General features: G+C 39.6%; 14 protein-coding genes and 3 long non-coding RNA genes across 40 annotated transcripts; 10 read left to right on the forward strand and 7 right to left on the reverse strand.

Moving 5' to 3' along the window:
* Positions 1-7,874: 7,874 nt before the first annotated feature.
* On the reverse strand, positions 7,875-16,165 carry LOC135632626 (AUGMIN subunit 8-like). Of its 3 annotated transcripts, none has more exons than XM_065141256.1 (7): positions 15,977-16,165; positions 13,354-14,886; positions 12,764-12,883; positions 11,279-11,395; positions 11,067-11,156; positions 9,908-10,015; positions 7,875-8,291 (listed from the first exon to the last, which is right to left on the reverse strand). In XM_065141256.1, exons 2-7 carry the CDS (start codon positions 14,803-14,805, stop codon positions 8,226-8,228), a joined length of 1,953 nt encoding a protein of 650 aa, XP_064997328.1. In that variant the 5' UTR covers positions 14,806-14,886; positions 15,977-16,165; the 3' UTR covers positions 7,875-8,225. The 3 variants fall into 3 exon arrangements, with proteins under 3 accessions (XP_064997328.1, XP_064997327.1, XP_064997326.1); XM_065141255.1 differs by lacking the exon at positions 15,977-16,165 and adding an exon at positions 15,054-15,352; XM_065141254.1 differs by lacking the exon at positions 15,977-16,165 and adding an exon at positions 15,018-15,352.
* A 6,172-nt stretch (positions 16,166-22,337) lies between these two features.
* LOC103976915 (protein HEADING DATE REPRESSOR 1) lies at positions 22,338-23,861 on the forward strand. 2 transcript variants are annotated; one of them, XM_065141467.1, is made up of 5 exons: positions 22,338-22,510; positions 22,597-22,683; positions 22,883-22,960; positions 23,061-23,404; positions 23,482-23,861. In XM_065141467.1, exons 2-5 carry the CDS (start codon positions 22,620-22,622, stop codon positions 23,683-23,685), a joined length of 690 nt encoding a protein of 229 aa, XP_064997539.1. In that variant the 5' UTR covers positions 22,338-22,510; positions 22,597-22,619; the 3' UTR covers positions 23,686-23,861. The 2 variants fall into 2 exon arrangements, with proteins under 2 accessions (XP_064997539.1, XP_009390544.2); XM_009392269.3 differs by lacking the exon at positions 22,883-22,960 and having other exon boundaries at positions 22,345-22,510.
* On the reverse strand, positions 23,585-29,149 carry LOC103977342 (uncharacterized). 16 transcript variants are annotated; one of them, XM_065141468.1, is made up of 10 exons: positions 28,783-29,149; positions 28,351-28,596; positions 27,495-27,668; positions 27,299-27,377; positions 26,787-26,879; positions 25,613-25,805; positions 24,731-24,830; positions 24,502-24,642; positions 23,953-24,410; positions 23,585-23,720 (listed from the first exon to the last, which is right to left on the reverse strand). In XM_065141468.1, the coding sequence occupies exons 2-6, from the start codon at positions 28,573-28,575 to the stop codon at positions 25,750-25,752; spliced, it is 627 nt and encodes a 208-aa protein (XP_064997540.1). In that variant the 5' UTR covers positions 28,576-28,596; positions 28,783-29,149; the 3' UTR covers positions 23,585-23,720; positions 23,953-24,410; positions 24,502-24,642; positions 24,731-24,830; positions 25,613-25,749. The 16 variants fall into 16 exon arrangements, 14 of the variants coding, with proteins under 14 accessions (XP_064997540.1, XP_064997541.1, XP_064997543.1 ...); XM_065141469.1 differs by having other exon boundaries at positions 24,502-24,569; positions 24,677-24,830; XM_065141471.1 differs by having other exon boundaries at positions 24,502-24,830; positions 27,299-27,363.
* Positions 29,150-31,052: 1,903 nt separating this feature from the next.
* Positions 31,053-34,779, reverse strand: LOC103976914 (probable folate-biopterin transporter 2). Of its 2 annotated transcripts, none has more exons than XM_009392267.3 (6): positions 34,641-34,779; positions 33,690-34,545; positions 32,728-32,987; positions 32,425-32,520; positions 32,165-32,335; positions 31,053-32,091 (listed from the first exon to the last, which is right to left on the reverse strand). In XM_009392267.3, the coding sequence occupies exons 2-6, from the start codon at positions 34,114-34,116 to the stop codon at positions 31,480-31,482; spliced, it is 1,566 nt and encodes a 521-aa protein (XP_009390542.2). In that variant the 5' UTR covers positions 34,117-34,545; positions 34,641-34,779; the 3' UTR covers positions 31,053-31,479. The 2 variants fall into 2 exon arrangements, with proteins under 2 accessions (XP_009390542.2, XP_018678246.2); XM_018822701.2 differs by lacking the exon at positions 34,641-34,779 and having other exon boundaries at positions 31,285-32,091; positions 33,690-34,225; positions 34,340-34,475.
* Positions 34,780-35,524: 745 nt separating this feature from the next.
* LOC108952289 (uncharacterized) lies at positions 35,525-38,877 on the forward strand. The gene is made up of 4 exons (XR_010495014.1): positions 35,525-35,771; positions 36,278-36,394; positions 36,592-36,698; positions 38,446-38,877. It is a non-coding gene; the product is annotated as an uncharacterized LOC108952289 (long non-coding RNA).
* Positions 38,878-40,254: 1,377 nt separating this feature from the next.
* Positions 40,255-42,875, forward strand: LOC135633621 (peroxidase 46-like). The gene is made up of 4 exons (XM_065143302.1): positions 40,255-40,619; positions 40,740-40,919; positions 42,055-42,220; positions 42,304-42,875. The coding sequence occupies exons 1-4, from the start codon at positions 40,380-40,382 to the stop codon at positions 42,717-42,719; spliced, it is 1,002 nt and encodes a 333-aa protein (XP_064999374.1). The 5' UTR covers positions 40,255-40,379; the 3' UTR covers positions 42,720-42,875.
* A 4,406-nt stretch (positions 42,876-47,281) lies between these two features.
* On the forward strand, positions 47,282-48,753 carry LOC108952298 (uncharacterized). The gene is made up of 2 exons (XR_001977075.2): positions 47,282-47,989; positions 48,080-48,753. It is a non-coding gene; the product is annotated as an uncharacterized LOC108952298 (long non-coding RNA).
* Positions 48,754-51,697: 2,944 nt separating this feature from the next.
* Positions 51,698-54,582, reverse strand: LOC103976912 (S-adenosylmethionine decarboxylase proenzyme). The gene is made up of 3 exons (XM_009392263.3): positions 54,468-54,582; positions 53,504-53,655; positions 51,698-53,390 (listed from the first exon to the last, which is right to left on the reverse strand). The coding sequence occupies exon 3, from the start codon at positions 53,214-53,216 to the stop codon at positions 52,086-52,088; it is 1,131 nt and encodes a 376-aa protein (XP_009390538.2). The 5' UTR covers positions 53,217-53,390; positions 53,504-53,655; positions 54,468-54,582; the 3' UTR covers positions 51,698-52,085.
* Positions 54,583-56,748: 2,166 nt separating this feature from the next.
* On the forward strand, positions 56,749-60,443 carry LOC135632631 (probable LRR receptor-like serine/threonine-protein kinase At4g30520). The gene is made up of 11 exons (XM_065141262.1): positions 56,749-57,184; positions 57,265-57,397; positions 57,517-57,588; positions 57,681-57,824; positions 57,961-58,032; positions 58,134-58,193; positions 58,282-58,382; positions 58,477-58,614; positions 58,686-59,042; positions 59,498-59,883; positions 59,972-60,443. The coding sequence occupies exons 1-11, from the start codon at positions 57,094-57,096 to the stop codon at positions 60,326-60,328; spliced, it is 1,911 nt and encodes a 636-aa protein (XP_064997334.1). The 5' UTR covers positions 56,749-57,093; the 3' UTR covers positions 60,329-60,443.
* Positions 60,444-60,937: 494 nt separating this feature from the next.
* LOC135634154 (uncharacterized) lies at positions 60,938-61,745 on the reverse strand. The gene is made up of 4 exons (XR_010495248.1): positions 61,645-61,745; positions 61,520-61,561; positions 61,149-61,210; positions 60,938-61,073 (listed from the first exon to the last, which is right to left on the reverse strand). It is a non-coding gene; the product is annotated as an uncharacterized LOC135634154 (long non-coding RNA).
* Positions 61,746-61,790: 45 nt separating this feature from the next.
* LOC135633837 (uncharacterized) lies at positions 61,791-68,496 on the reverse strand. Its single transcript, XM_065143775.1, has 13 exons — positions 68,186-68,496; positions 67,088-67,342; positions 65,855-65,979; positions 65,725-65,769; positions 65,560-65,641; positions 65,223-65,291; positions 64,975-65,145; positions 64,830-64,895; positions 63,544-63,612; positions 63,345-63,464; positions 63,201-63,262; positions 61,881-62,014; positions 61,791-61,816 (listed from the first exon to the last, which is right to left on the reverse strand). Exons 1-13 carry the CDS (start codon positions 68,342-68,344, stop codon positions 61,791-61,793), a joined length of 1,383 nt encoding a protein of 460 aa, XP_064999847.1. The 5' UTR covers positions 68,345-68,496.
* A 356-nt stretch (positions 68,497-68,852) lies between these two features.
* LOC135634152 (uncharacterized) lies at positions 68,853-71,600 on the forward strand. The gene is made up of 2 exons (XM_065144411.1): positions 68,853-69,132; positions 71,324-71,600. The coding sequence occupies exons 1-2, from the start codon at positions 68,971-68,973 to the stop codon at positions 71,489-71,491; spliced, it is 330 nt and encodes a 109-aa protein (XP_065000483.1). The 5' UTR covers positions 68,853-68,970; the 3' UTR covers positions 71,492-71,600.
* Positions 71,601-73,784: 2,184 nt separating this feature from the next.
* On the forward strand, positions 73,785-75,432 carry LOC135634151 (UDP-glucuronate 4-epimerase 1-like). Its single transcript, XM_065144410.1, has one exon. The coding sequence runs from the start codon at positions 73,958-73,960 to the stop codon at positions 75,287-75,289; it is 1,332 nt and encodes a 443-aa protein (XP_065000482.1). The 5' UTR covers positions 73,785-73,957; the 3' UTR covers positions 75,290-75,432.
* A 96-nt stretch (positions 75,433-75,528) lies between these two features.
* On the reverse strand, positions 75,529-75,945 carry LOC135633839 (uncharacterized). Its single transcript, XM_065143779.1, has one exon. The coding sequence runs from the start codon at positions 75,943-75,945 to the stop codon at positions 75,529-75,531; it is 417 nt and encodes a 138-aa protein (XP_064999851.1).
* A 1,472-nt stretch (positions 75,946-77,417) lies between these two features.
* LOC135633840 (glycine-rich cell wall structural protein 2-like) lies at positions 77,418-77,879 on the forward strand. Its single transcript, XM_065143783.1, has one exon. It carries the CDS (start codon positions 77,418-77,420, stop codon positions 77,877-77,879), a length of 462 nt encoding a protein of 153 aa, XP_064999855.1.
* A 1,537-nt stretch (positions 77,880-79,416) lies between these two features.
* LOC135634153 (cytochrome c oxidase subunit 6b-2-like) lies at positions 79,417-82,958 on the forward strand. Its single transcript, XM_065144412.1, has 4 exons — positions 79,417-79,555; positions 82,102-82,190; positions 82,288-82,369; positions 82,606-82,958. The coding sequence occupies exons 1-4, from the start codon at positions 79,547-79,549 to the stop codon at positions 82,657-82,659; spliced, it is 234 nt and encodes a 77-aa protein (XP_065000484.1). The 5' UTR covers positions 79,417-79,546; the 3' UTR covers positions 82,660-82,958.
* A 1,225-nt stretch (positions 82,959-84,183) lies between these two features.
* LOC135633651 (LRR receptor-like serine/threonine-protein kinase FEI 1) lies at positions 84,184-97,499 on the forward strand. Of its 5 annotated transcripts, none has more exons than XM_065143386.1 (15): positions 84,184-84,323; positions 86,214-86,374; positions 86,452-86,587; positions 87,355-87,426; positions 87,515-87,586; positions 89,225-89,296; positions 89,827-89,898; positions 89,982-90,053; positions 90,522-90,619; positions 92,117-92,281; positions 92,386-92,718; positions 93,608-93,853; positions 94,677-94,810; positions 95,605-95,687; positions 95,844-97,081. In XM_065143386.1, the coding sequence occupies exons 2-15, from the start codon at positions 86,284-86,286 to the stop codon at positions 95,998-96,000; spliced, it is 1,803 nt and encodes a 600-aa protein (XP_064999458.1). In that variant the 5' UTR covers positions 84,184-84,323; positions 86,214-86,283; the 3' UTR covers positions 96,001-97,081. The 5 variants fall into 5 exon arrangements, with proteins under 5 accessions (XP_064999458.1, XP_064999456.1, XP_064999457.1 ...); XM_065143384.1 differs by having other exon boundaries at positions 84,193-84,786; XM_065143385.1 differs by having other exon boundaries at positions 84,193-84,667.
* Positions 97,500-106,860: the final 9,361 nt, after the last annotated feature.

Genomic DNA, 106,860 nt, shown 5'->3' on the forward strand with positions numbered 1-106,860 from the left:
AGATGAGCCTTTGCATTCATAAATTGATGGAGAACTGTTCGATAGAAGATTCACTTGTTGGTCATTGTGTGATTGCGACACTGATCATCGGCATCTGCAGAGCAAAGTATTAGTCTGGTCTACTCAGTGAGACAGTGGCCATCAATATCAAGCATAAATTATCTCTCTATCTTTTGCTAAAGCATTGTTTAGGCTCGAGTGGACTTCCAATACAAATTGATATCTTACTACTGCCTTTTCATTGCATATTGATACTCATTAAGATCATGTAGATCAAATGAGAGAAAAATGGAGTTATACGATTATATTTATTATGTTGTAGAATTATTCTGAATATAGATGTCTTTGTGTTGAAATTCCACTTGTGATGTGGCAATGAAACAAAACCAGGAAAGAGAATAGACAGAGGTAATTCTCATGTTTTTTTTGTGTATATTTATGAAACCAATCAACAAAGGCAAAAAAAACTGCAGCTTGTTCTATCTTTTGGGAAACAAAATCTGTCTTTTACTGTCATGGATGGTACACAAGAAATGGCACCAGCTTACCAGTCCTATTAAGATGAGTGCAATATAAAGTTACTTTTGCTGTGGAGTGAAAGTAAAAGATTTACTTTAAAGCTTTGAGATCAGATTTTTTTTTCTGAAAAGAGCACTCTCTACACTGAGCCAAGAACAGAAATGAAAGAGACCTGTGATCATGCAGGCAAACATCAATCAGAAATTTAATTCAATTGTGGGAATAATTTTATCCAAAGAAAAGTCCGGTGGAATGAAGCAGAAAAAGCCATTTCAGAAGGAGAAATGCTTTGATTTCATGCATCATCCAAATTCATATGGACAGAGGTAGAAGATAAGGTAGCTTCTACCATGCTTGTTGTGCCTTTCAGATTGGTTCAATGCATGCTAAAGCAACTTCTTTTTTAATGCTTGATAGCATGATGGCCTAACTCCCTAGATAAGAACAGGACAAGCTGTGTGCCAACTAATCCTAAATGGAGAGCATCAACCAGACATTTTGGCTCTCCATGAGGACATTGTGATCGACTCTATTTGAGTCTTAACAGTGTCTACATCTACCTTAATCTGCTGTTTGACTGGTGTAATCTAGAAGAAAGAATCAATGAAGATGGGGTAAATCACAGGCACACAAGGTATTGGAACCATCTCACATGACAACAGAAGGCATTAAACTGGGTGTTATCTTGACAAACACCAACAAGATCTGCACTGTTAGACCATGTAGGAACCAGTATAATGCTACCAGCTCCTATTGGATTTAGCCATGGAATGTACTAGTGTCACTCACATGCTTGATCCAAAGCCAATACTGGCTGGCTGGCAGTTTGCAGCCCAAGGCATAGCTCAAAGTTCTCACCTAATGATTGGTGTGGAAATGAGACCACACTTGTAAACCTTCTCTTGAAATGTGGTTCTTTACCCTCTTCTGTTGCAGCAGTAAGGCCAAAACAAGAATCATGCGTGCTCAGGATCTACTTCCAGCACCACTGGAAGCAGGGAAACAAATGGCTCAGTCCTGGGTTTTAGAGCCATCGGAGGCCATGGGGAGCATTTGGGACCAAGTGGTCCATGGTTCCACAGTCCCATCACCCCTTTTCAGAAAATGGATTCACATTCGGATGCCATCAAGAACTTACAGAGGACATGCTCAAAGTGTTGTCTGTACTTCTCATGCAAAGGTGACGGTGAACTGCGGGGGCAGTGCTGTGCGTCCGCAACAGTGTTAGTGTGTGCCTTCTTTGCCTGACTAATAGCAGTTAGGAGGAGAGCCATCACTGTGATCTCACTCTTCTGTCCTTGGAGTTATTGCCTCCAGAGTGAACATTTACTTGGGGGAAACAAATACCACAGAAAAAGAAACCCCATGCTCAATTTCGAGCATGATCTTCCGGTGTAGATTGGAATTTTACTGAAACAGAGTTGTTCTCGATGTGTCCAGTTTTGCTTGTATCTATCTATCTTAAAGACACCTTTTATTTTTCCTGTTGCCAAGGGAAGAATTCTCCCAACAATTAGTTCTTATTATTTTTGCAAGTGAATTTTTTGTGTTCTCTCTTTTAAGCTGAGATCTGAAGTTAAATGGAAAAGAAATTTCCAAACTCATCATACAGTCAGTATCAATGGATGTTTCTGTACTAAAATCATTATATATTACCATGGAATGTCTCTTTTGGACTGTGTTCCTTTCAACCCTAATAGCAGAAGCTGCTGTTTGTGTGCATTATTACCATGCAATGTCTCTTTTGGACTGTGGTCCTTTCAACCCTAACAGCAGTAGACCTGTGTTTTTTCTCTCTTGTTTCACTTCACATTTGAAGCCTTTTGGTATGGAAAGTGTCTCGTGTTCCTTTCACTTCCAAGTCTCTCAACTTTTTCCTTCTCAGCCTTTTTTCATCTGTATCTATAAGCTTCATTTCATCTCTACATTATGTGATCTTGCACCATGGATTCTCAAAATCTTTGCACTCCCATCTGTCTCATCTTCTGTTTCCTTGCTTGCTGTCTCTCTCATTCTGTTTTCTTCCTACATGTACCTTTCGAGAATGCTTCAGGCATTGCTATGTGCTAGTAAAAAGGAAAGTGCAGGCTAGAAATACCAGAGCAAGAAGAAGACAATTGAAGAACAGAAAATTAATCAGCAAATAAAATTTCCAGGGCCATAAATTTAAGCCTTTCCGAGGATTCCAGCTCCAACAGGATTGTGATCATTAACTCTGTCACTGTGATGCTTTATATAGTGGAAAAGGATAGAAGAACTAAAAGATTTGACAAAAGGAAAAGATCCTACGAAGAACTACAAAAAGGGTGCAGGAGAGCGTAACATAAGGGCTACCTCACAACAGTGACTGCTCGCAGTTCACAACTCAGTCCCCACAGTGTCAAAAGGTCTCCACAAGGATACATTGAACTGCTACATCAACACAGCCCCTCTGCCTTTACCCCTCTGCAAGCTTTCCAAGTCTCCAAGCTGGTGTTCCCATGGTCCTTTTGAACTGGGAAAGCTTGTGGTCCTCCATGTATGGGGAGATTGTGATGTTGTTCACAGTCAGATGAGTTGTTACATCAGCAAAGCTTCTTCCTTTCCACCTTTCCCTCGACTTCTTGTGCTTCAAGCTACTGGAAATAGGTTTCGTTGTCTAAAAGAACAGGAAAACTATGGCCCTCACCTCACCAAGTTGATGTTTTGCTTGCATCTGCTACATAACAAGCTAATTCTGGAGCTGAGAGCTGAACAAAATGCAGTCAGAAACTTGGAGAGTAAATGGGAAGAAGACGAGGGATGCTGAAAATAAAAGAAAAAAAGAAGACCATTCTTTGATCGATTATTTTGATCCTTTAAGACGTGCTCTAAGATAATTTGCATGAATATTTCATGTGACTTTTGAGTGGATAGGTCACATGGATTTGCATGATTGAATTATGCTGTAAGAGTGCTCATGCACTTGTCATTGGATGACCAGACCCTTCAGCTAGGTACTGGACAATTACATTTCGAAGTCCATTAGACTGCATCGCCATCAATGACATGGATGATGCTGAATTGATCTTTCACGGTCTAGCAGAAACTACAACTCGTAGCAACATATAATATCAATATCTATGTTGCTGGTTTTGGTGCAGAATTCTGCCTCTTCCACTCCTAAGATTGACAGTTCTATCCATGGTTGCATGAGCTAAGAGCAGCTCAGCTTAAAAGTGTGGGCTACTTCATATGCATCAAAGCTCTCTTTTGCTTTGAACACAAGTGACGCTGAGTCTGAAACTGAGGAGGGTGAAACCAATCTATGCATACATTAGATTTCATGGGAACCACTTGGATTTTGAGACACGAGGCTGAGGAAGTCCCCAAGTACTAGATTGCCTGAGTCATGTGCCAGAGAATAATGAAGTGAGCAGATGTGCCAAGAACTCATGGTTACTTGAACAGTGGGCAAGATTGACACACATTTGCATTAACTTTTAGCTAGAATAGCAGGAGGGTCTTCTGAGTTCTTCTGAGGACTCATGAATGCATGCTTTGGATAGGTTGGTGCCTATGTGATGAAATATTTTCTGATAACTAGAAATTAAAGATTAGATCTCAGAACTTTACTATCAATGGTCAAAGTCTTTTCCAGCTAAGTCAGCTGCTAACATCTTCGAATCAAATGTTGATATTCTTCTAGCTAATGTTTTAGATATAAATTTACTGATATAAGATTTGAAACTTCAAATAAGTGGGTGTGATACAACATAGACTTTGTTCAACAAAATCTAATTGTATTCTATTCTACTATAGGTGGTGTTTGAGGAAATGGGCCTATGTGGCTGCCAACCCAACCTCCTTATCACAATCTCCTTATGCAGCTTCACAATCTCCTCATCATCACAAATCTTTAGCTTCTTTAGAAAGGTCACACAATGCATGGGATCTTCATTTGTGCAGATTGGCACAATGCTGAGAAGCAAGTTGAGAAGGACCTAATCAAATCACATGATGGATACTTTGGACCCAACTTAAATTTGGTGGTGGAATGGGGACAAGACTTGAGTGCTCACGGTTGGATTACCATGACTCTATTTGGTTTACTTGGGGGAGAATCGTTGGTACATTAATTGGGGTTATATGAGTTACTTTGAGTAGGTAGCAATCAGGGTTTGAACACATTACAGGTTTATAGAGAATTCGAATGGAGCTCTATGAGTCAATGTAGTTTAGTTGGACCCTATCGACCCAAGTGCTTACCTACCTAATGTCACTCACTGTCTGTTTGTGGACTAGCAACTTATGATGAATTATTAACATTGTTGTTTATGATGCATAATCCTAAATAAGTATGGAGAGTTTAGACTTATGATTCGCACTTAGCACAAGACTTAGCTATGTAAGGTATTGTTTGATGATATGGCATGATTTATTGGAGGTATCAACCTATATATGATTCATGATATATATCCTAATACACGACCCACATCGTGTAGTCTACGCTATTGGACTCATTAGTTATGCATAATCCATACTCCATATATATCCTACTTGAGAGGTACTTGTAATATTTATGGCATATGCGATATGGGTTCTCTTTATCTACGTTAACTCATGACTCTCTTATTGAGAGAGTACACAATCGAGTGTCTATTCGACTATATTATTATGGCATATGCGATAATAATAATTTGTATATGAATAATTATGAGACTTCTTATATAGTTCTCAATATTTGACTCAAATGTAACTAAGTGCATGTTTATGATTGATTGTACATATTGCATTCATTCTTATGATCTGTGCATGATCCTTGATTACTCCAATGATTTTATACTTTTATTAGTTGTTATATGACTAATATATCATATGGACAGTTAATTCATTCTGATATTTGATTAACATGTTATTAGTAACTTTTTCTTTGATCTTTATTCAGTGTTGGGTATTTGTGCTCATCCAAAACTACTTTTGCAAACTACAGTATAGATTGTTTCAAGATAGTATGGTAGTAGTCTCAAGTTACTGGAAGAGAATCCAAGATGAGGTGATAAATGTGATGATTGTTTATGAGATTATATTAGAAAAATATTTATATATATAGTTTGATATAATAAATTTTTGAAGAGAACTTCATGAATTTCTCGAAATATTAGTTAATTCCTTCGGGAGGGTGACAGATGAATATGACATCTTGAAGAGGTGCACAACTCGAACAGGATGGGGAAGAAGAGGAAGATTAATATTGGATACTTGCAAGAGTCCTGTGAAACATGTAGTGTGATACATTTAGTGACTACAGTGAGGTTTTTTATTCTTTTCGTTCCATTTAAGCATGATAGAATGAGTCCTAAACTGTATCAGTCTTATTTTTGTTTCTAAAGGGAAAATAACTTGTATGTATTAAAAAACTGAGCAGCTCAGCTTAGTCCTACAAACTGTTGGTGAGCCCTCAGCTTTACAAAAACTAGCATCTTTTATGTGCTATAATTTGGATCTAATCTGATTTTATTTTAGTCTACGAACTCCTTCGAGTATTATTTTTGAACTATTCGAAAACTATGTAAGGGCACTCTTGACAATATTTCTTCGAAGCTTAAGTCAGTTAATAAGTCAGACAAGTGAGTGTACAATATCTTGAGACGTGCTTATGCATCCCTTTTTGTAGTGGGTGTACGAGACTATTATGTTTGCCTATTACGTAGTTCGTGCAATAATGGAGGCATGGAGTTATGTCACAATTGTCATTAGCCCAGGTTGACCTTGGAATTATATAACTCTTCTTCACATGGCGTTCATCAAGCACAACCAATTGGCTTTACTTTGCAGGGAGTTTGTGTGATGTTGAGGTGGTGACGAGTGGTTGGTCAGATGGCTTCGTCATATCAATCAAGTGACTCTCATTGGTTTGTCACGTGGAGCTGATGTATCCTCTACGTGGAACTAACTCATAAACTAAATGACTTTATCGCGTCAGTCACACGGAGATGAGATGTCGAGATGGTGCTGATGTGTTAAGCCCGTATAGCTGACATATCAACTATGTCATTTTCACCATAATACATTCGTCTCCCCTCTCCACCCCTACGTTGATACTTTCTCGTTACACTTGTAACTCGGGCAATAAACTTTGGCTTCGACCAATTAACAACTAAAAGTTCACGATGTTGTCATTTTCAACCTTCTCCTCCAACACCTTGGACTTGAATGGGTTATTGTTTCATCACTACCTTCGATGTTGACGGTAAGAGTTTCATTCTCAAAAGGAGTTGAATAAGTCACTTTGATAAAGACTACCCCTTCATAGGTGAATCCACCCTACGATGTGGCTCTACCACCTATGGTGAAATCCTTTGACTCAAATTATGTAGTGTCAATCTTCGACCTAAAAATGTTATGGGAGGTCTAGCACATATCGATCAAATTTGATTTGGTGCTTGCTTGACCGGGTGACTAGATCATATGTTTTGGCTTCGCTTTCCCTTTCACCTATTTTTTGTTGAGGCTTTTAATTCGTAAAAGTTCTCACTCACCTAGACAATTTCGAATTTATGATGCTTTCTTGCAAAGTTTCTTGGGGAGTGCAAAAGGCTCCATATTTTGTCAACACTGACCCTCCTATTAGCCAGCTGAAGACTATGCTTTAGGGGGTCAACATACTTCTTCTCCGATCAACCTAGATGTTGAGTTAAGGGGGCTTTGACCTTCGGCAAGGGTTGGAAGAGGAGATTTTTTTTGTTTCTTCGAGCAATAGGTGGTTGGTTAACTTAGAATACAGGAGTTAAAAAAAAATAACTTCAACGACTTGGTCTAGTCCTATCCGAGTCTATCGTCATCTTTTACATTACCAAGCAATGACTCATTAATATAAGCTCGGGTAAGATATTGGAGTTTTATAATTTAAAAAAAAAAAAAAATGGAACTGATCTCTCCCGCTGCCGCGTTGGCTCCGTCGACCGCACCATCGTGGATCGCCACCATGGCTAACCTGAGATCAAACACAGCTATCTAAGAGAGAGAGAGATGGTTCCGAAGGGGAGGGATCCAATCGGATCCAATCGGCGGCTCTATAATGCACAAACAAATTGGTGATCTCACCATTCATTAATGCGGCGAATGCTACGTCATGGAATACAATTCACAGAGGGAGGTGGGCTGGTTCACACGCAAAAACCATGTTCGTTTGCGTTGGCCTCCTGCGAGTCCCGCTTCGAACAACCAACCGGAGGGCGCCACAAACATGTGGTTTGCCATCGATCACGGAGCAACCACGTATCATCAACAACAGGCTGCATCGCTCCGCTCGGAACTCAGACAAAGAAAATTTAGGCTCAATCTTAGGTGGATGCATCCCTGAGGGCTGAGATTAGTGAAAAAAACAATCTTCATGGATCACAAATTATATCAGTGATTAGTGAAAAAGTATCCAAATAAACACATTTGTTGCATGGGTTCAAACTTAGCTCTCATTTCTTGCAGCTTCTCTTTTTTCTTCCCCACAGGGGTAACAAAAATTACATGTGGGGAGAACACAGCTCAGCTCAGCCTTTGTAAGACAGAAAAAAAAGAAGGGGGAAGAGAAGAGAGAATGAATGAGCACGCAGAAAGAGAAAGAGAAAAATAAAAACAATCACTCAGGCCCATAAGTTGTGGTTATATCTAGCATCTAAGTTGTTAGCCAGAATGAGCATTGCACACCATGGTCTTCAGGAGTATCTCAAAATTGCATGGTTGGCTGGCTACTCCAGCTTAAGAGCATCTTGCCTTTGTTGTATGAGATGCGTTCGGAGGCTGGACTCGTGCACCTGTTTCATGGAAATTTATCAGCTACATGCAAAGGACAAAAAAAAAAAAAAGCACATAATATGATACGAGAAACCAACATAAGCAACTCCAATTTACGAAATTTAAAGAAGAAAAAAAATGTTTGTTCCCATTGGTCTGATTCCTGGCAGTCTAAAGGGTAAAACAGTAATCAACCCGTTGTTTTCTTACTTTGAACTCGGACAAACAATAATAGACCAACTTGACGACACTTTTTTTCTATTTATAAAACAAGATAGATTAAAAGGATAACGAAATCTAGAAATTTTCACATTCACAATTAGTAGAGAAACAAAGTATCTTTATATATATATATATATATATATATATATATATATATATGTGGTAAAGGCGGGCATACACACAAGGCATGTTACAGGAGGATCAAACCCTCCTGACATCAATCATATAGCTCCATGTGCTGTAAAGTTACTTTTCCTATATTTGCTACTGCAGAAAAATGTCAAGAATGATTAGAATTTAAGCTTCAACCTTGCACCGTAACTTCATTCTAAGAGGATCCATGTGCTGGTTGTAAACCCTGTATACGTCTATGAAATGCAAGTAGAACTATAAAGTAAAAAAAAAGTTGTTTGCACAACTGTAAGAGGTAATTTATCCAACCAATGTAAAGTATATATTTGATTCAACAGTGGCCAATATAAATTTCAGATTTTCTTAGTTTAAACTGATATATAAATTTTTTATTAGACCATTTTCTAGTAGGTGAACAGCTTTTAAGCCCCATAAACCAGCTCTTGGAAGCCCTCCCAAGTAATACAATTGGTAAAGCCCCTTCAAACGTCTACCTGAGCATATAAAATCCACTTTAAATATTTAAAGACCATAGTTACAGCAAAGAAATGATTATGGGTCTGCTGCTTGAACAAATTCCCCTTGACTTAAAATGTTCATAATGTAATATAGGAGCTGATATCATAAAATTTTAATTGCTTCAAGAAGCTAACTCTTACAAAATTGGAAAAAAAAGAAAAGAAAACAAGTATCGATTGCTCAGTCCAATAGAGGTTCCCATAGAACTACCCACTTATATTCCTTTAAGAATTGGGAAATTTGGAATCAGTCTCAGCCATTCATAGATCTAACAGATCTATCTCCACTGTATTTATAAAACAATTTCCTATTTAACAATTAGACAATTGATACTCCACTGTATTTATAATTGTTGAATCTTCAGTGATTATATTTATCTCTAAGTTAAACTAGAGATAAATGAGTTCTTGATCATAGGACTTGTAAATTGTTATATTTTTATATTCAGACCTTCAAACAGCCAACTCAGAAAATAGAATAAGTTATTACTGGTTCACCAATCTTTAACTTCTTGGACATTAATCTTCATGAGATGCTTAAAGCATTACTTTCTTATAGAGTATTTATTAGTAAAGAACTTGAATATTCTCGAGTTCTAGTTGCGCCTCTACATTAATTCACAGGTATACAGGCATGGACGATGAGTAGATGATGATGACAATGTCTATAGCCCATATTTCATAATAATATAGGTATTCATGTTTCTTCAAACTTGAGAAATAGTAATTTGTACATGCACTATTAGTATGGCTTAGTCTCCTACCTGCATTGCTGCTGTTGTAGCTAGCAACTCTCTACACTCATCAAGCAGGGCTCTTTCTCTTGCTACAACAAATGAAAGCTCAGAAATCAGAGACATCATGCCATCAACCTGTGGATCACGTTACCAGGTATCAGCTCATTTTCAAAGCCAAAAGAACCTTCAATAATTCTTCAACTACTTGTTGTATAGACATGGTTAACAAAAAAGAAGTTAAATCAGAGACACTTTTAGATATATAGCAGATATATTTTCTCTTGTCACATACCATATGGAGTAGAAAATGTTAAATATCAATCAAAGCAAGTAAAAAAAGTTAGAAATTTCTGGTACGGCAGCAAATAATCAAGTTTTCCTTATTTAATACTAATACTAGTAGCCATCCAATATCCTATTAGACCAGTATGTACTGTTGGGTATTATATGATATGTCAAGTGACCGATGCATACTGAAAATGTATAGTAGTATATCAATAGTGATCAGTATACTGGTAATACTGGTTATGGACCATGACATTTCAAACTATGCTTTATGGGCATCGAACAAGCTTTTATCATTCTAGAAAACAACATTATCATCCTTAGCAGATAAATATAAAGCAATTAAGCCTCCAGAATACTTCATTGATCACAGAGTAAAAGTAAGGTAGGAAAACCTTGAAGCAGAATATAATGTCATATTAAGGAATGCTTGCTTTATTCCAAAACTAGAGTTCAACATTTTCTACAAATAGCAAATGCATTTAAATTGGTGCTAGTTAATTACTAAACATATAATTTGGTGATTATTGCACTTAAAGATTTGAATAGACAATATTAGATACCAAAATGCCAATGGAAATATAAACTCATGTTTCAGGCGAGTTTCACAATGGTTTAACTGAAAGAGAATTCCAATTAAAGAAGGTACAAGAAATTAAAGAGTTAACAAGATCAACAGTTGTGGTATAAAAGCCTTCAGTCACATTAAAGAATGTGGTCCTCAATAAAAAATCAAGGAAAGGTAATACAACCATCTCCAAAACATATGGGACAGAATACATTTCCGGATAATAACAAGAAAGTCAGTCATGTGTTGCTCCTAAAGCATTTCCAAGCATTTTCATGCTAGATAAAGATGAGTGAAACAAAAACACATGTAGTATTCAGCAACTAATCTAACCTTTGAGAGCAAATGACAAATTGAAGAACCCATTGCTTGCATTACATCAACTGCCGAACTAACAGCATTCTTCATAGAAAGCACATCTGCCTGAAGACACAAAGAGGTGAGCAATTCCTAAAAAGATTTTTTCAACTCTTTCACATTCACACATGTAAACTACCCACGCTGCATGATTAAAAGTAATGCCATCAACTTTCATATTTGCATACCCTTGCCCCTCCTGTAACAGGAAGCCGAAGTGTGCTTGCCTTAAGAACTTCAGCTGCTCCCGATAAAGAGCTACAGTGTTCCCTTTCCAGAGCAACCCAATGGTTAAGATATGCAATCTACAAAATTGTAGCATAAAAACCACTGGTTGAGCTTTGCAATGAAAATTTTAACAGATTTCTTGCGACAAAAATTAACCACAAAAAGATAAGAGCCACATAGAAGTTACTGGATATTACACATAGTGAATTGGTTCTGACAAGCTTTAAAGAAATATAGCAAACTTCTTAGAGTTTGGTCGTCTAGTGATTCTCTTAAGGTATAAAATAAAAGCACAAAAGTTCAATATAGACAAAAAAAAATTGGATACTTATTTGTGTTGTTTGTGTAATACCAATGTCGTCCCACATCAGGGGTTGTATGAATTGTATAAGGCAAAGAAAGTATCATAAATGCCTCCTAGAATTCTTTGGACTAATCTTTTGTAATGTATATTTGTTGGAATGGCATCAAACACTCACATCACAATCCATAAAATTCATCTAGTTGATCCTTAAATTGGGAACAAATTGAAACCTGGCATAGGTATGTGCAGTGGGAGGTCCATTAATCTATAGTGCTTAGTATCTTCAAGAAATGATAGGCCTACAACTACATGTAAGGAAATTAAACCAACAAAAGAATTAAACTGTTAATCCAGAATGAATGAATTCATTTAGTAGAGCTGCACATGTCTGCCATGTGGACCACAAATGGGTGACCGAATGCAGGTGTAAGTTGGCTTCACCTACAGTTGTATGCAGGCTTATCATTCCTCAATATCTTATGCTGCTTCACGAAAAAATAAAGCATATTCTCAATATCTTATACTGCTTCAGAAAGAATAAAGCAAATCTTTCAAAATTGAGATAATATTTCAGTAGTATAATCATAAATATCTGAGAGATCAATCCAGAAGAGTGCAACATAAATTTACATGTAGAAGACAATCTTTGCCTCGTCATGATTACAAAAAGAATCTGTATGCTTGAAACAGACATGATATCATAATTGTGGGCATGTAACAAATTATATAATAGTCGTGGGCATGTAACAAATTAGTGCACTTTGCAGATTCTAAAAGAATCTGTGTGGGTGCATAAGAATATTGAAGCACATAATTTGCAGCACAGAGTTCCATTCTTCCATTCAGGCCACAGGATAGCAGCCTAAAAGCACAAATGGATGACTTTCTTGCACCATTCTCCACCAATCCATTTATACTTTACATTTTATATAACCTAAGTAGTAAAATCACACATGGTTAGTTTTTTAGACAGTGAGAATTGCCATGTTCTTTAAAATTTTGAAGACAAATAAGAAAAGTAGTTGATCTACTTGATCACAGAATAAGAAAATACAACAAAAATTTAAAAGTAAAAAGTAAAATACAACTGTAGCAAGCTTCAGCGGGTGTAGCAGAAGGGATATGTCAAAACATAGCTTACTTGTTCATTCAAAATTGTGCTCATCTTTGACTCTTGTCTCAGGTGCTGCATTGCAATCCTTTTTATAATGACAGAATCACGCAACTTCGAGATGGTATGCCACATGTTGTAAAGGATTTTCTGTGTTGCAAAATAAAAAAATCAAGTTACCACTGCGATTGCTACTGAGTTTAGTAAACAAAATTTCAGAATAAAAATGAGATAATCATGTTATTTATGCAATTGCTATTGAATTTAATAGAAAAGAATCCAGAAGGGTGCTTTAGTGCTGCAACAATCAAGCAGAGAATGATGAACTTCATGGACAACACATCAAAGTCTAATCTTGAGGAAATTCTAACTTGACCTCTCAACAAACCACTTTTGTTTTATGACTTAACACTAGACCAAACAAAAAAGTGCATAGATTTTATTCGAAGAACATGAAGCATGTTGGAGAAAGCAACACCTACAGCAGGATACAGCTCTAACAAAAATTTACTGCCACAAAACAACATGAATTCTAAAATGATGAATTGACTAACAGTCTAAACCACTATTCAGTAGAATATCTGAAGATGCATTTAAACTGCAATAGATCAAAATTTTACCTCTGCCCTCATTTTCTGAATAGATAGTTGTTCTTCTGCTTGGGCATTAACAAAGTGCCATTGTGAAGCTGCATTATATATCAGTCTCAGCTGATGACCATCTTCTACATGGTTTGGTATCTTCTTTCCTTTTCGTGCATCAGCAATATAATTAAGTGCAGAGGATGTAGCACCTGCTCGAATCATTGTACTGCCAGATGATGAGATAGGAGTTGATGGTCTTGTCCGTGATGGACTTAGCATGCCCCTAGAATTAGATGATGGTGTCGACAAAACCCTGTTTGGTGATGAGGGACGTTGTGGAACTTGGGATATGCCCCTAGAGTTAGATGATGGTGTCAACAAAGCCCTGTTTGGTGATGCAGGACGTTGTGAAAATGGGGAAATGCCCCTTGAGTTGGATGACGTTGTCGACAATGCCCTGTTTGGTGATGCAGGACGTTGAGAAACTGGGGATGGTAATGACTGAGTCCTACTTGGGCGTGTTACAGATGATGATCTGCCTGATGCTTGAGAAGTTGAATTTACGCCAGATTTCACATCTAGCTCTACTCTTTTACTTCCATCAATAGCCAACTGCCTCGCCACCTCACTAACCGGTTGCTGGAGACCTCTGGCTGAACCATCAGATGTGGGCATTCTCTTTGGTGAAGCCCCTCTTGATGAAACTGGCGAGGAGGCAGATCTAGTGGCCTTGTCATTAGTGAGATCTACACTCCTCGACAAGCCATTTGCAGACACCCTTCCCCCTAAAATACCAGGCCACCGGTGTTGATTTATGATCCTTGCATTCAAGTTTTCCAGCGACCTAGAATTCTCTGATTGCTCAATTGTGTTCCTCCCCCTGAGGGGAGTCTTTTTCCTCTCGGTCTCCTTGTTGGCCGAAGTCTTTGTTAATTGATCCGTGGAACCAGCAAGAACCACCTTTTCCTTTTTACTGGCAGAAACCGAGGTAGATTCTGACTGGAAACTGGAAGACAGGCTCCGCATTGACGGCCACAAGCCATCAGGAGCCCTGCTGCTGAGCAATCTCCGCGTACCATTACGTGCTTCAGTCACCGTATCCCGCACCGGTGTCGTTGGCCTGGAAGATGGAGAGGAGGGTGTCGAAGGCCTAGAAGATGTGGAAAAAGGCTCCGAAACCTTTGCCGGAGTAGATGGTCTTCTCCTCGCGGCCGATTGCGCTCGCTTAGGGAGGGACGTTTCCTGCGCTTGAGACGTACGACCGGTGACAGGAGACGCGGATCGCCTCGGTTTACTAGGGGCGGAAGCCGGAGTCGACGAGATCCCTGACTTGTACCTAGATGTGGCATCTCTGGTCCGGGGCTTCCCTGAGGCAGGGAAGGCATTGTTCTTCTCAGACGGAACTAACGGCCGCCTCCGATGATCTTCCGCCTGTGCTGTCTTCTGCTGAGGAGCAGGCCCCGGCGGCTCGATTATACATACATCCATCGTCCAATCCCCCCAAATCAAGCTACATTGACAAGTTGTTCGAAATTGAAACCACTTCTCGCTGCCAAGAGCTCCAAGAATCTGCCACAAATCGGTAAAATCAAGAGCGGAAAAGCAGATACCCAGAACAGAAGAGCAGATAGAAAAAGGAAGCTTCTTTTAAAAACAATGATGAGTAAAGATGACCAAAAGCAAGGAGAATCGGGAAATACAGCGTCGATTCACCCCCCGAGTTCATCTAAAGATACCAAATTGAGGCAGATCGGAGCGAGATGCTTCAGCAATGGCCATCGGAATGTGTCACCATTGGGCGAGGACGAAGGCGGGGGGCGGATTGGAGGACATCAGAAGACCACTGGCGCAGGACGTGGGTGGGTGGTGATAACCGAAGTAGGGTCATGTTTATTGGAATTGTTATTAGGATTTGGTGGCCTGGTGGTTCCTCTTCTGTCCTCCTCACGGGAGTGCCATGGTCGGGTGGGTTTCCCTTCCCAAAGGCCCCTTCGTTCCAAGGAGATAAAGAAAAGTGGGGAGTCAAGGAGATGGAATTAAACGGGTGGGTGGGCCGAGTGGCGACGAGTCGCTTTGTTCTTTAACCGGAAGAGGGTAAAACCGCCGCAGTAAAAGCGACGGCCACAAGATTAAACAGCAGACATTTTTACAAACGGGTCGAGGGCGACGGCGACTCGAGGGAATGGAAGGCACATTTGATCCAGCTCCGGGGAGGATACGGAAAGATTCCAGGTTTCTGGTGGCCACCATAGAGATCCACGCGCTGAGACGTCAAAGCAAATAGAAAACGCGCTACAAACAAGACAACGCAGTAATTTTATTCGCAACCACGGCGACTTGAGCTCAAACATTTGTAAGCTTCGGTTACGACAAATCACCGAAATCGATGAAGAGGTCGTCGAGAAAGGACGCAGTAAATGGCGAAAAACAAAACTGATTTTTGACAAAGGAACGAACAAATACAGAAGATTAATTTGCGAAAATTAGGGTTGAGAAGAAGAGGAAACATATAATTTATGAACGACACACAAGAAATCTTTGGATTCCAAACTTTTCATTTCGGCATACAATTAGAGCAGCGGTACCAGCGATCAAAAATGCGGGTTTTTTCTTTTTTTTGGCAGGTTAGGAACAGAAAGAACGGGGGGAAGCGTCTGACCTCGGGAATCGCAAGCGGATTCGCTCCTCCCAGCGAGTGATCGATCGTGACACGGATCTCGCGGAAGAGAACAGCGACAAGCAGAACAGGGTGTGATTCCCACGACGAAGCCCTAATCTCGCCGCCGCCGCCACGACTGCTTCGCGACCGGGGGAACTCGTCGAACGAACGGGATGATTTGTTCTGCTCCCCGAGCGTGGCGAAACGTACTTGACGATCAAATGACTTATATCACGCGGCCAATTTCGCCCCGCCCGGTGATTAGTGCGAAGCTAGGAGACCGTGGGGGACCCATCAGGTAGGCAACCGAGGGGCCGAGAAACGGGTGAGGAAAGTGTCGCTCCGATATTACAACGGGTTTTCCGGTTGAGAAAGGTAGTTGATGAAAGCGCGGCGGTTTGCCTTTCTAATAACATTATAATAACCACAACAACGGCTTTTTACCTCTCTTTTTGACCGGGCGGTGCAGTTACCGTTACTAGCAATTACACCACTAATTTTTCATATATATAAAACATTTAATTCCTATTTGAAATAATAAAATACAAACAAGAGGTATCTGACAATAATATATTATATTATACTTGAAGCACTCTTTGCATTTGATCAATACCCTTCCAATTGATACTGATCCGATTTTAAAATTGACGGTTTCAGTTTTAGGGTTTTAAGGATCCAAATCGAATCGAATCAGATTTCGATTAAATTTATTTTAAAAAAATTAATTTTTAATTAAAATATAATTTAAAGCAACAAAAATTCATAATTTGATTTTAAAATTTTGATAAAGGTTCACTTAGTTGATGTATTTTTCATACGTTTAATGATATAAAATTAAATATCTAAAAAAATTAATCATTAATAATTTAATTATTTTAATTCAATCGATTTGAATCGATATCAAAGTAGGATCATCAATTTTGATTACGATTTCAATTTCAATTCTAGGCCATTTGAATAAAAAATGAACCGTCGAGGCAAATTATGTAAGTATAAAATTTGTGATATGTTATATATAACGTGAAAAAAATTTTATGGTATGATTGAAATCAAATAACATTAGATCGGTATTTACGATATATACCTTTATATGTCATTTGAAAGGGGTCTCTGTGTGATATGGGTACCGTCTTTAGATCCAACCGCTATCAATCTGCGAGGAGAACTAGATTCTCTTTCTCCTCATCCAAAAACCATTGTCAATCTACAAAAAGAATTAAACTCTTCTTCTCCTCTCTTCCTATCTTTTCGTAAGACTACTTAGATTGATGATTTATAGAGGTTGAGAGAGAAACTGTAATCTCTCAATTGTGTCCTCTATGACATGCATATTTATCCCCTAGAGATCATGTCTATTTATAGACGAGAGCAAAGGGTCTAGGATAAATTACTATGAGAGTTCCTCCCATCAAGGACATCTCGTTATGAATTTTACCTTAATTAGACTTTCTTTCTATTAGCCAATAACCATAATCAGAATTCAATCATATCCATAATATATCTTACATAATTAAATAGGGCTACGTAATCTAACGTTCTTCCACTTGGCCCATTAATTGGTAAGATACAAAAAGATTTAAAATAAAAAATAAATAAATAAAATTTATTTGAAAATAATTTTACCCAATTAGATTCTGAAAATTTTAAAAACTATTTACATATGAGTGAATTTTAAAAATATGCCAATAAGTCCAATAAATATAATAATACTACATTAAGTCTAACTAATAATACCAGTCATAATTGTTGTATGTTATTAATGTCATATTTTCTTCTATATACTATAACATTATTAATATTTTCTAATACAGTCCAAAATGACCCTTGTAATTTGTTTTGTCAAGATAATCCTATCATTATGAATAAGATAGCAGAAACAAATGACTTTAAGTACGTAAGCAAAAATATCAATTACAATGTCCACTCAAACATATATCACCATATCCTTTATAGGTTGCTCACAAACACAATCATAAGAACATGTTCTTTTAAAACACTTTAGGTTATAAGCCATAAGTAAATGAATTAGTAATCAATATAGTGGAACTCAAGTAATTAATTGACATTAGATGTTTCTCGACTCTTCTTCTCTAACCATCAAGTACTTTATATCATAATGTATAGAGATGAAATAGTATTTATCATTCTTAGAGAAAAAAATTAATGCAATATCATAAAATATCTTCAGTGGCCCAACGAGTTTGACCACACCGAGTTTTGAGATAAAATTTCATAGTTATAAAGTTTGATCAGTGGCCTCTTACAAAATTAACTTCTATTAATAATAATATAATAATAAATTACCTTTCTAATTAATATAGATATTAATCATAATGTGGACTTCTTATCATCAAGGTAATTTATAGAATCAACATATGAAAAATATCATTTAATATAATTTCATATACGTAAGTGTATAATCCTTCGTATTTTCAAATATCTTATTACTTTCTTTTTAGTCCTTTAGTATTTTTACTTTTAGGTAACTCCAATATATACTTAATATTTTAACTGTAAAACTAATATATGTTGTGACAGAACATAGATTTCCAACTACATATATATAAATGAGTATCAACATATATTTCCTCTATACCAAAATTAAAATTTAAGATTTTCACTCATATTGATTTTCTATTTTATAGGAATTTTATATTATCATATTTAACTATTCTCGTACTATTGTTAGAGTAATAAAATATGTACATCTTTAAAAAATTTTAAAATAAATAATAAAATATTTAGAAATAGTTATTAAATCTATTTTTTTTATATAAGTTGAAGATCATTATCTCTATAGAATAATCCTAATTTGAGTATAAAAGGATAACACATCATGCTCCTAACCATATCTATAAGAGTACGATTATACCTTTCAACAATCATATTCTACTGTAACATATCTAGTAAATTATATTAAACATAAATACCTTACTTTTCCAAGAATCTAGTAAAATAATTAGAATTATAATTGGATTCATCATAAATACCATAAAATTTATCACTCCTATCAAATATGATGATCTTAACCTTTCTATCTAATTGTTTCTCAACCTTATTTATGTACACTTTAATCTAAGACTATACATGAATTAGATATATATAATCATATCTCAATAGGTTATCTATAGTAATAAAATATATCTCTTTAATGAGACAAAAATATAGAGTAAGATATAAGCATAATTTCAAGGAGTTTATGAAACTATATTTTTTAATATTTAATTATAAGATTATTGTAAACTTTAAATTCATATTAATTCTATATATAATATTATACATAATTTAAATATTAACTTTTATTAACGATCACTAAAAGAGAAATAATATTCTAACAATTCTAGATATATATAACCCAAATTCCTATAATTATAAGTACATAATATAAATTCTCGAGATCCATCAAATGACATAAGCGATAAATACAAACTACTATCATTTTCATTACAATAATGAATATTTCATTCTCTTTTGATTTTATCATTTTCTTTTATATATCTCTTTTTTAATTAAAATAAATCTTTATTATTTGTAACATATGTTGAAGCGTCGAATTAATCTACTAAGTATTAGAAAAATAATTTCTATAATATTTGATTTGAACCATATAAAGGTTTTATTTATACATTTTCATTTCAAAACAAATATTATAGTTCTTCTTCACATAACTTTTTTTTTTGCTACAAAAGTAATATTTTTTTATGAAGATATTTTTTTATGAGTTTGTATCGTAATTATAAACTTAGATGATTTATGCTTCATTTTTATTTAGGAGAGTTCCTCCCAAATGAATATTACCTTAATTGAATTTCATTTATATTAGTTAATAATCATAATTATAATCCAATTATTTTTATAACATATTTTATCCAATTAAATAAAATTATATAATTTAATAATATATTTTATCTAATTAAATAGGAGTACATAATCTAACGGGTTAATCCAAATATCCCTCTTCGTTCTAAATTATCATGCATTCATTGGAGTCTGACCTCAGGGCCGAAGAGTCAACCCCACTTCCCGGGCGCATTGATGGAGGTGTTGGACGAACACGAGGAATGCCTCTGACTGGTTCAGGAAGAGAGAATTCAGCACATTAATCATGTGGTGGGGCGCACGTTGGCTCCACTTACGAGCAGAAACCGCAAGCTTTTGTTAGATAGGTTAGAATCTATGTAGCCATATGTACATAGCTCAATGTTCGAGTATAGGCATATAGGATAATCGAAGAAGTAGAGAAATAGATAGTAGTGATGGCATAAAGCGGCTAAATCTAAATCCAAAGTCAACGAATGGATGGAGGGGAAGACAACAAATTCGAGTTTAATCGGTTTTTGCTATCGAAAGAAGTCTACTTGATAATAGGATTTGGGGATTAAATCTCAGTTTTACTTCTTACCATTTTCTTAAAAATAAATAAAAATAAAAATCTTGTAGCAAATGAGAAAGAGAAGAATACATGTGATAAGGACATAGAAATTATCATTAAAGTTTCAAAAAATAAAAAGAAAAGAAAGAGAGCTCATTTATGATGTATTTGGGCATCCTAATTGGAGAAGATCTTAATTCATCAATTAGTTTCAAAGCCTTAAATGTGTGTATATAAAAGAGCTCTTATATATATATATATATATATATATGAGCTCCACTAGTTAGAGATCATCTTTTGTATTTAGTCATCTTTTGTTACCGATAGAAATACAAAAATAAAATATAAAAAGATAATATTATTGTTTTAGTTGATGATGACGGACAATGTTAGTGGTGTGGATGTTGATATCGATGTAATTGTTGAGCGACGAAAGTACCACCGATGCAAATGTCAAGCAGCCCTTTCTCAGCTCAACAACTGTATCTTTGTCGATGTAAATGCAAAATAATGAAAGGACCGCTCGACAACTATGTTGACGTAGATATAAAGCAACTCTCACCCTTTTGTCGTTACTCTTTTTATAAATAGACTTAAATATTTTACTTTAATAAGTGAAGATAATAACCTCATATATATATATATATATATATATATATATATATTATATTATGCATCCTAATTAGAGAAGATCTTAACTCATCGACTAGTTTTAAAGTTTTAGTGTGTGTTAGAGAGAGAGACTATTAAGAATGTATATTTCTCTAGGAGCATTGAGATATGTATATTTTCTTTCTACAACAGAATCTAAAAGAAAGTAAATATAGCATTAGGCTCTTGTCAATGTGCCATGTAAGATGATTGATGTGTGCAACTCTGTATTATTATATATAGAGACATTATTTTCGGAGATTCGAACTTTAACCTTTTATGTTCTAAGGAATACTAAAGCACATCTTTTTCTATATACAACAGAATGTACTTTGCACAACTATTCCATCTCTTCCCATATTTTTGAGTGATTTCCATCTTTATTATGATGTTGGTCACTTTCATTACCATTTTTTTATGTGGATAAACACGAACTATTTTCTTGATTATGTACTCATGGATGATGGTGATGATATTGGAAACAGTCAACGCCTAGTGGGCGTTGACTGTTTTGATAGACTTAGGAACCGAACAAATGTCTAAGGTCAGATCAACCGTCACACTTGTCCTCCTCCATGCTCCGATCATCCTGCGTCACCGGCGGCCAGCGACCGATCGCTAAAGGGCTGTCGCGTCGACGGTGGTGCATATATGCTCACTGAGTTGGAAGCCTCGCCGAACGATTACGACCTGACGTCGTCCTCGGAGGTGTTGAGATCGTCGACGGCGTTGGCGTAGAACTCCGTGCGCGCGCACCGGTTCAGCGCCTCCTCCATGGGGCGGTCCCGGTGTGCTGGTCGGCCAGGTTTTGGACGTAGGAGCGGGTGGGCGATGGTGATGTCGAGGGCGACGAGGGTGAGCCCGTTGACGGCGGTCGCGGTGATGCATCGGGGTTGCATGCTGGTGCATGTGCCGGCGATGAAGGCTTCATTTGCGTGGGAGAAGCGGACGTGTGGTGGCGAGGATATCATCAAGATATAGCCATGTAGTGAGAAGAACAAAGGCTTTGACTTGACCGTTATGTGCGTGTATGTGGCTAGCGCACCTGAGTCAATTCCCAGGTTGGTGGGTCAACGGCGGAAGAGATCAGTACAGGGAAATAGGAGGAATCATGTGATGCATGCTTCAACCACTGATGTAGTGTTTGACTTGACCGGTGGACGTAAGAAGGGGAAGTAAAGCTGTAGAAGACGATTAAGCGAATACACGTGCGTGACACGTGCTCATGGGCTGTCGTCGAGAACGACACGTCCGCTGCCATCACTGCGTCGAATGACCCATTCGCCTTCTCACCTCCTCACCTCTACCGGCTATTGACGTTCACCTCAAGGAAGACAACGAGAGGTAAACCAAGCAAGATAGAAACAAACAAGGCGAGAGAGAGAGAGAGAGAGAGAGAGAGAGAGAGAAAGGGAAAAGGGAAAGCAGAAACGGGTCCTCCTCCTCCTCGTCTTCCTCGTGGGTATCTCCTCTTTCCAGAGAGAATTCTACTGCACACAGAAGAGAAGCAGGTGACGATTCGATCCACACTTGTTCCTTGTGAATCAGCTTCAGTGCTCACCTATTGATTCTTCTTCTGCTCTCTTGATCGAGGTAGTTCGGGGAAGGGAGCAGGCGGTGATGATGGAAGGCTTCTCGCCGGCTTCTCCTCCCCGGATCTTTTGGAATTCCCGCAAGAGATCAGGTGAAGCAAAGATTCTCATCACTGTCTTCTCTTCTCTTCCCCCCAATCTCATCGGATTCCCTCTCCAATTTTAGTCTATTTTATCTATATATTTCCTAAATTTCTTGGTCGAGAAGGAAGAGAGAATTATTATTGTTGTTGGTAGAGAGCAGAGATGATTTCTTGGGTGATACGATACGTCACAGATCAGACAGTGCAGGTTTCTTACCGGTGATTGCCGATTTGGGGCTGCCGTGCCAGTTATTCCCGCATCTTCGCTTTACCGGCATCACCGGGAGTAAGCAGAGGGGCACATTGCCTCGAGCTTGCCACTGTGTAGAATCTGCTGATGGCGCAGGAAGAAGAAGTACTGACGTGTGATCGTAATCTGCTTACAGCTACTGCCCGGAGCTTGGAAGACGCAGCAGTGCGCGCCGTCGCTCGAGCGAAGGAACCGGGTGAAACAGCGAAAGCCCACCCGGCTGCGGCTGACGAGCACCGCCCGGAGGAGGAGGAGAAGGTAGGCAAAGCCGCTTTGTCCGAACGTCGGCAGGCGCTGTTCGAGCCACTGGAGCCCAGCTCCTACGGGCGTCGCACCCCGGCCGACGTCCTGCTCCCTCCGCCCGACTTCGATCCCACCTGCTACCCCAAGGGATGGCTGGTGGGGAAGAAGCGGAAGCTCGTGAACGTCGACGTGGTGGAGAGCATGCGGAGGATCGCGATCCAAGAGATGAACAGGAAGGTCTGTAGCTTCCACGCACGCATGGTATTTGCAGAAATGGCAGACCGGGATTCACGGGTGTGCGATTGGTGTGACAGGACAAGGAGATCGACGGACTGAACGAGCAGCTGGAGGAGGACGCGCGCTGCCTGGAACACCTGCAGGTGCAACTACTGGAAGAGCGGAGCAAAAGGGTGGAGGCGGAGAGGCAGAACGCCATGCTTCAGGACCAAGTCTCGATGCTCATGAACGTGCTGGAAGAAACGCAAGCAGTAGAAGAGGAGGCCTCTGGGGATCACTAATGCCTCCGACGATACCATTCCTTCTACCTTCTACTCTATATGGATCACATTAAATTCATATGTTAAACTAATTTCATGTACGTGTGTTGTGTGCATTCACTTGTAATGTTGCAGTCTGCGAAAGGTGTGAAGATGTAATTAACAAAGCATATATACAAAAGATTAGTTTTGCTATTCGATCAAAAGATTGATGGCTCCAAAGCATATGAGAAGAAGGCTAACATCAGTTGCATTAGAGGCACAAATTGAGAAGGGGCAAATAGTTACCTGTTTCCATGCCTGCTTGTTTCAGCATCTTTGAGACATGTCGATCAACAACTTTGGCCACTCGAGGGAGATCGAGAAGCACCTCAAATATCTGTCTCTTGAGATGAGATGAGTGACTGGCCACCATCAAGTAACTCGTGTTGGATGATGTTCATCATCAGATCCAGCGTTGTATGTCGTGTCAGTCTCTATCACTGAGAAGAAGATACATCAGCTTGCACGTCGATGCTGCGCTGCATTTGGAAGCTGTGTCAGCCACTGTAACACTGAGAAGACACCGTGCCATGGCTTCCAGAATCACTTTGTTTGAAGGAACAATTGTAGAGGATGAAGGAATGTCTGAGGTCATCGGCATGGATCCTTGAGGTCCAAGAAAGTTCAATCGATCCCACCAGTTAGGGTAGATTGCCCCTGTCCCCCATTGATACTACTTTCTTCCACGGACCAAGCTTTGGTATCTGAAATGATAGTGCAGGTTCAAATTGAGAAAGATCAAGGTAATACTGGATAACCAGTTTAACAGCATAGCTCTGGAGCTGGTCTTATTACCTGAGCTTGGTGCAGGAATATCCTGAGTCAAAATCTGGTGTCCTTCCAAAAGAATTGTGTACCTCATTCTTATTACACATTGACGAAGTTGCAAAAGGAGAATCAAGTTCAAAGAAGGCTGAGAAGGCTCCATAATCATCCCTAATGTCATTAAGAATATGGCATTTATTATCACCTTGATCCTTGTAGAGAGAGTATGAAGAATCGAAGCATGGAGAATCTAACACACAGTCTGGTTGCTGACTTTGTGACTTCCGATGTGGATCACGATCGATAAGCTGCTTAGAAAACTTGCTTAACTGCATCAGGGACATTGAAGCATATGCCTCCTACAGCAACAACACCACATGAAAAATCACTTAGGTATGACAAAATAGTGTTGCTTTTGCATTTCCAATTCGACAGTCAAAAGCATATTGCAAATTTAGGAACAGAAACCATAGTCCGAGCAGTCAGCAGTTAAACTTATTCTTGTAATGTGAAGAATAGGGATAAACCAGTTGTACATGATAAATCAGAGGTGGAGGCAGTTTCTAGGCCTAACAAAAAGAGAATTACTGGACAGAGATAATGCCTAATACACTAATTGCGTAGTTTACAGAAAACTGGTATATTTTTGCAGTACATAAATCAGCTGCAGTTCTGTTTTAAATAGCTTGAAATAATAAACTGGTGCATTGATTAAACTTACAAAATTCTGATATTGACCGGTTTGATCAAATTAGTAGCTAATTAACACAACACCAAACTAGTAAATTAAAGTGCTGGCGTTTGACCATATATTACAAAGTGAAAAAAAAAAATTGTTTCCTTCAATATAAGGAAACGTGTCATTTTAGTACCATAGTCTATTCTAAACATGTTCCAGAAACAACCAATTTTGAAACAAGCATAAATTTTGTTCATTTTCGGCATGGCATCTTCAATAACACATAACTGGATCCATACTTGATTTGTAGAAGCACCAGAATACTTGCAAAATATAAATGACAAAGAGCAAAGAAAAATTAATTTTTTTAAAACTCCAAGATTATGTTGGTGCGCATGGCATATTAATCAAAGATTAAAACATTCAAAAGCAAAAGAACATTAAAAAAGATTAGAAATGCACCTCATGTATATTGTGTGAAAACATATGAAATGTCCTCATAAGACAATTTTGGAGACAACAGGTAATCATTCTGACAACAATTTCCTAGTAGATTTCCCAAAATTATTATCCCTCCCCCAACTAATCTTCCATGGTAGTCAAATAGCCCACTCAGCCCCAGGTGACAAACCATTTCTTGAGTTTAGGCAATATCCTAGGCAAATAAGCAAAACCAAATGTCAAAAGCTTAGATAATGTCATTTTATTTTTCTTAATTAGCTATCACACAACCATTGTAAGTGACTGACACTACTTTTCAGAAATTACAATCTCAACATACCTCCTAGTATTGTTGTAATATCGGTATTCAATGATTCTATAATAACTTGAAAAAGCAATTAGGCTAAACGTTTTAAAATAAAAACATTATAATTTGTATCTCAAGTGAAGCAGTAAATAAATGCACATATGCATGCATAAATGCATTTGTTCTTGTCCTAATGAGTATACAAATATACATCCAATACAAATAAACATGATCACACATATGATACATTAGTTAACTATTGCCCAGCCATTGCGAGACTTGGCTACCACCCAGGTATTAGATCAAATGCCTAGTTGATAACTCGTAATGAACAATGTACTGAAAGCTCTATCTATTGACCCATCATTTGAATGAGGACCTTCTGCTCTAGTTTAGGTGATCTAGTGTGAAGATGAACAAATTTCTAATCTCAGGTCAAGTACACAGTCAATAATCCTAAAACAGGGTGGACAGTTCCCCAAGACTTTGAAAATGGATAAATAGTCACTCGAGGGGAGTAGGCGATCTCTTGTGACTGAAGAGCAACTTCCTAATCTCAGGTTGAGTAAGCATTCTGTAATCCCGAAATAGGATAAATAGTTCATCGGACATAAAAATGGATAAATAATTTCTCAATTTTGAAGATAATGTGAATACCCCAATATTCATCAGTCACTAGTTTCAACCTCTTTAATAGTATTTTAAACATACACTTGGTTACCAACCATGAATTTTACATCAATTTTTTAATTTTTATTTTACTTTCAATTTTGAAAAGAAAAAGACAAAAATAAAGGAGGGGCTCTACATTTTAAGTTGGGAAAGAAGATATATGCATGCATATTAAGGACAAACTGTATTACATAAGGAACTAATAAATGAATGCACCTTTTTTCAGAGGTCTGGTACGCCAAAGTGGTAACAGACCAGTTCTGACTATCAGCAATGGATATCTGGTATGCCAAACCTCCATTATTTTGTCTGCCCAAATATGAGTAAGCTTTTAAATTGGAACCAATATTTTCTTCAACTGGTTCATTATTAGCTTAAAAACTAGCTTTAGTGACACAAAATAAAAAATTTGAATCCATGCATCTTGCGAATTCTGTACCAGTGCTCTTCAGTTATGGACATCAACTGGAAAAGTACAGTCCTGTATCAAGGATGTCAATTTACAACAAACAAAAAGCAAGTTTTTCTGAAATTAAAAAAAACAAAATGCAAGTTCAAGACAATTCGATTCACAAGACCATCAGCATATTAACTAGCCAACACCAAAGACAAAAACAGCATAAAGTAGTATACTTCCTCAAAAGTAAAAAATTGAGTTTATTGACATTTTGGTATCATGAAAGGACAAACATTTGACATCGATGGCCAAATCAAGAAATGCAATTTACCTATGTATTCTTGATTGACCATTTGTAAAGTCTGGTGCTGCTTGCCACATCGTCTGCTTCTTCGACTGAGGATCAGTCTCTTGGAAGAAAAGAGATGGTATTGAGTATTGACAACTAATAAACTTAGCTTGTTAATGGCTTGTTAGTGAAATAAACATCCACTTAAACAACATCCATAAAAAAAACAAAAACATACCACTATATCCAAAGTTCCATGACCACCTTTACAGCATTTTGCCTTAATAACAATGATGCCAGACCAGTGAAATTCAATCTTGCTCTTGAGGCGGTATCCGAGAACTTCCCATATAAGTTTATGCTTCGCAAAGTAGCATTTTGCCACTAGATCAATTTCATTCCTTGAAACAAACTGTTCACCATCAGAACTCAGTTAAATTTTCAATGATTATGCCATCAGGAAAAATACTTGAAAAAAAGAATAACACAAACATACTGATCTGCATTACTATCAAGAATCCAAGATTATAATTGAACCAAGCTACAATCTTATACAGGGACTTTGAATCAAAGATTTAAATCGCAGTCTAATATTGATTTTGGTAACCCAGATATTGAAAAGTACCAATACCCTGAACGGTAAACTGACCTGTGCAGCTTGGAAACATTCAATGAAACAATAAACAATAAAGATAAATGATATTATACTAGTATCAAGCTGCATGTCTCAATACTAAAGTTTGGTCCGAGTGGTAAATACTGATTCATATTGACTGGTACAATCGAGATGTGAAATATTGTTATTAAGAAACAATGTGCTCAACAATAAAACCCTCTGATTTATAACGATTGAAATCGAGAAAGTGAAGGTAAGTGACACAACTTGGTTCACAATAATCAACCGTTTCACAGAAAGGAACTAATGTCATATAAGAAGCAGAGAATGAGCAGTTATGTAGACCATAAGCAGAGAAAATTTGAACAATCGAGTAACTTAGGATGCACGAATGTACAACAAATTGTGATGAATGAAGGGATGGGCTGCACAATCTATCTAAAACCCCAACCATGTTGTCACCTACAGAAGTTCTCACCTCCCAGTTCCCAATCCTCAAAAGTGATGCAGAAAATTTCGTAGGTTCTGTCTTGTTAGAAGAGCACCAAGAAGCTAAAGGATTCAGTCCATGTCTGCTACCACTTTCCGAACACCCAAAGCTAGTGGAGCACGACACACAACCTGATGGAGGAAGTATCTTCTGAACCACATCCACTACAGATGGGCTCTTCGTGAGATGAAGACCAAACGGGCCAGCTTCCATATGCGCATTGTACTAAAAAGCCTGTAACAACGCAGCATCAAAAGCCCTTATTACCCCTTTACCGCACAAGCAAACAAATCAAGAAAAAAAAGATTTGACGATTACTTTCTACTCGATCGAGTAAATAAAGATCAAATGGAGAAACTGGTTGGCATCAAAGAGCAACGAATCTAAGGAAAGAACCGTAAAGCCGAGAGATATATCTACCTGCTGATCTGGAGGGTTCGCATGCCCGGATCTCTTGTTCGGAGGGCCGTGCTCGTCGCCCAACGAGTCCTCGAATCCCGACATCAGCGCTTGCGGTCGTCCGGCAGCCAAACCATACCGGAAAAGATTCCAAAGACGACGCACTAGAAAAAGATTTCCACCGCCCCGTACCCCCTACGACCTCAAGAAGTTCCCGAGAAGAGTGGATTGAGACCTAACCCCGAACGCACGAATTCGGTAGAACACGAGTGGGACAGCCAACATCTTTACATAGCTTCATATGGACCTCGTCACCGAGGTGGAGAGATTTCTCCGGAAAAGGAAGGGGACAAAGATGGTCGATTTGGAGTCGAAGGAGGGTATGGAGACGAGGAAGAACAGCTGACACGAAAGCATCCGTACACTTGTTTACACGTGTCACTCCGACGTTTCCACGTAGGTAGTTGATGTTTTGACTTGACACTCAGTCAAATTTTTGGCGAATTATCGAAAAACTTTTGATCTTTAATAAATTTTCATAAAATATCACTTCTTCTATTAAAATATCACTTGCTTTTGCATGAGGAAGGATTAGGAGCAATGGCTCTCAACATCCTTGCTCGTAACCATCTTGCGTAAGGAAAGATCTAGTAATATCCATGGATGTGACGATGATAACCATCATACAATGGAGGAGGGGGCACGATGATCCTCATCATTTTTGTTTGCAACCCTCATATATAGAAGAGGATCCAACAAGGTCATCATCATAGCCCGCTGCACAGGGGCAAAAGCACCGATAGATCTAATGAGACAGAGAAGAGGGGGGTGGGGGGGGAGCAAGTCGAAAGACTTTGGTTCATTAAGTATACCATTATGCTTAATATTAGTTGTTGGGAGGTGATGCAAATGAAATCCTAATTAGCAAACAAGGTCATGAAATATGTAAAGATTAAGTAGACAAATCTTCAATTTGTAGGTCTAGCTTAATGGCGTGATTGATTATACAAATAAGTCCACGAGAAGAGTCCTAACAAAAAAATTATGTAAGCAAGAGTTTAGATCAGAAAATTCCTTTCTTGATAAACCATTCATCAAATAATGTCATGACTCCCAAATCAAATAGTTAATATGAGAGTAAACTCTAGATATGTCACTCATAGCAAGTCATGTAAAATATTAACTGGCTAAGTAAAACAAAGAAATCAATCTTGTTGAGTCCAGTATAAATGTAGATCGATATACCAAGTAGCTGATGAGCTAAAATAACATTAGAACTTAAATCATGAGCAGTACAACCCATTGAACTCTGGTACAAAGTACTGACAATCCTCTTCATGTTGGTGTTGAGAAACAAACTTCACTGAACATGACTGCCAAATTTGTAAAGATATGAATAAGCACAAGTCATCTAACTACTAAGGCACTGAAGCAAATGGATATAAACATGATTCATATGGTATTCTAAATGTTTAATGCAATTATTTGTTTCTGGCATGATGGAAAATAAATTTGGAAAGAACAAGAAAGAGTATAGAAAGAAACAAACGGCAATAGTATGTAGCAACAACCTAAGGGAATTCATAACATCTAAACATTATTGCTCAAACTTGTCCCACTCCAGTTTGTGCAACCTATCACAAACGATTATACATTTAGATTTGGCAACTATATTCTGCAGCAAAGTATATTCTTGGCAACAAAATAGAACTGATTTATTCTCAAGAATCAAGCATGTATTTATGGCTTATACAATAAACAGATATAACTTTGCCAATAGTCAATAAAAAAAACTGAGACTTCAAGCTCTATCTTGCACAAACTTAACCGAGATTGTTGGTTCATATCATCAACTTTCTAATATGGTGTGGGGGAGACGTCTTTGATGTTTTAGGAGCAAAAAGGAACTGATAGCATAGGGAAAAGGAACAACATGAAATATCAGACAAAGGAAACTTCAGAACATGTTATACAACTTGTTTTCCTTGTGTATGTCTATGACTACTAAGAATTATTTACTGAATTCTATTTAAATAGACATTTGCATTTCTTATAGTCATAGTGTAAGTTCAAAATTTTGATAAATGCTATGACTAACATGATGATGTAAGCAACAGATATAGATCAACTAGATCAAAGAAGGTCCACCACAATTTTTTCATGGAAAGAGAAAAGACTGAATGACAGAAAGTAAAAATTGTCAAAATTGTTGCTGTTTGTGTTAAAGAAGCCAAAAATTGTTAATCATGTTGTAAAATCATTAAAATTCCTAAAATATTTTGAATGTCATATCTTGTTGTTAACCACCATTTAATTAGATCAAGGAAACAAAATACACACCGTTACAAGATACAACAACAATAACAGCAGTCTTAAGTGAAAGATGTAAAGAAAAATGCCCTTACATTTTTCGGCATTACAATCCCTACTCATGAGTATATTGCATACTGAATGTAACAAATATTCGAAGAATGAAGACCTTACAATCTCACTTCTGGATCTTGACTTCTATTAATAAGATGAATATTGAATAAACTGACCCTTTCTTCTGGATGCCCTATCAATTATCATTTTATGGATACCACAAGAGAATCAACATCTTCTTCTTCCTGTCAAATATATGGACTTCTTGGCTCAACTGAGCAATAAATAAAAAAGTCTTCAAATAAATCAAACCTACAACAGCCCTCCAAATTTGGCATGTGTACATTCTTCCACTCAATATCGGATTTGGTCAACAAGAGAAACCAGTTCAATATTTTTGATGTCATCTATGTCTCTTTCGTGAGCTTCCATATTATCATTTCCATTAAGCAAGTCAGCAGGAAGAAGCGTAGAATTTTGATCACTTATGGGTACTAAAAACAACAGAACTAATGGTATTACTCGCATTATGTTCCTAATCAATATGGCAGCCCAAAGATTACTGAATTCTGTTCGTGTAACTTTTAGCAAATGAAGTAGTAGACCACCAGCCCAGGACGATGTGAGTAAGCCGAAGTTATCAATGGACATGAGCAGGGCAAAAAAGGTGCCCTCGATGCCAGAAGGACAAAGCTTGGAACTCAGCACAAGAAGTGGCATCCACTTGATACGGCCAATCAAGTGTGAAACACTCTCATCGATCACGGCAAAGAAATAATCAGGCAATCCAATCTTCAAGTTTAAACGAAGTACCAAAGCTAAGTCCAACATTCCAGCAAGACCAGTAAGCAACTGACTCCAAAAGAGCAACTGGCGGAAGGGATATTCCTTCAGAATGTTTTGGTACAGTAGCACTCCAAGGAGAGAACCCACAGAGGCAAAGGAAAAGATAAAGCCAATCGTTTCCTGCATGAAAACAGAGTTTCCATATGGTCCAAGAAATGAATATGATGTTCAAACACTTAAAGAGCAGAAATACCTGAGAGAAGGATGGGCCTGATTTTTTATCTGTGTACCAATAAAACATTCCTTCGTGGATATTCAAGCTTAAAGCAAGAGACACGTACATGTATACACATGGTCTCCAAACATAAGGGGATTGTAAAGTTGTCCACATTGTTCGGCTGGCTTGCTGTAACTTTTCGAAGACCTGATAAAAGAACATAACATAAAAGAATGAAACAAAATATTTAAAATTGACAATGTAACTTATCCTCATTTTCAACAGCCAAATCTAACCTGTCCATAAGCAAAGTTTGGTATGTGCATGTCCTTTAGTACCATTCCAACAGAGAGTACAAGTGCTGAAGGGATGCTAAGCACGCCAAATACCCCCTTTGCGATTAAAGAAAGTGAACATTTAGACAAAGTAAAACTCAGAAGGAAGAAACTGTTTTCTTTACTAACAAGGCTTTGGATTTATACTTTAGTATTTGGATGGAAGATGGAACACAATCATTGCTATTTTTGCAGCACTAATAAACCAGACAAAGGCTTGATAGGGAAAAAACTAGTTTAACTGGGACCTTCCAAGAAACTAACCTGAGAACCAAGTGCATGAACCAGTAGGCCACTGATGGAATAACCCAAAAGTCGTCCAATAGATGAACTTAATCCACACAAGCTTTGCATATCAGAAGCAAGGAAAGGATGGTTTATACTGTTCTGTGCAACACAAGCATCTATAGTCACATCTGCTATTGCCACACTTGCACTTCCTGCGGTTATCGCCAGCAAAGCAAACACAACATGGAGTTTGCTATGCAGAGCTAGAGTGAGCATCGATATAATTCCCAGAAGACCTGCATTTTTCATTAAGATATTCTCAGCTGATGTTATTGAATAATAGCTACAGAAGACACAGTTATGTATTGGTTAAGGTTAATAGCTATGAATCAATGCATAAGATCATAGCTTTAGCCAGTTAAGAACCATAGATGAAGTTTATGTTAGAACAATGATAAAGAAATTATAATGAAAACACAGTTTATTTTGGACTAAGAGGCTGGATAGGCAACAATTAATGACTAAGAGGCTGGATCGGCAAAAACTAAGGAGTAAGAGGCAGGATAGGCAATAATTAAGGACCAAGAGGCAGAATGATGATAACTAAGGGACCAGTGATGCAAGAAGATGCACAAAGAACATGCAAAAGACCCTACCGAAAATCTAAGTAGAGAAGCATATGACTAATATCCTTTTTGTTATCAGACATCACTAGTATGTTCAATATAAGACACCGTGAAGAACAAATAGAAAATTGAATCTTTTATTTGCAAGTCTAATGACTGATATCCGCAGGGCAGATCTTGGATCAAAACCTGAATTTTCTTGACCGGTGTAGACTCCATAACACCCTTCACAATCTAAAGATACATAAGGTGCCAACCCACAGTAAATTAACATCGAAAAATCCAGATGCTCAACAAAATGCAACTTGCAGATCAGAGAAAAATAAATATAATCTATATTAAGCTAAAGGACAATGGCATCGGCTTCCTTGCCTGATAAGATAAAGTAGGGTCGCCTCCTATACCCAGCGATGGGAAGTACGTCAGTAAGAAGACCCCAGAGAGGCTTGACGATCCAAGGAATCGAAATGATTCCATGGTAGACCTGCGCGGCCGAAGGCTGCACCATCTGGACATCCTTCCAGTAGTAATCCGTGGCAACCTTAGCAATGGCGCCGCCAAACCCCTGGCTGATTCCATACACTGTGATGACTCCAAATACAAAGCTCCAGTGCATCTCCTCCGCAAGCATTCTGAACCAGCGCAAAGGAGACCAATTCGGATACCGACACCCTCCATTGGAATCTTGGAAATCTTCATCAGGGGCTTCCTTCTGCTTCACGCCCTCTCCAGCTAACCTAATATTTTCTTCCATGCCCTCCGCATCGTCGTACACTAGGGAAGATAATGGAGACACCATTCAACCAATTTTTGCTCCTCTTTGTCAAGATCTCCACAGACAACTTCCAATAAATGCCTAAAGGTATCGTTTCTCACGGTTCTTGTTTGAGCTCACTCAGATGGGTTTCCTTGTTAAGATCCAAACGAACACGAACCATGAAATTAGGCTACAAGAAGGGAACTTTCAGATCCAGAGGCTGCCGTAATCATCACAGCGCCAGAAGGATACAAGATTTTCTCACCCAGTCAACAAATTTCAGACGAAAAATACGTTGCTTCCCATGGATTTCACGTGGCGTCGCAGAGAAAGGTGTCCTTGTTGCGCTCCAATATGGCCCAAGAACACCGAAGTAAGACAAAAAGAAAGGACTTTTCGATCAAGAACCGTTCCTTTTGGCACCAGTAACTCCGATCCCGCGAAACAGGAACTTGCGTTCGGATCAAATTACTGAGAAGAGAGGGGAAAAAAGCAATTTCTATGACAAGGAACCACCAAAATAAGCACAAACAAGACAAAATTTGAAGACGAGAACGAAACCAAACTCGGATTTGTAGAAACGACGCCGCAAACTCTCAGAAAATCCGGGAATCCTCGCCGGAAGGCGGTGAGCAGAGAATGCAATGGGCCGAGCCGCGGGGTTGACCAACCTCGCCGCTCGATCCAAACTTAACCCCAGAGGCGAATACTTCCCGCACCAAGCACTCCCTCACACGCGCGTCCCCGACGACGTGGGACCCGCGTCCTGGTGCCGGCCGTTTTGTTGGAAATTAGCTGTATTTGACCGGCCACCCGTTTTTTGCACCCTTCTCATGCAAATGTTGTATGTGATATCATTTAATCAAAGGGTTACATAACAAATCAGTACCAAACTTCAACCTAATAAATAGAACATTACATATACACCCTTGTCCTACACAAATAGAAAATTCTAGAAATTCTGATATTTATTTATTTATAACACTATCTTCTTTTTTTTAGGTTTGGGAAGCAGAGAAAAAAAATATTAGATTTGGGACATTTGGATCTGGGCGCGTATGATTCGAACGTACGTATAACATCTCCCATTTAATAATGGATGATTGGGGACGTGGCGGAAGGGGATTGGGTCCATTAACTTGGGGACGTCATACGAGTGGATCACGTTGTTTGTCACAGTCAGTGATCGGTGAAGCATTTGATCTATTTTTTAATAAATTAATGATATAATAATAACAACAACAACAACAATATGAACAAGAAAATAAAACTACTGAATTAAAATGAGTAGTTAATTCATAAAATGATTATATGAAATTATCGATCATTAAAATCAAGTTATTTTATTATCTTTCCAATTTAATAATATTAAAAAATAATATTGAAATTAAGAGAAAAAGGGAACGTAATAATTTCAAAATCAGGAAAGAGGCGGGAGAAGCACCGAAAAGAAAAAGGAGCAGAGAGATAACGGAACGGCGATGGAGGACGCGATGAAGGCCTTGAGCAAGGCGAGCCGCGACCTCGTCCAGCACCAGCACGATCAGGAGTCCCGGCGTTCCTACCAGAGCAAAACCCTAAAGATCAAGATCGATTAACTCGTCTTGTTGTTTGTTCTGGATTTGGATTTTTATCCCTTTGATCTGCAGGCGAATCCGTGCAATCGGCTCGAGGAGATCTGCCGCGAACTCCGCACGGTACTTCTCTCTCTTGCTTAGACGTGTAAGAATTTGTGGTATATTGATTATATGGAGCTAGGAAGAGAAAAGCCCAGTCATGGGCAGTATCGAACGGATTAATGGTGTGGGGATGTTATAGGCATGTGGGCGCATGAAGAGTGTTCGGCGATATGCAGTTGCTTGCAACCTGGGTCAAAGTAGCACTGGGAATGTAAAGTTGACTCCCGTTAAAGAGGATGTAAAGTTATCTCTGCGTAGGAAAGTCTCAGTTGGTCATCTTTAGAACTCGGATGATAAGGATACCAATCATATGAGACAACTACATCCATTGTCATTATAAAGCTGTCTTGTCATCTCAATAGGATTTCAATACAAAATGTAATTGCAAATGAAGGGTGAAATACTGTATCTTGTACCTATACATTGCTTTAAGTCTGCCTTTGGTCATAAAATATTGATAGATTCTGACAACAAGTTCCACTAAATTTGGAAATAAATTAAATGCTCACCATTTTCACCTGCAGGATTTAATCGACAAAGCAAGAAAATGTTCGTAGCAGGGGTTACTGGCTTCTTCTGGTCCTTCCTCCATGAGCACATAAATTGAATCTGATGACATGGCATGCACAAATTTGAACTAGGTGATTGATACTCTTTCTTTTGTTGCTTCATTATGACAAATTTTAGTGTGTTCTTTCTTGGTTTGTTCTATCCTTGGTAGATTTTGTGTAATGTTGAATATTTCTGTTGAATCATGTTAATATCTGAGCTTCTTTCTTCATCCTTTATGTAATTCTGTACGAGCACATTGTGATGAAATGCTTCGGGACTGTCTCAGGTGTGCTTGACCCTTCAGAAGGAAGCAAAATAAATGTGTTATGGAGGCCTTTAGAGGATAAACCATGTATTTGGTACATCGAGTGTTTCCACGATGTTGTGAAGAGTGTAAGTTTATAATTCTTCGCCTTTTCTTTCTTTGTGTTTGGTTTTTTAGATGGTACGGGAGACTGTTACTTTATGTAGACTTTCCATCATTGCTAACCAAAGTGGATCTTAAGATCCATGACAATATGGGATTTGATTTGAAAAGGCTTGAGAACTTGTGCTTTAAAAGAGCTGAGCTCATCATGAGTTGCTAAGCCTTGTAGTAAAACCCGTACGGTGACTAGTCAAATTAAGGCAGCATGTTAAGATAGCTTGTGAAATAGTAGATGATACACATACAAAAGTTGAGGGTTGATCATGAATCTAGAACTGCTCATTTGACTGGATGACAGCCAAATATGAACTTTTCCAGTTGAACTCGAGCAAGCTACCCACATACCCTGAACATACACTTGTGCTGAGCCAAAGCACACCATAGCTAAACTTTTGCAGTTGAGCTTGCTTGACTGTGGCCAATGCCCTAGATATATGTCCGTGCTTAGCCAACATATCCCATAGCTTTTTAACTTCAGATTGTCGGTATTATCCCCAAAATATTGGAATGCACGGGGATCAGCATTGTTTTGCCTGTACTCTATGGGCAAAGGAAAAGTCGTTTGGTTTATTGAGATGTTCGGTCAATTCATTGGCTTAAGGTCCCTCAGAAACTTGGCTGGGCAAGAGAATCTTAATTTGGTCAATCCATTTATTTTAAATAATTTTTATCTTGCTCAGCTCAAGTTAACTATATCTGATTGCTTCATTATTATGAATGCCTTTGCTCCATGAAAATAGTTCCTCTTCTCACAATCAAAGTCAATGTGATTATGATTCCTCACCAGAAAATTGAATCTCCTGTCAACTTCAACTTTATATTGCTCATCAAAATTATAAATGACCAATCTTATATGGAAAACAGCTTAACTCATTTACAAAATTCTTGCACCCATACAGGATTTTGAAGAATGGACAGCTCAAGTGAAAGCAAAAACTGATCTACCTCTGCACCTCCACAATATAAAATATATGACTAAACTTTCTCATAGAGATGAGGCTGGGATGCTAATTTATTTCATGGGACGAGAAAGACACTGATGAGTACATAAATCAGATGCTTTTATGGGCATTAGTTCAGGACAACTGAAGTGAGAGGCAAAGAGCAATAAAACCATTGAGCTAACGTGCATGGATGATGTATGCATATACTGGAAAATTTTTTAATGTTATGTTAACACCAGGATGACTTCCTCTTATGCAAATCCTGATAGCCCCTTCTGCAGCATCTGAACCTTCTTCTTAGTGCTAGCCTCTTTTGTTAGTTGCTAAGAAGTGTATTATATAAACTGAAATCGTTCAAATGTATTATCCTACTCCTGTGTGATATTCATGTTGCTCATTTTGTGTATGATAGAGTATCAATTATAATCTCTAAATTTAATTAAACATATGACTTTTTACATATCTGAATGACGATAAAAAATCCATGTAGCCGACCCAAGATAATTGAGACTTACAGTTTTATTATTGTTGTTGTTGCTATTAGCATATCAGTGATAATATTTCCCATTGATACCTATGACATCTTCATGCTTGAAATCTTCTATTCCATTTTTTCCTTTGAATTCTTCAGCAAATTTTATCCTTTATTGATCTCAATTAAACCCTATAACCTGTGTATGGGTATCAGATAAAGCTTCTCCTCCCAGTTTTGCAAACCTTTTCGATGCTTGGATTAATGATTCTGTTCCTCCATCTTGTATCCTTGCAGTTTTTTGAAGTACCTGATTAATGAAAACAGCACTAGGCTTCCTCACCTATCAGATTTCAAAATAGAGCGAGCTTATTGCTAATCTTGTTCTTGATTTTGTTTGTTGACCCGCCATAAACTTGGAGGTGGCAATGGATCTGGTCAAATATACCAACCTGTGGTTCCACCAGTGCTTCCAATCACTTGGCAGGTTTGCCGTTGGGTACTTATTATACTTAGCTAGATGCTTCAACCTTCACATGTGTTTTCTTCTTTATGATTGAGAATTCTGCAGTGCTTAACTTGTACATTACTGTTGCAAACCAGGTGACCGAACTCACTGTTTGTAGTGGGTGATAACCAGTCGCTCCACAAAAGTTTTGCTTGACTATGGCAAGAGGTTACCAAGAGACCACCAAATAAAAGTTCCCCACAGTTATCGCAACAAAAAGCTCCAATTGCAGTGGAAGGTATGAGCTGGTTTAGCATTTATGATACTGCAATGCTTCTAAATTTATGTGCATGAGCATGTATCATTTTCTATGCCCAAATGTGCATAAGCATGCCAAAATTAAACCTATACGGCTAGCTGTGATACAGATGTATGGAGTCAAACCTTGGCTAGTTAGTTGTGCAAATAAATAGAGGTAGTTGAAGCTTTAATGTCTTCAATCTTTGTGCAGGAACTTGATGTGCCCACAGTGTGCATCCACTTCAACCCAAGTGACCTCATATCGCAGTGAAAAGAAATCCATATCTTGTTCCAAAGCTACACCGAGAATTATGATGCCAGTATATCCTACGAGAACTGAAAAATGCATCAGGCCTAGCTTTAATTACCTGTCAGGGCACATCAATGGCTTTGTGTGCAGTCTTTTAGCAGCCAGGTTGATGTGGTTACCTGAACTAGTGACTGTATACAATTTCACCAATGCATCTCAGAAGCAGGTCAACGAAGTTATGTAAGCAGCATGGACAGGGCTTCCATCTCAATGAAGAATGACCCATTTACACACTGTAGCCAGTGGGCACAAGTTGCAGCTGTCGAGCCTTTTCTTTACATATTCACTCTGCAGCCCAAACATTTCAGGTTTTGTTTCTTTGCAGCTGAACTAAAGGCAAGCAGCAGATGGAGGTTTGCTGACTTCTGAGATAATTCTGCAACACTCAAGAACTGCAGTTGCATTGAAGCCGGTCAAATGGGTGCATTATTGTGCTATGTATTGGAAGCCTGAGTTGAGCTTGGTAAAATACAGTTGTGTCTATGACAGACTGGTGGAAGACTTACAAGGGAAGCCTGTTAATACCTTTACCATGACATTGAATTAAGGGTGTCAGATTCGTAGGCCATAGCTCTCCCACGATAAATGGTCTTTGGTGGTGCTGTACTTTGGTTAAGTACTCAGCTTTGTCAAACATTCTCAACCAGTAGATATACTAAATGGCAAGAAGAAACATTATGGGTTCCAGCCAAAAGAAGATCAGAAAATGTTGCCTCACTTCATAACTAGTGTTCACTGTGCTGAGCAGGAATCTTTACCGCTGCGTCAAAGATAAGTTTCTTGAGCTGATTATCATTTTAATGATTGGTTCAGAATCTAACCTATTTTCAATGTCCAGTTTAACTCTTGCAGTGTGGATTTGGTCCCTTCTCAACCAGCAAAGTTGCAGCCTTCGATGGACAGCTGTGGTTTAGCTGGAGAGCTACTTTGGCATTGAATTCAAGCTAATAAAACCTGTTTCTGAGCTACATACGATCAAGTGGAGCACACTGTGGTTGACGGATGGATTCCATTTATGTTCTCCTATCTGTCACCAACTTAATGCTGTCTTTAAGACACTCGTCTTATCCTGCCTACTTTCTCTGCACATTAAACATACACACCATTTCAAGTACCAGCCCTGCTCCCTCACCCTCTCTCATACAGCCAATGGTGAACTCCTAAACCTCTTTGATGGACCCTAAACTGCACCAAACCATCCTTCTCTCTAGCTTCAAGCTCATACCATTCATCTTTATTGCAGTGTTTCTCTTGTCAACTCCATCGGCATCACAACTCTCTTCAGATTTCTACTTGTTCTCATGTCCAAATGTAGAACGGCTTGTAAGGAACACCGTGGAGTCGGCTTCTGCGCTTGACTCCACCATTCCAGGCAAACTCCTTCGCCTCCTCTTCCATGACTGCTTAATTGAGGTTCTAACAATGTCACCCCATACTGTTCCGTTACAATTCTGGTCTTAAGACTGCTGCTTGGAGAACAGAGTAGCCCTGAATGTCTGTTACATATCTTATAAGAATTGTTTCTCGTTACAGGGATGTGATGCTTCTGTGCTGATACAAGGGAAAGGGACCGAGAGGAGCGATCCCGCAAACAAGTCGCTCGGTGGATTCTACGTGGTAGATTCAGCAAAGGAATTGCTTGAAGTCCTGTGCCCTGGAACTGTGTCTTGTGCTGACATCCTGGTTCTTGCTGCAAGGGATGCTGTGGAACTGGTAAGTTTAGAATGATGAACTTTCATGATTCTAAATGATCAAATTACATTCCAAAATGACGTTGATCGACTTTTGATGAATCGATACATGAATAGTTTGTCCTTGTTCTAATACACATAGATCATATGTTATGATTATAAACAAAAAAGTGTACATTATCTTAAATCTTCGTTTGGAAATTGTAGAGTTTCAAAAATCTTTCAGTTAATAGCAATCAATGTTGCTTTAAAAACCTTTTTTTGCATTAGAGTCTCCATATGAATCAATGACTTGTATCTAATGAACACCTTGAAATTTGATGGCAATTTGAATTAACCAATTGATGCAATCTCATTGAACACATAAGCATCTTATTCCACTAAATCTAATGCAATATTTCGAATCATCGAGTTCTTGGAATTGGATATGCTTTAATCTTACCTTGACCTATCAACAAGATTAATACTCAGCTCAGATATTGGCTGTGCATTTTTCACTGCATTATCATGGGCGTTCTAAGGTGAAAAAAGGCTGAATTAAATGTTAGCATAGCCTTTTAAATCAACAAGTTTAACGAATTGTAGGTCGTAACAGAGTAAATTGCCTGCTAGTGACCTCAGAACCATTTGTGTCATTCCTTTTAGCAGTTGCATAGAGCAGGAAGATCAAAACTATTTGTAGCTAACTGAGCAAACTCTCGAAGAATTTGATCATATTGTCAACAATTTTAAGGCTCTATATCATGTTCACAGGGATATAGGTATTTGACACCTGAAGATTTAATTTTGTCCTGATTCAAAAGGACACTTAATTGACCATTCAAAAGTACACTTTTTAAGATTGTCTTTATGTGAAGAACCAAATTCATGTAACAGCTGAAGCTGAAGGATGCTGCCATATTAGTGGAGAAGATAATCTATTTGGGTAATCAAGTATATACAAATTGTAATTTCCTAATACTCTTTGTACTTTGCTATGATGCTGCTTCAAAAATAGGCACATGCTCTTCGTCATCAGATAACATAGGTTGGCAATGAACTAGTTTTGACCCATCATATTTGTGCAACATATCATGCTTCTTTTAGTCTTTGCAAGTTTCTGATACAATTACCACTCACTGACTGATGACTCAAGGCAAATTGTTGAATTTTGATAGACAGGAGGTCCTTCGGTTGAGGTTCCACTGGGAAGAAGAGATGGATTGGTTTCATCAGCATCAAATGTCAGGCCAAACATGGTGGACACGAGCTTCTCTGTCGACGAGTTGGCTCAACGCTTCACCTCCAAAGGATTGTCCGTGGATGACCTTGTAGTCCTTTCAGGTAATCCTCATAGCTAATACTAACTTCCAATGCCTTTTGTAAGCTCATCCAATCTCACCGAATGATCTCCTTTGCCGTCCAAGGTGCTCATACCGTCGGTTCATCTCACTGCGACGCGTTCAGCGAGCGGTTCAAGCAGAGTTCCAATGGAACCATGGTGCCCGTCGACACTTCTCTGGAGAAAGGCTACGCAAAGCAGCTCGCCGAGACATGCCGGGCCGGTGCAAGCGCCACCACCATGGTCGACAACGATCCCTCGACTCCCTCTTTGTTTGATAACCAGTACTACATCAATCTGCTGGCCAACAGGGGTCTTCTCCATTCGGACTCGGTCCTGGTCACCGATGCCAGAACAAGGAGCACAGTGAAGGCCTTTTCCGAGAGCCAGGATGCCTTCTTCATGAGCTGGGCGGAGTCATTCGTGAAGCTCTCCACCATCGGCGTCAAGACGGGCGACGATGGGGAGATTAGATTTTCTTGCTCCAGTGTGAATGGCTAGAGAGGATGATAACTCATCGTGGATTCGTTGTGCAGTTCTTTCAATCTTTGGTTCTACTCTATCCTTCCTCTCAGGATCTCTTCATCAACTACTTGTTTCTCCATAAGCGTGGCAAATATCACTTGCATCAGATAATGTGAAACCAGCATAAGAAATTCCCTTGTCATTTTATATATATATATATATATATATATATATATATATATATATATATATATATATATATATTTTATCTCATATCACTAATTAATTAATTTTTAATATCTAAAATTAATATAAATAAAGACTCTTCTAAGTATATGAAATGAAAAAAATATATATCTTCAAGTAAAAGTCTTTTCCATTATAAAGAGTTGATATCTCTTCTTGTCTTTTGTCATTTTGTTATGATCCCTTTTAATAATAGTTCTTTGATTTTATTTTCGTTCTACCTTAATTATTTTTGCTCTAATACCAATTAACATAATGAAAACAAAATCAAGAAAATACTAACAAAATTATTAGAGAAATTAATTTCTTATAGTGAAAAATATTTTTATAATTCTATAAACTTAGAGGGAGCCTTTATTTATATTAGTTTTAGATCTTAAAAATCAGTTAGAAAAATTAAAAAAAATAAAAATAATAAATGAACAACTTTAAAATCTTTAAAAATAGTTTTTGTAGATTATTTTCAAAGAATTTAAAGTAATCCACTTATCATTTTTATGTTTCTTTTATCCCAATTATTAGTTAACTAGTTTTCAAGAACTAAAACTAGTATAAATAAAGGTATGGAATCATTAAACATAAACATAAGATAGAATCCATTCTACGCCATCTGCTTGAGTAAATGTCATTTCCTCGTTCGAGACCTGTTGGCCAAATAGGTGAAGTTATACACACAGCAGGCTTCCTTTATTGCAGACATGTTTCATTACCAGTGAATCGATCCAAAAGGGACCTTAGTAAAGAATGGAGCAGGCAGCTGATGAGATGAGAGAGGGGACAAGATGAAAACTCCAAGCTAGTTTCTTGGATGATTTCTACAAGTTGGGTCTTGTCTCATCTCAATCAGCCATGCAAGTAGGAGAATGATGACTGCACAAGGATTCCTTGTCTTCTTAGACGTGTGTCCTTGTCTTCATGGGAGCAGTATCCATCAACTCTGGAGATAAGATCTCCATGTCTTTCAACTCTAATGTCATCTATCAGTATCCATCAACTCTGGAGATCAATGTCATGATTAAGAGATTTCCCAAGGCAAGTAGTTGATGATGATGATGTTCAGGCATTGCTGCAACAAATCAAGTAGCAGCAAAATCATATACAGATTTTGGCACCCTCTTTTTAGAACTGTGCTTGCTTAATTTTAGTTTCAAGAATCACCAAAAAATGTTCCATGTTTCTTTCAGATTCAAATCAGAGAGAGAGAGAGAGAGAGAGAGAGAGAGCGAGAGATGAAAGGAAAAGATGGCATCGTCATTCAAAAAGTTAGAAGACATTCCCCTGGTTTATCATGTATTCTGTACAACCATTGGCTTCTTCTTCGCTCAGATACTCAAGAAAGGAGCTACACTTGCATGAAACAAGTGCTAAATGACAATCTATGCTGAACTAATAGACAAAAAAGTTGGTTCTCCTTTTTCATTTCAAAAGGTCTCAATCTGAACCTATCTCTGCCCTCCAATGAATCTCCACTGGTTCGTTGATGAGTGGTGTGTGTCAGTGGAGAGTAGCGATCCAGTCTGCTTAGAAATTTGGTATGGTTGTGTGATTACAGTGCTTTTAGTTCCTGACCTCCTCATTAGAGAAGACAACACAAATTGGAGTTCTTGTTGAACTCCTGTCATCACAGTGTTCAACATTCAACAACCAACAAAGGAGCCAATCATGTGCGCAAAGCAATGATCCAAGGAATCAGAGTACAGTCGTGGGTGTGCCATAGCACAGAAACCATGAACCCTACAAGACTGTCTGCTTGCAGGCACTGGGCTGCCATGACAAAGAAAGAAGAGAAGGAAAAGGAATGAATAAAGAGAGGAAGCAGGTCCTCTGGTTGCAGCTTTTACTCCACATTCTCCTCTCCTTTTCATTCCTTGTCCCACGTGCATGGGATGGAAGGAAGCCACCAATCCAAATAACGACCTGATGAAATGGCACGAGCTGTCCCACATCCAAACACTCCCAAAGATTCGTGTGGGCAATTTGAGATCTCCCAACAGTTTGCCCCTCAGATAACGTGTGCTGATGTAGAAGGAGAAGCCATGGCTCATGGCTGCAACATGAGCAGAGCAGCCATCAGCCCGTCCTCCTCTTCTCGAGCCAACACATCAAGCCAAGTGCCCGAGGATTCCAAGCTCGGCAAAGGGGCATAAAGAAGAACCAAACGCATCTCTTGCCACTGCTTCACGTGCACTCAACAATGGGCGGCAAGGAATCCAAGCAACCGAGTTAGCAGATGCTCCAGTCCGAGAAGGAATGCAAGTCTAAAGCACACACTGCTTGGTTAGTATATTTGAGTAGGGCAGTGACCGAAGAGAGAGAGGGAAAGGCATGAATGGAGATGTTATTCAATGGGAACGGCGCGTCTCCCACAAAGTGATGTTATAATGCCATTATTAATCGAAAAAGTAGGGGGAAGAAGATGGAGAGAAAGATACAGTCACTGATGGCTTCAATTATGGTCTGCTTACTTCGATGACAGTGATGGTTAGTTTAGGGTTGAATGGCCTTTCCCCTCAGGATCTTGACAAAATTTTGTCAGGAGCTGGACAAGGATCTGCCATCAGATCCCTCTCTCTCTCTCTCTCTCTCTCTCTCTCTCTCTCTCTTTTCTTTTTTTGGTTTGAAGAACAGATCTATCAGCAAATCTCATGTCTTGATGGAGCATCCTTTTAATATTAGGTGCTGTAATGGGGAGTACTAGTGTTAGATAAGCTCTCTCTCTCTCTCTCTCTCTCTCTCTCTTTTCTTTTTTGGTTTGAAGAACAGATCTATCAGCAAATCTCATGTCTGGATGGAGCATCCTTTTAATATTAGGTGCTGTAATGGGGAGTACTAGTGTTAGATAAGCTCTCTCTCTCTCTCTCTCTCTCTCTCTCTCTCTCGTCCTCAGCTCCATTATTGCTCATCGTTCCTCTCTTCCTTTGCCTTAGCTCCCCAAAATGGCTGACCTCTGCTCCACCATGTACTACTGTTTCCTCTTCCAACGGCAAATAATGTCTTGTCACTTTCTCCGCTGTTGTTGGTGAGAACTATTAATCCAAGTTAATAAAGTATTTTTGTATTAGTTTCTGGTATATGTCGAGTTGTATGAATGCACCAGTGACTACAGAAACTATGATTGATGTCTACTGGTTCTGCAAATGATTCATGAAAATGCCTTGATCTTGCCATACTTGTGGTTTTTGATGGCCAAGAACTCCTAGGTAACATTCTTCTAGGATTAATCCGAGCAGCACCAAGCAGGCTGTGGCCAGAAACCGACATGGGAGTCAAGCCTCGGAGCTGGGATCAGCGGGCTCCCCCCCCTCCTCCCGCTGCACCGCACTGCAAGTGGAGAGATGGAGCAACAGCAGGTCGCCTGCCTGTAGCCAACAGTTCATCGATTCATGCATCCCCAACCTTGGACAGCACGTGGAAGGCACTAACCATGGCCACCTCTTCCTCCTCATCCGACTGCTCCTCAGGAAGTAGGCGTACACACGAAGGTGAGCGGTCAAAGCGGTCAAAGAACAAGGACAAGAAGAGTGGGACCGCGGAGGACCAGCAACGCTGTGTGATCTCAACCCCCCTCGACAACGAATCCCTCGATGATGCATGCAGGGTAAATTTCTCTGGTTGTTTTGGCCGGTTTACTTCTCTGCAAGGACCAGTGAATGATGGGCTTCTTCCATGAACGAGAGAAGGTGGAAAGGACGAAGGACAATGAGAAGAAGAAGAAGAAGAAGAAGAAGAAGAATGTAAGGTTTGGGGATGCTAATGAGTACCACTTAGCTGCGATAACAGCTCCATTAGCTTCTCGTCTCAGGGACTGAGTAACTCTGCCTGCATGCGTGCAGTATGATTGCTCGGAGAGAAAGGAAGAAACAGGTTTAACAGAGGAAGTAGATCTCAAGAGATCTCATGGAAAGCGACGGAGCTCAGACACCGTCAGATCTGCCCAAAACCATAAAGGTCGATCGCCATTCAAATCTCTCTCTCTCTCTCTCTCTCTCTCTCTCTCTCCCTTCGGCTTTGTTATATTTATCTCGAAGCTGATGATTAGTGTATATGACAGAATTGGCAAGCTTGGCTGTATCTCCAGACATTCCATGTCTGGTCCTCCACGTAGCCATCTCATTTCCTTGTAGAAGACAATGGCGTCCTGCTGCTGCTCTCTTCCTCCCTTTCCTCGAAGCTCGATTCCAAGCTCCATCAGCCACTTCTTTCTTTTCCTTAGGGGAATAGTTTTACTACGAGGGTACTCACCGAGACCGCTGCAGTAATTTAGTACGCGGGAGGGTGGTCCGACCATGGCGTGCCCGTGCTTCCGTTGCACACCAAAGGCTCGCCATATCTGAGGGAGGGGGGGGGTGGTCGTCTCGCCATTCCCCCACGTCGCGCCGGTGGTCCCCGCGGGTGGAGATCTCGTGGTCGTCTTGTTGCCTTGTGGTCGCCTGCCCACACGCACATGGGTGGGCGTAGGCAGCTGCAGCTGCAGCTACACCACCTCTCTCTCTCTCTCTCTACTGCTGTGCTCTGATCGATAACGTTGAACGCTTCTACGATGCATCAGGCAGCCAGGGAAGGAGTGCAGCGGAAATAAATGAGGCCAATAACTGCTCGCTCTACCGCGTCTTGAATGGCGAAAAGGAGAGCTGATGGATGGATAAGCCGCCCATCGCATTTCCATTCCTCTGAAAGCTCAGTGAGCGAGTAGGTGGGCTTTGGCTGCCGCTGCGGCAGCGAGCGAGCGAGCGAACGAGAGAGAGAGAGAGAGAGAGAGAGAGGGGGGAGGTGGGAGACATACGTGAAAGCCGGGGGAAGTACGTCTCCTTCAGTCCGGAGTTCCCAAACTGCCCCTCGATCTCGAGTCATGTCTTAAGAAGGTCGAGGGCTTTATAGTCATTTCGAGAGTTGAACTGTAACAGGGTCGGGCGTGTTGTGCTGGGTTTTGTATGTATATAAAGTAGGAAGAGAAAGTGGAGGAGAGATGAGAGCGAGTTGTTGTCTTCCTCAGACACTCTTTTCTTTCTGGGCGGAAGGAGAGGACGAGGCAAAGGCATTATTATTAAAGCGCCGGCATGGTGAGCACCCGAGGCAGTGCAAAACGAACGGTACATGGATTTAGTGCTTGCTCTAACACCTCTCTTCTCTTCTGTCGTATCTTCTTATAGAGAGGAGGGTGAAGGTGAAGGAGAAGGAAGAAAGTGGCCGGAAGAAAGCTAAGCTAAGCAAAGCAGCAGTGCTTCGTTAGAGGATTCGTTGGTCTGCCAACTGAGGAGGAAGGAAAGAGATGGAAATGGTGCAAGTGGCCGCCAGGGCAGCCATCGTGCGGTGGACGGGTGAGGGGAGGTCTCACGACAGTGCAGATGAAGACGAAGGTGAGGATGCCCGAAGTGCGGGCAATGCTCCCCTGTTTTGAGGTTCGTGAGTTCGTTCATGGGTTCTGTGATATTGGCATAAGCGGCTCAATCACTCTTCTTTCTTCTTCTTCTTCTTCTTCTTCTTTGTTTCTTTTGGCTACTCTTGCTCACATTACCAACATTTGGTTCTGTAATCGCCTCTTGTTTCCGTTGCCAAATCCTGTAACATTGTCTTCTCCTTTGCTGCTGCTGCTGCTGCTGTTACTGGTGGTGGTGGTGGTGGTGGTGGAATGAAGGGGATGGGACAGTGGATGGTTGGCCTGGGTTGTCTCGCTTGGCAGCATCATGGTCATCATGCCACCCCCTCCTTTCCCACATCTTCTCCCCTTTTGTATTGTGGGATGTTTTGTTTGGTTTCTTTCTCTTTGTCCCTTGTTGATTGGATGCTCTGGTTGGCTAACATTAGCAAAAATATTTTAGACCCACATTGCTGCCTATGTTATCCATGTGTATCTCAAGCACACCACAAGGTGGTGAAAGGGGACACCAATCTCTCTCTCTCTCTCTCTCTTAGGCTCATCCTGTGTTTGCATCTTTTGTCACCCAAACCACCCTCGTGTCAGCTGCCACATTTGTAGTAGGGGGCTACTGGACAAACTTCTCTTCTCTGCTTCTGCTCTCTTTCTTGTGAGCTGTGGGCTTTAGCCCTTGGGGATAGAGCAGAAAGCAGCAGTCCTCTGGGAACTGCCTTCTCTATGTTGATCAATCTCTCTAGCCATTTGCTCTACTACTGCAAATGGTCTCAGAAAAATGGCATGGTTTAGTCTGCAATGCAATTAATTGGGTGTTTCCTCTTACCCTTTGAATGCATGAGGTGTGTGCAGTAAGTACAGACTTTAAGACACTGTTCACCATGGCAGTAGTGACAGCAGCTGCTATTGTAATGTCTGCCCACTGTTTGCTAGAAAAAAGTTGCAAGAGCTATGTGGATGGAAATCAGTGCAGTGTGAGACTTACTCTGCTGCACAAAATGGGTTTGAATTCACTTGCATACAAGTATAGGCATCCCCTAGTTGCATTGTGGCCATTAAATAAGCTATCCAATTGACATTGTAGCCCTCAAAGGAAATATGAGAGCAATTGTGGGCCATTCAAGAAGAAGAATGATCCATGTTCTACTGTCATATGTTCTCTCTTCTGTAGCACTAGCAGGTGCCACAGTGTGAGTGTTTCAAGAGGCAGATTGATGAAATGAATCAGCAACAGTGGTGCTGCAAACCATTGCTCATTCACAATAGTTTCAGGTTTCTCTTTTCCCTTGCCTTGGATGACATCAATCTAGGTAGGCACAGAATGATTTTGTCAAGTTTCATAGCATAGCTAAGCAAATAATAATCATATGCTAAGTTCTCTCTTCAAAATAATATGCAAGGGGTTGTAATTCCCCCTTGTCTATGCAACTTGGGTGTAGATCTCAAAATGGGATGATGATGAGCATCATGCATCATGGATGCATTATTGTATCTGAAGCTAACTGTTCAAATACCAGTTCATGCTCTTGTATTCTATCATGAAAATGTTGGCCTTACATTCCCATCATATCTAACAACATCAAAGGTGCTCATTTTCAAACTTGCAGCTCTTTATCATGCCACAAGTGTCTCTTCTAAAAAGCATAGATACCAATCTCAACACAGATTTGAAGAGACATTCTTTAGAAGGGAAGTTCTTACAGATGTAGCCACCACCCCATTGAAAACCAATTTAGCCTTGGAAAGTAATAAAGTATACTCTAAGAATTCACCAAAAGTTTACTATCACAGGCTTTGTCACAATGATTTACTTTGTTAACCACCACCATCAAGAAGCTAAGCTTGCTATCACTTTTTTCTCATTAGAATCTCTTTGCTGAAGAGCCATCCAGCTTAAAGATGTCAAAATGTCATCATTAATTGCTGGCATTAAATAATAATTTTCTACTTGGAGACCAAAATATTAACCCATCCTGCTATAAAATGAACCCAAAATAAACTATACCTTAAGTAGTGTTTAATAGGTTGACATAATCAGTTATAGCAACAAAGAAATAATTTGGAACTTCAGTGTTTGCAATGCATCTTATGCAACATGTGCATGAATATTGTGGAACTGGGACCTCTAATCATCCAATTTGAGACAAGAAAAGCAAACTATATATGTATTTGAGACAAGAAAAGCAAACTATATATGTGAGTTACAGCTTCCACAAAAATAGAAAAAAAAAATTTAAAAGATTAATTTCCATCTCAGTGGAATAAGCATTATTAACCCAGAAAAACATGCAAGCAATACAGGAAAGTATTCATAATAACAAAGATTCAGAAAGTTTAACTGTGTGCCAGCATGATCTATTATAACATGGGATGGGATGTCTTATTTAATGCAAGCAAACAAGAGAATAGGAATATATACCTCCTACAGTGTAGCTAATTTCATTGAAAACTTTTTGCTTTAGAAGCTGGACCAGAACAAAGAAGAAAGCTACTCAAGTAATACTCTTTATCAACAAGGAATGCTAAAGACTTGCCTACTCATGTTAAAGTAGGATTTCTAGATATTTATCCATCATGAATAAGAATTTTACATCACAAGCACCCACAAAAAATGAAACAATCAGCAGCAGCGGCATCACTAAATGATTTTTAATACTATTAACAATTATAATCACTCCAATTATAACCATAATTACATCTAGAAAAAATTCTGAATAAGCTTTAAAACAAATTCTATATAATAATGGTAAACAAACCTCTTCCTGAACAAATTGGAACTCAGTCAACTAAAGGATCACATAAATAAAAGCTATTCTTCTTCTTAAGCAATACTTTTTATGTGATGACCAACAAGAAGAATAAAAATATGTCACCTGATTGATGCTGCTTTTAGATTGTTCAAAATAACCTTCAAAAAATGCTTTCCGGCACTAGTGTGTCACCTTACAGCAGTAATTCCATGGTAACAAAACAATACAAAGATGGAAGACTTGATAAGCAAAATAATCCACTGGGTATCATTGAGTGGCTCACCGAACCCATGTAATATGATTTGATATGAACCACATAGCACAGAAGACTCGTATAACCCTTCCATAAGTTGAAAAGTTTGTTTATCTTGACTCACAAAAACTGAAGCAATGAACTGCAGAACAGCTTAGGTGAAACTATAACAGCCGGCAAAGAACAGAAAAGATTAACATTGTATTCCCCAGAATAACCAAGCATCAAGTAGCATTATAGACAACGAGCATCAGCAAACACAACCATTTTCTGACATCTGATTCCTATAAAAACCAGACTTCTTCACGATTTGTGTGTCCAAAGAATTGCCCACAACATGATTAAAGTAGCATATTGATTTCCATACCCCGAAATAGTACTTGAACAATTCATCAATCAGAAGTCACTGCATGTGGCATTGTCATTCAAGTTGCAGTTACCCAAGGCACAATCTAATGCAAGTTGCAAACTTCTGGATGACGAAACAACACCAGAACAAATATTCAGTCTATGAAAATGCTGCTCATTGTGGCAGACACAGCAAGCCACCTAGAGCTTATGCTTGACACTAGTGTTCCTACACATACATATTACTTCAATGCAAGGCAAAGACTCAGATCATTGTGTAGGCAAATACCTATGCTTTCGCCATCTTCTTGACCAAACAAGCTAAAAGGAAACACAAAACACTAGAACCCCTTAAAGCATGGCCAACTTTACAAATAATATCGTCCTCTCATAAACTCTTCTTATTTCTCCATCACCTTTTCACTTTAAAAGCATCATCCTTTAGCATGATCTTTCGCAGTCCTATCCACATATTTGCCTTCCCAGTAAGGCAGGGTGGATCTTGGTGACACCGCAGTCACAGCAGAAGCAGCAAACATCTGGTATATCGACAGCCCACCACCTGGTAGCTCTTGATCCACTCTATCTTTGCAGGTGTAACCATCAAGATGTATCTTCTCAGCCCAAGTGCCTGCTAGTCCACGGTCACCTAAGATAGTAACTGCAACAGAGAACTCTGAAGGGCCAAAGCACCTAAGGACCTTCTCAACTAAGTCCTGATACACCAAGGTGAGAGAATTAAACCCCATTGCTTCATAACTGGCATAGCTGAAACCCTTCTCAGGTGTCACATGGATAGTAGAGAGAGCCGGGCCATGAATCCCATTCATGGAATAGCCACAGGGCTCGAACTCAAAGTCGCATATCTCCATCTCAGGAATAATATTAGAGATCCCAGATATCTCAGTCATCTTCTTGGCGGAAGAACTATGGCATTCTGCTGAATTCTTATAGAATATTAACGCCCGATCAGTGTTCAATCCGGTCATGCACATCTCGAGTGTCACCATCGGCAGCTCAGGTTTCTCAGTAGCATAGTATATATGCCATTTGCGATTTGCATTTGTTGAACCACCAAGCACATACGCATTACCACTTGACTTGAGGTTACCAAAGAACTGATTGAGCACAACGACTTCCTCGGAGAAGCTCCGGTGGGGAGACTGCTGTGCACCAGGAAAAATAAAGGTCCCACGGGAGTACCTTGCAGACAGAATAGATAGCGAAAGCTCTGCGGCAAGTTCAAGAATTCTAGGGATGGACAGAAGGAGCTTTGTAGTCCCGCAAGTTTTGAGGATTAACTTATAGGGGTAAATAAACAGGCTTGACTCAGAGAGAACATATGAATCGAAGACATTGTTCGAGAGCTGAGAAACAATGGTACATCGTGCCAGATCCAGAATGGAGTCAATCTGTGGCCGTGAAAGGGCACGCAGCCCCCATCCATGGGGGTCCAGAAAAATAGATGGCTCTGAGAAACTGATCTCCAGGCGCTTCTCATATCCTTCAAAACCGATCGGTGAGGCTAGGAGAGAATTTGGAGAATCGACCGGTGAGAGTGCCATCGAATCAAGCAAGAACAGGTGAGCGTGGTGACAGGAAAAAGGGAGTGGGAGGTCAAAGGAGTATTTGAGAGACGGTAGGCTGAGATTGTCTAAAAGCAGAAACGAAGCACAGGAAATCCTACTCTACAGAAGAAAGCAGCATCGGAAGGACTCTCAGGATGGCTTCCTCACACACTGAAAAAGATTGAAAATTGATAAAAATTGACAATCAATACACCATATGCATACAACAAAACTAATATCCACATTCTAAATGAAGATAACCATAGTTAGAATTTGGTTCTTACGTTGGAGTATGTAGCAGACTGAAACTTCCTGATTCCGCCGTGTGGTCGAACGTCTTCAACAGTGTAGTCAAGGGGAACTTCGTACTGTAATGAGCTACTACTACTAGACTGCTTCTTCCCAGCTTTAAATTCCATTAAAACATTCGCACCTCCTGCAGCAAACAACAATGGAAGAACATGTTAATCCTAACAACCACCTTGTCTTCAAGATTATGGACAACATAGAGACCAAGTTCGTCAACAAAGCAGAAGAGACATTCTTCTAAGGCCCACAAAGAAATTTAGACAATGGATACGGCTTTCTAACAACATGAGCAAAAACAGGAGCAATTATTACCATGAGAACATAACTTAGAACAAAAAGCTGTTAAAGGATACAAGAAGAACTGAAAAGGCTGCATTTTTTGGAAGAGGAAAGGCTGAAAGTTGACTACATTACAAATCAATGGGAGAAATAAATAAGAACATAAATATTAAAACAACATATTCTCTAAATTACAGGATAATTCATTGAGGAAAAAACAGAAATAAAAAGATCTGTACAGAAATAAAGGTTACAAGACAACAACACACAAAAAGATCCACCTTAATGCAAATCAAATCAGGGAAAAAGAAAGTCACAAAAGTAAACAGGAAACGCGACTAGAAATAGCAGATCATACCCTGAGACATAAGAGTAGTAACTACAGCTGACACAACGCGATACATGACGGCCAACAATTACTTGATAATCACACAGGCTAAATTATATCAGGGGCCAACGATTCTCTTATCTACCATCAGAAAGCACCCCACGAAATAAATCCAATGTTATATCCTCAAAGCAGAGCACAAAGAGACGGCGAAAGACAAAAGATGGGCGCTTGGCAACACAACGTCAGGCGAAGCAAATTTTGTGATGATATCAAGAAACCAAAGCATAATATTTATGATAAGACAGAGATGGAGTAGAGGAAAAGCTTACGCAATCGAAGCCGACAGGATCAGCAAATCAAACGGCCGAGGCGATGAAGAGAACAAGAAGGATGCGCGAAACCCTAGCGGACGATACGAGGGCCGACGACGAGCCGAAGAGACGGACGCGGCGAGGAACGAGAACGAGCATGGCCTTTATATAGGGCGCAGAGGGAATCCGCGAACGACGGGAGACTTCCCGATCCTTTAGTCGGATCCGGTGTAACGAACGAGGCACGGTCCTTCTAACTCACCAACCAGAGACCCTATTCGAGCGGAATCCACTCGCAATTCTTTGTGGGCCCCATCTATCGGCTAATCATCTTCTCTGTTTTCCGAGAAGAAAATTTCAACCATTATATTATTATTCTATCACAGTTATTAAAGATTTATAGAAATTAATATAAATTTTTTTGGCAATGGCTAATTGATGAACACAATTTGTGGTTACTATCAAACAATCAATCTAAGTTTTTATCTGTTAAGTTAAATGATATCTTTAAAGATTTATCGGACTAGATTTATCGGTTTAGTCAAATGATATCTTTAAAAAATAACTAATATTTTTATATATTATTTAATAATTAAAAGACATAAACATAATATTTGAAGGTGTTGTTTTCTATCACAACATGGAATTGACACCAAAAGCAGAGCAGCATTTTGCCACCAATCCTTCATCATCACCACTTCTTCCTCTCTCATGAATGCATGCTGGAAGAGTTCATCCTCCTCTCACATGAACACAACCATCACAACCCACACAAGCTGAGAAGATTTAGTCACCTGTTAGGCATAGATTCTCTTGTCACCTGTGAGCTGTTTCATTCTTTTGCTTGCAGAGGATTTGGCAGTGGCGAAAGAAATGCTGTCCACCAACATTTCCAATTAGTGACAAAGCCACTCTCCTCTAATCAGTGTGATTATTCTATTGTTCTTGGAGGATCTACACTGATGTTTCCATTTGTTCATAGTTGTGGACAAACTTGGGTTCATCTGCAATGCTACTTTGTTGACTGAGGTTTTGGTGCTTATGATGGAGAAAACCATTGCTGAACTTTCCTGCAATAGGCTTCATCACCTGTTTCATGTGACATGATGCACTGGTAGCAAATATACTGAGAAAGAACAATGTTAGTTCCTATGATCCTCTCTCCATAATCTTGAGAGATGTTGCTTCCTAGACTTCTATCACCATTACATTCTCAGAGCCATTCTTCCCAGTTTTAATGGTTCAAAGATCTGTTCCAACTTTTATCTGCACCTACAAAGTCTCAACAGAAGAAAATGGTGAGAAGCAGAGACAAGTAAACAAAGACTTCTTCCTTAGACATACATCAAGTATTTATCGTGGGTCTTCCACATCAAGAGTGGTTGATAAGAGAGATCTCAAGTTGGAAAAAGTAGCATGTTTTAGCACCCAAAAAAAGGAGATGATTCCAAGGTCATGCTTATCTTTAACTTTTACAGGTGCAGCAAAGGGAGATGGCAAAGTGAAGAGGAAGGTGCTTGGCCTTCTTCTTCACCTTAGCTTTGTTCTCCTCCACTTTGCCTTTCTGATACTTTTGACAACAAAAGCATGCGATTAGTCGATCGTGGGCGAATCACTTTGCGCGGATCAACACACAAACACCTTCTCTTGCCAATCCTCTGAGGTTAACCATGCAATGCTTTCATGTACAAGGACTTTAGAGCTGGACCTCTCTCTCTCTCTCTCTCTCTCTCTCTCATCGGTAGCCAATTGACAAGTAGAATCTGTCCAGCTCCAATCTTGCAGATTAAACTGATCGTTGAGCACGAGAGATGGTGGCCTTCTGCCAAACACAGGAATGGTGATGGTGATGTAAGCTGCAAAACTTCATAGCAAAGCTGCATTAGATTCTAGAAAAGCAAGCAAACTGCATCATTTATCTTAACTTTCAGCAATTTATCTTCGTCTTTTTTGTTAGTCCCAACACCAAGCACAACTCACAAGCTTTTAGAAGGAAAATATGATCACTGGTTGAAACTTGGGAGACAAAACCTCTGAATAGAGACAGCTCAAGAAACCAAGATTCAAATCTACGCAAGTTCCAACTTTGTGCAAAGTTGCTGTTTTAGTCCCACAAGGAGGCAGAGTCCATTTGAGCAAGCAACAGCAGTGATGGAGCTCAACACCAGCCGAATCCAATCCCCTCCCACCACCTTTATCCAAAGCAGAGAAAAGAATGCATAAACAATGGATGACATCTCTCTCTCTTCTTTCTCCTTTACCAGTTGTCTCTCTCTCTCTCTGTTTCTCCTTTTCTTCTGTCCCAATGAGTGTTGTCGCTCTGGGAAGAGGGCTCGCTACATGTTCATGACTCTCCCACTCTCTCTCTCTCTCTAAGCTTCTGAGCTTCATCAGATTCTGACACCCAAATTAGCCCACCCCATGCATTGCTGCTTTATGCCCATGTCATGCCCCCATCATGGACCCCTCTTCCTCATCAGCACCCTCTCTCATTGTTCCTATCATCGGTCTTCTTCATGATGGGATGACATGGTTCCTGACAGAAGGCCACATCCATCATGCTCCTTCCTCCATCTCCCTTCCCCCAGTTGGTCACATATAGCAAACACCACCTCTTTTGCTGTGTATTCTCTCTGCTGCTCCGATGGCTTCCAAGTGCTTCTACTTAAATCTCCTTGTCGTATTCTTCTCCTCCTTCGACGTTTCCTTCTCCTTTGAGCCACTAAACATGGAAGGTGTGTGCTTATTTTTGGATCTTCTCTTTCCATCCTTGTGTGTGTTTTCCCATGGATTGATCTGCTTGCTTGCTCTCCAGTGGAGGCTCTGATAGCCATTAGAAGCGAATTGCACGATCCGCATAAGGTTCTGAACAATTGGGACGAAGACTCTGTTGATCCATGCAGCTGGGCGATGATCACTTGTTCCTCAGAGAATCATGTTATTAGCCTGTGAGCGCGCCACCTCCTCCTCTCTTTCATTTCTGTGCTTGCCTGTGGAAGATCTTTCTTCAGCTACATCGAGACCTCCTGATGATCATATATTGGGTTTCGTTTGTGCTCATCTGTAGGGAAGCATCAAGCCAGAGTCTCTCAGGAAGGCTCTCTGCGAGGATTGGGAACCTCACCAATCTCCAACAAGTGTGAGCGACACTCACAGACTACTCATCTCGATCCTCAAAAACACTATGCCTGTTTCCTCTGCATGAGTAACTCTGCTTCCATCTTTCTTCAGATTGTTGCAGAACAACAACATATCAGGCGGGCTGCCACCGGAGCTGGGACTACTTCCAAAGCTCCAGGCCTTGGACCTCTCCAACAACCGCTTCAACGGCAGCGTCCCCGAATCCTTGGGCCGCCTCCATAGCCTTCGATATCTGTGAGCTGTTTCACCAGTCTTGATCCTTAACACCATCGAAAGAATAGGAGATCTCCAACATCGGTCCAAGCCAAGCATGCATCTTTGTTTCCTTTGAATTGTTGTTCTAATCTTTCTTCCTCGATCCTCACCACAGGCGACTAAACAACAACAGCTTGTCTGGTGTCGTCCCCGAGTCGCTGTCAAGAATTCCACAGGACTCTTTCCTGTAAGTAACTCCGCTCCGTTTCCTCTCAAAAGAATGGATTTTGCTGTGTCTTCTGTTCTGTTTAGAAGCTTGGAACTCACCAAAGTTTCACTGGTTTCCAGGGACTTGTCTTACAACAATCTCAGCGGGCCTGTTCCTGTGTTCCCAACCAGAACTTTCAAGTAAGCTTTCTCTTCTCCTCCAATGGAAATATTCTCCGATTCATACACTCGTCTCTAATTCATCTTTATCACTTTCTGTATCTGTCAGCATTGTGGGGAATCCTCTGATATGTGGAAGCCGGAGGAGGGAGGAGTGCTCGCGAACAACCCCCAGCCCTCTTCCCTACCTCTTGGATTCACCAAATCAGAGTAATTAATTCATCTCCTGATCATCTTACCAATCTCTTAGACGTGCAGCAAGTTTAGACCTTTAAGCTGGAATTTGCTGTCCCGTGTGTTTCAGAGAGATCGAAGGCCAAGAAACTAGCCATTGCGATGGGCGCCAGCGTCGGCGGCTCGTCGCTATTGCTCCTCCTCGCGCTGTTTCTCTTCCTCTGCCGCCGAAAGCGGCAGAAGAACCAATGGAGACTCGGGCTGAGTGGTAAGTGTGGCATCATCATTGAGTTCTTCTTCTCCTACAGGAGAATTTACGTTGAGGGCATACGTGAACAGAGAGGGAAGAGGAGGAGGTGGTGGTGCGGGGGCTGGGGAACCTGCGGCGGTTCACTCTGCGGGAGCTGCGGGCGGCGACGGAGAACTTCAGCTGTCGAAACGTGCTTGGGAAGGGCGGGTTCGGGCACGTCTACAGGGGCCGGCTTGCTGACGGCACAGTGGTGGCGGTGAAGCGGCTCCGGGCGGACGCCGTCGGCTCGGGCGACGGCGAGGCGCAGTTCCGCACGGAAGTGGAGATGATCAGCCTCGCCATCCACCGCAACCTACTCCGCCTCCTCGGCTACTGCGCTGCCGCCGGCGAGCGACTCCTCGTGTACCCCTTCATGCCCAATGGCAGCGTCGCAGCCCGCCTTCGCGGTACGCTCCTCCCTGTACCCTGCTTTTCCATCGGCCTCCGCGAGCCTCAGGATCGATCCTCTCCAATTGCTGCAAGCACGCAAGAACAAATTTGCCCGTCAATCACGTGGGGCCCCTTAAACCGACGGCTATAATGTGCTCATTGGAAGGTGTCGCTGCAGTATAAAATTGGAGAGGATCCGTTTCCTTTTCCCTGCTAAGGCTTCGCGGTCAGGGGCTTGTTCTGTACTTTCGGTCTGGAACCGGGTCCCACTAGAGGGTCCTGTTTTGTCGCTTAGTAGTCAGTCCAGGGTACGACAGAGCTGAGTACGGTTAGTTCGGTTCGCGTAAGCCGCCCTCGTCTCCGCTCCGTTTGACCGCCGCGAGCTACCGCGGCCGTTCATGTGCTCTGATCTCGATCTGTAATAGGGTGTTGACGTGCATTAAGATGCGTGCTTTGTGATCGTCTGCCTCAGGTAAGCCTCCGCTGGACTGGAGCACGAGGAAGCGGATCGCGGTGGGCGCGGCGAGGGGCCTCCTGTACCTGCACGAGCAGTGCGACCCCAAGATCCTCCACCGGGACGTGAAGGCCGCCAACGTGCTGCTCGACGGCTGCTGCGAGGCCGTCGTGGGCGACTTCGGCCTCGCGAAGCTGCTCGACCACGGCGACTCCCACGTCACTACCGCCGTCCGCGGCACCGTCGGCCACATCGCCCCCGAGTACCTCTCGACGGGGCAGTCCTCCGACAAGACCGATGTCTACGGCTTCGGGGTCCTCCTCCTCGAGCTCGTCTCCGGCCGGCGCGTGCTCGAGTTCGGCAAGGGGCCGAACCAGAACCACAAGTGTGCGATGCTGGACTGGGTATGTCATCGCCTCATGCCTATCGGTGTTCTGCGCCATCGCTGCTACGTAATGCATGCATGAACAACACGTCTCGTCTCGTACGTAGGTGTGGAAGGTGTATCAAGAGAGAAGACTCGATGCACTGGTGGACCGGGATCTGGGCAGCAACTACGATCGGATAGAGGTGGCGGAGATGGTGCAGGTGGCGCTCCTGTGCACCCAAAACCTGCCGTCCCACCGCCCGAAGATGTCGGAGGTGGTGCGGATGCTCGAGGGCGACGGGCTCGCTGACAAGTGGGAGGCTTCGAACCGGCCGGTGATGCAAGCCGATGCCCCCAGCTCGGGCACTCATCCTGACACCCACGCCTTCTTCGCGGTCAATGGCGACGACGACGATGGCAGCAACGATGACGCAGCTTCGGCCGACATGGTCGAGGAAATGGAACTATCTGGTCCCAGGTAGCGGTGGTTGAACGACTCCACCCTACTGTAGATCGACCAAAGAATACGATGTTGCTTGTCGTGCATTATCTGTTTCAGAAATGAAAGGAGAATATAATTCCTTTCCTTTTTTTGTAGCTGTAAGCGTAAGCGATTTCTTTTTTATTCTTTTAAGCAGCCTTTTCTCACCTTTCACGATTCCTCATACAGTTATATTTCCTTGAAACACTTCGAGTTAATTAAAAGAAAAAACATTAAAGTTAATAATAAAAAAAGGGAGATAATTAATACAAAACCTATCTTTGTGTACTATTATTAGTTGTTGGGAGAAGCATAAGAAAAAAAAAATGGAAGCATTTATAATGGACTATTTTACAGTAGAAATATGAATCAGTCATTTATGACCTCTATGCGTGGATCTCTTTCTTCTTACCGTTGGGTTAATAAATAAAACTGATTCAGTAAACTATTATTCCCCCAAAAACACATTCATGAGAATGAACATAAAAGGCAGCGGGTGAAGGATGCATTAGACGAGTAAGGTAATCTTAGAATATACCATGATGCACGACTTTGTATGTACATTTGACGAAACCTCAAGTTCTCAGCCTCAATCTCATTGGGGTGGGAAGAGGAGTTCTGCTCATCCATCGTTTCCTGCTGCTGAAGCAAACTGAAATGGTGGTCAGTCGTGTTGAGGACACAAGGGATTGGCCTGAGCATTTCTTGCTCTTAGCCTTTTTAGTTCGTCCTGCGTGCATGATAGCCTGCAGCGTCAAGCAAAATGTCTCAGATGGGAAGTTTTGAAGCTTGAGGATACTTTTCATTTGCATTGCAGTCACCTCCAGTGCAGATCACAAATCTCCTGTATCAGCTGCTTCTCCCTTTCGGTAGCTGCTTCCATCTGCACCACCAAAACAAAAGAGTGGGGCAAAGAAGCAATCAGAAGCAGTGTGTAAAATAGTTTGTGGTAAGTGCTTTTGCAAGGTATGTTTGATACAGTAATGGTTCAGGTTAGTTTCTTGATAGTGATTAAAAGATGTGATGCAATGGTGGTGTAAAGAAATCCCAACCTCCAGAAGCCAATTCATTAAAAATAATTCATGAAATATCATTGGACCCCAACATTTAGGTTCTCAATTGTGACAAGATGGAATGGCTTATGACAGATGACAGGTTTTATTCTACGAGTGAAAATGTAATATCTACTAACCTGTGTGCTTTGACCCTTTTGAGGGCAAATAGGTGCAAAAGCCTGTGGTAGTTAGACATCAAATTACCGTTACATTAGACAATGCTAGCAAAGAATTAAAGGTCAGACAAGTTTTACTGGCTTACCTTATCTGAATCAACATTCTCAGACATCACCTTAAAACGGCCTTTACGTTGAACAAGTGGATGCTTTGATTTATCTTCAGCATCTTCAACACCTGCTGCTGCAGAAAGATCTAAAGTGAGGACAAAATTCTATCTAGATTTTTCTCTTATGGTGGAGGTTTCCTACACAATGCTAAAATAAATAAATATTAGATAAGGAGGTAAAAAAACAAAAACTGAATATTGTAATTGCTTGCCTGTCGATTTGGATGATTTAGGTGCCACTTCAGTAGGTATATCAGTTGCTTTTTGAAACTCTCCATTGTAATTTCCAATATTTTCGTGCTGATTTTGTTTCTTCGGACTAACAAGTATTAATTCATTAACAATTCTATCACGAGCAAAAGAAAACTAGAGATTAGTACATGGATGATTTTCAAGTGATTCATATGTGGGAAAGTTTTCAAGAGATTGATGCAGTATGAACCAGAAAAGGGACTTTTACAATCATTTAACAATGGGAGAATAAGCATGACATTAGCAAGTAATATCCTTGAACAAAAACAGAAAAAAATCCTTACTGGAGAATATTGAGTTAAGTAGATTAGAAAAGGAAAAACAAGGAGAAGTGCCGCTAATCCTTTCATTCACCTTTTTTTTTCTTCCATCAGTTGTTTCATCAGTCTATATGTTCTATATGTTCTTGATTTCCTGCATATGTGGCTTCCTTTTGTCTATAGTTTGAACTAAGTCCTCTGAGATTTTCCGGTTCAGTTACCTCCAACCAAGGCAGGAAGTTTATACATTATGCAAATACATCATTGATACTGATCAATAATAAGGGAAACATAACATGACTCAATCAAAGCAATGGAACCCTAATTGACTATCAAAAGGTGGCTTGAGAAGAAACATTTTTCATGAACAACACATGATTGCAACGTTAACAATAATGAGGGAAATAAAGCCCATGGGAAACTAATAGAATAGGTATTAATTGAAGGCAATTAGGTACCATGTAAACACAACAGATAGAATGATATAACCATTGCATATGTTCTATGTTATGTTTCATAGGGGATGTAACAAACTAGTTCCCATTTGATGAAGAGAATATTCCTGATAAGTACAAATTCATAGAAGGCCTCTGTCCATAAAAAGATTGAGCATGGAAGTTGTCTAGATGCTTTTCATCATATCTAGTCAGTAACTTTTACCGAAACTATTTCCCTCATGGTTAAAGTGTGTTTTCTCAAGAAAATTTTGATCACTCATATAGCAGCTTTAAATTCATGGTCTGATCCATCAGAATTGCTTTTGGGAGTAAAAAATTGAACAAATCTACTACCATCCAAGTTCAACAGTAATTACAAACCGGAGTTTTATGTCTAAAAATATGCAGAACATAGTGACATAATCAACATTTGGCCTCCATGATCTTTAGACTGTAACTCTCAGTGACAAGGAAAGATACTAAACATATTGATGATAAATATCAACCCCCCTAGATTTAAGAAATGTGAATGATCAATCCACTGACTTGATAGCAATTATGGATGGCTTCTAACATTTCTTACCTCTGGTAGCATGCAGGTTGATAAGGCGACGAGAGAGTTGATTCATCCAACACCTCTTTTTTCTGTTCATTTGATATGTTGTTAGAATATAGAAATCTGAATAACCTAATGCCACTATAGAAAAATATATATATCAGAACTTACCACATCATCATCATCATCCTTTGATGAACAAGATGCACTTTCTGATATTCTTTCTTGCAAAGCATGAATCCCAAACATTTGGCATCCATTTGATCCTGTAGTTTCATTATTTTCCAGAATCTGACAGGAATGCACGTAATTTACCAAAAAGTTGTGACAAATGAATTCAGAGAGAAGGATTAAAAGACTGCATGATTACCGATGAAGCCTGAGCTTTCAGATCCTCAATGTCAAAATTCCATGCACTAATTCCTCGTTTGTATTCCCTCTATTCATGATCAAAATGGCATCACTAATAAGTGAAAAACATATATGACCATGAATTTATGCAACAGAGAATCTCTAGCATCAAGCATGTAAAAGGATAAGGGAACGGGATACTGATACAAAATGATGCAGGTATGTGAGTCCACTAAATATTAAAAAAAGGAATACATGATGAGGACACAATAAAACAGTATCTTAAGATAAATGATATTATATATTACAGAATTTAAATTTATTTTGTTTGAAAATATGTATTTTCATAATTCAGATTATTAAAAACTATATAAGTAATTTACTAGCATCTCAGACCTATTAGTCATCAAAGATAATAGCATAAGAGATAAGACTCGAACAATGTAGAGAATATAATACAGATACACATGAATAACAAAGCTACATAAAATCATTCATTATTTCATTGAACAAAATCTAAAATTCATAATGTAGAATCTGAAGATATATATATTCATCTCCTATTAATCAAAGGGAAAAGAACAACACACTTATACGATGCATTAATGTGTTTGACATAGATATACCAAGCAAATTTAAGCATCCATATTTTAGAATAGCATAAGATTCCATATGGCCCCTTGACCAAGTTATTTGAATGGAATGAAAACAATCATCCTGAACTAAAGATGGTTCAGACCAAAGAATGAATTGTTGATCTGTGCATTTACACTTAAGGAGGATGATATAAAGGACCAAGTTTTACAATGCTCCCAGCTCAACCATTTGATGCATCCAATTTCAGCTTGATCATACCATCACTCAAAAGGTTGCCATATTAATTATTCTTTTCTTCATGACTTTTATTCACTCAAAACTTATAATCATGATCCTTTAACCTTCAGTTCCATGATGCTATCAAAATATTCATTCTTACTAAAGGTCTCATAAATATTTGTAAGCTTGATAAGTTCTTAGTTTGTGAATTTTTCATCCTTTAGTCTGTTCACTCTAATAGCATTGTTACTTGTCCCATATCTCATACTTAAAGAGACATGATTATATATTTTTTTCATTGAGAGCCTATTAATAGGCTTTACAATGTCATTTATGTTTGTATTACATGCAGCAAAGGGAATCCAGAAATTATATGGAATTGATAATTGGGCCAGAGAAAGCTGGTTTTTAATTAATTTCTTTGATCCTCAATAATTCAAAATGGAAAATACTTTTAATCGGCTTAGCTCAGTGCATAATAACCCTAACCTGTGATAACTCCTCTTTGTCATTGTCGAGCATTTTCTTCTGTGCAAGCAAATCTTCTTCCTTCTCCTGTACTCAATGCAAAATCAATGTGATAAACTTTGATGCTAAATTAAACTATAGGCAAAATAAGATCACAATTCATTACCTTCAAGGCTTGATGGCGATCACCTAGTGTAGGCAACCCATCCAAAATTTTTCGTACTATGTAGTCCTGAGATCTGGCTTGCTTGAAGAATGGTTGTTTCAACAGCTTATGTGCAGTAGGTCTTTTTGAAGGATCCTTCACCATGCACAAAGCAATCATGTCCCTAAAAGACTAGTAGCAGAAGTAGAGCTTGAGAATGAGATGCTCATCCGCATAAGAGACTACAATTAAGTATAACACAAAAATACCTTTGAGAATTTTTTGTCACTTTCATAATCAAGGCCTGGTGGAGCATTCTGCAAGTTCATCAGCAAGGCCTGCCAATAATTTGATTCAACAACTCAAGAAAAATAGAAATTTTGACATATGACAGCTTCCAAGATGTCTCAAAATTATCTACATAATTTGCGACCAATATGAAAAGAAAAAATCTTTAGCAAATTGTGATACATTCACATGTTGTTTGGCATCAAAATACAGATAAAATATAAGACAGTATGCTTGATGCATTGGGGGAAAATATGGTGCCACTGACACAATATTATTGATAAATGATGCACAATTCCAAATTGATGAAATACATACCTTAATTGGAGGATATTTTGAAAAAGGAGCATGACCATGAGCAAGTTCCAAAGCAGTAATTCCAAAAGACCATATATCAGCCCTGCCGATAATTTGTAATAAGTGCTTGCACTCAAAATAACAAATTAATGATATTACCAGACATAGAGAAGTTGGTAGACCAACTTGAAATCATAACCATGCAGTTGCTCCATCACCTCAGGGGCCATCCTATTTAAATAAAAACATTATATTTCATTTAAAGGATATTATATCATAATCATACGGAAATATCTGAACAAAAGAGCATTTGCACCAGCAAGGTGTCCCCACAAATGTATTCCTTGATCTTTGCCTGTTACCGGAATCGAAAAGGCAAGCTGAAACACCAAAATCTCCAAGTTTAATGCCACCTCGTGCATCAACTAGAATATTCCCAGCCTAAAATCATGAGTGAACAATATTTCACAGGAAGTTATTTGAACTAAGACAGCACATGAGCACCTATGATTACTGTGCAACTGTGCAAGTGTTTTTCTCAGGGTATAAGTCACTAAAGTTCTACTATAACAAAACAATTCAAATCTTCTAAAAAATTAATAAAATACATCCTTAAATACTAGGTTTGTGGATGGTACTAAATCCATTTTTTCTAAGATTAAGTGACTTGGTTATCTGGTAAAATAGGTTATGAAGTCACATGACCATTGATAATGTAATTTTTATCAAGTCTAATAGTGTGCTTTATCAGCATATATTCATATGTCTATTTTACCAGCTAGTGTTGTATATTGATCTTTCTTATCATTTATTTTGGAGAGCTGTAAATCATTAGTGTATTGAATCTAATACCAAATAAATATGCAAACACCAAACATATACAACATAACATGCCATTTGTATAAACCAAAACTGGACCTGATTTTGATCAGTATATCGTGTGCAGTTCATACACCGTTAAGGCATCAACAAACACATAATGATTACACCATCACAAGTGAACAATATATCCTCTCTATCTCCTCATCTAAGTTGATGCTTCACATGCATAAGATGAATGGGCAACTTTGCATGCCCTTAGTAAATTAAACATACTAGCATGAAATTTCATTCTGAAGTTTCAACTGAAAACAATATACTGAACAAGATCAGTTACATAATAATGTGAAGATTGTATTGAAGAACAACTTGCACATTAGCTTTGTTAACAGATGAAAACACATAACAAAGAAAAATTATGAGGGCCGACCTTGGCAAGGTAGAAAAATGACGATATGAAACTGATAGAAATGATGTTGCCATAGGTATGTAAACAGAAAGGATAAAGTTGATTTCCTTAGAAAAACGATAAACAACCCTACAGTGAAAAAGAAGATTTTATTTGTTAGATTATCCTCTTTTTTTATCTTGATGACTCTCGCTACTACATTAGATGATATATCATCATACAATTGCCAAGAGTCAATATTAAGATTCATGACAAAAGAACTATAATGACAACCACTTTGAAAAGTCTCCATCACATAAAGATGAGTCAACTTAACCAAACCTTTACATCACGGTGAATGTGCCCTTGGTGATGAAGATATTCCAATCCCTTCAGTACTTCACGTAACACTGTTGCAATTACAGATTCTTTAAAGCCATTGGGATAAGCAGACTTCATTATGTGCAGGCAAGACCCTTCCTCCATGTAAGGCATGACAACCCATAAATTGTGATCATTCACAAAGGAGCAGTGTGCCTTGAGAACATTAGGATGGTCTATCAAGATCATAGTTTGTGCCTCCCGACAGATGTTGTTCTGGAAAGAACATACAGAAAAAAAATCATTTACAAAGCCTCCAGACAGATGATGTGCTCGAAAGAGCATACAGAAAAAAATCATTTACAACTTTCAAGACAATGGATGAACTAGATGTACAAAGTTACTTATAGATATTTGTATTTTTTTCTAAAGAACACAGCCGTGTATAAATAATATAATTCTGTGGAGATTTCCAGTAGTTAGAAAATCAGGTAAACGCAATTAAGACACCTATTTTCTGCATTATACCCTGATGAACTAAAATGAAACACAAAGTACACAGTAATAGATATAACCAAAAGAAACATGCTTTGCTTAAGTTGTCATGCTGTGTCATCTGCCACATGAAAAAAAGAAAAAGAAAACTAACAATAGCAGTCACCATAAATTTTAGTGACAACTATTCTTATAAAAAAATAAATGGATACTGCAAGCAAGAAGTTGACACAATATGATGGTCATTGTGACACGAGGAACTTTTAAGTTTATAAACTTGTGTTAGATACATAGAACTGCTTGTTCTAAACATGTTATCATTAATGACCTTAGACATTATTTCCTAACGGTTGTATTCTTCTATCGGAGACCGTACACTATAAGGAACAAATAAATCCCAAGAAACATGCACAAGTTTAAGGTTAAATTTTGTGCAAAACAATCCTCCCTAGGCAAAATGATTCGTTTGTCGAATAGTCAATCTAAAATCTACGGAATTAAGTAAAAAATTGAAAATTCTATTTGAATCACAATGGCATACCAATGCTCAGTGCACCTGGTTCCTCTCATCGAATAAAAAGAACATAGAAGAAAAAGATGAAATTTAGCTAATGACGAACGCACCAGATCGCTGTTATTCCTCTCGAAATCGACGACCTTGATGGCGACGACCTCGTCAAGGGGAATGCAAAGCGCCCGGTAGACCGAAGCGCTGACCCCCTGCCCCACCGGCTCGCGCAGCTGGTAATCCTCAGCGCGGATCGGATACTTCTTCCTCTCCATCGCTCTCTTCGCAGCGGGAACCGCTGCGACATCAATCCCTAGAAACCGATCCAGTCTGAGATCAGAAGCAACACCAAAGAATCCGAAAGTGAGGCGCGAGAAAGAACGAGAAAATTGGGGAATGACGCCTTGTTCGATCGGATCGGGGATAGGGAATCGCTAATTGGGAGGAGGAGAGTGCTTGTCGAAGAGGGCTTTCTCGTGATGCAGAGAAGCTACCGCGAGATTTAGGGGGAGAGAGAGATTTCGTAACCAGAGAGTGCGCGCGCCACGGGAGCAGCAGACGAGCACGTGACCGAACAGTGCTGCACGTGACCGAACACTGATCATTCTTGTTCGTCACCCGTGAAGAATGCAGGAGATCGATCACAGCCGTCCGCGCCATTTCATCTTGGCCCTAGCTTTTCAAATGGACGGTGATTGATCAATTTGTTTAACGAAAAAAATATTTTCGCACTAATAAATATTAAAATTCTCTCTTTCTTTTCGGATTTAGTCGGGCCAACTCAGTTCGTCCCTCCGACCCGTTAAGACGGACCGATCTTTTCTGCTCCAGTTCTTCTCGAGGGCTTCGCTCTTGCTAATCGGAGGCGGCGTGGGGGAGGAGGAGAGGGAGGCGCGGCAGAATGAAGCCAGTAGTTGGGATCGTGGTGTCGAACAAGATGCAGAAGTCGGTGGTGGTGGCGGTGGACCGGCTCTTCCACCACAAGCTCTACAATCGCTACGTCAAGCGCACCAGCAAGTTCATGGCCCACGACGAGAAAAACCAATGCAACATCGGCGACCGGGTCAGTCATCTCCTCTTACCCCATACATCTCTTGTCCCCCGCTGTTCCCATCGTACTTAGCTTCCCTCTTTTTTGATGTGAAGGTCATCTGTAGGTTCCTTTGTTGATCGGATAGCGTTTGGTAGTTTTCCACTGACGTCTTTTATTGTTTAGTCTTGTTTAGTCCACTAATGTTGGGGTTGTTGGCGGTGAGATTACTGATAGGATTTACCTTCCCTTTATCTTGAGAAAGATTGGACCTTGGAAGCATGCTCTTGATGGTTCAGTCCTTCTAATGTAGGAATGCCTTAATGCGTTGTAAGAATTATGTCTTTATGTCAGTAATTGTCTGTATAATTTCTTAATGTGGAAACATGGATTCTAAGATTTGTGTGAGCAGTAAGTGTACTTGGAGGTTGGAAGCTATTTTTCTATTGAAGAAATTGCCAAAATATTGAAGTTCTAGGTTCACATTATCAGCTGTCTCTCTCCTTTACTGGTTAATCATTTGATGCACTTAATGTTCTTCTTAAGCCTTATGCTTAAGATGACTGCTGGAGGAATCTTTTCTGTTCTCAGTGCAGAGAAATCTGATGAGCATAAACTAGCAACACGTTTGTGACATTGTTTCTAGTGTTTAACTAGATTTTGTGTCAACTATTATGACTTTGCATGGACAGTTAACAAAGATGCTTTTAAGTGTTTCCTAAGATAATGCTGTACATAGATGGACAAAAAAGGGCCATACTGACAGATAAATTCTATCCTCTTATTTATACTTTCTAATAATTTCTTGCAAGCAATAGTATTTATTATCTGATTGAAATTATGAGAATAAACCAAACATTTGAAAGGTTAATCAATGCCAACAATGCAAGTTAATAAGATATTGCTATTTTTATTAATAGGACCAATGCTGCATCCTAATAGTTGATGTACTAGATCAGGTAGATAAGAAATTATCTTCATGTAAGTTCATTTAAGGAAAAGTTCAATGTCAAGCGATGAATTACCAACAAAGGCTTCACGCTGAGGTAGTACAAGTGGCATAGTGTGCTCCATGGTCCTTTCAAGAAAGAGTTTGAAGTGGATGCTGATTGAAAATATATTTTTTACAACAGGAAGGCTAATGCATGGAAATGTAAGCTTTTTGTTTTTTTGTCAATAATATAGACTTGCATGTTTCAAATGCTAGCATTTTTTAAAATGACTCTGATCGTTGGTACATGTTTAAAATAGAACATGTTCGGGATTCTCCTAGAAATATTTCTTGTGATAAGTTAATTCTTTTATCTTATATGTTATTGCTTGTGGTAAGTTACTCTTGTATTCTGTTTCTTATTTGCAAATATTCTGGCTAGCCTGAACAACATGCAGCTCCGGTCCTTTTTAAACTGCTGACCAGTTAGAGCAGATTACCTTTGAACAAGGTTACATACATCGATATAGCTGATAGAGTTGCTAGAGGGGCTAGTAAGATTGCCGTCAATGTTGAACGTAAAGAGATGCAAAAACCATACATTGCTAGCTAATTTTATACATGCTTTCTCAATCTTCAGTCCTTAGTCTGTTTCCTTTCTGAAAATGCTTCATCCATAAAGATATCTGACCTCTGAGTTTTGATATGTTCTGTTCATTGTATATATTTGACGAACCTTTTTTTTTTTTTTGCTTTGTTGCTCATAACTTGTTCCATGGTGTTTGTCAAGACCCGAGTCTGACGAGCCAACTGGCCAATAACTTCATTTTAGTCCTTCAACCACGGACCAAAATACTTATGCGGGAATTAACGTAGTACACTCATCAAACCCATATAATCATACATATTGCCCACTTCCGATGTGGGACTAATGGGATGTTACAGTGTTGGTCTTGCTTGATACAAAGAAAGTCCACAGAATCTTCACCTTGTTTTGGAGTAATAACAGTTTACTTCTTTTAACTGCAAAATGAACACAATGATTCAATATTCATAGTTATGACATCCATTGATGGAAATGTTTTGCTTACCTCAAACTCTATTGGCAATACTAAGACTACTGTCTTTCTTGTAGTGTGAAAACATATGTCCTTGTCGCATGCTCTGAAAAGCTGCATCCCAAAAAAATGGTTCCAGAAATACATTTTACCAAAAGCTTTTGTCAGAAGCTCTTGGTTCCTTATGCCGTAAAAAATTCATGTGTTGTTTCTTTTTCTTTTCTTTTTTCCCCAGGTTAGGTTGGATTCTTCAAGGCCGCTGAGCAAAAGAAAGCACTGGGTTGTTGCTGAGATTCTAAGGAAGGCAAGAATCTACGTTCGACCATCTCTGGCAGCTCAAACACCCAGTGAGCCAGCTGCTGCTTCAACTCCACTTGGATCTCTTCCTTCTTCACGAGGTTAACAGCAAAAGCAGAATCATCTTGTGTAATATAGCAAAGTTTGCAAGCTTATGAGCTTCAATACCATTGATAGTGTTCCTCCATATAATGCATGAACCACCGTTTGTACAACCTACCATCTTGTTCTGCATCCATTGTTTCCTGTGTTGCTCAAAATCTCTACCTGCACAGTCCAGTGTTCCGACATGGTGTTTGTTTGATGTAGGAAAGAAAGAATTGAAAATAAACCTGCTTCGAATCATATGATCCGCATTCGATCAGCTGTAAGTGTCTCTTCACAGAATTTATATTTAACAAAGTTGATGCTGGGTGGTTCTTCAATTGCATAATCAAGAACAGTTTAAGTTTCTATTGCCACCCAAAGTGTTGAGATTTTGGGCTTAATGGGTGTAGCCAACTACAGCATCTGTTTCTTGAAGCTGAAACCTGTGATGCTTATGAAGGCTTTGTTCCATATGGATAAATTCTGGTTCGATTGGTACCAAGTCATATCTAACTCAGACCTGCTTTAACGTGGCACTCATGTAACTGTAAAATATGTATGAATTATATCTGTTTTCATCTACACTCTTTTTAGATGAATCAACATCAATTATATGTAGACACGTGGTAGCCAAGTTGATATAAGAGAGATGCATGGTCATGGATGATTATGAGTTGTCTTCAATTTTTTTTTTTTTTTACTGTTTACATGGATAGGAGTCCAAGAGTCGACCTTCTCGGAGAGTTATAGGTGGGCTCAAGGTGTATAGATCTGCCAAGCATAACCCAATCTCCTTTAAGAGCTTAAGGTGGGCTCAATGTGCGTCGATGTGTGTAGGTCGGTAAGCTCGACCCAACCTTTTCGGAAAGTCCGAGGTGACCCTAAGGTGCATAGGTTGGTCAAGTCAAACCCAACCTCTTTCAAGATCTCGAGGTGCGTACATTGGCCAAGTATGACCCGACCTTCTTGGAGAGCCCAAGGTGAGCTCAAGGTTCATAAGTTGACCAAGTCCAATTTATCTTTCTTGAAGAGCTCGAGGTGTATAGGTCGATCAAGTCCAATCCAACCTCCCCAAAGAGCTTGAGGCATGTAAGTTGATCATGCATCGAATATTCCTTCACTTTTATATGACACACATGTCAAGATGGTCTATAGTTGTATTTTCAAACCTCTCAAAAACATCTCTAGAAGTGCACATTTAAAAAAAGAGACACAAACGATAGAAGAAATATTATCAAACATTTATCTAATGACCAAGTTAGCATGGAAAAGACAAGACTACCTCTCCTTTTTTTACTATCTACATGGATAAAAGTTTAAAATGAACTATTAGAAACTGTTAAGGATTATCCTCTCAAAGAATATTCTATCTCCTTTTTATCTAATATAAAAATCTATTTTCGACGTAAGAATACATATCAGTCATCTTTTTACCACTTCTGTCGGGCTAACTTGAATATCAAAATAATTAATGGAACCAGAAAACTCACTCCTAACCTTAATCTTCACATTCCATGAGACCTTCAGCATCACCTCAATAGTACCTCAACTGCATATATAATCGAATCAGACCTCAACATTGAATATTTTCTCCAAACAAATAGCGATAGTAATATGATACAACCGTCACCGAAGGAAATGCATTAAGACGGCCACCGACTTTGCAGTGATGAGAAAACTAAGACGTGTTCATGTGCAGTTTTCTCTTTGAGAAGACAAGGATTGATGTCTGGATAAGTTGAATTCACCGTCCATTGACAAGGATTGATGTTTGGCACATACATCGGAGATCAGTACAGCACAAAAATACATATTTTAGTAGGTCACGAAGTCATTAGAAAGTCTCGTTTTGACATTCAAAAACACTATCAAGCACAGTTTCTTGGAGTTAAATCGATGCCATAAGCTCACAAGGGCCCGGCGCGCATCTGGCGAATGGGAGGAGGACAAGGCAGCGCCGGGTCGCCCCCTCCCACGGCATCTCGCGATCACCGGCTCTCCTCGGACCTCTCCCGCTCATCCCTCTCCCCTCGCCAACCCCACGTATCCTCCGCCGCGAACCCCGCCCTCTCTTGTGTCTTCCCACCACCCCCCGCCCCCCCTGGCCAACGTGGCAAGAAAAAGCTCTTCGCAGTTCGGCAGAACCACTTCCCGACTTACCCAATCCCATACCCTTCTGCTGTTAAAGGGCGCACGTGGATCCCGTCTCCAAGCCAGGTTGGCAAGTATAATAAGCAGTTAGAAATGTCGTGTGATTAGAATTTATCCACGGCTGAGGTGGACGGTGGGCCGATTCCTCGGCCTCCAAGTAAACGGGCCTCGCTCGCCATTTATAGGCGGAGGGTATACTGCCACAGGCGAAATACTCGAACACCCAATTTGCATTCGCTTCCCGCTCGGCATTTCCTCGAACACCCAATTTGCATTCACTGCTCTGCCTCCTCCGCCATCGTTTTGTTCGATCGACTGGAAAACAGCGGAGACGATGAAGAAAGAGATGATGGGGTCGATGGAAGACGAGTTGTTTCCGTCCACGCCCGGGAAGGTGAAGATCGAGCGGACGCACGCGATCAATCGTCAGCTCCACCAGTGCTTCGCGTCCACCAGTACCATGTTCCTGTGGGCGCTGTTCCTGATCGCGCTCACGGCTTCCTACCTCAGCTTCCAGAGCTTCGTCGACTCCTCGTCCCGGTACTTTGACGCGTCGTGGGGCGGGATGCAATGGGAGAAGCAGATCCGGGCCTCCGCCACCGTCCGCCGCCCCGGCGGCTTCTCCGTGCTTGTCACCGGTGCTGCTGGGTTCGTCGGCACCCACGTCTCCCTCGCCCTCCGCAAGCGCGGCGACGGCGTGGTCGGCCTCGACAACTTCAATAGCTACTACGACCCCTCGCTGAAGAAGGCCCGCGTGGCGCTGCTGGACTCCCGCGGCGTGTTCGTGGTGGAGGGGGACATCAATGACGCTCGCCTCCTCGCCAAGCTCTTCGACGTCGTGCCCTTCACCCACGTGATGCACCTGGCGGCCCAGGCCGGCGTTCGCTACGCCATCGAGAACCCGGCGTCGTACGTGAATAGCAACATCGCGGGGCTCGTCGCGCTGCTCGAGGCGTGCAAGTCCGCGGACCCGCAGCCGGCAGTGGTGTGGGCGTCGTCCTCGTCGGTGTACGGCCTCAACGAGAAGGTGCCCTTCTCGGAGTCGGACCGGACCGACCGGCCGGCCTCTCTGTACGCGGCGACGAAGAAGGCCGGCGAGGAGATCACCCACACCTACAACCACATCTACGGCCTCTCCACCACAGGGCTCCGCTTCTTCACCGTCTACGGACCCTGGGGCCGGCCCGACATGGCCTACTTCTCCTTCACCCGCAACATCCTCCAGGGGAAGCCCATCACCGTCTACCGCGGCAAGGACCGTGTCGACCTCGCCCGCGACTTCACCTACATCGACGACATCGTCAAGGGCTGCGTTGCCTCCCTCGACACCGCGGAGAAGAGCACCGGGACCGGCGGCCGGAAGCGTGGCCCCGCCCAGTACCGCATCTACAACCTGGGCAACACCTCGCCGGTGACGGTGCCGGCGCTGGTGGGCATCCTGGAGCACCACCTCAAGATGAAGGCGAAGAGGAACGTGGTGGAGATGCCGGGCAACGGGGACGTCCCCTTCACCCACGCCAACATCAGTTTGGCTCGAGCCGAGCTGGGCTACAAGCCGACCACCAACCTGGAAACCGGCCTGAAAAGGTTCGTTAGGTGGTACCTCCTCTACTACGGCTACAACACGAGAAGCGGCGGCTTAGCCGGCTCAGCTAAGAGCTTGTAAAGATGCCTCTTTCCCCTTACATCTCCGACCCATTTTTTCTTAAAATTAGGGCTTTCTTTTCCCCCTTCGTTGCATGAGATTCGAATGTATAAGATAATTAGGCATCATTTAATCGAATCAGAAGTCACTGTATTTATTTTCCACATACGCGAAGGCAAAGCATCGCCATCTCATTATTTATTTTATATTATTTATTTATACATCAAGGATGGCAGTAGAAACACCCGAGTACGTCTCTCTCAGTTGCCAGAACCCGAGCCATAGCCCGAGCCGGAACCTTCGCCGTTCCCCGCACCAGAACCTGCGCCCGAGCCCGCGGAGGAACCCGCGTCCGAACCTGACGATGATCCCGCGCCTGCGCCCGAACCTGCCGAAGAGCCCGCGCCGGAGCCTAAACCAGGCAGAGTCACCGAAAACGAACGTGATTCCGACCTGGAAGTCGAGCTGGAGTGACCAAACCCAGACTCGGAGCCAGAGCCGGAGCCCGAACCTGAGACGGAGACCGTACCGCCATCTACGCCAACACCGAGCCCAGTGCCGAGACCGACCCCGGTGCCAAGGCTCCCAAGATCCATCCTTGCCACCCGGCTCTCCACCACCAGAGCAGAGAGAGCGGCGAGAAGAGTGGCAAGGAGCAAGAGCTTCGAATGAGCCATGGCCGTGTTCTTGGTATTACCGGAGCAGTGGTTCCTTTGTGGAAGAACAGACGAGGCAAATGCTATTTATAGACCGCGGAAGAGGAGTCGAAGAAGATGGAATGATCTGAGTTGGCTAACAGTAGCAATTAGCTCTCTGGTGGAGCAATTACTGCTGCTAATTTCTTCTTCTCGCACGACACGTTACAGGCAGTCAACATCCACTTGGGTCCCTCGCACTAATTAAGGTCAAAATTTGGCCGAACCATGTGGCCTCCGGGGCGGCATGCATGAGTGCGCAAGTCAACGCTGAAGTGTTCATTGCCGAAGGAAACACCACACGCCACAGGAGAGTCAAGCAACTAATTGGTGTTGGATAAGTACTCTTCTCCATTCAGAGCTTCGTTATACACAAAAGCAACTTTAATCAGGTGCACTTGGTGACTATGTATGCATGTCATAGGCAAACGTAGTCTAAACCTCTCGGTGGATCAGATCAGCAACCATGTAGAAGGCTTCTTGTATAGTTTATTGCTCCAAGAGAAAGATGATGAACATTCCCGGAACAACCATAGCCATGCACTTAAAGCGAAGTGATTACGTGAACACATTCCAGTATCCTGTGCAGCGAAAATGGCAACTTCGGGTGCTGAAAACGTGCCTGTGGAGATGTTGTTTTCGGATTTCTAGTGCGCATGAAGAGGAAACCACTACGCCGAAACCCGGTCACTGTTTGATATCGATCTTAGATGAAGCTAACCTTGACAGATCGGTAGGATAAACGAGGAGCAGCTGGTCAAAGCTTGAAATGCTACTTCGTTGATCTTAATGGGAAGATGCCCTTCTTTTAGTCAGTAACAATGTCTTGGCAGAAAGTTCAGCTGAAGCTGCACTCCCAACACATAGTGCAACCACAGCAGCACTATGTGGCAGCATTCCTGCTTCTCGTATATGGTAGGTGTCTCGGGCAGTGGTTTATTTCTTGGCTTCTTCTTTCTCAGATGGACGTGTAAGATTCGCTGTGCATGCGTAGCCATGCACTGAGACCTAAGTGATTAGGTGAGCACACACAATCTGATGTCCAACTCCGGCAGAGCCCAGTGCTGATAACGTGCCACCTTACGTGTTCTTTTCGGAACTTTAGTGCGCGCCTGAGGGGTGGGGGGTGGCCTCAGAGTTGTCTTTATTGCTTCTCTTCCTCTTGCATCAGCCTCCCTTTGACAGAGATGATGGATTCGTGGAGCCACCACTACCTTCTGCACCACCTCTCTCAGCCACAAACTTAATTATACGGCCACCTTTCTGCTTTCGGCCGATATCGTTCCAACTTACCCCGTCCCGTTTCCACATGATTGACAGGACTGTTGCATGCCTCAATAATTGGCTCGAGAAGAAGAAGAAGAAGAAGAAGATCGCCTATAAATACCTCGTCACCAATGCCACTGCACTCCATCTTATTCTAAGCTTGTGGTTGCACTAAAAGAGTTTTGACTATGGCAGCTACGAGAGCTTCCGCTGTAGCATTGCTGTTGTTCTCATTGTCACTGGCAATGGTCGCCACTGAGAGCCGGCCTGCCCGGAAAGACCTCGGCCTCGCCCTGGGTGGCGGCCTGGGCCTCGGTCTCGACCTCGGGCTAGGTGGTGGAGGCTCGGCCTCCGGCTCAGGCTCGGGTTCCGCCTCCGCCTCCGGGTCTGGCTCTGCTTCGGGTTCGGGTTCTGGTTCCTACGCCGGGTCGTACGCGGGCTCGTACGCTGGTTCGGGCGGTTCAGGCGCAGGCTCTTCGGCTGGTTCTGGTGCGGGGTCCGGTGCCGGCCAAGGAGGCGGGCGTGGCGGGGGCTCGGCGTCTGGCTACGGCGAGGGCCATGGCTACGGTGAGGGCCATGGAAACGGGTCCGGGTCGGGTTATGGCGAAGGCTATGGATATGGATCCGGATCCGGTGATGGGCGTCACTGATGACGTTAAGTAGTCAGTCTGAGTCGATGCGGCTCGTTCGATAGTGGACGAATAAGGAGGGAGGTTGTGGCTTAGGTTGTTACGGAGGTCGTATCTTTCTTTGTTCTGTTGTTCTATTGGTCTCGTTCGAAGTTGTTTCCATGCACTTTGTCAACAAGATGGGGTGTTTCGCTTTCTCATCATCTTCACGTACACCTTTTATCATTATAACTAATTATTAAAAAGACATGAATTTATGTTCAAATTCGAAGTTTTAAATAAATTTAAAATGAATAAAACAACTATGGTATGTGGTCTACACCTTATATATTCACGTATTTACCATACATATTGGTAAGAAAATTATGACGCGAGTGATATCTTAGCAGTAATATAATTGATGTTTTGATGATATGTAGTGGATACATTGATACTATATGACCAACACATTGATATTACATGATCAAAACCTTGGTACTATTTTATTGACACCTCCACATTAAGTATGTGATACATTAGTGCTACATTGTGAACATCTTGATAGAACGTGATCGATATTTTGATGTTATGTTTCTGACATTTCAACTTGCATCATCCACTTGATGGATATTACTAATCGTATCATGATCATTACACGTTCTATGAATTCAACACAAACATAACTCCACGAAGATTGGGAGATGTGTGTAACCCTCCACAATATCAATATAACGATCCTAATATCATATTATAAAAAATCCTCTAGATATATTCCACTCCACCCAATAATTCAAGGTGTACATTTGACTATAGCAATCTTGACACATTTAGTTGATACTTCACTCTATAAATTAACTTAAGTGTTTGATAGATATTGTCGGGTGCACATTCGACATAATTTTACAGAGTTTTGATGCTCTTAACGACTCGATATTTTTTTATTCTAATTAGAAATAAATATAAAATAGAACCTCAGTGGGTCCCAAATCAATATTCCAATTGATCAACCAAATTTTGACTTAATATACATATGCATATATTTCATATATATACATTTAAAAAATCTTAAATAATCAAGAATATTAGTTTCTACTCTATCTGCATCAGTTGTAAATGTTTTCTCATCAACAACAATAAAATTATAATATATCAAAATATTGAAAGATTAGCTATATGAATCTTTTATGGTAAACAATAAGATTTCACATAGACTAGTTTAATTGAAAAAAAAATTCTTGCATCATCACAAGATTATTGAATTAAATTCCTACCATCTTAACTTATTATTTGTAAAAACAAAAAAACATCTTTGAATTAGTCAAATCATATGCCTCCACACCTTCTCACCAAATTGTTCTTCAAGTACGTATCATCATCATCATCTAACTTTTTTAATGGCCCAATTGAGGATCATATGGGCCTTAAACGGGCCATGCAATCCCAATCTAAGTCAACATGAGAACCGCGACCGGCGGCTTCGTTCCGTTCCAGCTTGGCTAGTCTCCAGTACAGGACCGTCAATGGGGACACTAACCATCCTCGAGATTAGCAAACCAAAAAGATAGACGGCGCAGATCTTTCGCGAGGCCTCGTCGCGAACCGGTTCGCCGAGTTAATTAGGTGCCTCCGCGGTCGCACAGCCCACTGATTCGCGAGGTCGCGTTCGAAGGGAGCTTCGTTGGTTTCTGTCTCGCTTTGGGGATCTTCCGATGGCGGAGGTACTCAGCTCGATTGGTTCATTCTTTCTCTCCTCGGTCTCTCTCTTTCTTTCTCTCTCTCTCACACACACACTCGCGCGCGCGTAGATCACAAGCCTTGATTTGGATCTCTCGCGTGTCGGGTCGACCTGTGGATCTTTTGGTTGGTAGATCATTCTGTCCTCCCATGGCCATCGGATCAAGGAATAAATCGGCGTCTTTTTGGGATGTTTTCTTTTTTCGTTTCGTCTATTTCAGATACTAGGGTTTCTTCTTTTTCTGCTGATCTATTGATTCTGTAGCTTCCAATTAGGCTTAAGGTTGCGGCGATATCTAGAAAGATTTATTACAGATTATTTTGTGCATGTGTGTGAAAGGTGGTGCTTCAACGTTGTAGAGTCGGTAGAAGTTGTTGTCATGTTCAACATCATCAAGAAATTTTGTGTATTGTGTTGGATACTCGAGATGAAGGTTGTTTCCTGATGCAAAGCCGACTTGAAGATGTTTCTTGTACAAGGGACATCTGTTTCATTTCTAGACAAGTTGCAACCCAATGGAGGACGATGATAATGATCTACTAACTAAGCAAGATATCTTGATCTAATTATTAAATAAAATAAAAAAGAACATGGAAGATCGATAATACTACATGGACCTTGATGGTCACAATAATATTACAAAGGCAACAAAGGAATGCTTAAAAGGCTTTAAAGGTAATATGTAGTTTCTTTGACAGGCTGATTGGTCAAACTAAAAGGTTAATGAATTAGGTTGTGCAAAAGATAATGTCATGAAGTTTGGAAACTTTGTGAGAATAGTAAGAGGAGAGAACATTGAAAGATTTAAATTGGTCAAAAAGAAATCAAGAAGTTGCTAGTGAAAACAATTTTAAGGCTTCTAATAATATTTACAAGAAGTTTAGTAATAAAGGCTGAGAGTGAGATTCCCAAGCTTGCCGAAATTTGGAAAAGAAATGTTAGGTTTTTAGGTAAATATGAGGTCCATTCAGTTTGAAGCTGATAAGATTTTGAACATAAATAAATGACCTATAAGTAGGGAGATGGAATTCCCTTTCATACATTATTCAATGAGATTCATGCAGGTTAATTTAGTTTGGAGCTAAATAACTGGAAATTGTGCAAAAATAAAATTGTTACCGAGAAAAAAAAAGGCCAAGTGAAATGAAACATGAACTACAAATCCGGACGAAGGTGACTTGTTCTGAATAATCTTGATGCAAAAGTGCTTAGAGGACAACAGGCTGAATCTGTTTTCTAACTTTCTTCCAATAATATTTTAATAAATAGAAGAATGCTGGATTAATGGAAAAGTATTTGGTACCTATGTAAAAGAACAAATGAGGAATTCCTGTATTATGGTATTTAGCTTGTGAGGTAAATTATTAAGTTTTAATATAATACCAGTGTTCTTAAAAATCATCTTGCTTTTAAGCTAAGGAAGATACTAAATCATGCAGTCTATTAAAAATACATGTGATAAAATTCACAACAACAGCAAACCAAAAAAAAAAGCCATAATATCCCAATTATTTGAGGTTGATTGAATGGATCTTTTGCCTCTATTAGTCAAATTTAAAGTATTATAATCTTTACTTGGGAAAGTCTTTTAAGGTCGCCTTCCACCTCTTTTTGTATTACTAATAGTAATTATCTCATATCTTCTAACTACAAAATCTATAGGTGCCCTCTTAAAACATTCTCCGTTACTTTATCCTCTATTGAAGTTATAATTAATTGGTCACCAATGAAGACATTGTTTTCTCTTATCTTTCTTATTAACTCCGCACATCCATGTCTATAAATGATGAAATTATTTCGGTAAAATAGAAAATAAGTCTTATGTAGGGTTGTTGCTGCATTGCTGGTGATGTAGCATGATAGGTTTTAGACGACAATAACATGTCCTGGGCAATGATAGGATAAGAAGAAAAATGAAGAGGTGTAATAGTTGTTATCCATCATGTAAGATTTACACCATGAAGTTTCTTTAAATAGATTTACACCAAGAGCAGGATCAATCATTTTGCATCAAGATTAAAATCGTATGCCTCTTGGTGTCAATTGTTCCATGCATGATAAAAACCAGAGCCTAAGGGCGTACCCAGAGCATGAGGCTCTGCCAATACGGAGTTTGGGGATGGATCAATGAACACAGCCTTACTTTTAAATATTTAAAGAGGCTGTTTCTGTGATACGAACTCTGATCTCCTAGGTCATAAAGGAGCAACCGATAAAAACCAGAGCCTTTTCAACTTAACTTACTTCCCATGATCCTCGTACTTGAGAGTAAAATTTGACTCTTTAGGAGGTGAATCATATTCTACACTCCCATGCAGCTGGGTTAACAAACAACAGTAATGTATTTCTTGTCTATAACAGTCATAACTGTCATTCATTAGACACATATTTACTCCTGCATTGACCAATTGAATTTTGTGTCTATTTGGTCATTAATTCACATGGTTGACCTAGTTGTTATAAAATAGCTTGGTTTAAAAAAAAAAACTTGTTCTTATGTATCTGATACGGTTTGCTTCTCTTTGTTAGATTGAGTTGAAAACAGCACCAGCCGATTTTCGCTTTCCCACTACAAATCAAACCAGGCACTGTTTCACTCGCTACATTGAATATCACAAGTATGGTTCAACAGCTGAGAATGTTTTGGTACATAATACATTAATGTAAATATCTAATATCAACTTTCGTATTAGTCTGATGTATATTACATTGTAGGTGTGTGGCAGCTAAGGGTGAGGAGACTCCTGATTGTCATAAGTTTGCCAAATACTATAGATCTCTCTGCCCAGGGGAATGGGTAAGTCGTTATGCTTTCTTATTTCTACCCTCGGTTCTTGTGATTAACTCTATCATCTTTTCAAGGCCATAAGGTCTGTCTTGGCATCAACTATTTTTGTTGTGTTTACAAATTGTTCATGAGTTCTCTGATGATGCCTGGGGCTATTTGATCTATCTGATTAGATCCTGTGTTTTCAACAAGTTTTCATTCATCTACTGGTGGGCTTTTTCACCATCTTTCACCTTATGACCTAGGTTGAGAAGTGGAATGAGCAAAGGGCAAATGGCACATTTCCTGGTCCCCTGTAATGGTCAGAAGCATGAGAAGACAACCTCTTCCCCTGATCGTGGTGTTTCATGAATCAAAACGTCGTTCCAAACTCAATCGTTTGCTTTAGTTTGAATGTTACATGATCAGTTCAGAATTGCCGTCTCTGATGTTTTGGAGTACTGTGCTGTAATAAGAGGATAAATCTATGTCCAGGTTTTGTCTCTATTTCAAGTACTGCGTCTGTTGTCGACTTGCCTGTTTCTGTTGGTCAGCTCATTCAAAATCTCTGCTTCTGTAATTAAGAAATGGACCCGACAATTGAATCTTGTTGCCTGCACAGTTGTTCTGTGATGACCACATCTAATTATTGCGGCAGAGTGGAGGAGGGGACACCGTCTGAAGAGTAGCATGCCCTACAATTGGATCTCCGGTGGAACATTTTAGGAGGACTAACTGCGGTAACATGACTCTGTTCTTCCTCATTTCACATGTTAATAAAGTTTTATCGTATGTTATGTCGTCCATAGCATAGTTTCTGTGCTAGCTAAATTTTTTGTACTGGTTATTTATATCAGGTTACCATTCTGGATATGAACATCGCATAGTTTGCTTGCATTACATGGATTTCTACGGAATCCATATTATATATATTGTCGAGACCAGTTTAATTCTACATATCACCAATGGTAAGATTAGTTTCTACGGTCTGATGATTATGATTTTTGAGGATCATCTATGATCAAAAGGGTTCACCTAAAGTACTGATTTGATACCAGTCCAGAATCTATACATTTGTGCAAGAGCTGATGTAGCATCAAAACAAAATTGATGTGAAAACGTCAATCTCAAGTGCCTGGTTTGGACATTTCAGCACCATGAAGGAAACTTTACAGCTCTGATCATGGACAAATTTGGCACTGTTCATTAAAAAAAAAAGACAAGAAAAAGAAAGAAAACTCTTTTTTATTTTGTTGTCTTTTTTCTATATAAGTTGCTCCTTTGTATCAACTCGATGCATTATTGTCGACATGACAAAAGATCAAATAATTGTCTACTAAAATCAAAGATGCGTGCGTTCACACAACATCACCAAGATGTTCATGGGAAAAAACTATATATAGATTAGATATATACTACCTTTTTAATTAGAGAATATTATATAATGTGGGAGATGGTGTCCACCCACGGCCATATTCCACTACACCTACCACCACGGACATCTCGCACGTACCCAGCGTAGTCTTCATCGCATTTCGTATTTTATGTTCTCGTTTTCCTCCTCATCTTTACCTTGAAATTATTATTATTATCGTTGAGCTAAACGGACGGTCGGATGGACTGCTCGCATAAAGAAATCAACGTACGGGAACATATCCGCCGTCTGCTTCCTTTATTCCACCACACCTCGTGTTGTGGCAAAACCACAAAACCATCACAGTCACACCTTCTCTCTCTCACAGTCCCTCTGTCTCTCCCTCGCCCCCTCCCCTAGCCGACATAGGCGATCTCCCGGCGTCAGCATCTCCTCCCGCAGCTCCGGCCCGATCGTCACCTCTTCCCCGCCCCGATCGCCGGCGGGGAGGGACCGATTTGTCTTCTTTCCGCCGGTTCGTCAAGATTTCCGGCGGATCTCCGCGTGGCCAGCCGCATCCCGCTTTCCAGCTCTTCCGAGCTCTGGTTTTCCAGCTGCCGGTGGAATTAGGTCTTCGGACTAGTGAGCATTTCTTGATTTCGTGGTTCTCTTGGTTCTTGGTATTCGTTGTTTGCGATGAGAAGCAAAGATTTCGTTTGAGCAGAGATCTTCTCTTGCTTCGTCTTTTGGAGAAAGTTAGGAACAAGAAATTACTTTTCCCCCAACTATATTAACATCCTTCTCATGAAATATGCGAATTTAAGATGCCTCTGATGGTCGAAGACATTAAGTATGTTGGCAAAGACTTAATAAAATTTTTTCAGTTATGACACTCCACCATGCCTTGAAGAAGTGATTCCGACTGCACGCATGTCGAGATCTTTGAATGCCAACAAACTACTGGAGTGTCGGCGGTGTGTCTATTAATCACTGGTCTTTCAGTTTAAACCCTTAGGTTTGATTCACCAAGTTTGAATGCTAATGGAGGGGGGTTGTTATCTATTATGATGATTACGTTATGCAAGTTGTGCATGTAAGTTTCATGACTTTTGTATGCCATATTTGTAAATTTCATTCATGCATTTCATTTGTTTCTCATATTGTTCTCCAAGATATGAGCCGTTTTTGAAATGATCAGAACCAATATTTTTTATGAAGCATTATCATTGGTGGCAAACTTAAAGGGTTGTACTGGATTGTGGATATGTAAATTAGTCCTACAATAGAGTTGATGAAAAGTTAAAACGAAATAGTGAGTATGTAAATTAGTTATTGTTGATGTAATAAAATATATATGGTATATTAGTCACACTGTTAGGATAATAGGTAGTATGTTCAGTGAGTCTTTATTTTTCAACTGTTGGTTTACACAAAGATTCAATTTTATGTATGTATCCTTTTATTATTGGTAATGGACATATTACTAGCATATGTAGGATAAACCTCCATGGCATTTGTTGTTTGCCGATGATATTATTGTACCCGATGAGTCTAATTGGAATTAGCTTTGAACATGATTAACAAAGATAAAAAAAATGATATTTTTAAACTAAGTATAACTAAGACCTATATGAAACCCAATTTCAGTAATGCCACTAGAAAATTTGAGGGTTTTGTAATGATGGGTGGACAAAACATTCCTGCAAATGAAAGTTTTAGGTATCTTGTATATATTAATAAATAGGAAGGAGAGTCTGGTGAAAACATTATTCACAGAGTAAAAGTGGGTGGTAAAAATCAAAGATATCAGGTGTTTTGTGTGATTATAATATGCTTCTTCGTTAAAAAGTAAAATTTTGTAAGAAAGTTGCAAGGCTAACTATGCTTTATGGATTATGATGTTTATTGGATCATGGACCCAAGTGTTGTTAAATGGTCTGTAAAATCTTATTATCCTTGATCTGATTCTGTGATTTTAATGCTAAGGACCTCATATTGATCCTTAATTTGGGTAGAGTCATGATCCTGACAATGTTCTTAGAGGAGGTAGATGCTGTTTTGCTGCTTGGGTTACCCGTTGGTAACCAATCATTGCACTTGATGTCACCCTTCAATAAAAGAAATTTTTGAACAAATTAGCTTATTAGAGATCCGCAAAGGCATCATCATAAGTGAGAAATTCACAAACCATGCGTTGCCCTAGTGGTTGCTTACTCCCTTCATCCAAAAGGTTCTTGGTTCAAATATATGTTGAAACTGTGTCCAAGTATTTTTGATCCACGTAATTCTATTTGTGGGGAATAATATTTTCATCATTCTCAAAGAAGGTGTCTGAGGAATTTGATTTGTTTCTGTTTGTCCATTCAATAACCAAAAGATATTATAGTGTTTGTTTGCTTGCCCATTAGTCATTTGCTGACAATGCTATTTATGCAAAACATATGTTTTTCTCTTACCTGTTTAGATTTCTTTTATTCTTTCATCTTATTGATGGAAATTTGAACTTTCAATGAAAATTAGGTTCTTGATGGAGCAGATGTGGACCATATAATTGTTTAACATAGTCCCATTATGCTTGACGAGCACTTCAATGAGACAATTTTTCATGAAATGTCAGAGGCTACTCTTTGTTGTGATAGTGCCACTTTTAATGAGTTTAACCAACGCAATAAGTCCAGATGGTATGAGATGATTCTTTAGACTACTAAGTTTTGCTCTATTATTTTATGTATAACTTTTAAGCTGAATTATTTTACAGGTGAGGTGTTGCTTAGCATTAAGACAGCAATTGTTGGTTCAGATGGTGTTTTCCTCAATTGGAGACAAGAAGATCCTGATCCTTGTGGTTGGAGAGGTGTAACATGTGACAGTAGTACTAAGAGAATTATTCATCTGTAAGTATATGTTGGTGGGCTCAGCCGATCTCCCAATGGCTTCCAATCTGATCCTGTGAATACCAACCATTTTCCTTTTGGTTTTGGCAGACTTTTGGCAAATCCCTGTGTCCTAGCTAGGTTTTTTTTTTTGTTGCTCAAGTTAATTTCTGCCAACTTAATGGATTCTGGTCAATCCTGATGATTTCAGTTGATTTCCAGTCATTTAAAAAAAACAAAAAGTTTATTCCATAAATGGTTTTGATGGGTACAAATTTATCCTGTTCCAAAATCCTACAAGTGACCCTGAACCCAACCTTATCCTGTGAACCTTAGCAGTTGTATTTTGTGCCTGTTACTCTGCATCTAAAACCAGTATTGCTCAATAGATACTTCTTATCAACCAGCAACTGGTACCTTACTTCAAAGGGGAGCTTGAACTCTTTGTTGTAGTGTATGTGGGTCAAGATTGTCACTATGCTCTTAAAATATGTAAACTTCACATGCTCAAGTAATCATGATTAGACATCAGATATTTCTATATTTTTTTTCACCTCAAACGGGGTAGTATTTGTCTTGCCATATTTGGATCTCATTTATAGCATGTGAGAGTCATGATGGTAAGCCATCATCTTGCTGCTTCTTGTATTTGGTGTCCAGTATGTTGTATATGGAGTTCACAAAATTCATCAATTGGATAATTTTTGGTCATTAAATCTTTTCTTTTTAGTTTAATGGTCTTGGGATTGTTGTTATGCATAACTAGTTTAATGTGTTATTTGTTTCAGGAGGCTTGCCTACCACAAGTTGATTGGTTCCATATCACCAGAAATAGGAAAGCTAAATTACTTAAAGCTGCTGTCAGTATCATCCAAAGAGAGTCTATTAGTTTCCTCAGTTTCTGTTAAATAGTCATTATTTACTGCTACCTTAACCCTTCTCTTGTAGAGCTCTGCATGGCAACAGCTTATACGGTGTCATCCCTCCAGAACTAGGAAATTGCACAGAGCTACAATATTTGTAAGTTCTTATTTGCTTACTGGATGTACTATTAACTTATATGCATAAACTGCTACTAACTTGTTACTATCAATTATTGTAATTATCATATTATTAATGCATACTTTTTTTCCTTTGAGAAAAAAGCCAACTGTTGTTTTCAATGTTAAGATGTGTTGAGATTGGTATTATTGCACTAGCAATCCTGTATGATCCAGCAATTGTCCAAAACTATTAGTAATGTCATTTGATGGACCAAAAAGGAGTTCAAACATATGGATTTCTAGGTGAATAGTCTGTTATGCAATTGTCATTTTAGAATTTTGTCCAGGGTTTCATTCATGCATAATCTATATCGGGTAGACCGTGTTGTTGTGATTACTACTCTACATTCAACTTGAAGCACTTAGCTAGAGTGTTAAAGAGAACAGAAAGTTAAGATTTTTCATGAGCAACTTTGAGAGTTGGTCGAGTTATTCTGGCTTGTAGTGCTTTCTCTTGAAGTTGCTACATGAATTCTTTCTACTAGGATAGAACACACATATGAGGATTCATTTTGCAAGGAATCTGTATATCATTGCCATCCATGCCATTTCTTCAGTTTATTGGTTTTGATATGTGCCATTTTTCTCGCTTGTCATCCCTTAGACCATCAGCCTAAGTCAAACTGCAATTTGATGATGCTCGTCACTTCATCTGTCAATTTGTCATTGACCCAATTGTCCTGGTTCAGAGAAATGCACTTTGTTTCTTGAGTTTTGTGGCAAATGTACTGCCATTCCTTTTCATATCAAATTTACTTTTGGAAAGTTCATCATTACTTAAGGTTAAATTTCATCTGTTTGATTTCACTTTTTAACACTCAAAACTTTCCTCTCAAAAGGGATCTTTTGAATGGTCTTCTTAATATTGTCATCAGCAGGCATTTCCCATGTTTATGAAATTTACTATAGAATTTGCCTCCAAGTTGAGTTGGCTTCATGAAAGATTTGCAAGAATCATATGATGGGCTGTCAAACTGACAGCACCCATCCAAAAACTCATGATTTTTCTAAAGAAACAATCACATGAGATCAAGATGCTGAAGTCCATGTCCTGGTCACTAATTAATGGAAAGAGGAAGTGCACAATTTTTCAAGAGTTAGAACTCCCCTTCTAACAGAGAGGAAACTGGGAGTGCCTCTAGAAATGTTCCCTGCTGGGGTGCAGAGACATTGAGATGATTGATAAATAGATTGAGATTTTGATTACTGAAATTGTTATTCAATTTCATATATGAAATTGTTATTCAATTCTAAATTTCTAATCATAGCTTTAGACCTGCTTAAAATGTGGATCTTTGCCATTCATGTCACCATCTCACGACAGAGAATAGCCAAGGTTCAAGCCAAAAAGTGCTTAAATAAATTAAATCATCTCCTGAAGTTAAGCTCTATTATCTACCTTTTAAAGATTCTACATAGACTCTTTCTGATGTAGCAACCAATGTGTTTAACAGAGTTTATGACCTTTCCAGTTGTAGGATTGGGTTGACCTACCAGCCCTTTGATCAGATTCATGAACTATTTTATGTTTTAGTTTTTCCTACAGTTGTACTCATTTATCTTATGGTAAAAATATATCACAACTTGGGAACCTCATAGTATCAACTCTTTGCAGATCTTTGCAGGGAAATTATTTGAGTGGAACTATTCCACCAGAGCTTGGTAATCTTTTGGAGTTGCAGATTTTGTAAGTCTGTATTCTTGTTGTTCCACTTGTATTTTAACGGTTATCTACAACTTTTTAACTGTCTGATAGCTAAATATCTTATTTGACTATGATTAACAAACCTCAAGCTATTTCTTCTGGTTTATGCGCCATCCATGTTTATAGAAGGTAAGATAGGTTATTGTGTTTTGGGAGCAGTATTACTGGCATGGTTAAATATCATGGTGCTGTACCACACCAATGCAGGTGCCAGTCGATTACTGATGTTATGTGCCAACATTTATGTTGGGAACATACTCTGTTATGACCTTAAGCTGATTTATGTTTCTCTTGTTGATGTAATATGTTTTGGCTATTTTTGTTATGTCTTGAAATTTCTATACATTTCTAATGTATATGATTTTCTTTGAACGCGGAGTATCATGACTAGGTGATTCTTCTAATTCTAACAGCAAGTTGGCTATGAAATACTTTTCTGTCATCTTCTTGGATGTCAAGAAATTCAGTATTTCTTTGTTGTACTTTACATTTATTTCTGCTTACTCTGTTAGGGATATCTCTAGCAACACTCTGAGCGGAACCATTCCTCAATCTCTTGGTAACCTCACAAAATTAACATTATTGTAAGTGATTTTCTATGTTCATATGCAAATGTTTAGAATGAATTTATTAGTCATCAAAACTGATTTCTGATATCTTTTTGAAGCAATGTATCAATGAACTTTTTGACTGGAAGAATATCATCTGAAGGTGCACTCTTCAAATTTAATGAGGCTTCGTAAGTAGTACATGCTCACTTTTGATGATAGCTAGTCAGGAGTATGAACCTTTAAAAAATTCCTTTTCCACTCTACTGAAGCTTCTCCATCTAATTATTTTGTTGTTTATACTGATTCATTTTAACACGAAAGGTGAATCTAAAGGTTATGTTTATTAACATACTTTGCATTCATGGATTTAAATGTTGTGATGTGCCAATTAACCAACAGTACCAAGCCATTCGAGCTGCTTACATGCAAATACCAATATATTACTTTCTTTTATTATTTTACTACAAAATACTTCAACATATTTGCATACCACACGAATCTGAGAGAACCAACTGCAGGTTTGGTGCTTTAGATTTTATTTCTTGTACTCATTTATAAATTAGCAAGGGCTAGGCTGATCATGAATAAAATAATTAAAAAAATGCTGGTTACTCATGCAAATTGTACTTAATCAGTCTCGTATGAATGACATTCAGCTTTATTGGAAACCGTGGATTGTGTGGAAAGCAAATTGGTGTTGTCTGCAAGGATGAGATTCCATCACCCTCAGGAGGTTCTCAACTATTCTATCCAGGTAGTATGCACTCTCCTTCAGATACACATTGTCTCACAGTATCTGTCACCATTTTCATTAAGAGAAGTCAATTTCTGTTGTCTTCATAACTATGCAAGCAAAACTATCTTAAGCTTTTATTTTCTTGATATTTTGAAAGAAAGGCAATTAGCTTTTTTAAGTTTGTATTTGTCCATATGTGTTTGTTTAGAGAATTATGTTCCTGGGATCATATGATCTCCATATCATCCTTGGGTCTGAATCAGGTAGAATCACAACGCATAGGCCTAAACTTTCATGTTATAAAAACAGATAGGTATTCTACCTAAATGAGATGAGTCAATTTGGATTAGTGGCATGGGATTGGTAAGGGAAGATCTCAGAAAACCTTTCTATTTGAGGAAATGATTCTATGAAAAAATTATCTGAAACAGTAGATAGAGATTGTTGGCTCTTAGTTTGACAAATGATATTGCCATCAATAGAGCTCTGTGTCAGGAAAAAAAATCATATAATCAGCCTCATAGCTGGGGCCTTGGCTTCTTGTTGCTTTTGGATTTAGTTGAAAATATGCAGCTTGAAATTGTTATTTAGAAGTGGTTAACAACCAAATGAGTTTTTATGTTTCTTTAATTCGTCATCAGGGAAAGTGAAATGTTGTTGCTAATATGTATATCAACTCTGTCTTCACTGTTGGCATGCCAGTGACTGTTGGACGATTGAAATATGTAGTGGAGTCCTGAATAAGCAGATTCATACAAGACATTTATGATTTCTTTACATTTTAATTACCATAGTTATGCATGTATAATGTATTACCAATGATTGTGTCCATGTCTGTGAAACAATACTTGCTTTTAAGAAAAGGAGATTTAGAATTTGAAATGCATACAAAGGTAATATTTGTGTGGATCGACCACTTGAGAATGTGTTTGTAACTTTTTATAAAACTATTATTTTATGGAGTCCTCTATACAAATAATAATTATGAGACAGCATCATATTTGTTTTAGTATAACTTGCCATTCATCTACCATTTAAGTTGCATATGCTTACACTTTTTTGAAACCTCCAGATATATTACATTTTCTAGGAATTTAAAAGGATCTGAGTACTATGAGCATATCCAATTTAAGCTCATCTACAATTTCTAATATGATCTGGATCCGAACAACATTCACTTTAGGTTTCTGCAATAAAATGTGCATCTTTAAATAGATTTAGAACTTGTATTTACTTTTCTGAATTTTTATTAACTTGGGGAATATACATCTAAATGAGGACCTTATTGACATATTTTGACTATTATAAAATTTCTGACCATGGCATGTTGTTGTAAAATAATATTACTCTTCGGGGCTTCACAATGTTGGCTTATGCAAGCACTTCCAGGATGACTTATATTTGACTTTAGAGAATGTTGGAAGTCTAAAAACTAAGTAATTACGATTAACATCCTTTGTTTCCTTTAACATTATTCTCACTGTTCATTTATGAGATTGTAATGTACCTGCACAGATAACCTAAAGCACCCGTCAAAGAATTCTGCTAAGCTTGTTACAAGTGCTGTAGCAACAGTAGGAGCTTTGTTGTTGGTGGCACTAATGTGTTTCTGGGGTTGCTTCCTTTATAAGAAGTTTGGTAAAGGTGACATCAGTGGTCCTGCGATGGATGTTAGTGGAGGTACCAATACTTGTTGAGTTGTTGTTACAAGCATATTGACATATTCATTTTGTTATTCTGGAGATAAGTATTGGAGAGTTTTCTGACACAGTATCCTATTTCAGGTGCATCCATAGTAATTTTTCACGGGGACTTGCCCTACTCATCAAAAGATATTCTTAGGAAACTAGAGACCTTAAATGAGGAAAACATCATCGGTTCTGGGGGCTTTGGAACTGTATACAAGCTTGCCATGGATGATGGAAATGTTTTCGCATTGAAAAGAATAATGAAGACAAATGAAGTCCTGGATCGGTTCTTTGACAGAGAACTTGAAATTTTGGGGAGCATTAAACATCGGTATTTGGTTAATCTTCGAGGATATTGCAATTCACCTTCCTCTAAGTTGTTAATCTATGATTTCTTACCTGGTGGAAGCTTGGATGAAGTATTACATGGTTAGTTCTGCACTCGCTGTCAATTTGAACTTGGTTTCTTTTAGTGTTATTCTGCTCCACATGTTTGTTATGATTATTAATTCCTTTTTCTAGTATAATTTGGCATTGAAAACTTAGTAGAATTTCATTGAGCAGGCCACTCCTTTGCTTCTTGTATTGAGCACTTAGTTTTTATTTTCATTTTTTAACTATTGTCTTTGTTTACAGCTTGAAATGGTTTGTGAATTCAAACTTTTAAATACTAGTCATATTACTCATACTGAAATCTTATCAGAGTAGTATGTATAGTTCTTCACCGGTGCAGTATGCCTCACTATAAAAGAAAGGAAACTAAATGTTCAATATATGGGCATCATTCATATGATAGGCACACCAGTACACCAATACCATGTGAATCATTTAAAGGCACAACGGAATACAATTAAAAATTTTTTAAGCGATACCAGGTGGCATAAGTCAGTATACCCATATATTCTTGGACTACCAGTTTGATCACTTGCTGAAACTAGTGTGTGTGACCAAGATTAAAATCCTTGATCAATTTTTTTGTGGATTTTATTTGTTTCTGTCAGTATGTAGTTTATACACTCAATTTCATCATTTTCATCTACCAGTTAAACCTGGTTTGCACCTTGGTAAGAACATCTGTGGATTTTATTTGCTTCTGCAAGTCTGTAGTTAAACACTCAGTTTCATCCCTTTTTATCGGCTTAGTACATTCTTTTGAGTTAGACTCACGTTAATAGTATGCCCCTATCTTTTCAATGAATTCAGTATTACTTGCAGGTTCATATTATTAGGCGTCCTATCTATGTGATGAGGTGGTCCTGGTCATTTATACAAGTCATATTGACATAACAATTTGATATTTATAATTGTAATTGAACAGAAAGAGCAGAACAATTGGACTGGGATGCACGCCTTAATATCATCCTGGGCGCTGCAAAAGGACTTGCATACTTGCATCATGATTGTTCACCTCGAATAATACATCGTGACATCAAGTCCAGCAACATATTACTTGATGGGAATCTTGAAGCTCGTGTATCTGATTTTGGACTTGCAAAATTGTTGGAGGATGAAGAGTCACATATAACCACAATAGTTGCTGGAACCTTTGGTTATCTTGCTCCAGGTACATCACACAATACACATTAGATAAATCTGTTTTCTTGTTGATGAATTTTATGCTCTCGTATCAAATTCTATAAAGCTTCTAGGATTTCAATTTGCTTGAACAAGCACAGATCTTTACTTGGTAGTGTAACTGTAAACCATACTGGACGTTGGTCATGGTTATCTACGACTTAATGATGCGTCTATATATTTCTTCATCTGTGACTTAATGATGCATCAATATTTCTTCATTTTCTTTTAGATATGGATACATTACTCTGGTGGCAATATATTTCAAGATGGAACTATACATTTTTTTGTTATTTAAAAAGTTGTTAAACTATTCTTGGGGATTTAATTCTTTTTCTACTCCAATAGGTGGCTTATTCCAACGACTAATTGCTTAGGTGGCAAGCACCAGTAATTGAACAGTTGGTGTTTGTTTCTTGCAACAAGCCAGTCATCTTTACCTAACTGAGTATTTACGAATGTGATTATGGGGAAACTTAATAGCTAATACCACAGTTATTTCTTCATGCTATCCAGCATTCTGCTTCTCTTTCCATAAGTATTTTCATCATACTTGGCTAATAACTGCAGTTGTTATTTAGTTTTTTTAATAAAACACCACAACTCAGAATCATATTCGTCTGACTTTAATTGCAATTTATACCTGGCATGTCTTTGTCATAGCTTAAGTTAGTTTCACCAATTTTCTGGTTGTGTATTGGCATCGAAGCATTGCTTGCTGCTCTTCTATTTTCTCAAACAATTTGACCATCTGAACAGTGCAACTTTTTTTACTTCTTCTAAGAATTGAACTATTACTGTTCTGTTTGTAGAGTACATGCAGAGTGGTAGGGCTACAGAAAAAACTGATGTGTACAGTTTTGGTGTCTTGGTGCTTGAAGTATTGAGTGGAAAACGGCCAACTGATTCATCATTCATTGAGAAAGGTTTGAATATAGTTGGATGGGTAAGTTTTTATCATCTGCCTTAATTATTTTCTTTCTCTGACATGATCCATATGTACTGATCTGTGAAATTATTGTTTGGTTTGCTTTGAAGAAATTTGTTTTTTCTTAATTGTTTATCGTCTTTGATTTTAAATTAGATATATAGTTATCTACTATCATATGCCATTTGTATTAAGCTTCAATTAAATATTAATGAAATTCAAATGGGCTTCATAATTAAAGGTTATTGCTATCTTACATCCATGAAGTATGTTGCTAAAGCTATCTTACATCCATGGTGCAGTGGAACTCAAATCTAATATGGTTGTAGTATAGATTAGGGTGGTTATTTTCCTAGTTAGAGTTGTATACTGAGAGTTAGTCTTTTAAAATGGAGATATTATGGGGATGGGAGACCATCTATTTCAGTTTCTGTTTTTCTTAAGAAAAAGGCCTGTACTTATGGTTGAAAATGAGATAAGGGAAAGTCCACTTCTATGACTAACTCTAGTTATTGTGTTGCTGACTGGTGCATTTGATCTATCAAAGTCTGGTATCTACTAATTTCTTCTGACTTTATATTTGCATTAAAATTTCTCTTAAGAACCATCAAGATATAGGCATGGTCTTAATGGAGGATCTAAAATTTACTACATGTAGAAGATCAAGAGGAGTCTAAATGGATCAAATCAGGCTTAAGGATCTTGCACAATGCAGTTTGTCAGAATCCTCTATGTCTTATTTTGACTGGGTTACTGTATGCATCCATTATCAGACTGTTCATATTAACCTTTGCTTAACCTTATTCGGGCAGATATTTCATTGGACCTGTTGTGGATCCACTATGGCACCTTGTCAATTTTTGCATCACTTGCTTATAACAAGACTTGATTCCGGGTACTTAATCTTCTAATTACTATGCTGTTGATGGAAGATTATTAAATTTCTTTGGATATGGAATAACCGAGCCTTTATACCAACTACTTGGTGTTGGTTATATAATGACATATGGAGTCTGAAAATAAAATTCTTTGATGATTCTTGGTTTGTCAGATTAGCATGTCTATGCTGGGTTTTGCATGGAGCTCGTTCTCTTTTTGCTGGGGCTTTCCTGAGCTGGAAGTTATCTTTAGATTGGAGTTTTTCTCTTTGCTCTATCAGTTGTCTGAGTTCAAGTGAACAGGGTGATTTTTTTTGTGCTCAGCTTTAGGAGGATCAAACACCCATGTTCAGACTTGGGCTCTGAGATCAGTCTGCTTTGGTTTCAGAGAAGGGGGAGTCGGGGATGTGCAGATTGAGGAGAGATCTAGAGTCGCAGCCTAGTGGGATCGGGTAGTTAAGTTATATTTAATGGATTCATAGTCGCCCATTATTCTTCTCCAAATGCAATTTCCCAGATCATGGTGCTACAATGCTACTTTGTTAGTGAGAGATGTAATGGGGGCATATTGCAAGTACTCCATTTTTATTTCCTTTTTTGTCCATCCTGGCATATGGTCAGGGTTGTTGAGTTCACGGGGAAATGGTGATGATGCTGGAATCTGAATGAAGAGAGGGATCCTACTGCAGAAACAAACCATACTCTTTCATCTATTTGGGGTAAAAAACACTAGTGTTTATATCTATTGGATCTGAGGGTTGGATCTCCAACATTCTATGAAATTACACAGCTGAGATTAGCTGATACATAAGTTGATCGAATAACTCAGTCTTAATGAGCTGAGCCTGAGCTAATTGGGTTTTGTTTGGGCTTTTGGCTCGTTAAGCTGCTCAGGAGCGCTGAACTGTTGGTATGTGTTTTATTTGCTTTGAAGACGAGCTATGCTCGAGCTGCTCGAGCCTGGGGGCTGAGCTTAAGTTGTTCATGAGCAACAAGTCCTAATCACATCTCTTGCTGAGGGCTAGTTGTAATATATGCAGTAACCTATTCAGGTATACTCTAGGGGTTTGTTCTTGCTTATTCCTGGATCAAGTAATGGCATGATGATTTCCTACACGATCTTTTGTAGCCAATTTTAAGCCTGTAAACATTATTTAAGAGCATGCCAATTGTGGAGGCTTTCTCATTGACCTTTTTTTGTATAACCACAATCACAAATTCCAGGTAGGAATGGGTCTTTCTAACTTCTCATGCGCAAGCTTTACATTTGGAAAATATGCACTGGGGAAATTACATATCAAACTGATTTTATAAGTGAACGAACCTATATTTGGTAAGAAATGACTTATACATCATTCTCATTTTCTGTTTCAGCTGAATTTTTTGATTGTGGAGAATCGCCAAAGAGAAATTATAGACCCTTTGTGCGAGGGAGTGCAGAGGGAAAGCCTAGATGCTTTGCTTTCAGTTGCCATTCAATGTGTGTCATCTTCTCCGGAGGACAGGCCGACAATGCACAGAGTGGTGCAAATGCTGGAATCTGAGGTGATGACACCATGCCCTAGCGATTTCTACGACTCGAACTCGGATTGAGCTGCATTACGCTTGCTGTCTGTTAACTCCTGTTTCTTGTGAAAATGAAGTTGATACAGCCGCGTCGTTAACACATTTTCACAATTCATTCATTCTTTCCACTGCAGTTCATGTAAATGATTGTCTGTCCCTTCTGCAAATTAGCGAGAGTCCTGTTTTTGTCAGAAGAGAATTTATCTTCAGATGGTGCTATCTTTAATAATTCAGTAATAGGAAATGACTAGTTCGAAACACCAGACCGCATGAATTTTTCTGCAAAACTGGATTCATTATCATGCTTTTATCGTTCGAGTGATTTTGTTTTCTCCTCATATCATTGAATGTGGACAAGGGAGATTGTTCTTCATGAGGTTTTTGTCGGGTCATCTTATGAACAAGCAGTGGAAAGTGTGTTGTATCATAAACTTCTCTCACTGGTTTCTTTACCTTTTGCATTTATTGAAAGCCTTGTTCTGTATTTATTTTAGTTTATATGTTTTCCAGGGACTATGTCGTGATTTTTGTTGGTATCGAAAGCTTCATCTGTAAGTACAGAATAGAATGATGAAAGATCACTGTTGACTAACTAGGATTATATACATAATATTTGAGAGATGAAATTGCAGATCTGTTCATTGGCTTCTATCACGGGATGCTTGCAAAAAGGACTGTTCTGCGATCTCGAGTTGTAGCTTTCGATGGATTATAAGTGCTAATTTCCTATTGGCAAACAGTGAATCCGACATAATTCCCTTTGATGATCGAGTCAGTCGGCAATTTGGAGTTTCATTCTATTATTAGGTGTAGCCGGAGAAGGATTCGGACCTTTAAGTGTACCTGTCGCGTTGCAACCGCTCTTCACTTTACGGTTTGGATGAGCGAGCGAAAAAAGTCTTAGCGACCTTACCGTCCGGCAGGCTTCGATCGATCTCTCGGTCCATTTCTATGAGAACGAAGACGAATCGACACAAACAATTTGGATTCAGTGTGTGTGACGGTAAGAAACCCTACTTTTTTGTTAAGCTGATATAATATATTTGGGCATTCTACTTTCTTTCTTTGCGCAGATTTCTTGGTACAACCTATTCACCAGCGAGTCCAGGCCTAGCTTGTAGGAGGAGCCTGCAAACCATGGGGTCTATGGTAGCATTAGAGGGAGAAAGAGATTTGGAGGACCTCAGGGAAGGGATGAACTAACTCATAGGAAAGGATGCAACAGGAAACCAGTGCCTTTGTGTTAAAAGGCACACCACATGCTTGCGCATATGCTGCTTGGGGGTGGATGGGATTGCACTAGGTTGCTTCTCTTCTTATATGTGGCAATCCAAGAGCTGGCTGAGATCATGGTTGAGGGACATTGGTCGTCTGCCTTGTTCGGCTATGGACATGCCTTTTTCTAATAGTTTGACTGAGTTCCCCCTTTGATTGCGGAGAGGCATGCAGCGTTCTGCAGCCTTTTTACTGTGCCTGAACTGGTGGGACTTGAGTTAAACTTCTGCGACTAAGCACAGAAAGGCCATTAATTTTAAACCCTACATGTTATAGATCTTAAGCACCAACTGATGTTATTTTGCTTGCACTAGCCACTAGGCACCTCAAGAGATGGAGGTACCTTTTGGATATAATTCCACTCTTGAAACAAGGACAGGAGTAGGTAGATTTCTTCTTTACAGCCTAGCAACAATTAGATGTGTTGCTTTAGATATTTCCTCAGTTGCTGCATGTGGTTTGGTTGTAGTGTAAGCTGTTTGATTTGCTCAAGTTACAAGAGATGCTAGAGAATGTATAATTTAATGATAATATATAGTATGTATGATGCACAGATTCTAACTAATATTCCAGGTGTTATGGATGAGACTATGATCAGGTCAGTCACAGAGTAAGCTGTTTTTGGCGCATTGAATAGGAGTATGAACTTCAAAAAGATACCTGATAGCTATCATCTGAATCTTGACCAAGACAAAAAGAGCTCCACTTTGTCCTGCAATGATTCTTAGTTTGTTTTTTAACTTTTTTTATTAACAAGTAGTTGTTTCTCTTACAGATCTTCTTATGATTTGTGCATATGTTGTCCGTTTACCACATCATTTAATTTTGGCCATGAAACTCAAATACTCAAAGCCAGAATATATACTCTTACTACTGCCCTCAATGATTTTGCTTCTTTAGCAACTGATCCAACCATGAAATTTTGGTGGCTTTATATTTTTTTCCCTAAATTTCAATTTTATTCTCAAATCATTTACTCTTATGGTTCAATTAGCTTTGTCCAATGTTTATAATGAACCACCTTGAGTTATTTGTGGACATCTTTGTTCATACTAATCATGAACCAAAACCTATTAGTGCTGAACATGTATGATTGCTGTATCATTTTTTGGCGATGGTATCTTAGCAGCTGTTGAGGATAGTCTCTGATGCAAAACCAAACTTACTAATTTTGTCATAACTAGATGAGAAACAAAAATCTTCAGGTTCTGCCACTTCACCTCTTTTTCAGGGAACTGAAATCACATGAACTCAGTTCACTCCATCATGATATTTTTTTTCTTTTCTTGTGTGAAGAGAAAACATTTTGTCATGTGTTTTGTTTACCATAACTGGCATTGTTTCTTGTTTCTTGCAAACATCTTCTTTTCAGTCACATCAGGTCAAAAAAGAGTCAGCTCAATAGGAGTTCAAACATGCATTTCCAGTTCAAAATGGCTGATTCTTAGATTTTCTCTTTATGGATTAAGATTTGGCTGACTGCCTCACATGAAGACGGCATGAGAAATATCAAGTGTTACATTATGTTGCTTCTCTTAGACATTCTTTTTCAATCAGACTATCTTTGTAGTTGATTGTGAATAATCACTTTAAAATAGTAGTCCATGAATTCCTTGCATCACCTTTCTAACTTTAAGGCTTAGACAGCTGAAAAAAGCAATTTGGAGATCTGGAAGAGTAACACTAGTTTCTTCTCGATTTATAGTGCTAATAGATCATGATGAGTTTCTGGCTGATCAAGTGTTACACTAGGTTTTTTTTTTTGTTGAAAGTTGTGTTTCTGCTTAGGTGAATGATGAGTTTAATCATTGTAGGTGATCCCATCAAGAAACTATGATGACAGAGGAAATGGATATATTATGAGATAATCTTGCCAAATATCTTAGTAGAGTTGCTAGTAGGAATTACAACAGAAAATAAAACTTACTTTCTATTTCTTAACCATATAGCCTGGATTAGCCTTTAGAGAAACTATAGCCTGAATCACCCTGAAGGTTTGATATTCTCCTCAGAATAATTACTTGCAGCTCCAGGAAGGCAATATACTCGGCTGTTCTCTGAAGCAGTTCTTCTAATTCAACTTCTTGGCACCCTGGGATGATCTTCTTGAGCTTCTTTAGTTTCCTTGTCACCATAGCTTGAACATGGCTCTTCCCCCTCACTGGAACTGTCCCTCTTATTCTCCTTCTCAGGGAAGTTGAGGGAACTCCCATTGTTGATGACCTATCCATGCAAGAGAAAGTTGGTGAGCCATAGGGAAGTAGGATGGAGTATAAATAGATATGAAATAAGGTGATTTTACTTGGCATTTGGGAACAATTATTAGCCTCCTACCCCATGCAAAGCTTATCAAGTCAAGTCATAGCAGTATTTGGAGCTCACCTAGATCACCAGCTGACAAGATGACATGTAGCAGCAATCAAGAGCATGCGGGCCATGCCTTCTTACTTTTAAATGGCAAGTTTGCCTAATTTATGGACCACCCAGGTAAACTTAGTGGCCAAGTGGGGATGAAAAAAGTACTGACTTTGATATGATACAATGATGCCCTGAGTTTTAGCACCATCTTGACCTTTTTATCAGAGTATAATATTTGTAGAGATCTTTTAGTTTTGAAGTAGCAATTAACAGTGTCAGATCTGAGCTAAAAGCTTATATGACAACCAATAATAGTACCTCATTCTTGTTTGACAACATACTGAGTTACAATGTGTCTCTCGGATGGTTTACAATAATTCTGAATCTTGGCTCTGTAAGTATCAAATGTTGCAAAAGACATTATCTATGTTATTGATACAGCTGGCGATGTATGCCACTGGGAATGAGGTGGTAGCCTTCTCCGGGTTACAAGACAGCAAAATAGATTTGTGGATAGGCATGATACTAAACCTCATGTGAAGCATTGTCTGCATAGCCTTCCTGTTCATGTGCCCATCTATGTCTATTCTATAAGAATGGTTCTCTTGCTCAAACTTGGATTCATGCTGTTTGAAGATTTTCTGCAGCAGACAGACGCAACTCCTTTTCTAACAAGTTTAAGGTTTTCATGTGCATGGAAAGTCTCTCAGAACTTAATGATTGATAGCAAATGAGTACCGTGATAGAAAGGTGAATTGAAGCCATTTGGGAATACTACTTGGTATGTTGTCTATAAACGAAAGTTGATGGAATCCACCTTCAGAATAGTGGAAAAAATAATCAAACTGGATATAAGATCAAAATTTTCTAGGTTGGCTTTGGGTTATATATCTAAATATAACCTGTGTTTTGTTGAACTGCATTAATTGGTTCCTGTCTGCTTTTGGCCATGTTCTAGCTTGTCATGATCATATCTTGTGATGTATTGGGTGAGTAATACTTCAGGTGCATAACATTTGGATCTGGTTGAACCTTTCAGGTCCAAAAAGGGACAGTGGTCATCTTTATCCTCATCAGTCAAGGAGAGGGCACAAGCAAAGTTCATCTGCAACATTTGCTGAATTCACTAGTCACAGATGGGAGGCAAATCCAGCTTCCCTTTCAAGCATTGATGGAGCCTATTCAAGGTTAGTGGGCATGATCATGGGCACCCCTTGAGACATGGAAGATTGCTTTTAGACCTGCTGACAAATCTATTTAGTCAGTCACGGTATCCCTGTGCTTATATTGCTGGAATCATAAAGAATCTAATCCTACAGTATGAAATAAATATCCATCACAAACAAATATATACATAGATCCAGGATATCTTCTTTTAATAATGGCTATTCCTTCATAACAATTGGAATATATAATCCTTGTACGTTCAGTATGGGCTATTCAGCTGATCATTTAATGCACTTAAATTGCTTATATGATATCATTGCTTCCAGAAATGTAGTCAAGATAATGTTGGTATACGTTGAATATGCTAGGAAGCTATAAGTTGAGTTGTGTCAGATAATCTCTTCTGCAACATTCCGAGCTTTGTTTGTGTCTGATGCTGCTGAAACAAATGAAATCAAGTAGAAGTTGACCATTCTGTGTTAACCTGATTCACTAGCATGAGGAATATGAAGAAACTTTCTTCTAGCGTAGCTTTTGAGAGAGAGAGAGAGAGAGAGAGAAGGACATGTAGGCGTTTGGTGAGGATAGGCAATGCCGAGACAAGAGGCATGTGAAAGTCCCCAGCCCCTCATGGGTTGCACCAAGTTCCATGCTCAGTGTCACCCATGCAAGGGAAGAAAACTCCCCTGTGCATGTGGGGCTTCACAAATCGGTGATAGGATGTTTGGATTTGAGCTCATAAGATTGAGCTCTGTGTATGTCGGTGGAAGAGCCAAAAGACTTTGATTTCTTAGCTTAGCAGTTGCAGACAGACCATTCCAACAGCATTATGCCTGCCATCTCCTTTCAAGAGAAACTGAGAGAGTGCTAGGAGACATGGACAATCCATCAAACATCTCCTATTTGAACTTCTTCTTCCCGTAATATGTATGGTGGTACTAAGCACTAATCATCCCCCACCTGTTTGGCTGTTGGTGTACTGCATGTTTACTGTTCCATGTGGGTGCAATACTAGGCTGTTTCAGCCAGCAGCCATGGCATGTCCTGAGAGAAAAAGTCCAAGTCCTAGATGTACATCCAAGGAAGATAAATCAACTAGTAGGGCCATCCCAACACATGGTGTGTGTTCTCCTACATCACATGTGACCACCCTTGATTTTAGCTGCAGGAGTTGTAAGTACACTGATCAGTTTGAGGTGTTTTCAACTCTAGGCTTTTGGACAGTTCAAGAACAGTGTCCCCATCAGATTCATTTCAGCACCTTCGTGTTGATCTAGCAACTCAAAGCCTGCTTTAATCTTTCCTGCTTGGCTGGGGTCTGATTCAGAAGATCACAGTAGATTTACCAAACAAATCTTAGGTTATATTCATGAATTGCTTCACAAGTTCTTCTGGACACTCTTTGGAGGCTACTAATTCTCCTGTTTTTAACATATAGACACCAACTAAAGCTGAATGCAGAGTTCTTCACATGCAAGGATATATCTGTAATCACCTACATGATCGTGAAGACACGATGGTCTTTGCAGGAAAATTGCAACCTGCAATGGGGTCTTCATCAATAAATGGTTGAAGTAAATGCAGCAGCAGCAGCAGCAGGGAGCAAAACGCTTGCAGAGAGCAGAAGTGCTTGCAGCAGCACATGAAGCTATTGCACCAGATGACACAGAAGCCAGCAAGAAGAAGTCACTGAAAGAGTGCGCAGTTGCCTCTGCAGCTGCTTTAGTCGCAGCTTAATGAGCCCAATTTGCAGAAGCTGTGGGGTGCAAAGTGTCAGCATGTCTTCAGCTATTTAAGAAGCTTGCCACAGATGCAAGTAACATCATCAATTAGCTACCACCGCAGCAACAAGTAATCTCAATAGCCTTACCTATTCTATTTGAAGCGTACATAGACTCATAAAAAAGTACTCTGATATGAACGTAAATATTTTTCTCTGCTAGCAAATTTTGTAGGTAAACAATAAGCTGATGCCATCCCAGCTTGCAAAAAGTAACGCTTCTTTTTTGTGTCAGCAATGGAAGGTGTGGTCACACGCAAGAGGAAGACAAGATCACCAGAAAACAAAGGGGAGTTCACCTACACTTCCTTCTGATGAGTTCAACTTGACTTTGGGAGGTGCAGGGCATTACCAGATGGTAAATAACATTATACAGTTCTGATTTCATTTTCTGTTCTTCTATGAAATCCAGCTGAAGCTCAATCATATCTATAACTAATTTGGTGATGATGATGATATCCTTGCTGCATCACCAGATGGTAAATAACATTATACAGTTCTGATTTCATTTTCTGTTCTTCTATGAAATCCAGCTGAAGCTCAATCATATCTATAACTAATTTGGTGATGACCCCAGGAATCATACTTGACATTTACTGCCACCAAAAAAAGCTTCTACATCCTAAATTTATTAGCTTCTTTTGAGATTGATATTAACATGTCAAACCAGCTGACCTGGAAAAATGGGGCCTCAGATATAGCCCTTCATCAATCTCTAGCCTCCACTATCAACAGTCAAACATCTCAAATAGTTTGCCTCACTTTATTCACTGTTGAGCTACACAAAGTAACTTACTAGAATGTTCTCCTTGATAACTCTTATATTTTTTATTTACAGCATTTTCTCAATTTCTGATAGATGAATTAGTGACTAATGATGTCAAATGCCCAAAATCCAACTAGAAATAGCAGAGATGGGTTTTATGGTCAGTCAAACAATTCATCATCAGTCAGTTTTCTTTTATGATGTTGCTCATATTCCATATTGTTTCCTCTACATGTTTCAAAGCAGGTAAATGCAGATTTAGATCAGCAACAGCTCTCTTAAACAAGGATGCCAATATAAAATCAAGAAGAATGCAAGTTGAATATTTCCTGCCTCACTGTGCCACATAAATCCATCTGGTTCTACATAATGCAGATACTGTCTATGAGCCTCTCCAGGTTGCAGGTGGATCCTATTGCATTGAGCAAAGGGAAGTTTAAGACACAAAAATGAATGACTACAGCAGACAAGCTGAAATTTTCATGTTCATAACAATGATAGCAATAATCAATAATGTATCCAAAATTTTCTTCATACATGTGAGTATCACTTACATTTTTCTGATAAAACAGGTTTGTTTACATGAAAATGAAATAGAGTTATTATTCTTGTTTCATGATTGTTTCTTGAATCCAAATTGTTTCTGAACTCTCAAGCTACCATCTTTTGCAATTCAATGTTGTCATCTTACATGTAGCAATTCAAATGATTCAAGGATTCCATGCACGTCAAAATAACACACGTAGTTAGGACAACTTCTCTGATGTCACAGCATTCTATCACTCGGACTCAGCAAAGTCAATGACGCAGGGCTTCTTCGTCCTCGTAGGTCAACAACACTAACTAGCATCACCTATCAAGAATCGATGAAAGGAAACAGCGCCCTGCCGAGTGGCAGACCCCAACTCACACGGATCTGATCCCTCCCCATCCATTTCTTGCAGAAACGAAAGCAGCTTCGGCTGATATGGTGGTTGGAGCAGTGATGAGATCACAAGAACACTAACTCTAGAATTGAAAGCAAACACTGCCCCTCTCTCTCTCTCTCTCTCTCTCGACCGAATCCGAGAGGACTTTGTTTGCAAGCCTAGCTTCGTCTCCGCCTGTGTTGTCACTTCTGCCGTGGATGGGCATAGTGATCATGAAGCGGTGGGTGGTCGTCAAGTCTCGCAGGGATTCTCTGTGCCCTCGAATAATTACGCCTAGCGTAGGCCGAGCTCGCTAGGGCACAGAAATCTTAAAGAAAGCAAGAACGGAAAGGAAAACCTAGAAAGCTACACCACAGCGTGCAGGCTTTTGGGAAGATCTGCTGATTGTTTCGCCTCAACTGAGCAAAAGATTTGGTCGCGAGCGAGCCGATTGGATCTGACGAAGGGAGGGAGACGCAAGTAAACCTCCGCCACACCACAGTGTCTGTGAAGGGATGCATGCATGCACATGCAAGGTGGCCGAGAGTCTTACGTACGTATCAAATATTAACCCACACATCGAAGTCAAAAGAGTCTTCATCTCATGAAAAGAACAGCACAATGGTACTGCCGCAGTTTCCGATTGCGTGCAAAGTCAACAGTTATTGGCTTTCTTTCCTCCTATAATTCGCATATGACACATCTCCATCTCAAGTTGCGTGAGTTAGCAGCTAAGAGATGTGGTATTTTGTGATGTGGAAGTAACACTAACCACAGCTGCTGCACGAGACTGCACCTCTCATCGGTACTTTCCCCCACTGTGAGCTACTGTAAGCATTGGTTGCTGGTTGTGTCATGTTTGACTTCATTGTCTGTGGAGTGGAGGGTGGGAAAGGCTGACTCATTTTCTCTGCGGCAGGTAAAGGAACACAGATATGGGAATGTTAGGATAACTCTTCTATCGCATCACATCAATCCTCACGGTGTTGTTTTCCTATATAAGACGACTCCATCCCTCAACCATACACTACAGCTTTTGCCGTTTTCGAGTGCCTACGGTTGGGAAGAGCCAACATGCAGTTTGCCTCCGGCTGCAGCCTCTCTTCTTCTTCTTCGCCTGCTATGATGTGTTGCTGGAGATGGAGAGCTGCTTCGTTTTGGCCTTCTGGCTTTGAATGGTATCAAAGGAGGAGATCGAAGGGTTTAAATGTCAGCTGTGCCACTTCTAATGGGTGCTATCCTTACCGAGCTTTTCTCTCTCTTTTTTATTTTAATTTATTTTTTTTCATTCATCCTCTATATATATGATTTTATTTTTATTCAATATTGAAAGGATTGCATGTCATTTTCTTGACCTTGCAAGACTTTCT

The sequence above is a fragment of the Musa acuminata genome, chromosome BXJ3-3 (assembly GCF_036884655.1).
Source record: "Musa acuminata AAA Group cultivar baxijiao chromosome BXJ3-3, Cavendish_Baxijiao_AAA, whole genome shotgun sequence".
Lineage (NCBI taxonomy): Eukaryota > Viridiplantae > Streptophyta > Magnoliopsida > Zingiberales > Musaceae > Musa > Musa acuminata.

What these genes read in the sequence shown, in the direction of transcription:
- LOC135632626 (XM_065141256.1), bottom strand. Translation starts at nt 14,805, where the DNA reads ATGGATGTATGTATAATCGAGCCGCCGGGGCCTGCTCCTCAGCAGAAG. An exon ending in CTGTTACAGGAGGGGCAAGG is followed by an intron (nt 11,157 to 11,278) that starts GTATGCAAATAT and finishes TTGTGTCTTCAG; the next exon opens with GCAGATGTGCTTTCTATGAA. An exon ending in TTTGTCATTTGCTCTCAAAG is followed by an intron (nt 10,016 to 11,066) that starts GTTAGATTAGTT and finishes CGTGATCCACAG; the next exon opens with GTTGATGGCATGATGTCTCT.
- LOC103976915 (XM_065141467.1), top strand. Translation starts at nt 22,620, where the DNA reads ATGATGGAAGGCTTCTCGCCGGCTTCTCCTCCCCGGATCTTTTGGAAT. An exon ending in GAATTCCCGCAAGAGATCAG is followed by an intron (nt 22,684 to 22,882) that starts GTGAAGCAAAGA and finishes CAGACAGTGCAG; the next exon opens with GTTTCTTACCGGTGATTGCC. An exon ending in TCCAAGAGATGAACAGGAAG is followed by an intron (nt 23,405 to 23,481) that starts GTCTGTAGCTTC and finishes TTGGTGTGACAG; the next exon opens with GACAAGGAGATCGACGGACT.
- LOC103977342 (XM_065141468.1), bottom strand. Translation starts at nt 28,575, where the DNA reads ATGGAAGCTGGCCCGTTTGGTCTTCATCTCACGAAGAGCCCATCTGTA. An exon ending in TGAGGATTGGGAACTGGGAG is followed by an intron (nt 27,669 to 28,350) that starts GTGAGAACTTCT and finishes GATGGTGAACAG; the next exon opens with TTTGTTTCAAGGAATGAAAT. An exon ending in GGTCAATCAAGAATACATAG is followed by an intron (nt 26,880 to 27,298) that starts GTAAATTGCATT and finishes ATATTTGGGCAG; the next exon opens with ACAAAATAATGGAGGTTTGG.
- LOC103976914 (XM_009392267.3), bottom strand. Translation starts at nt 34,116, where the DNA reads ATGGTGTCTCCATTATCTTCCCTAGTGTACGACGATGCGGAGGGCATG. An exon ending in TTCATGCACTTGGTTCTCAG is followed by an intron (nt 32,521 to 32,727) that starts GTTAGTTTCTTG and finishes TTAATCGCAAAG; the next exon opens with GGGGTATTTGGCGTGCTTAG. An exon ending in CAGGCCCATCCTTCTCTCAG is followed by an intron (nt 32,092 to 32,164) that starts GTATTTCTGCTC and finishes GTTTTCATGCAG; the next exon opens with GAAACGATTGGCTTTATCTT.
- LOC135633621 (XM_065143302.1), top strand. Translation starts at nt 40,380, where the DNA reads ATGGACCCTAAACTGCACCAAACCATCCTTCTCTCTAGCTTCAAGCTC. An exon ending in TCCATGACTGCTTAATTGAG is followed by an intron (nt 40,620 to 40,739) that starts GTTCTAACAATG and finishes TTCTCGTTACAG; the next exon opens with GGATGTGATGCTTCTGTGCT. An exon ending in CAAGGGATGCTGTGGAACTG is followed by an intron (nt 40,920 to 42,054) that starts GTAAGTTTAGAA and finishes GAATTTTGATAG; the next exon opens with ACAGGAGGTCCTTCGGTTGA.
- LOC103976912 (XM_009392263.3), bottom strand. Translation starts at nt 53,216, where the DNA reads ATGGCACTCTCACCGGTCGATTCTCCAAATTCTCTCCTAGCCTCACCG.
- LOC135632631 (XM_065141262.1), top strand. Translation starts at nt 57,094, where the DNA reads ATGGCTTCCAAGTGCTTCTACTTAAATCTCCTTGTCGTATTCTTCTCC. An exon ending in CTTGGATTCACCAAATCAGA is followed by an intron (nt 58,383 to 58,476) that starts GTAATTAATTCA and finishes CGTGTGTTTCAG; the next exon opens with AGAGATCGAAGGCCAAGAAA. An exon ending in ATGGAGACTCGGGCTGAGTG is followed by an intron (nt 58,615 to 58,685) that starts GTAAGTGTGGCA and finishes ATACGTGAACAG; the next exon opens with AGAGGGAAGAGGAGGAGGTG.
- LOC135633837 (XM_065143775.1), bottom strand. Translation starts at nt 68,344, where the DNA reads ATGGAGAGGAAGAAGTATCCGATCCGCGCTGAGGATTACCAGCTGCGC. An exon ending in AGAGGAATAACAGCGATCTG is followed by an intron (nt 67,343 to 68,185) that starts GTGCGTTCGTCA and finishes TGTTCTTTCCAG; the next exon opens with AACAACATCTGTCGGGAGGC. An exon ending in TGAAAGCTCAGGCTTCATCG is followed by an intron (nt 63,465 to 63,543) that starts GTAATCATGCAG and finishes CATTCCTGTCAG; the next exon opens with ATTCTGGAAAATAATGAAAC.
- LOC135634152 (XM_065144411.1), top strand. Translation starts at nt 68,971, where the DNA reads ATGAAGCCAGTAGTTGGGATCGTGGTGTCGAACAAGATGCAGAAGTCG. An exon ending in AATGCAACATCGGCGACCGG is followed by an intron (nt 69,133 to 71,323) that starts GTCAGTCATCTC and finishes TTTTTTCCCCAG; the next exon opens with GTTAGGTTGGATTCTTCAAG.
- LOC135634151 (XM_065144410.1), top strand. Translation starts at nt 73,958, where the DNA reads ATGAAGAAAGAGATGATGGGGTCGATGGAAGACGAGTTGTTTCCGTCC.
- LOC135633839 (XM_065143779.1), bottom strand. Translation starts at nt 75,945, where the DNA reads ATGGCTCATTCGAAGCTCTTGCTCCTTGCCACTCTTCTCGCCGCTCTC.
- LOC135633840 (XM_065143783.1), top strand. Translation starts at nt 77,418, where the DNA reads ATGGCAGCTACGAGAGCTTCCGCTGTAGCATTGCTGTTGTTCTCATTG.
- LOC135634153 (XM_065144412.1), top strand. An exon ending in CGCTACATTGAATATCACAA is followed by an intron (nt 82,191 to 82,287) that starts GTATGGTTCAAC and finishes ATTACATTGTAG; the next exon opens with GTGTGTGGCAGCTAAGGGTG. An exon ending in CTCTCTGCCCAGGGGAATGG is followed by an intron (nt 82,370 to 82,605) that starts GTAAGTCGTTAT and finishes CTTATGACCTAG; the next exon opens with GTTGAGAAGTGGAATGAGCA.
- LOC135633651 (XM_065143386.1), top strand. Translation starts at nt 86,284, where the DNA reads ATGAGACAATTTTTCATGAAATGTCAGAGGCTACTCTTTGTTGTGATA. An exon ending in CAACGCAATAAGTCCAGATG is followed by an intron (nt 86,375 to 86,451) that starts GTATGAGATGAT and finishes ATTATTTTACAG; the next exon opens with GTGAGGTGTTGCTTAGCATT. An exon ending in ATAACAAGACTTGATTCCGG is followed by an intron (nt 95,688 to 95,843) that starts GTACTTAATCTT and finishes TTGGTTTGTCAG; the next exon opens with ATTAGCATGTCTATGCTGGG.